The sequence below is a fragment of the Marmota flaviventris genome, chromosome 10, assembly GCF_047511675.1.
Source record: "Marmota flaviventris isolate mMarFla1 chromosome 10, mMarFla1.hap1, whole genome shotgun sequence".
Taxonomy (NCBI): Eukaryota; Metazoa; Chordata; class Mammalia; order Rodentia; family Sciuridae; genus Marmota; species Marmota flaviventris.
In genome coordinates this window covers 7771364-7888148 of record NC_092507.1, presented here as the reverse complement: position 1 = coordinate 7888148, position 116785 = coordinate 7771364, and the positions used below count along the sequence as shown (strand labels likewise).

General features: G+C 59.0%; 5 protein-coding genes and 1 long non-coding RNA gene across 13 annotated transcripts; 2 read left to right on the top strand and 4 right to left on the bottom strand.

The window, feature by feature from the left end:
• Positions 1-420: 420 nt before the first annotated feature.
• Positions 421-10304, bottom strand: Draxin (dorsal inhibitory axon guidance protein). Its single transcript, XM_027947517.2, has 6 exons — positions 9887-10304; positions 7720-7910; positions 5117-5228; positions 4648-4734; positions 3625-3714; positions 421-533 (listed from the first exon to the last, which is right to left on the bottom strand). Exons 1-6 carry the CDS (start codon positions 10302-10304, stop codon positions 421-423), a joined length of 1011 nt encoding a protein of 336 aa, XP_027803318.2.
• Positions 10305-23279: 12975 nt separating this feature from the next.
• LOC114102333 (uncharacterized) lies at positions 23280-28524 on the bottom strand. Its single transcript, XR_003584494.2, has 3 exons — positions 28459-28524; positions 27174-27224; positions 23280-24039 (listed from the first exon to the last, which is right to left on the bottom strand). It is a non-coding gene; the product is annotated as an uncharacterized lncRNA (long non-coding RNA).
• Positions 28525-28653: 129 nt separating this feature from the next.
• Mad2l2 (mitotic arrest deficient 2 like 2) lies at positions 28654-33370 on the top strand. Of its 2 annotated transcripts, XM_027947771.3 has the most exons (9): positions 28654-28743; positions 29039-29088; positions 29174-29292; positions 30557-30628; positions 31147-31247; positions 31867-31961; positions 32228-32301; positions 32783-32875; positions 33043-33370. In XM_027947771.3, the coding sequence occupies exons 2-9, from the start codon at positions 29049-29051 to the stop codon at positions 33082-33084; spliced, it is 636 nt and encodes a 211-aa protein (XP_027803572.1). In that variant the 5' UTR covers positions 28654-28743; positions 29039-29048; the 3' UTR covers positions 33085-33370. The 2 variants fall into 2 exon arrangements, with proteins under 2 accessions (XP_027803572.1, XP_027803571.1); XM_027947770.3 differs by having other exon boundaries at positions 28657-29088.
• Positions 33371-33461: 91 nt separating this feature from the next.
• Fbxo6 (F-box protein 6) lies at positions 33462-39600 on the bottom strand. 3 transcript variants are annotated; one of them, XM_027947768.3, is made up of 6 exons: positions 39497-39600; positions 37415-37709; positions 35595-35721; positions 35009-35104; positions 33984-34119; positions 33462-33890 (listed from the first exon to the last, which is right to left on the bottom strand). In XM_027947768.3, exons 2-6 carry the CDS (start codon positions 37677-37679, stop codon positions 33687-33689), a joined length of 828 nt encoding a protein of 275 aa, XP_027803569.2. In that variant the 5' UTR covers positions 37680-37709; positions 39497-39600; the 3' UTR covers positions 33462-33686. The 3 variants fall into 3 exon arrangements, with proteins under 3 accessions (XP_027803569.2, XP_027803568.2, XP_027803570.2); XM_027947767.2 differs by lacking the exon at positions 39497-39600 and adding an exon at positions 39169-39249; XM_027947769.2 differs by lacking the exon at positions 39497-39600 and adding an exon at positions 37931-38819.
• Positions 39601-40288: 688 nt separating this feature from the next.
• Positions 40289-46010, bottom strand: Fbxo44 (F-box protein 44). 4 transcript variants are annotated; one of them, XM_071617348.1, is made up of 6 exons: positions 45988-46010; positions 44338-44624; positions 42895-43021; positions 42685-42780; positions 42444-42579; positions 40289-41329 (listed from the first exon to the last, which is right to left on the bottom strand). In XM_071617348.1, exons 2-6 carry the CDS (start codon positions 44600-44602, stop codon positions 41186-41188), a joined length of 768 nt encoding a protein of 255 aa, XP_071473449.1. In that variant the 5' UTR covers positions 44603-44624; positions 45988-46010; the 3' UTR covers positions 40289-41185. The 4 variants fall into 4 exon arrangements, with proteins under 4 accessions (XP_071473449.1, XP_027803484.1, XP_071473448.1 ...); XM_027947683.2 differs by lacking the exon at positions 45988-46010 and adding an exon at positions 45551-45645; XM_071617347.1 differs by lacking the exon at positions 45988-46010 and adding an exon at positions 45061-45144.
• On the top strand, positions 44749-51067 carry Fbxo2 (F-box protein 2). 2 transcript variants are annotated; one of them, XM_071617346.1, is made up of 6 exons: positions 44749-44858; positions 48917-49276; positions 49656-49785; positions 49854-49949; positions 50362-50497; positions 50632-51067. In XM_071617346.1, the coding sequence occupies exons 1-6, from the start codon at positions 44813-44815 to the stop codon at positions 50764-50766; spliced, it is 903 nt and encodes a 300-aa protein (XP_071473447.1). In that variant the 5' UTR covers positions 44749-44812; the 3' UTR covers positions 50767-51067. The 2 variants fall into 2 exon arrangements, with proteins under 2 accessions (XP_071473447.1, XP_027803522.1); XM_027947721.2 differs by lacking the exon at positions 44749-44858 and adding an exon at positions 45717-46252.
• The last annotated feature ends 65718 nt before the right edge of the window (positions 51068-116785 follow it).

Genomic DNA, 116785 nt, shown 5'->3' with positions numbered 1-116785 from the left:
ACGGAAGAGAGTTCCAGCTTCATCTCCTGCCTGGGGAGTCCTAGGTCTGTTTCATTCTCCAAAACCTCGGTGTGAACTCGAGGCGCCTGCAGTGCTGCTGACGGACAGTAGAGGGCACTCTCGACGTGGCCATCGCGGAGAGCCGGATGCGCGGGCTGAGCGGCCGCGTGGGTGGGCTGGGCAGGTGCAGGTCGCGTGGGTGGGCTGGGCAGGTGCAGATGGCCCGCGGTTTGTCACCTGGGAGGGGGCAGCTAGGGGGCCCAGCGATCCCCTCTGGGACTGAGTGTCCTGAGCCTGCAACTGCAGCCTTCGCCATCTGGTCCCCCACTTGATGTCGCACTGCTAGTTACAAATTGCCCGGCTTCTCCAAACCTCCGGACTCCGTCCCCTGGCCACTGGGGAGGCGCCTCCCTCAGGCCGCTAGACATTGATGAAGGATCCCTGGTCGCCGTTGGCGGTCTCGGGCTCCACGCAGCGCCCCTTCCTCCGCGTGACCTTGCGGTTCCGGTGGAATTTGGCGTAGCAGCGCAGCCCTGCGCGAAGGGAGGCAAAGGTCAGGCCTCTGACCCACCTGTCCCCTCCCCTGGTTGGCCCTGCACCCCTGATCTCTCCTTCCTTCTTCTTCGGCCCTGCAGCCCATCCGCACTGCGCCTGCATGAGCTTCAAAGAGAGACTTGGGAGCAGGGCAGGGTGGCTCACCACCTGTAATCCCAGCAGCTCAGGAGGCTGAGGCAGGAGGATGGCGAGTTCAAGGCCAGCCTCAGCAAACGCGAGGCGCAAAGCAACTCAGCGAGACCCTGTCTCTAAATAAAAAATACAGAATAGGGCTGGAGATGTGGCCCAGTGGTCAAATGCCCTGAGTTCAGTCCCTGGTACACCCCCCCACCCCCCAGGGCTGGAGGTGTAGATCAGTGACAGAGCACTGCTGCCCCTGGGTTCCCTCCCCAGCACGGCAGAAAACAGAACAGAACAAAACAAAAGAGGGAGATCCAGCTTCAGGGGGGTGGGAGTGTGGGTGGGGGATTAACAGATGATGGAGCACAGGGGATGATTAAGGCGGTGAACATACTCCCCCCACACCATAATGGTGGATACATGTCATGCGTTGGGCAAAGCCCACAGATTGTACCATACAATGGCCCTCAAGTAAACTGTGGGCTCTAATAATAACCTAAGCGTCCTGGTTTATCCATTGTAAGAAATGTACCACGCCACACAAAATGCTGTTAGGGAAAATTGCATGCAGGGGAGAAAAGGGTTTAGGAGAACTCTTACACACCCTGCGATTTTTCTGTAAACCTACAACTGCTCTAAAAATAAAGGTGACAATTTAAAAATTGGGAGAAAAATTTTATTTAAAAATATATACTTAAAAAAATTTATACACACACACACACAGTCTAGGGATCGAACCCAGGGCCTCTCTCATGCTAAGTCTGCACTGTACTTGCCTATAAATTCTCCCGTGGCTTCCACTGTACCTAAAATGAAATCTAGGCTTCATATGTTGGCTTATAAGGTCCTCCAGGACCTGGACCCTGCCCACCTGTGGGATGCCTTCACCTCCCACCCTCCTGGCCCAGGTGTGGTTACCTACACCTGTAATCCCAGTGGCTTAGAAGGCTGAAGCAGAGGATTGCAAGTTCAACAACAGCCTCAATAATGTAGCAAGGCTCTAAGCAAACCAGTGAGACCATTTCTAAATAAAAAATAACAAGGGCTGGGGATGTGGCTCAGTGGTTAAGTGCCCCTGGGTTTAATCCCCAGTAAAAAACAACAACAACAAACCCACCGCCCACCCAGCACTCAATGCCTCCAGGCCGGACCCTAAGGCATCATTGTCCTTGGTCGCTGTTCTAGCCCAGCCCTGGTGAGGGGCCCTGAGTGCTCACATTGGTCTCAATCTCAGAGGTCAGACCAGCATACACCCCAAGCTAAAACCTGCCCGTAACTTCCAAATTACAAACAAAACAAAATCCAAACAAGGTCAAGGTCCTGGGTGATCCTTCTGGAAGCTTCTCTCCCCTCCCTTTGCCACCTTCGCCAGGGTCACCATGTGACACACCAAGCCGTTCCTTTCCTTACGCTCTATCCCTTGCCTGGAACCGTCCTCCCGCTCCCCCACTTTCGGGCAGCTGGCTGCACTACCTGGCGCCGCTCCAGGACTGAGCGCACGGGGCTCTGGGAACCCCTTCTCTGGGCCCTTTTCTCCACAGCCTCTGACTTTCCAAAGACGTCTTATCTGTGGATTGGCTTTCTGTCTGCGAGCTAATCCATGGGCACAGACTCTGCGGTTCTTTCCCTGCCAGATCTGCAGGGTCCAGCATCCGACACCCAGGAGGTGCTCAAATCGACTTCTCACCTGACCACATGAATGGTCAGAACCCAATAGCTTTATCGCTTCCCCAGCAGATAATTTTTTTAAGATAACGTGAGCAAAATTGGGCTCAGGTATCTCAGGTTCATAGAGGGACTGAGTCCAAATTCTCTCACATAAGAGGGGGCAATGCAGATTGGATATTAAATGGTACTGGGAAATTATTGTTCAATTGTGGTATTTTGGTTTTAAGAGGGTATTTATCTCCTGCCCCTGCCCTCTGGTACTGGGAATTGAACCACTGAGTTACATCCCCATCCATCCATTTATTTATTTATTTACTTACTTACTTTTGAGACAGGGTCTCCCTAAGTTGCTTAGAGCCTCATTAAGTTGCTGAGGCTCGCCTCAAAATTGTAATCCTCCTGCCTCAGCCTCCTAAATGGCAGGAATTACAGGTGTGCACACAGCACTGGGCATGAGGGTTCTTATCCTTTTGGGATATGTACCAAAATATTTCTGAAATATCTGTATGCTTTCATGAGTTGCTTCAAAATCATATTGGACCAGGGAAGTAGGTTGGGGAGAGACAGCACAGATCGCTGTAAGTTAGTAATTATTGAAGCCCAGAGAAGGGAAATGGGGGTTCATGCTAAGATTCTGGCTACTTTAGTATATATTTGAAAAATTTCAGAATAACAAATTGGAAGTACTGTTTTTTCCTTCTTTTTACTTTCAGCTGTGCTGGAGATGGAAGCCAGGGCTTTGCACATGCTGGGCAAATGCTCTAGCTGGGCTGCCTCCCCAGCCCTCCCCTACTCTTCGAAATGTGTAAGTTTGGAGAAGGGCTTTTTTTGTGAAGTGGGGAACGTGACAGCTGCTCCCCTCTGGGGCTGGTTGTGAGGATCTCTGGAGAGAAAGCACAGAACCTGGTCTCCTGGGTGTGTGTGCACGGGAGAGGTGGGAGCCTGGAGGGATGAACCCGGCATCCTTCCCTGGACAGGTGTGGGGAAACCCACCCAACCTGGTTATCTATGGGGAGGCCTCCCCGGGAGAGGACTGTTGGGTCTCCTCCTCCTCCGGCCCCTGATGTGGACAGCAGCCAGCCATTTCAGGAGGTGGGGAAGCAGACCTGGGAACCCCCACCCCCACCCCCCGGGGAACCCAGACTCAGCGAGTTCGTAGACGGGCGGCTCACGTGCGCAGCTCACGTCTGTTCTCGCTCCTGCCCGCCGTGGCCAGGACATCTTGCCTGCTCACTGCAGACCAGCCTTGGGAAGGAGGCCTGTGACGAGGACGGGACTCACCTTCCACACACATGCAGTCGTCAAAGCATTTGTTGTTGAGGCCGCGGTTGTGGGGGGTGCAGAGATGCTCCCGCAGGTCACAGCAGGTCCCTGCCACACAGCAAGAGCACGCGGTCAGCCGGGCAGAGCAGCCCCTCCCGGCTGCCCAGCTCACAGTCCCCCTGGACGGGACATCCATCATCACGGTGGCAGACCGTGCCCCGGCAGTGTGGGCCATCTGGTGCACAGGGCTGCCCGGCTGGAACCACCGATGGACGTCAAGGCTGAGGTCCCTGGAGGTGGAGGGCAGAGACCCCAGCTGCCCCCATGGGCGCCTGATTGATTATGGGAAGCGGGAAGGTGGTGTGGGGTCACCTCCCCAGGAGAGCGGGGGGAACAGCTGGGGGCTGCCGGTGTGGAGTCAGCTCTGAGCAGTGAGGGGCCTCGGGGACCAGTGACAACCAGACTGGGAGACCGAAGCCCCAGGTGTCTGGAGGATCGCCCCAGACAGGCCAAGACCTGGTCTGCAGCCAGCTGCCCAGGATTGCCCAGGGGACAGGCACAAGCTGGGGCCTGTCTTTGTGCCCAAGAGCAAACAGTGGCTTGGGGAGGAAGCGGGCTGTGAGGGCGTGGTGGCCTGGCACCATGCCCAGCGGCTGGTTTGGTCGCTGTTTTGCAGAATACCCTGGCCACTGGTGGAACTGTCCAGAGGTGCGCCCCTCCAGGCTCTCCCCAGGCAATTGGGTTCAGTGGCAATGACTGATGGCCTCCACCTGTGTGACCTTAGGCCAGACACAGCCTCTCTGAGGCCCAGCTGCCTCGCCGGAAATCTGAGGAGGACAGTGACCCTCTCTTTGGGTTGCAGTGAGTAAAGGGTTAGATGAATTGATTTATGATAGAGACTCTACAGATGGACATTGGTGGCTTTCGTTGACATTATTTATCGTCTGCAAAGGGACAGGGAGCCTCTGACCTTGCTCGTGTGCCTGGGAACCCCTGGACCACCTGGTTTCCTCCCAGCCCAGAGCCTGGACCCCGGGGTACCTGGCAGGCAGTCCTGGTGATGGTCACAGGGCTGCCCTTGGGCTGGCGATGTTCCGTTGCTGTCTCTGGACAGACCCCAGTGCTTCTCTGGGAACACAGAGGCAGGGTGTCAGAAGCTGAGGCCCCAAAAGAGCAGAAAGGGCAGGAGTCACTGTGCTGTGCCACTGCCCCTGCGGGGTGGCTCGGACAAGAGCCATCCTCTCTGTGCCTCGGTGTTTCTTCTCTAAACTGGGCCAACAGTAGTTCGGACCCCACGGGTCACCCTCCCCTCCCGCTGACACCCGGGCAGCATTTGGCATGTAGGGACACTTACCGGAATTCTCCATCTCGGTCAGCTAAGGCTTAGGCAGATCCACCCACCACCCACCACCCACGTTGCACATCAGCAGATCAGACGGGGCTCACTGACCCAGCAGGTGGCGGTGGAGGGGAGCCCGGGCCTGGCGCAGGGTGCGGAAGGCGACCATACCTTTCTTCTTGGTAGAGGGCCAGACTTCGGGTTTTAAGTCTTCATAATCTGTCCAGTCGAACAAGGCCATGTCCAGCGTGGGCATCACCTCCCCGTCAGACCTGGGCTGTGACTATAGAAGACGGATGGAGGGGACCCTAAAGCTCCCCACAGATAGGGCAGGAATGTGGGGTCTCGAAGCCAGAGGACAAAGGAGAGGCTACGCAGAGGCCACTTCTGCTGGGCAGCTGGGCAGCCCGACTCCCAGCCGAGGACACCAGGGCAGCTGTCCGAGGCTCCTGCTCAGCATCTGGGTGAGCTGCCCACGGGGCCCTTTGAGCAGGGCGCTGACCCCGGCTGGGCTGAAGGAGCTCCTGCTTGCTCAGGGGTCTTTCTTTCTCTTTCTTTTGGGGGTGCCAGGGATTGAACTCAGGGGCACTCGACCACTGAGCCCCATCCCCAGCCCTGTTTTGTATTTTATTTAGAGACGGGGTCTCACTGAGTTGCTTAGCACCTCGCTTTTGCTGAGGCTGGCTTTGAACTTGCGATCCTCCTGCCTCCTGAGCCGCTGGGATTACAGGCGTGTGCCCCTGTGCCCGGCGTGAAGAAGTCCAGCCGCTCCCTTCTCTGTCCTTTCCTCTCCTCAGCTCCCTGAGGCACTGTGGTGGCCAGGGACGAGGACTCTGTCCCACTCAAAGCTCCCATTACTGTCCTCAAAACTACTGAAGACCAGAGACTATGACTGACTCTGCACAGGGTCACTGCACACAGTAGGACTCAGGCAATAACTGTATTTCCAGAGCTGGGTTCTCGACTGGTGGTCTTCAAGGGACCTCCAATGACATAGCTAACCATGGACTCCCTAGCTTTCTTCAGAATATCAGAAGGTACAGGACCCAAAAGAGGACAAGAAAAATCTAAGTCCCTCTTCGATCATAGCAGACCCATTCCAAGGCCACCCTGGTAATGCTGAAGCCTGTACAGAGCTCTTCCTGTGCCTACCCGCCAGTGGTGGACTGTGATTTGTAGACTGGGCACAGGTGGACATCAACGACAACTAGTAATGAAACAATCATAGCGATATACTATACTGAAATTATATGGCTTTTCTTTCTCTCTCAAAATATCTTACTGCACGGCACACTCTTCCTTTGTGTGACAGGCGAGAGGATACTGAATGAAGTGCTTTACAGCTTGTATTCATCATCTCTGAATTGCCAGCAGCCCTGTTCTTGTGCTTTGGGGCCATTATTAAGTAAACTAAGAGTAACTCGAACACAGGGACTGCTGTACCACTACGATCAATCTGATGCTAACTAGTAGACAGCTGTAAAGACACTAACGGGGAGGTAGCATATACAGCATGGACACGGTGTATCTGATAAGGGAACGATTCACGTCTTGGAGGAGACTAAGTGAGATTTCATCTTGCTACTCCAGACAGCAAAACCTATGAATTGAGTTGGGCACAGTGGTGCACACCTGTAATCCCAGAGACTCAGAGGGTAAGGCAGGAGGATCACAAGTTCAAGGCCAGCCTTAGCAATTTAGCAAGATCCTTAGCAATTAGGGAGACCCTATCTAAAAATAAATAAATAAAGTCTGGGGATGTAGTTCAGAGGTAAAGCAGCCCTGGGTTCAATCCCCAGGCCCCCCCACCAAAAAACCCTATGAATTATTTATTTCTGGAATTTTCTATTAATGTTCTTGGACTATGATGGAAGTAGACTACAATAAGGGGGAATGACTGTACTGACAAAATATCTACTTTTATTCACTATTTCTTATACAATATATAAAATAAATTATGTATACTATGGATCCTTTCAAATAGTTTTATCTAAAAAAAAAAAAAAAACTCAAAGCTACCATAGACGACAAGAGTGGCTGGGTTCACTCCTACATGCCCTCCTGGTACTGCCACTGGGTGGCACTTTTACTGTGTTTTCTGGGTTGGTTTCCTGTCTTTCTCAAGAATCAGAAAGAGCTGGGCGCGGTGGTGCACACCTATAATCCCAGCAGCTCAGGAGGCTGAGGCTGGAGGATTGCGAGTTCAAAGCCAGCCTCAGCAACCGTGAGGCACTAAGCAACTCAGTGAGACCCTGTCTCTAAATAAAATATAAAATAGGGCTGGGAATGGGGCTCTGTGGTCGAGTGCCCCTGAGTTCTATCCCTGGTACCAAACAAAAACCCAGCCAAACAAACAACAATAACAACAAAAAAACACAAAGAGTCGGGAAGAGGTGGGTGGAACTGCGGCCTTGCTAGTTGGTACCGGTCAGAGGACATGGTGTTCACAGCTATTGTGACTGTTCTCTGTCCTCTTCTGGACTCTAAAGCTCTTTCCTAAGGGCCTGGCCGCTCTGTGCACAGAGGCTAGTGTGCTAGGCTGCACTGCTTCCTTCCCCAGATGGCCCCAAGCCCACCTGGCAGGCGTGCCCTTCCCCAGGATGGAGGGGCGGCTGGGCCGGGGCTGGACTGCACTGGCATCTGGAGACCAGGTGTCCACCTGGGCCTGGGGCCCCCCAGCACCCTCCTGCCAGGCCTCGGTGCCCCTTCGTGTACTGAGAGGGGTTCCCGTGACAAGATCTGAAGTTCCAGCTCCGGGGTCTTGGGCACCTTACCTGGGGCCTCAGCGAGGTGACAGGCAGGATGAGGGACTCTTCGGTGGCAGGTGCTGCCTCCAGGGTGGTTAGGAAGAGCATGGTGGGCGCCAGGCTGGTGGAGGACTCCTCGGGGGCAGCAGCCAGGGAGGGGTCTTCAGAGAGATCCGCCCTCCTCCTCAGGGAGCTGGGGCCTTGGACCAAGGCGCGGCCTGGGACCCAGGGCAGAGGCAGAGGGCTTTACCTGCCGCCACCTGGGTCAGCAGACGGTACAACCTACCTCTTCTGCTGCAAACCAGGGGCAGCAGGGACCAAGGGACAGCCTGGTTCAGCCACCATCGGGTAGCATGCCCCCAGGGGAGCTCAGTGGGGCAGGGGTGAGGGCGGGGCGGGGGCATGGTGGGATTCACCATGGAGGCCTTTGGGAAGGCTGGGAGGTGAGCACCGCAGCCTGCCACACACTTGGTGCTTCTTATGTGCTGAAATTAGTCACCACCCTATTTATTGAGCACCTACTCTCCTGGATCCCAGAGGAGCCACTTCAGAAGTACTAGTTCATAGTTCATCTAACCATTGCAGCAGCTCTGGGATGTGGGTGCTCCTACAGCCCTATTTATAGAGGTGGAAATTGAAGCACAGAGATGTTAGGTAACTTGCCTAAGGACTCACAGCTCATTAGTAGCCTTGAACCCAGGCTCATCTGAGTGCAAAGTCAATGCATTTAACACTGATATCACCTGCCAAGCCCCACGGATGTGGGGTGGTTTGAGTGGGAGGGCGAGAGTGCAGGGCCACAGGGGGCTCATCGATGGTAGGACCTGAAGAGAGGCTGGAGGGCCGGGCTTTGTCCTTGCCTCTTTTGCTGAGGCAAGACTTGGCGGTGAGTTCAGCTGGGTCCATTGGGGTCCCCCCCACCCTGAAGAAATGAAGCTCGGGAGTAGATGGGGTCTTGGGAACCATTCACTTTTGCAGCCTCACGCAGGTGACCGCTGGGGAAGGGGGCGGAAAGTCAGGCTGGGGTACTTGTTTGGGTTCTGTGTCCTGTGGGGCTCAGGAGACCTGGCAGGGCAGAGAGCCCCGCTGGCTGCAGCGGAGCCCCGGCTCCCTGCCTTCCTTCCTAAGACCTCCCACCCCTTCCCGTCTGTGGCACGCAGAGGCAGTGTCCCCTAGAGACAGTCTGTCACTTAGAGACCTGGAAGCTGAGCTTGCCTGTGGGGGCCCAGGGCTGGGGAGAGGGGGGCCTCCTGGTCTGTCAGCCAGGTTTGTCCAGAGACCAATGTACCCAGCGGGGAGGCTGGGCCCAGGGCCCGGGGCTGACGCTCCTGTGTGTAGGGAACGTGGGGAAGTCAAGGAAGGTGGGGGAGGAGGCCCTGCCACACTCAGGACAGATGCAGGAGGGACAGGGATGGGCCATCCCCCTGCGTCAGCGTCCTGAGTAGCTGGGGTCCCAGGGGCACACCTCGGTGCCGCTAAACCTTCTGCCTACATCTTTTCACAGTGCCAGGAAGCTACTTGTGTCCAGGTCGGAGGACACAGGTTAAGGGACCTGAAGGTTGACTAGCAGTGACTGCTGGTGGCTCCCAACACCTGCGTTCTAGGCACTCTTAGAGCAGAGCTCTGAATCCACCCGGGGGGTGAAGGGGCCGCCCTCCTCACTGTGCAGAGAGGAAACTGAGGCACAGACCAGGAACTCGGCCAGGGCCACAGACTAGTGAGGGTGGAGCCAGGACCTGATCTCGGACAGACCTGGGGTCAGAGCCTGCGCTCTCGGCCCTCACTCTATTCCAGAGTGGATTGAAGGTGTGCTTGGAGGGTGCCGAACTATTCCATCTCTACTCAGGACTTGGAGTAATAGATTTAGGTCAAATAAAAGGTAGAACTTCCTGACTTAAGAAGATGATCTATGGGGGAGACTGATCCTCTATTGCTACCTATCCCCCTCGGTGTCCCCCCACCTCCTCTCCCTTCCTCCTCTTCTTACTGGACCCTGACTTTAGTGGGCCTCTCTCCTCTCTCCTGGGTGCCACTGCCTGCCCGCTTTGGGGCTTCTGGCTCATCTCTCAGGGACTCCTGCAGTGTCGCCCCTCTGGCCTCCCTCTCCTGGCCTGGCCTGGGCCTTCGGATCTGAGCCCTGGCCCTGCCCCTCCCGCGGGTCCCCAGGTCCCCTCCCCGCGCAGGTCTCGGCTACCTCGGTGCAGCTCCGGCCTGTCCCGGCGTCTCTTGTGCTTCCTGCTGCGTTTCTTCACCCTCTCCCACCCTGGGGACCTGGGCTCCTTGTCCGAGGAGGGCACGGCCAGCCTCGGGACCAGGTCCTTGTCCAGCAGCAGCCCCCCAGCCCCTGGCAGCCTAGAGGCCTGCCTGGAGGTGGTGCCCCCCGCCCCCTCCTGGGCCCGGCCAGGCGTGCCCGGGCCCCGCTCCTTCTTGCCCGGGCCCCGGCGGCGGTGGTGGCTGGCCTGCGGTGTCCACGGGGCAGGGAAGTCCAGGAGGTTCTCAGGCAGGCTCCGGGCAGGCGTTCCGGGTGCAAGGGACTCTGCCAGGCTGGGCTGCAGGAGCACGGGGAGGACCAGGAACAGCAGGGGGGCGCTGCGGAGGGCGGGCCCCGCCATGGCTCCTCCCTGCAAGAAGAGCAGGGCTCTCTGGGTGGCTCCTCCTGGGGCCCTTCCCAGGTCCCCGCAACCTGCACCCGGCTTCCCAGGCCAGCCCAGCTCCCGGGGGACGTTTGTCCAAGCCTGGAGACGCTTTTAGTTGTCAAAGCTGGGGATGCTCATGGCGCCCGGGGTGGGCCAGGGACGCTCTAAACTGCCTCCAGTGCATGAGGTGGCACAGATTTGATCACTGAAGCCGTGTCCAGGTTCCAGACTGGACCAGATGCCTTTCTCGGCCCTTTGCCGAATCCCCTGGAGCAGCGCCAGCCCCTCGGGGCTCAGAAGCACACCTCTGGTCCCTGGGACTTGACTCGGAGCCTACATACGTCCAAAGGGACAGACGGAGAGCGCAGGGGCCCGCGGGGTTGCCCTGGGGCTCTGTGTGGACCAGTGTGGCCCCGTCCTCTCAGCTGCTCTCTGAAATGGCTCCTGTTATTTCCCCCATTTTTCTGAAGCAGCAATTAAGGCACAGAGAGGGTAGGGGACCCTTCGTAAGTGGCCTTTCTCCTGTGCTCCTGAGCCTCTGTGGCTGTCCCGGGTCAGCTCAGCTCTGCCCTGGCCCCTGTTCTTTGCCTTCCACCTTGAGCTCTGAGGTCCCTGGGGGTTCTGACCCTGAGGGGATTTGGGATGGCTTCGTAGACTTGGCTCTGACCCCTGCAGTGCGGAGTGACTGACCCCACCTGTGCGCCCGCCCCCTCCCCCCAGAAGCAGAGCCGCCTGGGGTCTCAGGACCCTCCCTCCATGCTGAGGAGGAGCTGACCCTCGGTGGGTCCCAGGACATCCCTGCTAAGGCGAGAAGGCCTGCAGCTGGGGGGCCGTGGGGTGTCTGTGGGCTCCGGAGACGCCCCACCTCCCCCCCATCCGGCGGGGCTCTGCAGATCAGTAGCTGATGGGATTTTTCCGCCGCCCCCGTATTCCATCAGGCTCCCACAGGTGCTGACGCTGCGGCTTCTTTGTGATTTGTAGCCACATAATGGCCCAGGGCTGAGGGAAGGCTGGTGGCCTGTAATGATCCTGTCCCCAGAATCCCTCCTCCAGCGGGCTCAGCGCCTGTGGCCCCAACCCCACCCCAGCCAGCTCCCGCCCACCTGAGGGAGGGCAGCACCCGGGGCTGCCACCGCCCCCGAAGCCCTGACCAGGCTGCCCACCCCCTGGCTGGCACCTCCTCCCAGACTCACTCTCTGTGCTCTCTGCCATCCCTGCCCAACGAGTCCTGGTCCCTAGGGAGACCAGGAACCCGGCCCCCACTGCCCGAGGGTCTGCTGTTCCAGAGCCACTAGCCGAACACAGGGTGGTCCCATCAATTTCCGTCTTGTCCCCTACCCTGGCTGGAGGGGGGCTTCCACCCAGGGCCAGGTTATGTCAAGGTCTCTCATCACATGTCACTCTGTGCCTGAGGTCAGACATCACAGAGCTCACCCGCTGTCCTGGCCACCATGCAGGCAGCCAGTGCCCTTGCCCCACCTCCCACCCTTCCCTAATGAGAGCCCCGAGGCCAGCCTCCTGAAGCCCCAGGCAGCAGGACAAGGCTGCTCTAAGGCCTGTCAGTCAAGCGCTGCTGGGCTCAGGGGACTCTCAGCCCTGCCTCAGGGCCCCCGGCGGATCCAGGGCTAGGTCCAGGCGGCCCCTGAGCCTGACAGAGCCAGGCCTGGCGCTCTGCTCTCCCTGTGATGGGAGGCTTGGAGTCTGTGTTGGGTCCATGCAGGTCCAAGAGCCTGGCCTGCCCTTCAGTCCTGCGGGGACACCGAGAGCCTGGGCGAAGCCTGCAGGACACCCTCCGCCCCCCCCTGCCCACAGGGAGCCTGAGGGGTGTTTTCCAATGAATGGACTCACCACCCTCCCCATCCCGAGGGGGGCAGGAAACCCAGAAATCGCAGGAAGGAGGCAAGAGGAGGCTTGGCGGAGGGGAGGGCAGTCCCGGGGGCGCTTAGAGCAGTTTGCTGTCCCTGTGGACACACATGAGGCCAGGCAACGGATCTCTGGGCATGGTGACCAGCCTGGGCGTTGGTCTTGGGGGTCAGCTCCTCCCCAGGAGATAAAGCCATCCCTGCCCCAGCGTCAGCACCTCAAACTTGCCATCCTTCCTGTTCCCCCCAGTTCCCTTGCCCAGCCCCTGTCTGGCTGAGGGCTCTCTCATGGTACCAAGAGTCCCCACCTCAGCGCCATCTTTGTTCCCAACTGTCCTTTTTACCCCTCGAGTCACACAGAGTCTGGGCACAAGCGGGATTTCAGGGCGGGGGCCTGGCCTCTCCCAGACCTCCTCAGCACATGCTGCTCTGGCTCCCCCCCATTGCCGTCCCACTCAAGGGCTCTGTCACTGAAGACCTTGTAGAACGTGGCCCTAAACTCGTCTACAGCCCTGGTTTCCTTCCTCCCCTTCACGGCCGACAACGACTGCTTCCTGGGCCCCAAACGCACCGCCCCGCTCCCGTCTCTCGAGTCTCGTACCCTCTGCCAGGACAACCTGTCCCCTCCACCCCCAGCTGTCTCTGCCCAGCCCTGCCCATCCTTTGGGACCCATTCCAGATGTCCCTTCCTCCAGGAAGCCTGTCCAGGCCCCTCCTCAACGTGCTCCCCGGTGCTCCCGTGGCTCTGCCCAGCTCCCACCCCCGTGCCTTCTGGGCTGGGATTATGGCGCCTCTCGAAGCCCCCGACTATACTGGCAGCTCCATGGTGCACGGGGACCCTCCAGGTCCAGGCGTCCATGAGCTGGGACCGGGATGGAAGTGGATTCCCCAGGATGTGTGCAGGCCCCGGGCCAAGGGTGTGGGGAGCCTGGCGGCCCCTCTCCTCAGCTCACGGGACTCGTATAAAGATCTTGGCACAGCCCAGCCGCCGCGATGCCAGCCTGGCAGAGAGCCACCCAGGAGCCGTGCCAAGGATCCCCAGTGACGGTGGTGCCAATCCATTTCAGTCACTCTGGAAGCCAGCTGGAGGCTCTGCCACAAGCACCAAGCACCCAGGCGAGGAGGGGAGGCAGGTGCTCCCCCATCCCCGCCCCGCCCCCCCATGGTTCTGCTGCTACTGGCTCACAAAGCGCCACGTGGGCCTGGGTCTGATCTTCCCCTGACTGGGGACAGTCAACAGCCAGGATGCGCCCCGAACGAGAGCCTTCAGGATGTCAGGACCGTCCCCAACCCAGAGGTGGCTCTGATAGTGAATCATTAAAAAACAAAATGGAACAAGTCACCCGGTTACTGGGGGAGGTCCCCGGCTCTACGAGCTTCACCGGCCTCCCAACTGCCCTGTCTCAGTTCGTTTCCCACATTTTTTTTTTTGTACCAGGAATTGAACCAGGGACACTCGACCCCTGAGCCCCATCCCAGCCCTTTTAATACTCTATTTAGAGACCGAGTCTCACTGACTGGCTTAGTGCCTTGATTTGCTGAGGCTGGCTTTGAACTCGGGATCCTCCTACTTCAGCCTCCCGAGAGGCTGGGATGACAGGGGTGCACCCCTGCACCAGGCTAGTTTTCCACGGTTTTAAAATGGGGGAAACTGAGGCTCCAGGAGGGCACATCACAAATCCAAGATGACACCACCGAGGCCTGGGTGGGCGCACAGGGAACCTGGTCCTCGCACCCATGGCTGCGCCCAGAGCTCCACCAGGGCCACGTGCCTCTCCCTCTTGGTGCCTGTCATCCTGTCATTGCTGTGACAGCATGTTTATGGCTGAATGCTGGCAAGACCCTGGCAGCGGGAGGGAGAGGGGTTTCTGTCCCGGCCCAGCCTGCCCCCTCCCTGCTGTGGGGTGGGGAGCGTTCTCAGTCCTAGAGGCTCCAGGGAGACTGTCATATGCAAATGAAGGTGATTAATCAAGCTTTGAGCCCAGTTTGGTTTCTGAGCCCCTCCCTCCCCTCAGTCTTTCCTTTGGGGGCCACCTGCCTGGAAGACAACTGTGGAGCTTGGCCAGCATTCCCGCCCTGCTCCTCTGCCCACTGGTTGGCTGGTGGGCTGCGGTGGGGACACGGGCGGAGGGGTTCCTGTGGGAATGCTGGGTCAGGGACATCAGAGATGCTCCGCTGGATCCCAGGGATGGCGCCTGTCCACGCTGCCAGCAGGACAGGCCCTGACCAGAACTTGCACCCACCCACCTCCTCCCTGAGCCCAATCTCCTCCTCATGGGGAAAGCGGTACGTTGGAGCCTCCTTATTTGGCACAGATGTTTCGGGGGTTCTGAAGCATGAGTCTAATTCATTTTAAAATATATATATTTTAGGGGCTGGGGAGGTGTAACTCAGTGCTTGCCTCGCGTGCGTCAGGTCCTGGATTCAATCCCAGAACCACACACACACAAAGAAAATTAAAAATACATGTATTTTAAAACTATTTTGAAGCTTAGCAAAAATAAGCACTCTGATAACAAACACTCTCAAATGTCTATTCTACCCATTTTTTTTTTTTTTTTTTTTTTGAAACAGGGTCTTGCTAGATTGCTCAGCCTGGCCTTGAACTTGCAATCCCCTGCCTTAACCTCCCGGGGACCTGGGGTTACAGGAGTGCACACCACGCCCAGCTTCTTTACCCAACTTTTGCAAAGGCCCAGCCCTATCATAACCCGGAATTCTTCTATTCCCTGAGGAGAATCCAGGGATGGAAGGTGACATGTTGAAGAGGAAAACCCGCTGCAGCGCGGTGGCCCACGCCCGTCATCCCAGTGGCTCGGGAGGCTGAGGCAGGAGGATCTCAAAGCCAGCCTCAGCCAAAGCGAGGCCCTAAGCACCTCAGTGAGACCCTGTCTCTAAATAAAATACAAAATAGGGCTGGGGATGGGGCTCTGTGGTTAAGCGCCCCTGGGTTCAATCCCCAATACCAAAAAAGAAACAAGAAAAAGGAGAAAACTCTGTTGCCAGCTGCTTCAGGGCCTGCTCCAGGATTTCTGGACGTGAACCACCAAAGCGAGTTGGGTGTGACCCACATCGATGGCATTGTTTTATATTCCTGAGGAAAACTCCCCTTCCCCCCCTTTATGGATTTATTTTAAATAAGCAAATATTATAAAGTGGGGGCATAAATTAGAGAAGATTTTAATTCGGGGAGAGGAATTCCTGGTGTGGGTGCTACATTGCTCATACAAGACTGCTTTTATTGGTTTCCTGGATAGTATGGGGATCGTGGATTAGATTTAACTTGGGAAAGATTTATATTGCTTAATATGTGTTTTTGGTGGGGAGCAGGGGAGTGGGGTTAGACAATCCCAATGGCCCTGTCTGTAAGGGAGCCTGGGAATTTATCATCTGTCCTGATAAGTCTCCTCCATCTGTCTGTCCAACTGCCAGCCCACCGTGGGGAGGGGTGACAGATCATTTGCCCCAGGACCTCAATGAGCCTCCAGGGGCTAAGGACATGTACTGAGCCAGCGTGTGTTCAGAGGACATATTTATGAATGTTAAAAGACAGAGCACAACACGGGAATCAGGAGACACTCCCAGGCCAGCCTCGGGGAGCACGCCTAGCTCGCACCCCCCTCACTGTGGCTGACCCTGGGCACAGCAGAGACCCTTAGCGGTTTGGCTGCTGGGCTGGGCACGCTGAGACCAGCACAGGGCCTCTTTTTAATGGGTGCTGCTATCTTTCGGGGGCTCTTTGGAAAGGAATACAAGTTGGGGAGCAGAGGGCTAAAATGGGTGGGTTACGAAATCTGGCTGCAGCTCCAGGGCCGAAGCGCCCCCTCCCCATGGGAAAGTTCAAACCCCTCTCTGCTCCCGGGAAACTTGAGCAGGGAGGGACCTCCTCGACCCCTCAGAGGCCAAGAAAAGTCTCCCAGCCAGGGGAGGACATGCAGAACTCACCTTCACAAGCGGCCTCCCTCTGGGGCCCTCTGGGAGGCCAGGGCCCAGGTGAGGAGCTCTCGGGGCTCATGGAAAATGGGGTCTCTAGGCCTGCAGACCCCAGCGGGCATTCCTTGACTTCTCCCACAGGGACCCTGGGACTAAAGGCTGCATTTTGTCCTCAGATCAGCAGCCATCAGCAGCCGTAGACCAGGGGGGTCCCGGCCCCTCACCGCTGTCCCCGCTGTGTCTCAGGTCGGTGAATGCACTGCTCTGTGCCTTGCCTGTGACTTCTGTTAGAATATTCTCTGCTTCATGACATTCCCAGTCTGGGATCCCTGGGGGTAGCATTAGTGTCCCCAACCAGGACTCATTGGTGCTTAAGGACAAATCTTGTCACATGCGGGAAACTCCCACTTTATTTCCATACTTCTATGGAGATGCTAAGAGTGTTTTGCCTGGAGCTGCCCTGCCCCACTCCCCGTGTCCTCCCTCTCCTCCCCCACCTCTCCTGCCTGCCTTGCACCTCCTCATCAGGGGGTTGGAGGTGGCCACTTCCTGGAATAGCTGGTGACAGGATGAAGATGGCCACCCCCCAAGCCCCTGCCTGCTCCCAGGGCAGTGTGGCCACCTTGAGGTCACTCTGCAAACTTGGGGCACCCTCTAGGGACTCTTAGGGCTCTGAACTTAGGCTTCATGTGTTCATTAGAGGCAGCTGACTCCCCCAGGACTGGCCATGAGTGGTTTTGCTTCTTTAATAAAAGTATTTATATTCTGCATGGGGTGGATGAGGGGTGACCAAAGAGCTGCCTTTCTAAAAGGAAGGGCCTCCCAGCTCCCCAGGGGCTCAGAGCAGCCAGAGCCCCACCTACTGCTCCTCAGGCCTTCCTCAGGAAGCCGTGGAGCCCCCTGGGTGCAGACCCCGATGATGCCACGCCAGGGAATCTGCTCCAGTCTGAAGTGGCAGCCCTGGTCCCTGGTCCTGAAAATGGCCAGTGTGGTGGGGAACACAGAGGCCCCTGTGACAGGGGAGGTCCCTGGAGGAGCCTGGGACGGATAGAGGCACAGCTCCCACGGACCTCAGGGTTGGGTGAGCAGGAAGAGAGCCCCTTCCCTCAGAAAGCTTGCAGGCTGGGGGGCCACCCTGTGCTGCCCCCAGGGGCTCCCCAGTCTGATGGGAGAGGTTCTGACCTTGGGAAATTTCCAGAACACAGAGTTTCTAATCCTCCAGCAAAGACGCAGTCCCTGCCTCCAGGGTTTCCCTGACAGTCCCAGCGAAGGGCTGGGGCCAGCGAAAGGTGGAGGCCTGGGCACAGGATGGAGATGGCCATGCCCGAGCCCCGGCCTGCTCTTCCCCACCACAGATTAGAACACACAGCTCTCACCGAACCCACCAAGCGGGGTCAAGGGGAGCCCCGCTGGGCCTGGAGGAGGGAGCCCTGTGACCAGTGAGTCTCCTCTTCTGAGCCCATGTCCTCTCTCAAAAATGCCAATGGTTGTGGGTTGGGGAAGATAAAGGTGTCTTAGCCAAAGGGACCCAGGGCAAGGACTGGACAAAGTGGATACTGTTCCTATGGGAATGGGAGGGACAGGGAGGAAGGTGGCCAGGGCTGGGGCGGGGGCGGGCCTGAGAGCATTGTGCCCAGGGTGCACGGGGCAGGTGCAGGTGGCCCCTCCTCTGTCCTCAGTAGGGTGATGGATGGCAGGGCACCAAGGCCTAGACCAGCCTGGAGAGGACCATTGTCTTGGAAAATGAGGTTTAGCGTCCCTCAGGGACGGCTCCATCTGCTTTTATTGTTCCCAAGGCAGCCCTGGGACTCCACCAGGCCAGGCCTCACACCTCAGGAAACCTGTGTGGGACTTGGGGGCTTCTCGGAGGCCTTGGACCCCCCCCTCCCAGGGCTTCCCACTTTGTGCTCCTCATGCTCTGTCCTCCCCACCTCCTGAGTGTGGGTCTCAGCTCCTGCTGGACTGGGGTACTCAACACCCCGCTGAGCAGCTTGTGCGTGTGTTGGCGGGGAAACCCAGCTCCCTGTAGTCCCCAAACTTCACTGTTGCGGTGCCCAGACGATTTAACATCATTTGCCATTTGGTCAGACTAATCACTTAATCTTCAAGTGACAAAATGCCTGCTGTCTGGGTTCTGGCAGAGGCCGGTATGGAGTGGTAAAATACCTGGGGTCCAACAAGCCTGGCCCCAGTTATGAATCCTGGCTCTAACACCTAATAGCTGTGGGACCTCAAATAAGCCAATTAACCTCTCTGGGCTTCAGTTCCCCATCCGAACAATGACTATGTTTGTCTGGGTAGCATTTATCGGGCATCCTATTCTGGGCCTAGAGCTTTATATATGTCCTAATTTAGTCTATTGAAGTTGACAGCATTTTTCAGATATCACCACAATGGTGACTTGGTGATATCAGGATGAAGACTTTGAGGAACTAGCCTGAGATCACATGGTAGAGCTTCGATCAAACCCACAGCACCATCTCCTCCCACTTTGACCACTCCTCATGCCACCATGCAGTAACCAGTCCCAGCGCAGCTGCTGTGATTCTCGGAGACTGGTGACATGTGCTCGGGGCTTCACCCAGAGCCTGGCACACAGAGGACACTTAAAAACCTTAGATCCTACAGTGAGGCCATCCCACTGCTCTGGATTCCAGCAGGAGCCTCATGTCCACTCCCCTGTCCCCCACCCCATCAAGGAGGTTGTACCAGATGGTCAGTGCCAGCGTGGGATTGCCAAACTGCAACCTGAGTGGGGGACCCCTGGAGGCAAGCATTCAGCCATGTCCATGACCTCCCCAGGGAGAGCCTGTTGCCCTGTTGGCCTCAGAGCTCCGCCCCCTGAGGAAGGGCTGGAGGGGGACGGGCAGGGAGGGCCAGGAGCAGAAAGGGGGAGACAGGTCTCAACCCAGTGGGCAGAGTAGATGTTCCAATGACGGGTCCCTGGAGAACATGCCTAGGAGTCCTCCCTGGAGGGAGCCCCTGCTCTTCCCAAGCTTTGGAGTCAGGGAGGCTGGGGTGCATGTACCTGCTCCAGCACATCCCTGGCAGAGATAAGTGACATACCTCACCGGAGGTCACATAGCTGCTAAGTGACCAGCTGGGATGCAAACCCAGTCTGCATGGTGAGTCACTTGCCTGGTCCCCTTTGCCTCCTGCTCATCAGGCGTAGAGATCATCCTCATCTTCCAAAATGAAGCAGAGTCCAGAAACACAAAGATTTTCCTGTAGCTGGCTCCCCGGCCAGCCTGCTCAGCCAGAGTCCCTGTAGTACCCCCGACCTGGCCAGCAGGACCCAGAAGAGCTCAGGAAGAAGGTGCAGCTTGCAATGTTCTATTCCTTCCTGCCCCTTGACCGAGGATGGCATGTAAGATAACAAATGTGGGCCGACACGGGCCACAGTGGGGGAGACCCTGCCCCACCCAGGGAAGGGCAGACAGTTTCCAGATCAGATCAACGGGAGCAGGCCATGCAGAGCCAGGGAGGCAAGGAGAGCAACGGCTTCTCCACAGGAGGGGCCATCTGCCCTTGGCATGCAAGGTTGGGCAGGCTTGGGCTGAACACAGGGACAGAGACGGTTCAGACAGAGGAAGAGCCCTTGCAGGATCGCAGAGGAAGTGGGGGGCGGAATGATCTGTCCCAAGTGCTGAACCCAGGATGCAGATGGGGGAATGGGGGAGGCAGGCAGGATAGAGAGGGAGTCTAGTTAATCCAGTGGCCACAGGGGCCACTGAAGGGTTTGGGTGGTGGAGAGGGATGGGTTCCATGTGAGTGAGAGTCCTGGAGGGTCCCCATGAGCTTCCTTGGGGTTGCAGGAGCAGCTTGCTTGAGCAAGGCTGTGGCCTGAGAACGCAGGGACAGGGATGACCTGAAGGACCAACATTGCTAAAGCTGGATCACAGGCAGGAGCCTGGACGGGGCGGGTGGATGCCTGTGTGAGCGGGTGTGTGGGGTGTCCCCAGCCCCTTCTTGCCCTTCTAGAAGGAAAGCTCCAGGTGGCAGCCTGGCTGAGGTTGAAACAAAAACTCAGCCAGGGCAGCCGCAAACCTGCCAGGTGGGACATCCCCCTCTTCCAAAGCCACCCTCTTTGGACTACTTGTCCCATGTCACTGGGGAACTCAGGGTGGTGTGTCACTTGTTCTGATGACACAGATGACAGTCAGGGGGTTCGAGCAATTAGAAAGCAGGTCCAGGATCCAGCAAGACAATCCCCCCAGGGGAAAAGAAATGGCTTGTGAATTGCATCATTAAAAAAGAAATCGGTGCTAGGCAGAGGCTGGGAATCGGACTGAGTCACATGGACGCCTCCTGATGGACGGCCAGCTGCCAGCAACACCGATGCAGCCACAGTGACCTCATTTGGAAAGCAGAGACCCCCCTTCACCTTAATGTTTTAAACTCTGATTTTTAGGAAAGCAGAGAGGAGGAGGAAAAGATCCTAAGAGTGTAATTGCCCATTTGGGCAGGAGGTGGTGTGACTGGCAGTGTAAGGGGGAGGGTGCTGAGGTCAGGGTTTCTCTGAAGCTGTCTCAGCCTCGAATTTGTGATCCTTTCTATGGAGTCCATACCCCTGCCCCACCCAAGGGCTGTAGCCTCCCTCTCCCTTCCCCCACCAGCACCATGTGGGCATGTGACAGGCTTTTCTCTGTTTCCGCACACCATCCCTATAGGTAGGTCCTGTTATCCTCTTTGATGACGGGGACACTGAGGCTCAGAGAGATGCATTCCTTTGTCCAAGATCACTTCCAGAGTCCCTGACTGTCGGACCCCGGAGGGATGATACTAAACGGGCTCCGGACACCTGTGTCGCCAGACTGGGAGGTGGGCAGCGTGAAGGAGTGCGGTGGGCGAGGGCGACCACTGAGGAGGTGAAGGCTGAGGGAGCACCCAGCAGGGCAAGGGAGGCTTGGCGGGAAACCGCGCTCACACGTCTCTAACCAGCTTCCGAAGGCAGCTGAGGCCCCGGGGCACCGACGGAGACCAGGCGGCGGAGGGGAGGGAGAGGGAGAGAGTCACCCCAGAGGAGGGAGCCCAGCGCCGTCGGGGTGGCTGGGGTGCAGCGCTGGCCCCGGCTGGACTGGGAGAGCGCGGCTCCCTCAGCGCCCCCTCCACACACCCCAGTCCCCTGGGCGGCCTCGAAAGGGACAGGAGGGCACTGCCGCCACCTCTGCCTCGACTCGGGGAGTTTCGAGCCTTCTTCCCATGGTAGCGGTGGGGTCCCCAGCCTGCGAGACCACCCAGAGATTCAGAGACAGAGAGACAAAGAGATACTGGGTCGCAGCGGGAGAAGGCTAGCGCCGCGGAGGCGGGTGGGTGACAGGCAGGACCCCAGAGGGCGGCGAGGCAGTGTCAGAGCGCGGAAAAGTGAGCGTCCAGTGGAAAGTGGGCGGACGAGGGGTCAGGAGCAAAGCCAAGAACCGAGGGGACACGCGAGGCGAGGAGCAGAGGCGGCAGCCAGAGTGGCTGTGGGACCGACGGTCAGGTCCGAGGGCCGGGGAGGGAGCAGCACCCTCACCTCCAGTCTCCGCGCCCTGCGCCCCGCCGCTGGGCGCGCCAGGTAGCCCACCTTTGTCCGGGCGCGCAGCCAGGTGAGGCGGGAGGGCGGGGCCAGGGGCGGGCCGAGGCCGTGCCTTACCTGTCCGGCCAGCGGGGAGGGGGCCGAGGGGCGCGAGGCCGAGCGCCTGCGGGAGCCGAGCGCAGCCGAGGGACGAGCGGCGGAGCCAGGACGGCGCGGAGAGGTGCGCGGGCGGCGGGAGGCTGTGCCCAGGCGGAGTGGGGCTGGGAGGAAGGGGGCGGGGGCGGGCGCGCGGGGAGGGGCCGGGGGAGGGGCCGGGGAGGGGCGCCAGCAGCGGGCTCGCTGCCCCCAGCCGAGGGGCAGCCCTGGCCCGGCCCGTCCCCGCGCGCTCCCGGCCGGCGCGCCCTCGCCAGCTGCGCTCGGCGTTCGGGGCCCGCTCCCCAGAGGCCCAGCCGCCGCCGCCGCGAGGGCGCGGGGCAGACAAAGGAGGCAGACAAAGGCGGGCGCAGCCCGGCGGTCGTGCGGGCACCGGGCGAGGCGGGCCCGCTCCTCCGGTGCGTAAGAGCCGCCTCGGCGGGGCCCCGGGGCGCGTGGGACGGGAGGGGCGCCGGCAGCGGTGGCGCCTCCGTAGCGGCTCCGCGGGGAGCGGGCGACAAAGGGCCACGGCGGGGGGTCCCTGGCGGACCCCAACAATGGATCGAGGTTGCGCGCTCAGCTGCGGCCGCGTCTGGCCAGGCAGGGGCCGGCGGGTCCCCAAAAGGATTATTCCGCCTAGGCTGTCAAATGGGACGGAAGAAATGCCCCGGGCGGGGGAGGTGGGACGGGGAGCGGCGGGGCCTTTGTGGCCTCGGAAAGTGCGCGTAGTGGGGGTGGCTTTCGGAGAAGTCTCCTTCTGGGGCGCGCGGAGGGTCTTCCAAGTGCGGCCACCTCACCTGGGGAGCTGACGGCGCACCTGCGGCACCCGCTCCCGCCCCAGCAGGGAAGGAAGAAATACGCTCCACACACACACACACACACACACACACACACACTCACAAACACACATACACACACGCACAAACACGCGGTCCGCCTTTCGCCACGCCTCGTCCAAAGCCTTCCTGAAGCGCCTCAGTTCGGCCCAATCAATCGGGACAAAGCCAGGGCTTGGAGCCGGCTCATCTATCACCGCGCGGGGCGCCAAGTCCTGACGACCCTGGGAGTGCGGGAATGCCGGATTATGGGTCCCACGGTCCCCATAACTCACAACGGGGTCAGCGGGGACCTCCGGCACTGCAAAGATCAAAGAGCAGTGGGGCGGGACCCTGGCACGTGGAAAGCGGCGGCATCGCTGGGCGCCCAGAGCTTGCAGAGCGGCTTCCATTTCTCCAGAGCGTGACAAATCACAGCTTAGAGGTTTAAGAACTCCGCTCTGCGGTCAGGCTAGATGCCTGGGTGCCTCTTCTCGGCCATCCTGGGCAAGTTGCCTAACTTCTCTGAGCTCATCAATTTGCCCCTCTGGGGGTTCAGGACTAGAGGTGGTGGCCTGTATAAGAAGATAATATTCCTAAGGCCCTGACCCATAGGAAACTTCCAGAAAAATGAGTTGCCATTGTTATTGTAAGATTAATATCATAATGGGCACTAGAGGGTTTGGTGAGAATACTGTTTATTCACTGCAAGGCTTGAATCATTAATTCTGTAAGAATCTATTGAACACCTACTACGTGCTGGCCAGCACAAAAATGCAGTGGTAAATGACCTGGACAAGAATCAATCCTTGCTCTGTGGAGCTTAAGTTCTAGTGAAGGAGGCAGAACATAAACAAGTTAGCAAATAATCAGGTGGTGGTTAGTGCTAGGAAGACAAAGCACATTTAGGAAAGAAAGCATAAGAGGTTTCCAAGAGGTATGGTTTTACATAAAATTGTCAGGAAAGCCATCTTTGGCAGTTGGGTTGGTTTGTTCATTTCGTAAAGAAAATGAAACATGTGACTGAAGGAGAATGCAGTTCAAAGGAACAGCCAGTGCTAAGGTCCTGAGGCAGGAGAATGCTTCATCTGTTCAAGGAAGGGATCTTGTGCAATAAAGTCAGACAGGAAGCTGGCACCGGATCAGATGAGTCTGTGAAGGCCATGGTAAAGGCTCTGGGTTTTTTTAGTCTGAATTGGAGGGCTGTGAGCACAACAGAGACATGTTCCTACTTGGGTTTTAACTGATTGACTGATTTCTAAACTTGAGACTAGATTTCAGTGGGATAAAGGCAAGGGCGGCAGGATTCTTCTCTTCAAGGAGAAAGCTGTGGTATGGCATTTATGTACCAGATGATAAACCCTGGAGACTCTGGCTCCAGGGCTGCTGTAGCTGTTTGGTGATCTTTTGATAAGCTTGAACTGTGTTCTCTGGGTTCTTCCAAAGCGATACTGTGGGGAAATGGTGGATGTTAGGAGAGACCCAGACTCCTTTCCCAGCCAGGTTTTGGTGACTTTGGCCCTCAGTTTCCCCATCTATAACCTGGGGCAGTCAATGGCCAAAGATCCATCAACTGAGGAGAGAGTAAGGGAAATGTGGTGTATTCATGAGGGAATAGTATTCTGCCATAAAAAGGAACAAAGTATCAATACATGACACAACCTAGATGAAACTGTGACCTTGTGCTAAGACCTAAAAGGCCACAAAATCTATGATTACACTTATAAGAACTATTCAGAACAGGAAAGTCCACAGAAGCAGCAGGTGGATTGGTGGTGGCCAGGGGCCAAGGGAAGGGAAGGCAGGGCCGGCTGCTGGTGGGGAAGGGGAATTTGGTTTTCGGGTGATGAATTAGGTGGTGGTGATAGATGCACGACTCTGCCTGTACTAAAAACAGCTGAATTACCCACAGAAAAGTCTGAACTTTGGCTTGTGAATTATATCTCAACAAAGATAGTATTTTTTTTTTTTTAAAGTGGTAGTTGAGCTGAATCAGTGATTCTTGTGGCCCAGGATGGCTTCAGAGGATCCGAAAATCGTGTAAGATATTTAGCTTCCTGGTGCATTTCTTTGAGAAGAGAGCAAAGTTTAAGAAGAGATGATCTTAAGGTCCCCCTGACCAACGAGGGGTCAACACCACTGGGAAGTCAGCAGAACCCCCCAGAGGGCCCGGCGTGGGTGGGCTTTGGTCTGGCTGAGGTGTTGGAAGCTGTCCAGTGTTACTGGAACAAGATCAGGGTTCTGGTCATCAGTGGACCCCAAGATCAGGTGCAGCTGTGCAGGCCCAGCCTCACTGCAGGCCAGGTGAGGGAGGAGAGGAGTGTCTGTGGGTCCCTGCCCTCATCTTTAGGCTTCTCATGCCGCAGGGATGTGTGTGCTTCCCTAGGTCACCACGGGTGCTGCCGCCTTGGGAAGTAGAAACCGGGAGGTGGTGTAGCTATGAATGGTTAGGACATTGGCTCGTACAAAGTGGTTGTTCTGGGGACTTAAATAGTGAGCGTGGGTCTTAATATCATTGTCATAATGGCCATCGATTGAGCATTTATACACCAGGCACTATGCATTTTATGTTTTAACAAAGAGTATCCCATTAACTCATCCCTATGGAATTGACCCATTATCCCATTTTTCAGACCAGCAAACTGAGGTTCAGAGAGAGAAGGGCCTTGCAGTTGGTTACGGAGCAGTGCTGGGGAGAGAAGCAGGCCTGGTAGGCATAGGGGGCGCTGTGGGGAACATGGCAAAACCCTGCTTTGTTTTTGAAAACAGCTCTTCTCTCCACATCGCCACCTACAGCCCAGGCTCTGAAATCAGAGCTGTTTGCTCCTTACCCAGACCACACAGGGCCCGAGCCAGGCAAGTGCTGATGAGCTGCGTCCACCAGGATTCCCTTCCTCCAGCAGGCTTTTTTTTTTTTGGTGGGGGTACTGGGGATTGAACTCAGGGGCACTCGACCACTGAGCCACACCCCCACCCTATTCTGTATTTGACTTAGAGACAGGGTCTCACTGAGTTGCTTAGGACCTCACTTTTGCTGAGGCTGGCTTTGAACTCGCCATCCTCCTGCCTCAGCCTCCTGAGCTGCTGGGATCCTTCCTCCATGATTCTTTGGTCCACGCATTTAACACACTCCCTGGGCACCTGAATTTGGCCAGGTCCTGGGTAAGGTGCTGAAAGACTGAGTGAGGCTGGGTCCCTGTTCAGGAGATATTCCAACTGCCTAGGCCTTGAGCATCAGTGGGATTGTCTCCAAGCTGTGTGCCTCACTCACTATGTCTGTCCCCTTCTCCTGGTGTCCTGGGAACCTCAGGCGGCATAGGATAGCGAATCCATCCTGGGACCAGCGTCAGGGCATGGGAGTGAGCTCAGAGCATCTTGGGGTCTGGAGACTTCACTGGGTCTTGTTTTACCAGTGGCTTATCCTGTGATTGTTCAGTGACCCCAGCACCCGCGCCGCCTGGGTGGGCCCCAGTCTTGGCTGGCTGCTGCTCAGCCTGTCTTGTGCTCACCTGCTCTGTTTCCATGTAGATGTCTCTTGGGAGTGTTTCCCCTTCATCCCCTTGCAGAACCCCCAGGGGCCTGCTCCAGGCGGCAAATAAGCTCTTTCTCCCCCTTCACCCCACTCTTCCCTCCCAGCTGTCCTCCACTGTATTGTCATTATGGTGGAAAACATGCAAATAACTTTGAAAAACAGTCTCTCCCGCAAAGGGGTATTCAAAAATGTAATAAACTAACCCCATGATGTAATCTGGGTCCCATGGCCATCCATCACGCTGATACAATTAAGATATGAAGGACCAGATGGCCCAGAGACCCACGCACAGGTCCCCTGATGGTCCCATGCTGCATCGGACCCCTGCCCTTCCTCCTGCCCCGTCCCCAAGGAATTGTTCCCCTAAGACTGTCACGGCCTGTCACCAATAAAAAAGCTGCCAGGAGCAGCCTCCAGAGAGGGGTAAAGAAGGACCCTCTCGTTTTCCACAGTCAAACATTTGAAATCAGAAGGAGCCCAGGTTTGTAAGCCCCAGAGCGGCTCAGCCAGTTCTGTGTGGAAACGGCCCTCTCCTACGTGGTGTGATATGGCAGAGTCCCCAAGCATTGCTGTGCCCAAAATGTGCTGCCAAGTGTATCAGTTCCTGAAGCAAAATCATCTGTCCTTTGGGTTAAACATTGATATTTTACAAAATGCAAACTACAGTAGCAATTTCCATACTTCCTAGGGCATCCAGGCCCCTGGGGAGCTTGTTAAAGGGCCAGTGCCCTGCTGTATGCCCTGATCAGGTAGGTCACGGGGGCTGGATGGCCTTGTGTTTAATAGGCTCCCTGGGGATTGGATGCAGATTTCCTAAGTCTGCATTTTGAGAATGCTCTGCTGCCATCCCTGGCTTAATCAGCCAGGTCACTGATCCCCTTCCCACTAGAAGTAAGTAGTTGCAGGTTTGAAGGCACCTGGGCGGAGCCATCCAGTAATGAGCTGCACAGGGTCAAACCTCCTGGCTAGATCTGTGTGCCAACAGATGGGACTCCCAATAATCTCTTACATCCCTGAGGTCAAGACAAAGTCCTCTTGGCTTCTGGTCCTGACCTGTTATTGCGCATGACTCCACAGCAGCTTCTCTTCTCTTAGATTTCCTATCTGTAAATTAAAGGGGTATATTATTAGTCAGCTTTTGCATCCCTGGGACCAAAATACCCAACAAGAACAACTTAGAGGAGGAAAAGTTTATTTTGGGTCAGTCCATGGTAGGCTGAGTCCATTGCTCTTCCAAGGGGAGGCAGAGCATCCTGGCTGAAGGGCAGGAGGCTGAAGGGTGGAGGAAAGCTGTGCAGGCCTTGGGCAGCCAAGAAGCAGAGCAGGGGACAAGGGAAGATGAACCCTTCCAGGGCAAGCCGCACCTGCCTGCTGTCACCATCTAGTCATTCAGTCCATCCAAACTAGGACAGACTGATTAGGTTACAATGCCCACAATCTAATCATTTCACCCCGGAATATTCCTGTATTTACAAAGGAGCTTTTGGAGGACAGGTCATATCCAGATCCTAAGAGGGGAGACGTGAATTGGTTGAAGCTCTCGTGTCCAAATAGACATCAGAGCTGTGTTTGTATCCCACCTGTGTGATTTTGGTGAATTGAAGGAACATCTCTGGGCTTGTTTGCCATTCACAAAGTGGGACTGTAAAATGGATACTTAGCTCCTAGGACTAATGAGGGAATTAAAGAAATCAGGGGTGCTCAATCCATGATGGTGATTATTTTAATGTTATCACCTCTGAGGGCCTTTTCAGTTCTTCCAGACTTTGTCCATGCCTCTAGGGGACTCCAGAGCAGTAAAGTGTAAAGGCAGAAGGCACCTCTGCCTTCCTCCTGCAAACTGTGTGATGGACAGCTTTTTTCACCCCTAATCCCAACCTCATTTGGCTCATCTGCAGAAAGGTGACAATCCTAGCAGGCCACGTGGAGTTATTCTGAGGACTTTCTGAAACAGTCCAGGAATCCAGTGCCTAGCACTAGGCTGGGACTTTACAGGGGCCAGATACTGTTAACAAGTAGGAAGTTTTTTCCTCTTGGGCGGTCAAGCCAGACTGCACTTAGGTCCAGGGCAGTAAGTGGTGGGGCGGGGCTTCCGGTGCTCCCTCTTCCCCGCCCCCCAAGCCGGCCGATTCTCAGTTGGGTGGCTGAAGGTCTTGGGGATAGTGACTCTGAGGTTAGCAGCAGATGTCGCTGTCCTCAATCTCCACCTATGTCCCGTACCTGGCTCTCACCAGAAACTCCTACCTTCTTTCTGCGCTTCCCAAAGCAAGACACACCCTGGAGGGAAAATACCTAGCAACCAGAAGTGGGGACCACAGTTATCTTTAGTCGCACCCACCTGAAGTCGAAGGCCGATCTCAACTTCCCGGCTGGTAGCAGCGCGGCCACCCAAGTTGGGTCCCGCCCCTTTCCTTTCGAGCCCCTCCCACGAAGGCTCCGCCCCCTGCAGTCGGACCCGCCCAGCGAGGCCCGGATTGGCCAGCGCCGGGGGTGGGCGTGGCCGGAGGCTCCCGAGCGCCGTGTACGTCACCGAGCGGCGCCGAAGCCGCTGGCTGAGCCGGAGGCGGTAGCTGCCGGACGGTTGGCTCCTGCATTGGGGCCCCGACCCGAGCCGCGGCGGGAAGTGAGGCCGCAGCCGGTACCGGGGAGGGGCGGGGAGCAGGATCCTCGGCGCGGGCGCTCCTGGTTCCGACCCGGCTCCGCCTTCCGCGTGCTGCGCTGTGCGCCCGGCCCTGCACGGCGAGCAGTTTCCCTCCGCGTGCGCGGCCCTGGCCTCCTGAGGGTGCCGCTCGGGCTTCCCTGTCCCCGGAGACAGCCGGGCGAGGGTCGATCGGGGCGCAGAGGGAGTCCCGGGCCGTGGGGGCCCCGCGCCCTGCGGCCTGGTTCCTTGGTTTACCCCCTGCGCCCCGTCCCTCCAGGCCGCGGAAGATGACCACACTCACGCGACAGGACCTCAACTTTGGCCAAGGTAGGGAGGCCAGACCGGCAGACCCAGAGGGAGGGGTCTGGGCTTCGGGCTTCCCCGGAGCACCGGCGAGTGTCCCCTTTTACAGTGGTGGCCGACGTGCTCTGCGAGTTCCTGGAGGTGGCCGTGCACCTAATCCTCTACGTGCGCGAGGTCTACCCCGTGGGCATCTTCCAGAAACGCAAGAAGTACAACGTTCCCGTCCAGGTGAGCGCACACCGCAGGGTTGGGCCCCTGGTGGCCCCAGAATCTCAGAGTGGGTAAAAGAATTTTATCCCCCCACCACCAGGCCTCCTCTTTCTGGTAGCCCTGCAGTTACAGGTAGCCCTGCAGTTACTGTAGAGCTTTCCCTCGCCTTCCCCTTGCCAGAAGTTACAGAACGTCAAATCAGAGTTGTCCTGGGGGCATATTCTAAAAGAGCTCCTGCAGCCAGCATGGTGACATACAGCTACTCAGAAGGCTGAGGCAGGAGGATTGCACATTCAAGATCAGCCTGGACAGCTTAGTGAGACCCTGTCTCAAAATAAAAAAGGGCTGGGGATGCAGCTTAGTGGTAGAGTGCTTGCCTAGTTTGTGCAAGGCCCTGGGTTCCACAGGGAGAGGGAACTAGCTAGCTCCTCAGCCAACCAGCCAGCCAGAAGGGAGCCTTAGTTTGGGGAAAGGATTCCCAGAAGTTTCCAGCACTTTCTTCCCCATTCATTGGCTCTTTAATGGGTTGTTTAAGGTTAAAAGGCAGATAAAGCAGTAAACATGCTGTGCTATATCCAATCCCTAAAGTGCCTGTTCCATAGAAGGCACATTAGCATACATGACCACTGGATATTGGAAGTGGTACAAACTTAAAGGTTATACAGGGAAAAGGAAAAGCCAAATAGCAACCAATGTGTCCTAGGTATGTACTTAAGACTTAAGAGATGAAATAATTGAAGCTCAGAAAAGTTAAGTAATTTTCCCAAAGCCACACAGCTCCTTAGTGCTTAATTTTCAAACTCTGATTAAGTTTGTTGAGATTCTCTGAGAAAATGGCCATGGGCACAAATATAAGTTGGTGCACAATTTTAGGGACTTTTCAGACTCTTTGAAAATCCCATTCCTGGGCTGGGGATGTGGCTCAAGCAGTAGCGCGCTCGCCTGGCATGCATGCGGCCCGGGTTCGATCCTCAGCACCACATACAAACAAAGATGTTGTGTCCGCCGATAACTAAAAATAAATAAATATTAAAAAAAAAAAAAAGAAGAAAATCCCATTCCTAATGTTCCATTAAATGCTAGTGTTGAGACTGAATTATTCTTTGAACTTTTCTTTATCATGGATAAACTCATAATTTTTAGCCCCATGAAGGGAAGCCAGATCTCTTGGGCAGGGAGCCCTGGGGAGCTGCTGGGTTTCTGTTCAAAGGCAAGCGGTCGGGTGGTGTGTCAGTTTTCCCCCGTGCTTCTGGCCTTAGCAGCCGTGTGGGGTTGTATGCAGATGTCCTGCCACCCGGAGCTGAACCAGTACATCCAGGACACGCTGCACTGTGTCAAGCCACTTCTGGAGAAGGTGAGGGGACACCAGGCCCTTCCACCCTGTCACCCCAGTCTGTTCCTCTTGAGTGGAGTGATGCTGAGACTCTGTGGGCCCCCATGGCTCTAATACCCAGAATCCTGTTCCCTGCACTCCCTACCAAACGACAGGCCCCAGGGCATGTGGGCCACATTTGGGGAGCCTTCTGCGGGGGGCTGGAGCCTGGGCTAGCTTTGCTGGCCGAATGGGGACTGCCTCAGAGGGTCTGAGTTCCTGCCATGTCTGCCCCCCACCATAAGTTCTGTCTGGCTGGGGCCCCAGGCTTGCCTTTCCTTCCTGTTCTGGTCTTAGGCTTCCTGGGCCTCCACGGCGCCACCCTCTCCTCCCAGCTGCACCTCCGTGTCCTGGGGTGCCACTCTCTGGGCTTTCAGGGAGCCTTGGGCTAATGGTGGAGGTGGCCAGGGAGTACCCTTTGCTACCCTTCCTTGGGCAGGGAGGGGCAGGGGGGCAGGGCAGAGTGCCCAGCTCTGGAGCTCTGATGCCTGTCCTTGCAGAACGATGTGGAGAAGGTGGTGGTGGTGATCTTGGACAAGGAGCACCGCCCGGTGGAGAAGTTCGTCTTTGAGATCACTCAGCCTCCGCTGCTGTCCATCAGGTGGGCTGCTGTCCCTGCCACCTGCTGGCTGGCTGTGACCTGGAACAGTGACCCCTCTACCCCACTGAAGGCAGCCCCTGACCACCTTGGTAAATGCCTGAGAGGAGAAATTGGCAAGATGTGCCATTTCTTGAGACATGGGTGGCTGCATCTTTGTGGTCAGTACACAGTTGTCATGGACATCTTCCTGTGTTGCACTTAAAAATCCTAGCATTGGTGACTGCCAGTCCTGACCTCACTCTGTGGAGACACCAAGGTCCAGAGAGGTGACACAGCTGCCCCGGAGTGCCCCAGTTTCCCAACTTAGACAGCATCAGTCCATAGTGAACTAGAAGTTGGCCTTGGGCATGCGCATGCTTCCTAGGGCAGGTCGGCACTGGACCTGGCACCAGCCTGTTCCCACTGGCTGCATGGCCCCAGACAAGCCCTTCCCCTTCTGGCCTGTGTGCAGAGTCCTGGCTACGTCCTGGCTCTCCTGCCTGACTCCACACTGGAACCGCCTGGGAGGTCCCCGTGCTCTTCCTCCACTGTGTCGGGGGTGGGGAGCTGGGCTGGCATCCTCAGGGGCACTGCAGGGGCTCTGGGCCTGGAGCGACCGGAGACCTCCTCTCGCTCTCAGCTCCGACTCTCTGCTGTCCCACGTGGAGCAGCTGCTCCGAGCCTTCATCCTGAAGATCAGCGTGTGTGATGCTGTCCTGGACCACAACCCCCCAGGTCGGTGACTTCCCCCTAGTGTGTCCCTGGCTGCCTTGGGTTGCTCTGTGTTCCCTGTTTGGCTATACCGACCCTGGTCCTGACCTTCGTGCCCACCCCCTGATTGACTCCACCTGGCTTCAGCCTTCTAGCGACTGTGCCCCCTCTTAGCCCTCAGCACACACTCTGCACCATGGGGTTTCTGAGCCAGCTGGGGAGGTGGGACAGAGCTGGGCCCAGGGCAGGCTCCTGGTGGCCCAGCCTTGACCAGACTCTCGCCTCTTCAGGCTGCACCTTCACAGTTCTGGTGCACACAAGAGAAGCTGCCACCCGAAATATGGAGAAGATCCAGGTCATTAAGGTGAGATGAGACCAGTCTGGCGGGGACAGGATGGCCACTGGGGGGCTCTGAAGCACGATGCCACAGCTGTAGGCATGAGTGTGTTGTGGCTGGTGTCCTTGGGTGCTGGCAGCAGTGCCTGGCACCCGGCAGGTTCCCATGAGTGTTAATTGTGTGGCCGTGTGCCTGGTCCTGCTCCATCTGGGCACCCAGAGCTGAGAGGAGCCCAGATGGAGCCATATGCCGGGGCTGCCAGCTCATCTTGCCTCTTCTGAAGTGGGGGTTCTCAAGGGAGGGTCCTTACCCACCCATTTCAAATTCAGTGCTTGAGGCTTGGAAATCACAGGAGGTTCCAGCCTTCCTGGTGGGGAAGCCCGTGAATCTCCATTGCCAGCAGCTCCCCAGGGATTCTGAGGACCCCAGCTCTGGAGGGGAGGGTTTGCAAATGGAGGGCTGGCCAGGGTCCCACTGTCCCACCCCTCTTTGTGGGTCACCTTCCTAGGACTTCCCCTGGATCCTGGCAGATGAGCAGGACGTCCACATGCACGACCCCCGGCTGATCCCCTTGAAGACCATGACATCAGACATCTTAAAGGTGAGCTGGCTGAGGAGGTCCAGCCCAGAGCCCAGGCTTGGAAGAGGACTAGGGAGGCTCCGTCCCCTTCCCCCTCCCTCCACCTTGGGCAGAGACCACCTGCCACCTGTGAGCTCGCCAGGGGGTGGCAGTGGCCCTCACTGAGGCTGCCTGCTTCTTCTCATTAGATGCAGCTCTACGTGGAAGAACGAGCTCACAAAAGCAGCTGAGGTGCGCCTGCCACCCTGATGAGGGGGTCTCCAGCCCAGGGCGGCGCTGTAGGGCCACCCAGACTCCAAGTGCTCTTACTGCCTCTGTGTACAGATGCCACCTCCAGCCCAGGGCTGCTCAGGCTGGTGGTCTTCATGGACAAGGCCTCCCTAGGAGGGCAGTCGGGACACTGGGACCGTGATGTCTTGGTCTCTTGGCTTCGGCTGGCCAACACTGTCTGTCTCAAAAACTGTGCTGTGAGTTACTTCAATAAAAGGGCCCCAAGGCTGACTGGGCTGTCACTAACTAGAGCGGTGACAAGTGCAGCGAGCCACCCTGGGCTGCTTCTCTGTCGGGGTGCCAGCAGCCCACCCCACCTGTAAACTCAAGCCCAGGCTGGTTTTACTGGAAACATTTATTTTGACAAAACATTAGCACTGTGTGACCGTCTGCCCAAGGCTGGAACTGGGGCTGGAGCTCCGGGGCAGGGACCTCACTGCGCACTACAGGCTCAGCTCTTGCCTGGAGGGACCCTCCCTTTGTCCTGGACAGAAGATGGACGGATGGCTGCAGATGACCACAGGCTGTCCTCTGGCCCATGGAGATGAAATGGGAAGGGCCACTAGGAAGCCTCCCCCTGTCCCTGCAGTGTCTCAGGCAGAGCCCCGGAGGGAGCCAGGCTCCTGCTGGTCTTGGGGCTGATGATGATGCTGCTGTTGGTGACACGGGGCCCATACCAGCCTGCCCAGAACTGGGTGTCCTTGCCCCCGTGCTGGAACAGGATGTGGCGGACGCCTGGAGGGTAGTCAGAGAAGGTGTGGGAGACCTAGGGAGAGGAGGTAGCCACGGTTACTGGGGACGCCCCTGTTTGCTGCCATCCTGGTGCTGGGAGAAGGGTGGGCAGCAGGTGAGGCCTCACCTCTGTCCACGTCGCGTCGTTCCACTGATGGACAGTCACGGGTGGGGGCTCAAAGGAGGCCAAGACGATGTAGTCGGCGGAGGCCAGCTGCACCCGGATGTGGTAGGAGCAGCCACAGTCGGCCCTGGCAGCGAACCTGGGGGCGGTGGGGGAGGCTCAGCTGCCATCAAGAGCCACTGAAGGCTGCCCTGGGGGCGGGGGCAGGCCAAGCCCAGGACCTGAGCTTGCTCCCTCTGCCAGCTGCTCTGCCCAGGAGGCCCAGCTGGCCTTGGCACTCCCTGTGCCCTGGGGTACAGTATCCATGGGGAGCCTTAGTTACCCCATTTGAGAAAACCGGCAACCTTTGAGCATTCTACTAAAGATTTGATCCCCCAAAACAAAAAGGTCCTCTACAGAGACCAAGGCCCCATCTGTCTAAGCTGTGTCACCTATGTCACAGTGGCCCAGAACATTCAAGTTGGGGACCTGTGTGGTGGGGGCTGGCAGAGCTCACCTCTCCTCAGTTCAGCCACCCTTCAAACATCACCCCTTCTCTCTCAGAGGTGGCCCTGGGACCTGCTGCATGGCCCAAGCCAGTGCCAGTGCCTCACAGTTCTGTGTGGGCAGGAGCCTGGGCAAGTGCTGTGGGATGGGCGGGTGCAGCCGGTGGCAGAGCAGGTGCAGAGCATGCCTGAGGCCGAGCCCTGTCCCCAAAGCCGTAAATTCAGAGAGCTGTGGGTGACCAGGGAGAAAGTGTGGAGGTGCCCACAGAATCCAGAGGGCAGCGTCCCTGCTGCTTCCAGGCCTTGGTGACTATTTTCATCCATAGGCCTCAGTCTCCCATCTGCAAACGGGCCGGCATGTCCTGCTGACTACATCGTGGAGAGGGAGGGGGACTGGGTGCTGGGTCCCTAGAGGCAGCCCTAACCCCCAGGATGCTGCTGGCACAGCAGGGGCACTCACCATAGGTTCTCTGACCCAGTGACTATGGCAGGAGGGGAGGGAAAGGGTGCACAGTGGGGACACTGGCCATGGGCCCCACTCACCAGTCCTTCACCACGATCTCAGGCCGGAATGTGTCCAGCAGCTCCTCCCAGTAGCCCTCAGCCTTGAGGTCCACCAGCTGGGACTTGAGGCACATGCTGAGGGGCAAAGGGCAAGGCTGTCACACCCAGATGTGCTATGAAGGACTCTGGGCCCAGTGAGGTGGCCCAGGAACCCAGGGGCTGCTCTCAACCGCCGCAGGACTCCAGCGTCCACTCGTCCATGGGCAGACCCATGGGAAACAACATGTAGGTGATGTGACCCGCTTGGGCCTGGGCAGCATCTGATCCCAGTTGAAAGGCCCAGTCTCCAGGTGGCTGTGGTGGGCCTTCTGTGACTCCACTCGTAGATCAGGACCGCCTGCAGACACCCTGCCTTACCCTACTGCCCCGCGAACTCCTGGCGGCCTGAAACTCCTCTCCCCCTGCCTGGACAGGAAGCTTACTGGCTCCAGGAAGCTGTGGGCTCTGAATGTGTCTGGGAACTGCTCCCCGAAGCTTCCCGAGGCCCTCAGGTAGGCCTGAGGTTTGCAAAGGTGTCCTGGACCTCAGCCCTCAACCCAAGCCTGCTGGCTTCAGCCCCTCTTACCCGTAGGAGGTGACAAAGTACTTCTTGACTTGGGGGTCAGGAAAATCTGTGCCATGCTCTCCAGGCAGGCTCTCCACCTTCCAGTGGTCCCCCCCATTGGAGTCGATTCGCCAAGACCCCATATCCTCTAGGAGAAATGGAACTGAGGTGAGATCCCTGCGGAAAGCTGAGGCCCACCTTCCCCAGCTGGCCGGCTTTCAGGCCAGTGATACTGCAGCCGGGGTCAGTCCCCCACCAGCTGAAGAGCATCTCACCTGTGCCTCGGGGCCCCCAGTACATTCCCACCTGGGTCCCTGTGCTGGGCTCTGACCTGGACTCATTCCCTCCCGCTCTGTTCTGATCTGGCTTGGCTCCTAAGGTGCAGTTCAGTTCTTAGAATTAAATCTCAAAAGAGCCTGTGAGAGTGCTTGGTCCCCAGGACTGATGTGAGTTCCATCAATGCACGCCACTCACTTGACCACTGGCCTCCCCTGACGTCCAGGAGGAAGAGGATGTCAATTAACTGCATAACCACAATCCGGGAGGACTGGCTGGAGGGTTTCAGGGAACCTGTTATTCCTATATGGCTCTACCCGTGGCAAGAGTGGCCAGTGGGGACAGGCACCCTGGGCTGGGGGCTGCAGGAACCCTGTGTTCAAGGACCTCCATCCGGTGGGCTCAGCAGGTGCAGGGCGCCTCCTCCTCACACTGAGCTCAGAGGAGCTGAGCAGGTGACAGTGCCCCTTGGCTGAGGCTGCCCAGGGCATCACCACCGCAGCTTTTCCATACTGCTCACCCAAGGGGAGCCCACACATCTGGCCCCCATGTGGCCTGGGGGTTTCCCAAGCAGAGAACCAAGAGAGAAATGCAGAACCACATGGGGCTATGCTGGTCTGAGCTTAGGCCCAGGGAAGATCCAGCCAGCCAGGGGTGACTGCTGCCAGACGCAGGCCCAGCCCCAGGCTTTGGGAGGCCCCATTGGCTGAGTGGGCAGCTCGACTGGGCAGCTTATGGACAGAATCTGGAGCAGGCAGGAAGAAGGCTGGGCACTGGCAGTGGGCCTCTGAGAGGGCCTGAGCCTTTGTTAGTCAGGACTGGACCTCAAGACTGCCAGTTCCAGATCTCAGGGCAAGTCATCTCAGGGCCCACAGCACCCGCCTAGCAAATGGAGCTGCCCTCAAGGCCAATGAGGATGAAGAGAAAACCAGTGGAAAATGACCTAAGTGCCCAGATGAGGCCTCTTAATCACCACTGTGTCCTGAAAGGAGCCTGGTGCTCTGGGCATGGTAGGTGCTAAGTGAAGGAAGGAGGAAACAGACACAAGAACCCCCCGGAAAACACAAAAGTACTACAGGCGACACGTGGGTCCCAAACTATGACTGGAGTCACCTCTGGATCCTCACTTTTTGCAGAGGAGGGTTACCATGTCTGGAATATCCTTAGACAAGTTCCGGGCGCAGAGAAGGCCCTGGAGAGCAAGGCAGCTTGTGCTGAGCTAAGGGGACAGGCGGATCTGCAGCGTTCATCCAGCGAACACCTCTGAGCACCTGCCACGCGACAGCATCTTTGTGGGAACTGTACAGTGGCTCATTAGGGCCTCTGGAACTTCAAGTTTGTACCAGAGGGCAGAAAACTGTAGCGTGAACAGTGCTGCTACGGGGCGGTAAACGGTAGGCAATAGGTGGGAGGCACTGTGTTTAGATGGGAGGTCAGGGCAGGTCTCTGAACTGAGACCTGAAGAATGGAGAGGAGCCAAGGTGTTAGGGGACTGGAATAGCAAGTGCAAGGGCCCTGAGGTTCAGAAAAGCCAAGGAGCCAGCGCTGTGGTAGCCCCAGCCCACCTTCAGCACACGGGTTGCGTAGGAGGTTCCTGCGGAGGCTGCACAGAAAGTAGAAGATCTTCCAGTCGGCCACGGGCTGGTCCCAGTCCTCTGTGACAAAGCCCTCGCGCAGGCATTTGCGCTTCCAGAGGCTCACGAGGTCGATGAGGTCTCGCCAGAGGCTGCAGACAGGCCGGCAGTGCAGCAGCAGCTGGCGGGCAGGCACGTGCATGAACAGCTCCAGCAGGATGTTCTCGGGCAGCTCGTTGATGCTGACCAGGGCCATGGCGGTGGAGGGTAGTGTGCACACAAGGGTCTGCGGGGGACAGTGGTGATGAGCCCAGAGCAGCCAGGTGGACCGCGAGATCCAAAGGACTGGCTCTTCTCCACTCCTGTTTCCTCTTTTGTGAAAACAAGGGGTTAGGGAGCATTCCCAGGGCCTTCCCACTGCACAGGGGTGGTCCCATTTACACACATTTGGAAGAGTAAATAAAAGTAATTAAGATTTTAGGCACAGAGCAGGGCACGGCAGCCCACCTGGATGGCCCCAGCTACTTGGCTTCAAAGGCTGAGGCAGGAAGACAACAACCCCAGGAGTTCAAGATCAGCCTGGGCAAGGTAGTGACTTGTAGCTCAAAAAAAAAAAAAAAAAGATTATTTTCAAACCCCAACTAAAAAATAATTGCTCAATTCTGAAGCCAGGTGCCTGGTTGACCTGTCCTAAGAGTTTGCTGGGGCCACCTGTTGTATGAGGTTCTAAGAGGGTTTGGTGATGGTCCTGCACTACTGTGAATTCAGAATATAGAAATCCAGCTTCCAGCCGCTGACTAATGTTCCTTGGGGAGGGGCTGCTGCTGCAAACAGCTTCCCTTTCCCAAACCGCTCCCTTTGGCCTGGAATTCAGATGAGGAAACACACCCGGAGCGACCCTGCAGCGGTGGCTGGGCTGCCTTGGTGTGTCTGGCCAGGCCACTGGGAAATCTGTAGCCTGGGGGCTCCGGTGGGTGGGGGCAGGCTCTGCACTGTCACTCTGATGAGCCTGGTCTGCTGACATCTGGGGACAGAGTTCTCCGACCACGGATCAGAAGAGAAACTCGCTAGCCTCTTCTGATTTGGCACAGACGTGACCAAAAGAGCTGCCAGGTCTTGTGAAACTCCCATCCCAGATTGCAGAGGGATGCGCACCCTGGCTCCCGGGGGAGCAGCATTTCAGTGGGCGGGGAACAAACTACAGCAGACAAGGTGCCGGTGCCTTGTGCGAAAAGCCCTGGCGGAAAATCGCCACCAGGCCGGCACGGTGGCCAGCTCTTCCCACCCGGGGCTTGAAACTGCGCAACGTCAACTTCAAAACACCCCCAACTTCTAAAAGCACCAAACGAGCGCCAGGCGGGGGCGCCCTGGAGCGCGCGGCGCCGGGTCGGTCTTGGGCTTCGGTGGCGCTCTGCCCCGCCTCCGAGTCCCCCTCCAAGTCCCCGGCCACCCGCCCCGCGGGGCGGTTCCGAGGTCGCCGCGGCGTTTCCCGTGCGCACTCGCGCCGGCCAGGACGCCGCCTCCGGGGCGGGCTCCCAGGTGCCCGCAGCGCCCCCGCTCCCCGCGCCCCTCTCCCGCGGCGCCGGGCGGGGAGGGCCGGGCGCGGTGGGTCCAGTTGCCGTCCGCGCGCCGGGGCGCCGCCGAGGGATCTGCCCCGCCTGCGCCCCCTCCCCGGCCGGCGTCCGCGGGCCCGGTGCCCTCCCGCGCGCGCCGCCCCTTCCCGCCCCGTCCCCCTGGGCCGCGACCTGGACGCGGGGCCGCCCGGCGGCGGCAGCTCGGGTCAGCCTGGGGCCTGCGCCTCGCCGGCGCCGTCCGCTCTCGCCCCGCCCCGTCCGCCCGCGTCACGCGCAGCGCTCGGGCAGCCGCCCGCGCCCCCACCCCCGCCTGCCAGCCCGAAGAGGAGCCTGGGGTCCCCGGGGCCCGCCGCGCCACCCGGAGGCGCTCGGCGAAGACCATCCTGGCGTCTCGCGGTCGGGGTGGGCGCCGCGCCTCCCGGGACCTCGCGGCTGCCGGCGTTTCCCGAGCCGGAGTCTCCCTCTCCAGGCGGTGGGCAGCTCGGCAGCCGGCACCCACCTCTTCCCCGCTTCCTCCTTCTGCAGGGGAAGCCCCGTCGGCTGGGTCTCGGTCCTGTCCCGCGCTGGCCACGCCTTAGACTTCTTTTCACCTGTTTACCGCACACGGTTGGAGGTGGGGCCAGTTCTTCGCCCTGGATTCGTGGCCCCCTCCCCGGAGGGCCAGAGCTGACATTTTGGGTTTGGGCTGGGCTTTTCGTAGGCCTCAGCTGATGCAAAGATAAAAACCTCTTGTGTGTGTGTGTGTGTTTTTTTTCTTCGTTGTTAATTCAACAACAATTTATCAAGCACCCATTTTGGCGGCTGAGAGGGTTTCGCAGTCTGAGCACTGCACGAGGGCTGGCCCAGCAGCATCGCTCCAGTCAGGGCTGCGCCTTCTCCAGGGAAGGTGTCTTTTTCCGCTTTGTTCCCACCTAGCATGGCCCTAATTAACTCATAATTGAGTGTCATAAATTTAACAAGTACTTCCTAAGCACCTCCCTGTATGCCAAGCACAACTTCAAATGCTCTGGCCTCATCCAATGTCAACAGTGGCACTGCTCCCAGCAGCAGGTGTGCCGAGGGCTGCCCAGAGAAGCCCATCCACGGGCCCAGCCCTGTGGACGCTGTGGTGCCCGAGGCTGCGGGAGTGCAGTCTGTTGAGGGGTCTGCCCCACGACCAGCCTGTGAGGAGCTGATTCCAGAAATGTCAACCCCTCTCTACTTTGGACGGAAGCCACACTAGACCCTCTGCAGGTCCAGGCAGGGCACCCAAGAAGTTTGTCTTTCCCTCCAGAAGCCACAGGGCACAGGCTGGCTGGAACACTTTTATTCGGCAGCATGCGGGGGGCAAGGTCAGGAGGACACTGCTGTCCTTGGTGGGGCACTGCTGTGGTGGGTTTTACTTTGGGGGGGTAGTGCTGGGCTGGAATAATTTCCAAGCTGTAGGGAGCGTAGCCAGGGCTGAGGTGGACAGCTGGTCCCTGAAAACCATCTACCCTACTCATCCAAGGTTCGTGTGTCCCAACCTTGCCCCCACCTGGCCTGAGTCACCCTGTCCCCCAGTACCCACCTGGCTGCGGGGCTTCGGTGATGGTAAGGGCAGCCCACACCCGCCTGCAGCCACCCTACCTGGGGCCTGGCTTGTCACCTCAGACCAGGTCAGAGCCTGGGGCTGAGCCACCTCTGGTGAGCAGGCAGAGTGAGGTCAGGGGTGGCCACAGGGCAGAAGTGGCTGGCAGAGCCTGCCTCTGCTTCTCAGACCTGTCATCTTTCAGATCTGTCATTGTGAATGGCTGTCACAAATGTGACAGGTGTCTTGCCTGCTCCTGCTCCTGCTCCAAAGACCCCCAAAGGACCCAGGGAGAAAGGGCCAGGGAGAGGTACAGGCAGACGTGGCCCGGCGTCCCAGCTGCAGACCCCTGTCCAGGAAGCCTGGGGATGCCCTGCTCCCTGCCCTCAGGGCTCCGTCTCTCGGAGGGGCCCAGTGAGGCCGCCCCTGCAATTGTTCAGGTTGGGACCTCAGCGGGGAGCAGGCCCCCAGCATGGGACAGCTGCCCAAATCCAGAGGCTCCACAGAGAAGAGGTGAGTGGGGGCAGGGACACACTGAAAGGCTGGGGACACCTGGCTTCCGCCTCCCCTTCCCAAACTCAGCCCTCCTCTGACAGCAGTTTACCAGTCAGGGTTCAGTTGATGGGGGGCCAGGGGGCGTCAGGGCAGTGGGGGCCCGATGGTGATGCTGCTGTTGGTGACCCTCGGGCCGTACCAGCCGGCCCAGTAGTGGGTGTCCACGCCGCCGTGCTGAAACCAGATGTAGCGGACGCCGGGAGGGTAGTTGGAGAAGGTGTGGGAGACCTGGGGTGGGGCAGGCAGAGGGAGGCCAGAGGTCAGGGCCACCCCCAGTGGCACTGCCGGGTGGGGGCTGGGGACCAGGAGCTCCAGCCCCCGCTCTGTGCCTGAGGAGACGGCCTCTCTCTGTGACTTGCCTTCCTCATCTGTCAAACAGCAAAATCCCGCCCAGGCCACTGGGCCCAAAGGACCTGACAGTGTCGGCACATGGCCAGGCTAAAAAGCACAGGATACTGGGGCTGGGGCGGGGCTCAGGGCAGAGCGCTCGCCTAGAGTGTGTGAGGCGCTGGGTTCAATCCTCAGCACCAAGTAAAATAAAAAAATAAAATAAAGTGATAAAAACAGAGTAAGAATTAACACTGCAGCCCCTCGGCCGCCCGGGAGCGGCTCCTACTAGGGGCCAGCGTCCTGTGCGGCCCCTGGCTAGCACACGGGCGGTGCGGACAGCATTTCTAGCACTGCAGCAAGCTCCAGGGGACCCAGCAACAGCCTGTAGGACCACCGCCTGTCTCTGTCCGTCACGTGACTGGAACAGTCGTGCCTGGTCCCATGGTGACAGCAGGGTGGAAGGCTGAGTGGCAGTGACAGACAGAGGCTGGTGAAGCCTAAGGACTCTGTACCTGGCTGCTTCAGAGGGCCCGGGCTTGTCTAGGTGACCCAGGTGCCCGTCTAGGTGACCCAGGTGCTGCTCAGCTCACCACGGGGGACTGTGTCCAGGTAAACGCACGCAAGCCGAGCAGGACGGGGGACCCTCAGGACCCTGAGTGGAGACCTGCGCTCTTGGACGTAAAACGGGGTCAGAGCCCGAGGAATCAAGAAGGCCCGGGTTACGCTGCTGTGAGCGGGGACCCTCTGCAGTCACAGCTGAGAGCGGTCATCTGTGGCAGCCCTTCTGGACAGTTGATCTCATGTCTTTCTTTCTCTCCCCAGTGCCAGGCCAGTGCTGCACCTGGGAGCTGCCCCTGCCCAGCTTGCTGTCTAAGGGCGTCCTTGGTCACTGACTTCCTCCTTTTCTGAGGGAAGACTAGTCCAGGCAGCAGATGGGCCCAGGCGGGAGGCGGCTGGCTCTGAGCCCCGAAGTGGGAGCCCTGGGCCCGCCCCTGCCCGCCAGGCCACGCACCTCCCTCCATCGGGCGTCGCTCTTCTGCTGGATCATCACTGGGTCTGGCTGGAAGGTCCCCAGAGGGGCGTGTGCGGAGGACAGGAGCTGGACGCACAGCTGGTACTTGGACCCGCAGTCTGGCCTGGCTGCGAACCTGTGGGCAGAGGGAGGCCCATGAGGGCCTGGGAGAGCGGGGGCAGGGTGGGGGTGGGGCGCCGGAGTGGCAGGCCCCACCCAGACCCTCGCCCCGGGCACTCACCAGTCCTTGACCTGGATGTCCGGTCGGGTGGTGTCCATCAGCTCCTCCCAATACCCTTCAGCCTTGAGGTCCACCACCTGGGACTTGAGGCAGGTGCTGGGGGCGGTGGAGGGTGGGACGGGGCTGGGACTGTCCCTCCCAGGGGCGGGAGAGACCCCAGGGTGAAGTGACTTGGGCTCCCCACCCCCTCCCCGAGACCCCCGATCTTACTAATAAGAAGTCACGAAGTATTTCTTGACCTGGTCATTGGGGAACTCCTTCCGCTGGTCTTTGGAAAGGTCCTCCACCTTCCACTCATCGCCTCCGTTCACATCCAGGCTCCAGAACTCAAAGCCCTCTGTGGGAAAGCCGAATTCACCACGCGGGGAAGACAGTGGCCACCTGCTCCCAAGGCCCTTCCTCCCAGCTCTTCTCCCTGGGTCTCAGCAGCCCCTCCAGCCCCGTGCTGTAGGTCACTGCAGATCAATACTGCCCTCCACAGGTGCTTCCTGTGTCCGAGCCTAGGTAAGTGATTTCCATTGAGAGTCCCGGGCAAAACCCACCAGACCCCTTCTGTGTCAAGGGCCACACAGACCCTGGTCTCAGACAAGCTCTAACAATACTAGGCTGCGTGATCTCAGACAAGTTACTTTCACTCTCTGAGCTTTAGTCATCTCTGTAAACGGCAGTCAAGAATGTGAAGACACTGGGTGCAGTGGCACACGCCTGTAATCCCAGTGGTTCAGGAGGCTGAGGCAGGAGGATTATGAGTTCAAAGCCAGCCTCAGCAACTTAGTGAGGCCCCAAGCAACTCAGCAAGACCCTGTCTCTAAATAAAATATAAAAAAGAGCTGGGATGTTGCTCAGTGGGTGAGTGTCCCTGGGTTCAACTCAGGTACCAAAAAAAAAAAAAAAAAAAAAGGGATGGGACGGGAAGCGTCTCCTGCAGAGTGGCACATATTTAGCTTTTGGGGCCCTGTGCCATTTCTGTCACACAGGGGTTTTTTCCTTGCTTCCTTTTTTTTTTTTTAAAATAATCTTTGTAAAATGTAAGGTTTTTCTTCACTCCTTGGCCACATCTGGTTCGAAGGCCATGTTTTGCCAAATACTGGTCAAGAAGAACGTGCTGGGAGGGCGGGAGCACAGCTGGCAGCAGCTGTTTTGTCACCACTTGACACTAGAATTTGACCATAGAACAAAGCACAAGGTCGCCATCCCACCCGGGTCCTCACCACAAGTTACAACGTGACGAAGGAAGGAGGGAGTGGCTGTGGAAGCCTTGTTTTGCCTGTGGGGGCACCACGCTGGAAAGACTGGGTTGTCCCCTCTTCTATAAGCAGAAGCCCATGTCGTCTAGGGCAGTCCTAGGAGTCCCAGGCTAGAGTCTGAAAATGAGATCCAAAAAATGTGCCTCCAACTTATATCTTGGGCACAATCAGTCCCCAATGGACAACAGTTCCTTTCCTAGGGAAGGTCACTGGAGAAATAATTGTGAGAGTCGAATAAGAAACACGACCCTTGGCCCCAGTCTGTCCACCTGAAAAATGGGTGCATGGACACTGCCCACCTCTAAGGGTTATCGTGAGAGCATAAAAGGACTTAGCTACAGGAAGTGGTCAGTATGTGTCAGCTGCTACCGTGTGTGTTGGGGGCACGCAGACCCCTCTCACCCACCTTCAGCACACGGGTTGTGCAGGAGGTTCCTGTGGAGGCTACGGAGGAAGTAGAAGATCTTCCAGTCGGCCACAGGCTGGTCCCAGTCCTCGGTGATGAAGCCCTCGCGCAGGCACTTGCGCTTCCAGAGGGTCACCAGGTCGATGAGGTCTCGCCAGAGGCTACAGACCAGGCGGCAGCGCAGCAGCAACTGGCGGGCAGGCACATGGGTGAACAGCTCCAGCAGGATGTTCTCGGGCAGCTCGTTGATGTTGCCCACGGCCATGGCGGTAGCTTCTGGACACCCCCTGTGGTTATTGAAAAGCCGCACTACAGACCTGGCCCTCTCCCCAGAACCCACTATTTGCAGCACCCAGTAGTGGTGGAGGTTCCCATCCTAGCTGTCTTTGACTGTGTCAGGAAAGTCACTGTGCCTGTCTGAACTTCAGTCTCCTCCTCTAAATTTGGCCAAGAACAGTCCTTCCTTCCAAGGGTCATGGGCAGTCTAAGAAGCATGGGACACAGCAGGTGCTCAACACAAGGTGAGCTCTGTTTTTTTTCCACTGGCACCTCAGAACCACCTCTAGGGAGACTAGGGAGGTCCAGAGAGGTTGAAGGAACTGCCCAAGGTCACCCAGACAGGGGCAGAGGGGAGAAGGAGCCCGGTCCTTTCTGATTCTAGGGCTGCCCTTTTTCAATAGGCCCGTCTTTAGAGGAGGAGTAACAGTGCCCAGCGCAGGGCACCTGAGCCTGTCCAGGTCTTCTTCATCCTCTCCCTCTCCAGAGCAGAGGAGGGGGCAACGCTGGAGGGCGCTGGGGATATAAATCACTGTCCTCACAAGGTCCAATGGGCTTGGCGACTTTCCCAAGATCACAGAGAAATGCCCAGCCTAGCTGGGACTGGAGAGGGTGGACCAAGGGCCAGGGCCCTGCCTACCTCCCCGCCCCCACCCCATGGCTAGGCTCAGCCCCAGCCCCCCAGCGCGACTGTGGCGCCCCATTCCCACCAAAGTCGGGACCGGACCTCAGCGCGTCCACGGCGACCTCAGCTCGCGCTCCCGGCCCTGTCGCGGTGGGCGGCGGCGGCGCTGGGACAAACCCCTCGATCTGGGCCTGGTCGGCGCCGAGCCTCCCCGGGCGCACTGCGGCTCGGCGAAAGCCAAGGAACCCGCAGCCCGGCGCCCACGGCCGCGCCCCCTCCCCACGGCGCTCCGCGTCCCCACCCGCGGGTCACCTGCGCTCGTCGGTCGCTACGGGATCCCGCTCGGCCTCCGGGGCTGCGCAGCCTGGGCCTGTGGTCGCCAGGATGCGGCCCGCCCCGCCCACAGGCCCCGCCCACCCAAGTCCCGCCCCCGCCAGGCCCCGCCCCGCCAGGCCCCGCCCCGCTCCCGCCAGGCCCCGCCCGCCCCTGCTCCCCTTCTCTCCCTGCTCCGCTCCTGTCCCCTCCCCGCGCCGCTCCAGCCGGGGACGCGCCCCGCCGCCGCCGCGTAGGAAAATTACCTGCGCGGGGCGGAAGGAGCCTCCCACCCCCAACTCCGCCCGGGCCGCGCGCCCCGCAGGACCAGGCTCGCCCTGCCCCCCCCGCCGCCTCGTCCCGCTGCCACCGCAGGGGCGAGCTGCGCGACACCCCACCTCGGACCCCCATCCCCCAATCAGAAAAACGACTCTGACCTTTGCCGGCCTCCCGGGTCCACCGAGGAACCCGCAGCCTCAGGCCTCCGTCCCCGACGCGGGGACTGCGGGGCGGCCGGGCGCCCGGCCAAAGGCGGGGCGGGGCGAGCGCGGGGACCTTTAAGAGGCGCAGCCGCCCGGGCGCCCCGGTCTCGAGCGCGGCTGGACTCCTCGCCGCCGCCGCGAGACTCGGCACCCGCAGCGCTCCGGCTCCTCCTCCTCCCGCGACCGCGCTCCGCAGCGATGGACGGAGACGGTGACCCAGGTAGCCGCCGCCTGGACCCGCTCGCTCCAGCCCGGGAGGGGAGACAGGGCAGGCGGGCGAGTGCCTCCGAGGGTCCTCGGAGAGCGCGGGGTCCCCGAGAGGCGGCGCGCAAAGTTTCACGCAAGCAAAGCCCTTGGGACAGCCTCGAGGCGGGAGGCCTTGAGGAGCGACAGGCAGGGAGGGAGGACTGCTGGGTTCCCAAACTGGCATTGGACTCCCCCGTTCCGCCTGCTTCCTGAGGGTTTGTGGGGCTGGGAGGCTTCTGGGCGGAGGAGCCCCCAAGCCTTTTTCTTCCATCAACTTCTTCCGTTTGTCCGCTGTGGCCCGTCAGCTGCCTGGACCCTACGGGTTTCTTGGGGTTACTAGCCTCTCCCCACCCATTTCAGTCTTCCCCTGGGGCTCCCTCTGGGTGGCAGGATGCCTAGTGGGACTAGACGAGCCTTGAGGAGGAACTGAGGGACCGCTCCCCATCCTCAGGTCCTCCAGATTGCCCAGTCATCTTTGCTGGCACCAAAGACCCTCCCCCATTCCTCCAGCTTCCTGTTGGGCCTGTAGGGGTCGCCTGCTGAGTCAGGGTGGGGACAAGACCTCCCTGCAGTTTGCTCTCACCCAATTCCTCACCTCACGGGTGGCTTTGGCAGGCCATGAACCCATGCACACCCAGGTTGCCAGGCCCCCTCTCCTGGCTCTGAAATTCCAGCTCCTGCATCCCCCTCCCAATCTGTGGCCCCCCCATGTCACACTCTTTACCAGGCCTGGGCCTGGTTTTTCCCAGGGCCCAGTTATTCCTGTGGACTCCAGGGCCCCATCCAGGTGAGTGAATCAGCCTGGAAGCAGCTTCCAGGCCCAGATAACTTTCCCCCAGCAACAATGTGAGGAGTTGTGTGAGCGAGAGTGGGGGTAGGGGGCTGTAATCAGATCCGGGGCCTCAGTGCCAGGCCAGGGGGCCAGGAGAGAGGACTGGGCAAGGTGCACCTTTCGGGGGAGCATCAGGTATCCACTGGGGCCAGGGCAGGGCAGGTGTGTGGGTGGAGAGGTGAGGACACTGGGCCCAGCTCCCCAGAGAGCTGCGGGCAGCAGAATGGCCAGGCATTTTCCTTTCTGCAGTGTGACCTGGAGAAGCTGCTCAGCCTCTCTGGGCCTCAGTTTTCTCTTTGCCAAAGGGAAGGGGTGAACCCATATATCATTAAAATGTGACCCTAAAATGCTAATCACTAAGAAGAGAAAGGGCAGCACTTAGTAAGGTTCACTGAGTTCCCGAGGCCTCACTGTGCGCACTGAGCTCTGAAAAGGAGGTCAACCCGAGCTGGAGGTGCTGGTGACATCAGACTTGGGTGTAGGCTCTGCTACCTGCCCCTTCCCCCACCGCCACCTTGGCTTTCCAGGGCCCAACCTTCAGGAATTCCTCATCTTAGTTCTGAGAGTGGTGGCCTCCCCACAACTAGCTGTCCCTCCTCCAGAGCTCCTGGGCACTGCATCTGCTTACTCAAGGCTCCCGTGGCCCAGCAGAGGTGGGCTGGGATCCAAGAGATGGTCCAGCCGGCCACTGCTGACATCTGCCCTCTGCCTTCCAGTTCACAATGCCCTCCCCTGCTCCTTGGGGGATTTGAACATCAGCACCATCAGGATGACCATTTCCAGATGAGAAAACTGAGGGTCAGGGATGGAAAAAGAACGGGTGACAAAAACTTCCTTTCCCAAGCCCCTAGAACATTTTCTTGTATGATACACTATTTCCCACCCCCAAGTCGCACACCATTGGCTGGTTGGGGACAGTGGGTCTCCAGCCCCTAATCTTCAGGTCTAATATTTCCTATCCTAATATTACCTTTAGCAAGTCACTTCGCATCTCTGAGCCTGATCGTTTTCACTTGGAAAATCAAAACCACAACTGTGCCTAAAAAATAACCCAACACATTATTTTGTTGGAACAGTGTGGTCAAAGGTGGCTCTAGAGCCAGAGTGGGCTCCAACACAGGTCCAGCTACTCATTAGCTGTGGATCACCGCTCTGTGCCTCAGTTTCCTCATCAATGAAATAGGGGCAGCCATAGGCTCAAGATTCTGCTGATTCTAGAATAATTGAAAGGTTTAAAAACAGCACTTGACGTTTGCTAAGTGCCTGATAAACACAAGCTCCTGACAGCACCAGGCAGGATCCCGTCTCCCAGAACTGATTCTGGCCCTCGGGTGAAGTCAGTCTAGTGCAGAAAAAGTTCATCAAGTCATCATACCCCAAGCAAAAGCTAGGAAGCCCTGGGAGGCCTCTGAACTTGGGCTGTGAGAGAATGTACTAAGGGGAAGTTCAGAAGGCTTCCAGGAGGAGGGGAGGGGAGCAGGGGTCCTGGAGGGTGTTTAGGAGGACTGAAGGGGTTGCTCTGGGACAATGCTATCCATGGCAGCCATCAATTACGGTAGGATGGCTGCTGTCCTTTGTTCAAGGTTGGAGTTTCCCGCCAAGCAGGGGAAAAAGACCAATGTGGCAATTATTCAGACCTAGGGGACCCATCTTAGTTCTGCACCCTTGGGCTTCCTCCCTGTGACTCGGTCTGAGTCCCAGAAACTCTGTCCCCAGCTGTGGTTGCCCCAGGGTGGGTGGAGGGCCCATCTGGGGCGCGGAGCGGGGACTATCTGGAGGTCACAGCCGCCTCTCCCCTGGTCACAGAGAGCGTGGGCCAGCCGGAGGAGCAGCCGGAGGAGGCGTGCGCGGAGGCCGAGGAGGAGCAGCCCGGGGAGGAAGAGGCATCAGGCGAGGAGGAGGCGGCGGCGTACCTGGCGGAGCTGCCCGAGCCGCTGCTCCTGCGCGTGCTGGCCGCTCTGCCGGCCGCCGAGCTGGTGCAGGCCTGCCGCCTGGTGTGCCTGCGCTGGAAGGAGCTGGTGGACGGCGCCCCCCTGTGGCTGCTCAAGTGCCAGCAGGAGGGGCTGGTGCCCGAGGGTGGCGGCGACGACGAGCGAGACCACTGGCAGCAGTTCTACTTTCTGAGCAAGCGGCGGCGCAACCTGCTGCGCAACCCGTGCGGGGAAGGTGAGGGTGACGTCCCTGGCCCCGCGCCTGGGGAACCGGCAATCTGCCATCCCCTCCTGCTGGCCCAGCGTCACATGAGATGAAGAGCTTGGCTCAGGGCCTAGCACCCAGCAGCCCCTGTTAGCACTATTACTAACAGCTCCCCGGCCACCTGCTCCTGGGGGGTCTCTTTCCCAGGGGGGGTGGGACTGGCCCTGTGGACAGCCATCCCAGGGGAGAACCAGGAAGTGCCCACCATTCCACCCCCCATCGTCTGCACACTCCTGATTCCGTGAAAGTACCACGTTCACCCTGTCCCCCACTGTAGTGGCGGGAGCCAGCCCTGCTGCAGCTTCAGCAGGCACTGGGTGACCAGGGTGGGGCTATCGTGTTCCTACAGAAGACTTGGAGGGCTGGTGCGACGTGGAGCACGGTGGCGACGGCTGGCGGGTGGAGGAGCTGCCTGGAGACAGTGGGGTGGAATTCAGCCACGATGAGAGCGTCAAGAAGTACTTCGCCTCCTCCTTTGAGTAAGAAGATGGTGTGGGGGAGGGCGGGTGTGGGGGGCTCCTCTGCGTCCTAACTCCAGTTCTTCCAGGTGGTGTCGCAAAGCACAAGTCATTGACCTGCAAGCTGAGGGCTACTGGGAGGAGCTGCTGGACACCACCCAGCCGGCCATCGTGGTGAAGGACTGGTGAGAGTCAGTGGGGACCGCTGCATTGGGATGGGGAGGGGAAAGCCGAGGGGACACCACCTCTAGTGTTGTGATCACGGGGGCCACAAGTCTGCAAGCGTTGACAGCTTCCAAGTTCTTAGGAAAGGGTGGAAAGCCATCTCGGCCTGAGTTTCAAATGTTGACACAGGCAGGTGGATAGTCACCGCCTGAACAAAGTGACTCTGTGAGATCGCTTTGGCCGAACTGGGGTTTAGTCCTTTTTTTTTGGATCTTGGGCCAGTTCCTTTCTCTGTCTGGCCTCGGTTTCCTCATCTGTGAAGTGGGTCGCTGGTTGCACTCCGGAGGGGTAGGGACCCTGGGCGCACAGGAGACCTCTGGGAGAAGGCGGGTCCCCAGCGGCGCCCAGCAGGCCCGGCGCTCTGTCTGGCAGGTACTCGGGCCGCACGGACGCGGGCTGCTTGTACGAGCTCACGGTGAGGCTGCTGTCGGAGCACGAGGACGTGCTGGCCGAGTTCAGCAGCGGCCAGGTGGCGGTTCCCCCGGACAGTGAGGACGGCTGGATGGAGGTGAACCGGGCGGGGGCGCCTGGGCGGGCGCGGGCGGGCGCAGGGGCGCGCTCCTGCAGAGAACCGAGCTGCGGCTGCAGGCGGGTCGCCGCGCAGGACCAGCCCTCGAGGCTGACGCCCTGCGTCCTCCCTAGATCTCCCACACCTTCACCGACTACGGACCAGGCGTCCGCTACGTCCGCTTCGAACACGCGGGACAGGACTCCGTCTATTGGAAGGGCTGGTTCGGGGCGCGAGTGACCAACAGCAGCGTGTGGGTGGAGCCCTGAGAGCCCCCTGCTGCTCCCCAGCCGCCCTGCCCCGCGGGGCGGAGGCCGGGGTGGACAAGCCTTAACTTAGTCGCCAGCACCTCGCCCAGCCGTGCCCACCTCGCCCCGCCGTGCGCGCCCCGCCGCTCTCCCAGCCCCACGCGGCGCCTTCGCTGGCTCACTTTCGCTTCTGTCGGCGGCGGCTAGTCGTCGCCGGCTGCTTCTAGGGTGTAAGATCCGAGGGGCGCGGGCCTGCTGCTGAACCCGCACCCAGCACCGTGCCTGCCACAAAAGGGGGTGCAGAATAAATATTGTTTGTCCAAGGAGGGAATGAATGAACAGCGGATGAATGGGCGCCTCTCCCTGCCCGTCCTCCTCCGTCTCCTGAGGCCCCGGCCCAGCTTGGAAAAATACTTGGTGGGGCTCCAGCTGCTCCGGTTTCCAGGGGCCCTTGGGCTGCTATGGAGCCTGGGCAGAGTGGCCGGACAAAGGCGGAATTGTGAGGCTCAGGAGGTGGCGAGCTGGGCCTGGCGCCTGACTGACACCCGAGCTGCCCAGAGGCCAGGACAGGGCGGGGGGGCTGCCCTCCAGGCCTCTGTGGGCAAAGCCATCATTCTTGGCCTTGCTGCACCTGCACCTACGCCCTTTTGGAAGACAGGGTGGGCTCTCCTGGGCCCAGGGACAGAGGAGAGTGGCTGGGGGTGGGAAGGGTGGCCTGGCCTCCCTGCCCCTTCATGGCCTCTTCAAGCTGTCCTTTCTGGCCCAGTGTGGGATTGGACAGGAGTCATTAGTCTCTGGTCTTGTGGTCATTTTCCAAGTCCTGTCCAGGGGCTGGCTCCTGTCTCCCAATTGGGGGAGGAGCGGTATGAAGGGTGTGCTAGGCTGTGGATCCTGGCCCAGCCTCTGGATCCAGCCTCCCAGCAGCTCTTGAACCCAGTGACATCCAAGGGCAGTGGGTGACTGGCTGGGGCCAGTGCAGCCAGTAGCACCTTCTAGACCCCAAAGGTGGATGGGAGTCTCAGCTCCCTACTTGGGTGGGGGGCTGTGGTTCAGCTCTGCCTTGACCCTGAGCCTAGCGCCACCTGCTGGTCGGGGCCTGGCAGGGCTCTGGTTGGCGGGCAGCCATAGGCCTTGGGCTCAACTCGCTGTCCCAATCCTGGAGCCCCAGCCTGGGCCAGGCCCTGAAGTTCAGACGTTCTGTTCCAGGAAGAACCAGCAACCTGGCAACATGGAAGATGGGCACTTGGGCAGGGATGTCAGCCTCAGGCTGAGAGGGGAGAAGGGCCTTGACCTCAGGGTCCAGGGGGAAGCCGAGCCCTTGGCCAAGGGAACTGCCATCCTGCCGTCCTCGCTGGAGGATCCCCAGGTGTTAGGGAAAGCCTAACCCTAACCCTAACCCTCCCCACATGTGACCCTCCCAAGTTGCCAGTCACAAGGGACTAGGTCCTTGCCTGGGGCCCAGTGTGATGCGGGCGGGTGAAGGGAGATACTCCTGTGGTTAAATACACAGCAGCAGGTGAGAGGGCTTTGGGCCGGGGTGCGGGGTGGGCTGCGAGGGCAGCGGCCGGAGCCCATGGGCCCTGGAGGAAGCTGTGCAGACATGAGTGGCGGGGAGGCCAGGGTAGGGGCAGGTACGGGGGCGGGGGACAGGGTGTCAGGGCAGGAGTGTGGGAGGAGCTGCAGGGGAGCCCCCTGAGCTGAGGGGCCCCTGTGCATCCAGGAGAGAGGCCCTGGGGGCCCCGGGGCTCTGGCTGGGGATGCAGCGGTGGGAGTTGGCCTGTGGCCTGCAACCAAAGCCAAGTGCACCCGGAGCAAGGGTGGGAGGAGGCGGGACAGGCCTGGGGTTGGGATGGATGATGGGCAGGAGGGGCCGAGGGACCAGGGGGGCTGGGGGGGCAGGAGGGGCAGGCCCCACAAGGCCACTTCTAGCCAACTGCCTGGTCTTAGAGGAAGGAGTCAGAAGCCCACAGGAGCCTGAGGGGCATGGAGGTCGGGCTGTCGACCCCCTGTCCATGAGTGGCGGTCATTGGAGGGACAGTTGGGTTTGACAATGGCATTTAGTTCAGGGAGACCAGAGGACTCTGGTGGCCTCTGCGCTGTCCAGAGGTTGGTGCTGTAGGGGAAGATGGCCTGTCCTGCTCATGGTGCACGGAGCACTTCCTGTCACGCCTCCCTCTGTCCAGTCAGAGATGGGGGCAGGAGAGGGTGTCACCACTCCTTCTATACATGAGGAGATTGAGCACCAGAGAACTGACCCCCGAGTCCAGCACAAGCCCAACCCAGCTGCACCAGGTTCCAAGTGCTCAATTGTACGGTCCCCACCCTAGAGGGCAGAGCCGGCCCTACATGTGACTGTCACAGGAAGTCAGATCAGCCTGCTGTGAGAAAAACATTGTGTTGTCCAGCGGGGACATCCCAGGGCTCTCTCTGGCCAGTGGGGTCAGTTGAAGCCAGAGACGGCAGACAGGGGCTGCATATTCCCTCCATATTCATTGAGCACTTACTATGTATTGGGCAATGACTCTGCTTTCCTGGAATATGTGATCTAGGTGGAGGAACTAGATGAAGAATCACAGGATCACCAGCATGCTGTCACAGCGCACACAACAGGCGCTATTCCGAGTTTCATTTACATAGATTTATCATATTCTTATGAAATGGAAACTGTTATTTCCATTTTTATTAACAGATGAAACAAATTTAAACAGAGAAGTTCAGCAACTTGCCTGAGGCTATGCAGCTAATGAGTGGTATCTCCTTAGCCACCAGGCACTTGACCTCTAAAGTAAATAAAGAGTGAGCACAGTAGAGTGCTCCTCTGACCAAGGTAATCAGGAAGGACCTTTCTGAAAAACTGGCCTTGGAATTGAATGGTGAAGAGGATCAATACATTTCCCTGGGGGAGAACATTATAGGAGAATCAAGTTCAAAGGCCCTGGGGTGGGAATGAGCCTATTTACAGATCAGAAAGGCAGTGGGAGCAGCGAGTAGGGAAGTGACTTGACACGAGCTGGGAGAGGCAGACAGGTAACCCTGCGTCTCCTGAGGTCCTACTCTGTGCTCTGCCCAATACGCTGTAGATGCTGGGGAGCAGATGTGATGTCAGTTTCCTTTAGGAAGCTTTGCTCTTTCCATCAAAAGCTGGATGGGGTGGGAGTCAGGCACCAGCAGCTGAGGTTATGAAGCCAGACTTCCCGAGAGTGGCCGGATGAACAGGGTGGTGACCATGTGCTGTGGACAGTGACGGTGGCAATGACGATGGGCGTTTGCTGGGGCCTTGTGGCTGCCAGCTCCCGAGCTGAGAGCACAGGCCCCTCTCGCCTGGGCAGTGGCCTCTTTGGTGGGTATGACGTCCCCACTTCATGGAGAACAGAGCAGGTCTTCAGAGGTGGGGAGCTGCCTGGGTCAGTTGACCAGGAGGCGGGCAAGGCTGGGCTTCAGGCTCGGCCTGAACCAGGTGGCCGTGGGCATGATCGAAGACGGTGCCTGCTGCAGACAGAGCAGGGGAGGATCCAGGGGCTCCCAGGGGTGGGAGGTGACCAGGACAGAGGCCCCAGGACTTCTGTGGGTGGCACTACCCCCAGGCAGCGGAAAGGGGTGCTCGGTTCTCTGGGACGCTTTGGTTAAGGGATCAGAGGAGGTTAAGTGAATTTCCTCTTAGATTTCTTGGTGGCCACCTCTAGTTGACCTTCTGTGGCATTGTGGGACATTCTGTGCTCCTCTTTTGTGATTCATGGCTACGCAAGTCGAGGCTGGATGTTTGTGTGAAGTCAGGGAAGGGAGGCAGAGGCAGTTCCTCCAAGCACCACTGGGTGGCAGCATTGTCAAGGCGGTCCCCAGGCTGGGGGCCTCAGCCCTGTTGGTCGGGATTTGAAACCAAAGACGTGGCTCTCTCAGTTGCTTGGGGGCTGAGGCAGGTCCTCCGGGGGCTGGTTTTGGAGGCTCTTGTAATACAGGGACTGCAGAAAAAACTTAGGAGGCTGGGTCCTCTAGACCTGGGTCCTCTAGGACTAGAAAGGGCTGGTGGCCTTTGGGGTCCAGGAGCTAGACCCCGTCCCTCTCTGCCCCAGCGGGGGGCCCTGGGCCTTCCCTGAGCCCCCCCTGGCCTCCAGTGAACACAGCACACTCAGGCAGATCCTATCTGATCTCCTGGTGAGTAATGACTTGGCCATTTTTTTCCTCCGTAAATTAAACCTGATCTTGTGTTGACGCTGAACAAGGAGAATAATGAAGAAGATTAAGATGAGACAGTATTCATTCTCCTCCAACAAAAGCCAATTAATTGTCAGCAGGATTACCGCCCTGAGCCAGAGCTGCTATAAGCTCTGCAGACAGGGTCAGGTAGGGCTGGGGATGCTTATTGTGCTTCAGCTAGGGTCAGGAGGTGATGCAGCAGGAAAGATTTCAGTTAGATATAAGGAAGAACTGCTGGTTGGGGATGGGAGCTGGAGCCAAGGAAGGGGATGTGAAGAGCGTGGAGTCATCCACGCAGAGGATGCTCATAGGTCATGGAGGGAGCCTCCACGGAGCCAGAGTCCTGCATGTACAAACCCCACGTTTGCTTCCTGAGGCCCTGGACCCCCTGGCCATGTCATTGCAGGCCACTTGGGACCCTTTCTGGGGTCACTTTTGACCAATGAAACTGTATGCAGTGGTCACTAGCCCCCTGGCTGCTCTGCTTTCCCTTTTCTCTTCCCCTCCCAGGAATCAGGGAGGCTGAACCGCCGCGGCCTCCCTGGGAGGCTCCACTTTGCCATCCCAATTGATGGAGGGGGAGGCGGAGGCCCAGAGGGGCAGGTCTCAAACGAGAACCTGCAGCTCTTGCTGGGGGCCAGAGAGGTGCGACCTTGACCTGGACCACACAGCAGGGCTTGCCCAGCTGCATCCTGGGCCTCTCCCCAGCAGGGGCTGCCCGGGGTGAGACTCCCGGTGGACCGCAGCCCTGGGGGAGCTTGGAGGAGGTGCCGTGGAGCTGTGGGTTTTCTGTGTCCCACAATCATCCTGTCTTGGCCTCGGGGATAGACCTCTAGTCATTTATTCCAGCATGTATTGAGCACCTTCTGTGTGCTGGGCCCCTTGTTGTGGGCTGAGGGTACATCAGGGAACCGTGAGGTCCCCCTTCCAAGGGAGCTCACAGGCTGAAGTGGAGGCCAGGTTCCCCGTTTTGAGCTGAGCCAAGTCACTCGGCCATTGGTGCCTTGTTCCCTCATCGACGAGAGATGCAGAGGGTCCTGGTTCCCACCTCCCAGGCGCGAGCCACGTGGATGACGAGTCAGGCTGCACATCAACAGGAGGACCGAGTTTGCTCAGTCAGTAGAAGGAAGAGGGACACCTGCGTGACAGTTCAGGCTGGCGGACGGCAGGCAGGAGGGACCCTAACCTGGGCCTTGGTCAGGGAAGGCTTCCTGGAGGAGGCGGCCTGTGGACTTGGGCCTGAGGCTGACCACAGCCTGCTCAGGCCTCCCGGGCCGTCTCGGGAGGGGTGGCCCCACCTGGCCTTTTCCCGTGGTGGCCTGAGCAGAAGTCTCTGTTGGCAGGGAGCCTGGGTGGGGGTGGGAGGGGAGGGCCCTGCCCGGGAGAGCAGGCGCTGGCCGTGGCCCCAGAGCTGCAGGGAGACAAAGACGTCTTTGAAATAAAGAAAGAAGGGAAAGGAAGAGGGGCCGGGAGGAGCACGATTCCTGGGCCGGTGTTTCTGGGGGAATTCAATGTCGCTTTCGTCCTCACCGAGTGGGATAATCCAATATATTAAGGCAGGAGCCCCCTCCTGATTATCGCTGCGCCTCTGACCCGCAGTCGGGCTGCGTTTGGGATTGTCCCAGGGAGGGAGAGGCGGCGGGGGGAGCCTCAGCCCCCAGATCAATTACTCTCCTCTCCGAGACCAGAAAAATGAATTATTCCCTGAAAAGCAGGCTCCGCCGACGGATTCTGCACTGCGGAGCTGGCACAGAGCTACCAAATTGAATTTGGTCTTTGAGAGGCGTTTAAGACCAGGTGGAGCGTGTGTGGGGGTGTGTGGCGGCCTCGGGGCTTCGGCTGCTCTGGCTGGGGAAGCCGGGCTCAGGGAGGAGGGGTGGGGGGCAAGAGATTGCCACGCTGCCCGCCCCAGGGGTTCCCGTGCTCTGCAGAGAGGGGATGGTTGGGTCCCAGCCGGAGACTCAGAGAGGTGAGGTTGCTTCTCTGAAGCCACACTGTGAGCTGGTAACCATGGCAATCTGTCACCCGCATGTCCCTGTCTTTTGGGTCCTGCTGAAAATGTCCCTGCATCCTTCCACCTTCCCAGGGAACCCCACATTGAACAAGGAGTTGGAGGTTTTCTGCTCTGGAGCACTGGCACTGCCTATTCATAGCTGGGTGACCTGCAGCAAGTAGCTTACCCTCTCTGCGCCTCATTTTCCTGATCCAAAAAGCAAGGCTAATTGTCATCCTGGTACTGGTTGCCACTCTGTCGGCTACAAACCACAGAAGTGCAGGTCGAAGTGGCTTAGCCAAGCAAATGTTGGGGTTCATGTAACAAAGAATCCCAGTCGAGGTGTCCTTCAGCTGGATCCAGAGGCTCTGCCATGTGTGCTGAGAACTCAGGTGTCCCCTCTGTCCCTCAGTTCTCGGTGGCTCCATCCCAGGCAGGGTCACTGCAGACAGGACTCGGGACTCCCAGGCCACATCTTCCAGCTGATCCGGTGGTTCCCGCTTCCACCTCTGAGCCGGTTCCTGTGGTGACAGGGTGGTACCAGGGGACAGGGCCAGTGAGGACCACGTGACTGAGATCAGGGGAGATGCCGTGGGGCTCACCCAAGAGGGACGGGTCCTGGTACACGGCGTCCGCCTCCCCGTCCTGGCCTGGCTGTGGAGGGCAGGGCTCTGCTGGCAGTGACCACTCCCATCTTCCTGTGGGGGGGGTGCAGCGTCCTCCGGGCAGGAGGGGGTGTTCCCTGGCAGACCCCTCCTCCCTCGTGGTCCCCAGAGCAGATGCTCGTTGGCTGGGGAGGGCTGCGTCTCCCATGTCCCCAGCACGGGGGAGGGGGGCGGGCCAGCCTGGGAAGGAGCTTTAGCAGAAGCCCCCACCCCAGGTGTGAGCAGGGCCTCAGGCTGTGAGCAGGCGGTGGGGGGGGGGGCTTCTGGGAGGCGAGGCTCGGCCTCGGGCTGCGGTCCTGCCGCCGGAGGTCTGGCTGGGAGAGGGCAGGGGCTGTGCTCCCCGGGATGCGCTGCTCAGCTCAGGTCACCCCTGCCTCCTCGCACCTGCCACGCGCTGACCCTTGAGCAGGGGACTTTCCGGGTGGTCAAGGTGACCTTGCCAAGCTCTGTTATCTCCAGGGCCCTGGGTGTCCACTTCATTGCTCCCCAATATAAAGTCCTGTTGTGACATCGCAGGTGCCTGTGGGTGATCCCTCCAGAGAGCTTCGGACCCCCACCCTCTGCCTGGACGGGTGTCCAGGGGGGAGGAGGACGAGAGGGAGGAGGGGGACAGGAGGAGGGAGAGGAAGGGGACAGGGAGGAGGAGGAGGGGGAGGAGGGGGACAAGAGGAGGGAGAGGAAGGGGACAGGGAGGAGGAGGAGGGGGAGGAGGGGGACAGGAGGAGGGAGAGGAAGGGGACAGGGAGGAGGAGGAGGGGGAGGAGGGGACAGGAGGAGGGAGAGGAAGGGGACAGGGAGGAGGAGGAGGGGGAGGAGGGGGACAGGAGGAGGGAGAGGAAGGGGACAGGGAGGAGGAGGAGGGGGAGGAGGGGGACAGGAGGAGGAAGGGGAGAGGAGGAGGAGGAGGGGCAGCGAGGGAGAGGAATTCACGAACACACCCTGCCCTGCGCCTCCAGGTGCAGATGGCCCGGCTGGCCGAGGTGGGCGGGGACGAGCCCAGGGTCCCCTGAGAGCCAGCTTTCTCCTGGGTTTCCCACCTGGGGTCTGGGTGACGTGGGTTTGGGGGGTGCAGAGATGTCTCTATCCTGTTTCCCTTGGGTGGAGACAGGGAGAGGAAGGGCTGTCACGGAAGGTGCTAGAGCCAGGGATGACCCGGACATGCTCTTGGGGTCCTCAGGTGCCTTGTCTGACAGCGGGGCCCTGCCCACCAGGGGACAGCCTTCCTGGAGGGACTAGGAGTTGGGATTCTCAGAGGTGGACAGGCACCCAAGTCCCCAGCTCAGGCCTGGAAACCAGTGCCCTGCTCCACCCCTCCTGCTGTGTGGCTCCAGGTGAGGCTTCAGACCTCTCTGAACTTTGGGCGTGTCCAGGCAGGAGGCACAGTGGCCAGGGTCAAATCTTCCCTCCTAGGACACCCTCCCCTGGAGCTCTGGGTGTGCCCTGGACATTTAGGCTTGGAGGTGATGTAACCAGATGTGGGCTGGGCCTCACGTGCTGCCCACCCCCTGTTGCTGGCCTCTTTGGTGGGACACCTGCCCCGCCTGCGAGACGTGGGGGCTCCAGGCCTCACCTGGCACAGGGGGCTTTCTGGTTTTCTCTGGACCTTTGTTGCTGGGACTACAAGATGGGGCCACTGACCCTGCCCGCCCCTCCCCTCAGCCCTACGTGTACCTGGGTGGAAGTGCAGGAACACCCCCACACTCACACACATCCACACCACCACACACACACCCCCACCCCCCAGACCCATCCACCCACCCACCCACACACACACACACACAGTCCCCCACAACCACACACACCCCCCACACCCACACCCACACACACCCACACCCCCCACACCCCCCACACCCCCCACACCCCTTACACCCCCCCACACCCACACCCACACCTCCCACACCCACACCTCCCACACCACCTCAGTGGACCACCTGGTGCATCAGGACCACCAGGGCCAGCTCCCCCAGCTCCTGGACCCTGGGAGCCAGCACACACTGGCCAGGGCAGAGCTCCTCTGCCACCCGTCCAATACCCAGAGGGAACAGGGGTCAACACCCAGAGCCCCAGAGGATACCCACCAGAGCCCAGGGCTGCACCTGGGCTTAGCTGCAGGGGGTGAGGGTTCTCCGGGGCGACGTGACCGGAGGCAGAAAAGGGACCTGACACTTTTCCTTTGGGGGCTTCCGTCCCCCACCCTGGGTCTTGGACACTTTTAGAAACAGGGAGGCAGAACCTTAGGGAAGATTTGGGCTCCTTAGGTTATCCGAAGTGACCACCTTTGGGGTGAGGATTTCAGAGCCAGGTGACCAGGAACCGAGGCCAGGGGACAGATGTGCTTCAGCACCACGGACAGCACCCCATGCCCCTCGGTGACCTGATGAGCAGGATCCCCATGGGAAAGCTCCACAGTGACAGGTGTGACGGTCCCTGTCCCCAGGGAAGGTGAGAGGGAGGCCCACAGCTTATCTGCCAGAGCAGGGCCGGGCAGGAAGACCTGGCTGCCCTCGGCCTCTTCTGTCCTCTCATTTTGCGGTTGAGAGATGCAGACGTGGAAGGCGAGTCAGCGAGAGGACATGTCGGCCCTCGGAGCTGCCTGGCTCCAGGGTTTTCTAATCAGGGGGAGAGGCACGGCCTTCGCACCCCGTGGCAGTGCCAGTCCCGACGCCGCTGCTGGCGTCTGAAGCCGGGATTCAGGACGGGGTCTGCTCGTGAGCCGCTGGGCACGCACACAGGAAGCTGGGCACTGTGATCGCTGACCAGAGGCCGTGCGAGTCCCCATGGGAGCTGAGGGTGGGAGTTGTGCCCCACCTTGGGGACCCTCCCTGCTCCCAGCTCCTCCAAGGAGACCTAGAATTTGCTGCTGGCTTTTTTTTTTTAAAGCACTTAAAGAACAGACCAGAACTGATAGCTAAATTAGACCCGCTGCGAGCGCCCGTTTAATTGAAAATGCCATCTGTAATTTAACGTCAGAGTCAGGACGTTATTATGGCCGCCTCGAAGGCTGGGCTCATTTCACAGTTTCAAAACCGACCAGGAAAGGCGGCAAATGGGCCGTGGCTGGCTGTGTCCGGGGGCCACTAATAACTTCTCTGGTCCCACTGGGGACTCTGGCTGGGAGCTGGGACTTGTCTTGGGCTCCAGGCTTGGCCTCCTCTCTGGGCCCCTCTGGACCTCACCAGCCGCAGGGCAGCCCTTCCAGAGGCACAGCAGGTCTGGTGTCTCCAGGGTCTTCTTTTGGGTGAAATCCCACCCTCTGGGCCTCTGCAAGGCAAGGCGGCCTGTCAGGCCTCAGCCCCTGCCACCCGCCTGCTGCGGACAGTGGTGTCCCCAGGCCTCAGTGTGGGTTGCCCGGGGACAGCCACGTTTTTCTGGTCCACTACTTACCAGTGATGACCCAGCCCAGGGTCACCATCTCCAGGGGGCCTTCCGGGAGTGCCCGGGGCTGTGCTTCCTGCACCCAGGCCAGCTTCCTGGTCTCCGGCGGTCCCTTGCTCACCCCCTGAGAGCTACCACAGCTGGCCTTTCTCCCATGGGCTCCTCAGGGACTCCTGGGCACCTGGTTGCCTCTTGTCCAGGGGTAAGAGGCCATGCCTTCTCTGTATCTCTGGGCCCCCAAATTCCAGCTTAAACTGCTTCGTGGAGGGAGGGCCGCCAAGTGGCCCCGCAGACCTCGGCCCACTGCCCATCCTTGTGTTCTTTTGTGGACCCCTCCGCCCTGCGCTGTCCCCTGACCTTCTCTTCTCTGGGGGTTTCATGCTGCATTAATTCCCTCAGCCCCGAGAAAAACGCAGAAACTCGCTCCTAATTGGGAGGTTTCCATCTCCCCAGGACTCGGCCTCCTGCCTGTTCTCGACTTGTTAGAGGAAATCGTCTATCGACATTGGTATTGATTTGCATAATTCAGATATAATGAGGAGACAGGTCTTCTGGAGCGGCAGGTAGTGGGGCCGGCTAAGCATATCCCACTGACCTCGAGGAGTTTGGAACTGGGACTTTTGCGGTCACCAAGTTCATGGCCCCTGCCCTCCACCAAGCCCTGCGGACATTGGTCCACGGAGCTTTATCCCCCCACGAGGTCTCCAGGCAACAGGAAGCCCTCCCACCCCAGGCATCTCCTCGCTGCCCCCCATCTGGAATGCTGACCACGAGCTGCCCCCGGCGGACCCGCTGGGATGAAGGGCCATAGGCTGTCCTGGAGGTCAGCGGACACCGGGACCCTGCGGTGCCCGAGGCCCACCATATGGAGCAGGGAAAGGACTTCAGGGTGGCGTCGTCTTGACAATAGGAGAAAATAAAGAAGACACGGAGCAGTGCTCAAAGCAAGAGAGCAGGAATCAGTGTGACCCGGGGGATTATGTCCCTGCTGTGATGAAGAGCGGTGACGAGGCCTCGGGAAGATGAGGAGCATAACGAGGCCAGAAATAGGGGAGCGGTGTGCGCCGGGCCTGTCCTGCCCGCAGGCACTTCCCCGGTACCTTTATTTATTCTCCTCGTCACTCCACAAATATTTATTGAGGCAAATAGGAAAGAATCAGGCGTTAAAGCTGGGAACAGAGTGGTCTACTGTCATCGTTATGGGTGAACTTGGTTCCTGCCCACCTCAGCCTCGGAGGCTGGATTTGGACCTGGGATTTGGGACCTGAGGCTCTGGGAAGGACGAGGACCCAGAAGACCATATGGTGCCTACTCTGAACTGTGCCTCTGCGTGTTTCACCTGTGAGCTGCTCCCATCCCAGGAAGGCTACTGACGGTAAGGGGAGGGGGACACTGCCGTTCACGATGGCCACACGGGGGGGCGGGGTGGAGCACCCCTAATCAGGACAGCTGTGTGGAACGGGTGAGTTTCCTGGGAATGGGGAGGTGGAAGATTGCACTCATGTCCACCCCCGCCCCCACCACTCTCACACCTCCCCAAAGAGTGGCCATCACCAGAAGCCACCTCCAATTTCCCCAGGGAACAATCTCCAGGCGCCTGATTTACTCGTTGGCTGTCACCGTGGCCCTGAATAATAAGGCTCTTCCCGCAGGAAGGATATTAGAGGCTGGGACGGGAGGGGACAGGGCAGCGTGATATTTATTTCCTGGGCATTTGCTGCCATGAATCATGCACCTGTCTCTAAGCTGCTCTCACACAGCTCTGTGGGCCCAGGCACAGGCCCCAAGACACTGTCCCCGTGTCCCAGGGGGTGGCTTTCCTGGTGATTGGTTCCAGGGCCTGGCGGTGATTCAGGCTGCTTGTCAGGGACATGGGGGGACATGTTTGTGTCCTGGGGATGCTGAGCGAGGGGAGGAGCAGCCACCTGCGTCTGGGGAGGCCTCCAGGGCTTATTCATTCACTCAGTTGGCAACATTCACCGGCTTCTGCTCCTGCCTGCTGTGCCCGAGGCTGGGGCTGCAGAGGGCTGAGCCGCCCGCCTGGTCCCTGTCCTTGGGAGCTCAAGCCATGTCCCCTTTCTACCCCTCAGGTGGTGGCAGCTCTGAGCACTGGCCAGGCTGGGATAGATTCCTAGGTCTCTGTGCTCCCCTCTCCGCCATCCCCATCCCAGCCAGGCCCCAGCCAGTTGATTAAAGGAGCCGTCCAATCCCTACTTGCTCTGGTCTCCCCGCTTCCTCCCAGGACCCCAGGAAGCCCTCCCCTGCTCAGCACCAGCCTGGGCGGCCCTCTCCCGTTCCTCATATCATCTCATTTAACACCCCCTTTACGGAGGAGGGAACGTGCCCGGGGCGCCCCTGAACTCGTGGGTCACAGGTGCAGAATGGCACCAGGGTTTCTGTCTCCCTAGCTCAGCCCTCAGTGACGCTGGGTGGTGGCCAGAAGCTGGCCACGGCGGGCATGTTTACGCCCTGGAAGTCGGCAGAGGCCACGTCAGGTGGCCCTTGGATGCCAGCCCCTGGCTGCGCTGACCGAGGCCTTGCTCTGGGGCAGGACAGGTCAGGTTGGGGCAGCCACCAAGAACCCGGGAAGAGCAAGGTGACTTTCCCCAGGAGTGGCGGCCTCAGCCCGTTTGGCACTTTCACCATCACGAGGAGGTTAAACTCCGCCGTGGCCCCTGCGCTCCCCTCCCCTTAACGGTGCGGGTAAGGGCGTGAGAACGGCTTCTCACTGGGCTCTGAGCGCCAGGCAGGACTCTGGCCTGGGTGGCGCAGGGTCCCCCGCAGGGACCTGAGGTGTCTTCTAGGGTGCACTGTGTGTTGCTGGGCTTTCTTCTTCTCCTTCCTTCAACCCTTGGTCTCAGTGTAGAGGTCATCTCCTTGGGGACCTGGCCATCCGATCTACAGTACGTGTCTCTGTCCCCCAGTTTTCTCTTAATTATGTCTCTTTCCTTCACTGGACACAGGCTCCGTGGGTGGGGGGCTGAGGCCAGAGGAGCAGTCTGTGACCCCGCTGTGGTTTAGCTGTGCTTCGTCCCTGAAAGGTACTGGTCCCTAGTGTGGTGGTGTCGGGGTGGTGGGACATTTAAGAGATGGAGGGTAATAAGGTCATGGGGCACCACTGTCCCCTAACACAGACCTTGTGCCCACATAACGGCTTGTTATAAAGAGAACCTGGCCCCTGCCTGGTCCCTTGTTTCCTTTCTCCCCGTGTGTCTCTCCTGCATGTGCTGCCACAATTGTGACACCCTCCTCTGGGGAGGAGGAGCAGAGCCAGCACCATGCTCTTGAGTATAGAACTGTGAGCTAGAGCAACCTCTCTTTTTCTTAACAAAGAACCTAGCATAAGGCATTTTGTTATGGCAAAGGAAAACCGTCTAAGGCCGTCCCTGCTCCACTCAGCTGCTCGTCAGAGTGACAGGATGAGGCTGTGGCAGGTCAGGGTGAGGTCCCTGGTCATGGAGTCGGAGCCCTGACTTTGCACCCTGGCTCGCAGTTCACTATCTAGGGTCCACAGTAGGGGGACAAAAGGGACAGCGTGGATCAGAAGTGGCGGGACAAATGGGGCCCTCTCCCGCTGCCCCTTGCCCTCTGCAGCTCCCTACTCTCAGAGGCAATTTTCTTAAACACTCCAAATCTCCCTGTCTTGAAAGAAAAAATCACTTTTGATATTATAAAAACAACGTTTGCCATTGGAGAAATTTGGAAAAATGCAGAACAGTGTTAAGACAAAAGCCAAAGTCGTCTTTCAGACGCTAGAGCCCGGCTCTCCGCCCTTTTCCTTTCTAGAAGGAGTCCTGCCCACCTAGGCTCCGGACCCCGCCTCCTCCGGTAATTATAACTAACATTAAAAGTGCCTCCCGGACCAAGTTATTACTTCCAAGAATAATAGTCTCTGTTACTACAAGAAACTAATTAACAGCATGCAATGAGGGGGAAAAATTCAATTAATTAGTGGCTTAATAAGCACTAGTGACGACTCTGGGCCCAGCTTGGGCCTCGGGGTAAGAGGGATGGGGACCCCCCAGAGGACCAGAGGAGGGGGCTTCAGGGGCTGGGTGGATAGGGGGCTCCCGAGAGGCTGACAGTAGCCGAGAGGAGAGATCCGGGTCTGTTTCAGGGAGGTTTCTGCGGGGCCTGCGGGGCTGGGCTCTTGGCCCACCCGTGGCATCTGGGGTGTGTTCTCAGTCTCAGGGTGCCCAGGGTGGGGCTCAGCAGCCGCAGGGACATGGGGAAGGGCCTGCCTCTCTCTGTTCTGGGGCTGGGTGGGGAGGGGCCAGGCACGCAGGGACCTCCTCTCCCTGGAGTCCTCCAGATCCCCAGCCGGAAGCCCGGGTCACCCCTGACGTTGTCCTTTCCCAAGCCCCAGCCTGGCACCAGGTCTGGTGGCTACCACCTCGAGGTGGTCGTCCCCCCCTTCCTTACCCTCGACACCACCCCCTCTCACCTCCCACCATGCCCTTCCTGGGCTTCTGCAGGAGCCTGCCCCTGCCCACACTTTCTCCTCCTGCCATTCACTTCCTGCGTGCGACCTGACCCTCGCCTTGCTCATGGCTGGGGAGCTGAATGAGGACAAGCCCCTGCTCCAAGCCGAGAGGCCCTTGTGGGTCTGGCCAGCACCCCAGGCTCACAGCACCCAGGCTCACAGCACCCCAGGCTCACAGCACCCCAGGCTCACAGCACCCAGGCTCACAGCACCCAGGCTCACAGCACCCTAGGCTCATGCCCCACCCCGCCCTCCAGCTCTCAGAGCCCGGGTGCCACATCTGCTTGGAGTTCTGGGGGTGAGGCCGTGTAGACTTGTCCCACGCTGATGGCTGCAGGCTCAGGGGCTTGGATTGCCCAGGTCCCACCTGAGGTGCCCAGGGGTTCCTCTCAGGAGTTCCCATTGTCACATGTGCTTGTAAGATCCACAAATGCAGGCGATATGAACCACAACCCGTCCAGATCATTGGGGACGCTGGAGCAGCCACGGCCACCTAGCCTTATGCTAGGTCTTTATTAAGAGAAGAGGTTTCTCTAGCTCACAGTTCTAAGGACTCAAGAGCATGGTGCTGACTGTGCTCCTCCTCCCCAGAGGACGGTGTCACAAAGCAGAGGGGAGGTTCCATGTGTCCTCAACAGGACATATGAGGGCAGGTCAGTCCTTGGGCCTAAGGAAGGAGCACTCCTACCAGGCAGCCAGGACTAGGCCGGGTCAGGACATGAAGTGGGGCCAGGGCCAGGGCCCAGAGCAGGTGCACCCTAAGGTGCTGACCTGGAGGCCTGACACACTGAGCAGGAAGCCAGTAGCCTGCTGGGGACATCTCTGAGTGCAGAATTTGGTTCTCACTGAGGGTCCTCAAAACAGGAGTTCAACATCCTTGAGGGGACATTGCGTAAAAGTGTGTGTGTGTGCGCGTGCGTGCCCACATGTTCTGTATGTGTGTGTGTGTGTGTGTGCATGTACTCCTTCCCAAGGGCAATCATGTGAAAAGGAGTTGATCCGAGTTCCTGTGTTTGGACATGCCTTAGTTTCCTACTGCTGCTGAACTAAATCTCATTAATATAGTGGCTTAAACAACACACATTTATTAACTTGCAGCCCTGAGGTCAGAAGTCCAAAATGGATCTCTCTGGGCTAACATCAGGGTGACAGCAGGCTGTGCTCCCTTCTGGAGGCTTTGAGGGGAGAATTCTTCTTTCTGCCTCCTCTAGCCTCTAGAGACCACTGCCTCTGTGTGAGGGATGAGTCCCTGTGCTGCAGTCTGTCTGGCTCCCCGTCTTCTTTCCCTTCCCTATGATTTCATTGCCATTCCCCTCCCCATCTTAATCCGTTGATTGGCAGCCTTCATTCCCATTTGCCGTTACCTAAGGTATTCATGAGTCTGGAGATTAGTGTGCACACGTCTTCAGGGCTGTGTTTTGTGGACCACATAGGGCACACACCATAGACCACCAGTGTGTCTGTGTGTGAGGACATGCGTTCCTGTGTCTCATAAGGCAGAATACATTTACACATGTATGTGGACATACATGTATGGGTGTGCAAATGCACGTGTGTGTTTATTTCACTCGGTGGTTCTGCAGGAATCATCTCTTTTCTTTCTAGAAAACCGAATTACAAGATCTTGAAGCATAAAGAAAGGAGTCCAAGAGTGCGCAGCCAAATCCAGACAGGCCAGAAGGAATTATTACAGAAGCGTGTTAGGCAGGTAATCAAGATATCTTCGCCCTGTGTTTTGTGATATTCGTCAACTTCTTAAAATGTGTGATTTCTAACACTTTTTCATTCTTCAGAAACACCAACTTTCAGGCCTGATTTTGCATGGTTGAAAAGCCCCGCCCCACCAGGCCCTGGCCACGCCCACACCGCTCCACCAGGCCCCGCCCACCCGCTCCACCAGGCCCCGCCCATGCCCAAGCCCCGCCCACAGGGTCCCTGGACTCCGGGTCCCGCTAACCTGGGATCCGTCCGCGCAGCTCCTGCCCAGGCCCAGCGCTCTGCGCCTGCCCATATGTGGTAACGCCTTCCCTGCTGTTGGCCCAAGAGGCCTCCTGGGCCATTTAGCGGCCCTCTGCTGGGTCATCCATCGCTGGTGAAATGGCCTGTTTCGCTCCCGGCCCGCGGTGGAAGTTCAGCCCCGTGACCTCGCCTGTCTTGCTAACTCGATGCTCCTGTTGGTGATTAACACAGAGTCTGGCACACAGTTGGCGCTCAGTAAATACACACAGAGAAGGCAAGCGGAGGGGGCTGGATGGTGTTGAGGGGGGGAGAGTGCTTCTGAATAAGACACCTGTCCCAGGTGGCCTTGCCGACAGGACCTGGAGCTGGGCTCAAACCCAGAACTTTCTCTTGGCCAATATCCCTCCCCCGCCCCCGCCCCCCGCACAACGCGTTTGAGGCCAGCGGCCATCGAATGGGCACCAGGTAGTGGGTGGCAGGGTGTGTGTCAGCACATTCTGAGACACGAGGTTGGTGAAGAGCTAGGCTGGCTCGGGGGGTGATAGCGAGCCACCTCTGACGTGGCCTGCCCTCTTGGAGGGTGGAGGACTCTTGGCTGCCACTTGCCCCGGTGAAGTGTCTGAGGGATGGGGGCTCCTGACCTGGGCCCGTGGGCTTGGGCCGGCGGCGAACCTGCAGCCCGTCTGATTCTCCTGGGGTCTTCCCACAGGCTCCCAGAGCCGCCTGCCAGGCAGCTGCTGTGGGCCAGCTGGTTCCAGAGGGAGGCCCACGGAGCACTCTCTGAATTTATGACTTTAATTTATGACAACTCTAATCCCATTATGGGTTCCCTTTTGTTTGCAGCCTGCACCATGGTGAGTTTAATTACGGCCGTTTGAGATTCCTCCCACCCAGAGGACCTTGCCTGCTCGTCCAGGGGGCCCCTCCGCAGTTGCTGGAAGGATTTACTGGCCCTGGAGGGGCGCGTTGGAGGGGAAAGGACAGCTCTGGCCCCTGAGGCAGCTGCGCTGTGTGACAGGCAGAGTGAGGCCTGTGAGTGACAGTGAGGGCTGCAGCATCTGGCTGTGTTGGGCGAGCAGTGTGCAGCCTGCACAGCTGTTGAGATGGCCCTGGGGTGTCCTGGGACGGCAGGGCCCTGAGCCAGGAGGAGGGAAGGGAACTCAGGGAAACCAGGGCACTGGCTGTCACAGGCTCTGAGAAAGCGTTTCTCTTGGGGTGGGTCCGGCTTGACCACCCACCTTAGAAAAGCAGATGTGTCCCAGGTGGTGACACCCAGAGGCACGCCAAGCAGGGCATGGTCAGAGGGTGCTGCAGCGTCCCTTCTTGCTTCCAGGGTTGAGGGGCAATGCAGAGACAAGGGCAGTGGAGAGACCCCTGGTCACAGGGTCCCCGGGGAACCTTGGGTCATGCTTAGTCCCTGGACCGCTCCTTCTCAGCGGGGGAGTTAGGGCGGAACCCGGCCCTGTCTAGGCGGGAAGGAGAACACAGCCAGGGCGTGAGGGGGGGAGGAGAACCCAGGCCAGGGGGGATGGAGGAGGCCCAGGACCTGGAGCTGGCCTCAAACCAGAACTTGTCTTGGTTCTCAGGGAGATCTTAGAAGTGAGGACAGCCTCAAGCTTGGAAAGAGAGACCCAGTGTCTAGCCTCGGTTTCTTCATCTGTCAAATGGGCACCAGAGGCCACCAGCCCAACTTCTCCCGCAGCTGGGAATGGGAACAGAGGCCATGCTGGCAGCCAGGGATCCATGACTGTGAGGGGTGGGGCCACAAGGAGCAGCTTTCCTAGCTCTGGGCCTCAGTCTCCTCGTCCGTGATTGACAGGTTAGAACCAGACGGCCTCCAAGGGTCTTCGCAGCTCAGACATTTACAGAGTTGATGAAGCAGGAAGGCTTCCTGGATCTGAAGGAAGTGGGAAGGCGGAGCATCTTGCAGATCTGCAGACCCCAAATCCTGCTTCCTTAAGAACAAACAAGAGTGGGGAGGGGCAAGGGAGGAGGCGGCCAGAGAACATGGTGACAATGAGTGAGGCAGAGGGGTGAACAGTAGGGAGTGGTGGGGACTATGGCAAAGTGGAACCCCTGAAGGAGCAGCCACTTCTTTGCTGCAAGGATCACTGCCGTGTGAGGGTGCTGATCCCGGTCAGACGGGCTCAGCCTTTGCAAAAGTGCGCATCTGTCAGTACCAGAAATGGAGCTGGTCTCACTGATTGGGAGTGAGGACCAAAAAAAAGGATAGGCAAAGTGCTCCGGCTGGTGTGTCACGACTGCTGTGACTCTTGCTATTGTCCATCTGTACAAGAGACCAGGTGTCTTCCTTCCCCGCCCTCCACACACTGTGGGGGGACGGGGGGTCTAATCACTGGGGTGCACTTGGGGTCCTGGGGCAGTGAGCTTCCCGCCGGTCCAGGGCGGCCGAGGCGGATGGGCAGCTTTTGATCTGGGGAGGAGCAGCAGCCAGGCGCGGTGTGAAGGGAGCCCACGGGGAACCCGGGCCACGCTGCATGGGGTGCCCCTTTACCTGGGGGGCTGTTCTGAGCCGCAGACACACAGTCTGGAGGAGGGATTTGTCAGGCTTCGCTGAGCTGAGACCGGGGGGCTGGGGACAGGGGTCACACGTGAGGCGGGCGATGGCAGTAGGAGAAGGAGCCCAGTGGAGGCCTGACAGCTTCCCCGCGGTGTCCAAGGACGCGGAGGGGATCGGGAGCAGGAGTGGCAGGGAAGTGGCCGCCAGCCAGCTCGGTGCCCAGGGCTGGTGGACAGAGGCACACCGCGTGTGTGACGTGGCGTGTCCACGTGGGGCCCGTCCACCTGCTGCCCCTCCCTCCGAGGCGTGTCCTTGGTGAGCCCTGGCGGGCCTGGATCAGGCCTCTCCTGATTGGTGAGTTCCAGTCCTGGGTCTGTGGACAGCCAGCTGCGGCCCTTGCCCTCGCTCTGTCTGGGTTTCCCACTGGGCAGCGGGGGATCCTGCTGCCCCTCCTGCCCCGAGGCAGTCTGAGGGTGGCGTCCTTGGAGGACTGTCGTGGGGTGAGGGAGCCTGGCCTCATCGGCTGGGCTCTTGGGGGGTTCAGGGATCTTCAAAGGTGATCATGTCCAGTTCTCGCTAAGGCCACGAGGCAGGTGGACAACTGCTGCCCTTTGCTCGGAAGGGGACACTGAGTCCACAGGGCGTTTCAACATGAGGTTGATCCCTCTCAGGCATGGCGAGGTCCCCAGAGCTGGCGGGCGGCAACTCCCACAGAGGCACTATGGTGCTCATGGATCCCAAGAGAAGGGGCAGGCCACGCACCAGAGGCCAGCTGGGGAGGCAGAGGGACGTCAGGAGGGGAGGAGTGGACACAGGCCTGCCGTGGAGGCAGCCGGGGAGGAGACAGCGGCCTTGGGTGGTGTGAACTTTCTGCTGGGGGCAGAGGGCCTGTCGCTGGGGGTCTGGTGCCTGGGCCGGGGGTGGCTAGGGCAGGCGGGTGGCCCCGTGGGAGAGCCTGGTGCAGCTGGTGGTGGGTGACGGCTCTGGATTCCTGGATTTGCATTTTGAAGGCCAATGAGCTCCCTGGGGAGGGTCCTCAATCCTCCTGGTCAGCAAAGGTCAGCGCCTGCAGGCCCAGCCAGGCCCAGACGACAAAGTATCAGGACACAGAAAACAAGACGTGGTCAATACAGGGCTAGCTGCCAAGTTGCAGGAGGCAGGACATGCAGTGGAAGAGCCCAGTCTCGGCTCCATCCAGTTCACCTCCCTCTGGTCACTTGTCTTCGCTGGCTTCCCCCAAGTTCTCGTTTTCTTCCTCCCACTTTCTGCCTCGAACCTTCTGTGGGCCAAGTGCTCTGCGCGGAGATGGCCCAGCCGCTGCCCGTGACCCAGGGGCTGGCTGGGGAAGTGGGTCCCCGCTGGGAGGGGCCAGGGAGCCGCTCTCCCCCCGCCCCGCCCCCCAAGCTAATGTGCCGTCACTGGTTGACACCTGGCAGCTGGGAAACCTGAATCTGGTCCCTCGAAGGGCGAGTTTGGCCCCCTCCCCAGTGTGGGCGCTCAAGCAAGGCTCCTCATCTAAGGGACCAGTGAGCCACCGAGTCCCACCCACCTGGTGGGGTCCAGGGGAGCAAGAGGTGGGGGGAGGGGAGCACTAGGCCCAAGTGCTTCCCTGGCGGCCTGTGAGAAGCCACGGGTGACTCTGGGGTCCTGTTGTCATAGTCCTGAGAGTGGAGGTGCCATACACACAGACCCTGGAGCTGTTCTTTCTGGGTTCAAGTCCCAGCTGCCTCGCTGTGTGACCTTGGGCATCAGCCCGCCCAGGTACCCCCAGATGTGCCTGACTAGTATGTCTCAAAAAAAAGAGCACCAGGTGACAGGTTGTGGGGAAAGGGGTCGCCAGGGTGGTGGGGACGTTTCCCTGAGGTCCGTCCACTTCGTGGTCACCTCATCTGCTCTGGCCGTGGACGCTCTCCACCCTATTATTCACTGACTTTTGTGTAGTTCCATTGACTCCCTTTTAAATAATTGGTTAAGGGGAAACTTTGTAGCAGAGCCCAGGAGAGGGGGCCAGCGACCCTCCCTAAATTCAAAGCAACATGACTATTAAAATAAAACTGTCCACTCAGGCGCCACCTGCGGGCCGCTCCCCCTGGCAGGGCTGCCTGGCAACTGTGTGGGGGTCCAGGAGGTGGAGGAAGGGCTTCCTGGCCTTGTGGCCCCACAGTCTCAGGGACGGGGACGGGGGCCAGGCAGGTGACCAGCCCCAGGGACCAGTCCTCTCTGGGGTCCTTGGAAACAGATGTAGCCGAAACTAGGAGGCTCCAGGGGGAAAAGGCAGAACTGGGGAATTCCTGTGTATTTTGAACTTTTGAGAACAGTATTTAAATGATATGCAAATTCTACACCAGCGAGCGCTGTTCTGGGGGCTGGTGGGAGCTCAGGTGTGATACTTTCCTTCCATTCTCCTCTGCTCCCTGGGGTCCTCAGCCCTTTTTATTTATTTATTTATTTATTTATTTATTTGGAGACAGAGTCTCCCACTAGTTGCTTAGGCCTTGGGAAGGTGCCGAGGCTGGCCTTGAACTTGTCATCCTCCGCTCAGCTGCTGGGATGACAGGCATTCACCACTGGTTTCCCTCAACCGGTCACATGGCAAGGGGCGCGGGGGATGGAGCGGGGGAGCCCTCGCAGGCTGGGGTGCTGGGGCCTGGGGCCTGTGCAGCGCTGAGCTCCCAGATCCTGCCAGGCCACCGGCCCTCCCAGTTCCCCCTCCCTGTCCCCTCTTCCTCTCCGCCTCACCTCCCTGCTCTCTGGTCACCGGCTGCAGCTCACCCTGGCCAGCTGCCCACCACCTGCATCCTGGGCTTCCAGGCGCACCACGCCGTTTACATCTGCCCCGCACCAGAGCCCCTCCTCAGGAGGACATCTCCTGTCCACTCCATTTGACTCTTTGTCCCTGCGTCTCATCCCCTGTGTCCATGAGTGGCCCTGAGATCCAGGCCAGGCGGACCAGACTTCCTTGAGATCTGTGTTCCTTTTCCTCTGAAGTCACTCCCTGGGGAGAGGGGAACTGGAGCTGCCTGCGGCCACGGCCACCAGGCCCTGCCATGGGGAGGAAGCCACGGGCAGAGGAGGAGAGAGCGAGAGCCTGGTGTGGGATTAGAGTCTGTCCTGGAGGACCCTGGTGGCTCTCCTGGGATCCTGGGTCCCGTCTCCCCATCTTCCCTTTCCCCTGTATGTGTCCCCATTGCCCCATCTGCCACGCAGCCCTTGCCAGGCCATTTGGACTTTCAGCCTCAGAACTCTGAGTTAAAAAACCCTTTTTCTTGGTGAGTAGCCTGCCTCGGGTGTTTTGTTATGGTAACAGAAAACAAATGAATGGGATCTTTTAAAGGCAGGATGATCCTACCTTGTTTGGCCCACAGCTCTCTCAGGGCTCCGGAGCCCCTGGAGTGAACTCTGTTCTCCGATGGCCCAGGGCATGTTCAGCCCCTTCCTGGGTCTCTGGCCTCCTCTGACTTTTCTACCATCCTCTGCCACGCTCCTTGCTGACCTTGAAGTGGCCAAACTCTAACCAGCCTCAAGTACTTTCCTGTGCCTACCTAGTTCTCAACCCAATCCTAGTTTGCGTTTTCCTTTTAGTTATGGAAAACTTTCAAACAGGTTCAACAGGAAAGACAGTTCAACCTGCCCTTTGCCTGTCCACAGATCCCACAGGAGTCATTGCCGTCTGTCCACAGCCCGACCTGCTTCCCCATGACCGTGAACAGAGCCAGACGCCTTCCCTCTAATCTGCGGCTATTCCAGCATTATCTCCCAAAGATAAAAACTCCCCAACGTAGCCACCTAAGAAATTAGCTCTGTTCTCTTAACATCACCCGGCAGGTCCTCAGATTTCCCCCATCGGACCACACTTTAAAAAAAAAAAAAAAATATATATATATATATATATTTCTAGTTGTACATGTACCTTTATTTTATTTATTTTCATGTGGTGCCGAGGATTGAACCCAGCGCCTCGCACTTGCCAGGCGAGCGCTCCACCACTGAGCCCAGCCCCAGCCCCACATTGTGTTTTAGTGGCAACGTTTCAATTTATTTTTATTGAGTATTTACTTGGAACCCCACGGGCTCCTGCCTATCTCCAGAGGCATGTGGCTTCTGAACGTAGTTGAGTATTGTTTTATTTTACCCTTGATTACGGCTTCTGCCCTATTGGTTCTGTTTTCCTTGAAAACAAGCATGGTATCTAGGTAAGGTCTTAACCATCTCTCTCCTCCTTCCCTCTTCTCATGGCTGTTTTTCTGATCTCCCCTCTCTGCAGGACGGTGGACCTTCTGGAGCATCTGTAGTGACCGATCTGTGGTTTGCCCCATCCCTGACGTGCCGAGGCTCGACTCACAAGCCTTCGACTTTACGACGGTGCAAAAGGGATACACATTGGGTGGAAACTCTTTTGAATTTTGAACGTTGAATTTGCCCCTTCCCTGGGCGGGGGATAGGTGTCAGATCCCCTCTCTTGGAGTGGCCAGTGCCGAGAGCCAGCCAAGCAGTCCCCATGTCACAGGCCAGCAGCATGGGCGCTGGGTGCAGGTGTTCAATATTTTCCGTGAGTTGCAGCATTTTATTGTGAGAGGCTGAGTCCTGAATGTGCCCAGCTGCGGGCTACTGAGTATGGTGGGCCTGGCTGCGCTGCTCTGGGGTCAGGCCTGCAGAAACTGAAGATGCTTTCACTTGATGATGAGGTTATTATGGGCTGCACCCCAGCGTAGTCGAGGAGCAGGAGCCTTCTTGCCCCCCTGGTTATGCACCTTGCAGTCGCTGGCTTGGTTCTGGGGTATCTTGAACATTGCAGTTGGTTGGTTGGTTTCTTAAGTCTTATTGAGTCTGTGGGTCGACAGTCCCCACCCCACTCTGTCCTTGCAGAGGACACGTGGGGAAGATTTGAGGTTCCTGAATCCTGAAATTGGGGACTTAGACTCTGTCCAGCGATTCCTGGTGGTCCCTGGCGTGGGGAGGGCACAAGGGCATGCTCTGCAGCTCCCTGCTGGCTGGAGCCTGCCGGAGGTGTCTTTGAACGTGTGCTCCTGTCCCTCGCTCCTGCAGAGGTCGGACCAGAGGCTCTGTCAGGTGCAGGTCAGAAGGGACACGTGGAGGGCCGTGTGCGTGTGTGTCCCCCGGTTAGCTGCCTGGACTGGAGCTCCACATGTGCTGGCTCCTGGGGCTCGGGCTTGGTGACATCTCATCCTGCCAGCCCAACTGACTCCTCTTAAGATGCAAATCCCCGAGAGCTGGCCCTGGCTGTGCCCGGTGCTCATTCTTCTGTGGAATGGGGAAGATTTGAGGTCCCTGAATCCTGAAATTGGGGACTTAGACTCTCTCCAGCGATTCCCTCATCCCTAGTGATCCCTGAGGACTGCAGCGGCCGCCTCAGACCTGGGTCCCCCTCCCTGGCCGACCGTGCCTGGTCACCCTGCCTGCCCGGGGCTCTGCAGAGCTGGGCGCACCATCCCGCGTTCTGGGGTTCCTCCAGGAGCCCCTCCTCATGTCCCCGAGCTGCCCTGTCCTGGGAAGCCTTCCCCTCACATGCACATAAGCTGTCCTGGAGCATGGAGCCTGTGACAGCTGTATTCCATTTCCCCAGAAGCGCCGAGTTCCAAAGGCGCAGGGGTTGGGCTTGGCCTCTCCAGCACCACCCGCATCCCATCCACCCCCCGTCTGGCCTGGTGCCCACAGCAGAACGCATGCTGCACACTGCCGCCCAGAGCTTCCCAGAGCTGCCCAGAGCTGCCCGAGGGCCACAGGGGACAATGGACAATGGGTGGTACACAGCCAGGACGGAAGGAACTTGCTCGCTGGAGCCCACCTGCACAGTGGCCTTGCAAGGTCACCTGCTGCTGGCATCCCTTGCAATCCATGACCATGGCATTGGTGGGGATGTCCCCTGCTGGCCCCTGGGGGTGGACCACTGGGCCTGCCTCTCCAGGAGCCCCTCGCGCAGCAGGGCGCTGGGGCTGGTAAGAGGCAGGGGAGGGAGGCCAGGGAGGGAGGCAGGGGAGGAGGTCGGGGAGGAGGCCGGGGAGGGAGGCAGGGGAGGGAGGCAGGCTGGCCTTTTCTCCTAACGCTACTCAAGGTTGAGAGTCACTTCCACTCCGTGTGAGCCCCTGGATGTGGGGGTGGGGCGCGAGGGTCCCCTCCTGAGGCCTTAGGCCCCTTGCAGAGGGCTTAGGCCCCGCCCAGGGCCTTCCTGGTGGCGTTGTCCTTGATGACGCTGCCAGGCCCACAGCTGGCCGCCCTGCCCTGCCCTGCCCAGACCCGCAGCTGGCAGCCAAGGCCCCAGAGGGAGCCGGCAGCCTGTCCCTGTCTCCCCCCTTCTCTCCTCTGGATGGAAAACGGGAGGTCGTAGATGTGGCAGGTTCATTAACTAGAAAATACAGTCCAAACCCACAGATGAAACTCAGCCGACTGGCACAATAACATTTTTTATTGCTTTGCTCTTCATGGGTGAGAGGGAGGTCTTAGTGTCTGTGGGACGTGACTCCCAGGGTCCCTCCACCGTGGCATTGCTGGTGGCCCTGCTGGCCTTGGCCTGACCCAGTGTGGTTCTGAAAAGTCCCCCTGGGGTGGGTCAGCTCTGCAGGGTCCAACTAAGCTGGAGGGCAGGATGGGAAACAGAGGCCCAGAGAGCTTCTGTCCCTTATCAGAGGTCATAGTGGGGCTTCTGGGGCTGAGGTTTTATGGGGTGGGTACTGGGGATGGAACTCGGGGGCACTCGGCCCCGGAGCCGCACCCCGAGCCCTGTTTTGTATTTTATTGAGAGTCAGGGTCTCACTGGGTTGGTTAGCGCCTCTCCGTGGCTGAGGCTGGCTTCAACTAGCGATCCTCCTGCCTCAGCCTCTGGAGCCACGGGGATGGGGTGTGAGTTTTTAAGGATTCTGCAAAAAATATCTGAGACCTTAAAATATTTATTGTCCACCAAATGGGAAAAGAAAACTGCAAAGTTTAGATTAATAAATGTCGACTGTCTACAAAATGGACACGAGGCCAGCTGCACTGATCACTGTGTTTGGTGTATACGTGTGTCACCGCGTGTGACAGCAACTCCTCAGCTTCACACGGTCGGTGTTCCCGAGCAGGCAGAGCCCAGGCGAGGGCGCGGCCAGCTACCTGTTAACCAGCACCTGGAGCCGGACAATTCCAAGAGCACGATGTAGAAGTGTTCTATTTAATGGGGCCGTTGGCCCGTCTGTGCTGAACCAGGAACCCTGACCGTCCTGCGCCACGGGCCTGGCCGGTCCACCTGCCTGGGCGCTGGTGAGGTTCACCCAGGGCCAGCCTGGCACCTTCACCACGGAGAGGAGGAGGCGGGCGAGAGCCTGGAGGTCCCTGCACAGCCTCCTGCCCCTGCCTCCGCAGCCAGGGCTTCACAGCCGGTTGCCACCTGCCACCAAGGAAAGTCTCCTGGAGTCAGACGCGGACTGCAAGCCAGTGACCTGGGCCTGTCGGATCAAAGCCACAGGCTTGACCGGGGGACAGCAAGGTCCTGGGAGAAGGCTACTGGGCTGCTACATTTGGCCTGGCCCTGGCTGGACAGAAGTGTCTTGAAACCACCCCATAAAAGAATGCCCTGACTGGACCCGTGGCCTCTCCCCAGTTCAGCATGAGGTCTTTGGTTCTGCCGTGGGACGCTGTGTGACCTTGGGTGAGGCACTTTTCCTCTCTGAGCCTCAGTTCTTGACAACTGAAAGGAATGGATCATCCCCTTGAATTGTGGGAGCAACAAGAAGTCTGTAAGCGAGATCTCCCATTGTATGGCTGAAAAGAATGAGGTGCCGAGAGAAGGCATCTGTCCCCGGGAGAGGGGACAAGAGGGGGGCCGAGCCCCGCTCGATTCCCACCATGCAACCCCACTTCCCATTTCCGTTTCTCCTCCCCTCACCTCTCTCCAGGGCAGTACCCAAATCCCCCTTAGGAGGGGTCTCTGCTGTCCCTCCCCCAGCCCTGAGTGACTGCTGGGCGTGGAGCAGAACCTGGGCCTGAGACCCCCGCCCAGGAGCAGGGTGTGACTGGCCAGGTGCTCACCTGCTCTGATTCTGCAACACGGAGCAGAGGCAGCGGTCCCCTGGACGCCATACCCAGGGCCTGGGTCTCCTCTGGAGAAGTCACCCTCCTGCCTGTCCAGGAGAGAGTCATGAAACCCGTGGTTTGTCACTAAGCACTACTCCACCTGGAGAGAGCCCGCAGGGCCCGGTCCTCCCCAGGGCTGTGGAAGGGGCACTGCCCGGTGCCAGGATCTACAGACGCCCCCAGCAGGACCCAGGTGGGCCCAGGCTCCAGGTGGCACCTGCTGCCCTTGGTAGCTGGCCCTGGTTTGGTCCCTTCTGTCCCCACACCTGCCTTCAGTCCCCTCCCCAGTGCTGGGATTGGCTGGATGTCACAGGATCTCAGGGCCGAGGCTGTCCTGGGGGCCGGTCCTGGGCAGGCGGTGGAGGGAGCCGCAGGGTGTCTCCACGTTGGCTGCTGCCTCTGCAGAAGGTTCCGGTCAGGGCTGAGCCCAGGGTCCCCTGAGTGGCTGAGGGAAGGACCTGGGGATCATCACAGGGAGGCCTGATGTCCCCACCTCCGTCTCTGCTTCAGGCCAGAGCGAGTTCCAAGGTGCCCGTGGGTGCGGCTGTTTCCCAGGGAGCCCCCAGTGGCCCGGGCCAGCTCCCCTCGCCTGGGCCCAGTCCAGCCTGGCATCTCCACTGGACACCCCCAGGCCCCAGGCTCCCACGGTGGATCAGGACTCCTGACCTCTCCCACGCACCCCCTCCACAGGTCTGCTTGACCCCAGTGTCCCCAGCCGTGGTGCTGAAGGGGGACGTAGGCGGGCCCCGAGGTGTCAGGTGGCACTCAGTTAACGCAGGGAGGCAGCGGGGTTCTGGGGTGGACGGGGCTGAGTCGGGATGTGTCTAGAAGTCGGGGAGCCGCCTCTGAGAACTGGTGATGGGACAGAGCTGGTTTGTAAGGAGCCGGAGGACGAGGACTTGGCCTTGAGGGGACTTCCTTGGACTCCCCTGTGAGGGTTAACTGAGTGTCATGCAGGGTGGGCTGTGGCTGGAGGAGGTGGGATGGGCCAGGCTGGGGCTATGTATTGGTATCTGGAGCCTGGAGGCTCTGCTTCCTGGTCACCAGGATGTGAGCCTGGAGCCCCGAGGAAGGGAGCCGCCCGCTGTGACGAAGACTCTGGAACTGTGAGCCCCTGAATAAACCTTGTCTCCTCTGCAGTCGTGCTGGTCGGTCCGTTCGTCCCAGCAGTGAGAACGCATCGGGCAGAAGGGACACCATGCAGAGGCCCCGAGGCTGGGCCCGACACTTGTCCCTGAGCTGGGGGCCAGCGGCACCTCAGGGCAGAAACGTGAGTCCACATTCACGAGACACGTCCCCTTGACCAAGTGGAGGGACAGAAACTCAGAAACCTGCTAGCAGGAGTGTTTTTTCTTTCCCCAATTTTAACCTTCAAGGAGGAGCCAGTGAGGAGAGGTCCAGAGCCTCTTCAGGGCAGGAGAGGAGGCCACCCCCCGCAGGACACCGGCCTCTCCCAGGGCCCATTCTGGAATCTCATCCTGTCACTGTGGGGAGGGACGTGCGTGGTCAGGTTTGGGGACAGGGCCTTAGCAGAGCCGTCACCTGCAGTCAGAGCGCCTTGTGCCGCGGCCTGAGGGCTCTGAGCTGAGGTGGCTGTGACTTGGATCAGATGTCAGGCTGCAGAGAGGAGGGCAGGGGCCAAGTGTGCCGCTTGGGGAAAGGGACAAGGGACAAGGGCTGCCCCACTGTGGTTACCCGGGAGCCCTGGGAGAAGCTTCCAAACTCACGTCTGCTTTCTGCCTGGTGGACTGTGCGGCCTCCCGCCCGCCCTGCCTTCCCTGAGTCGGGGGTCGTGGAGACCCAGGTGACAGCGTTCACACCAGGACCGAGCGCACCCCTCCTCGAGACTCGGGGGCTGAAGACGCAAGAGCAGCAGCCACGGGGGGCTGTTCCCTGCCCCGTCCCTTCCACAGGCAGCCGCACCATCGCTGCTGATAGACCCAATTGGAGCGGTCGGGCGACTGCTGCTCATCGAGGGTCTTTGTTCTCCTTTTGTACTAGGATTGAACCCAGGGGCGCTGGACTGCTGAGCACACCCCAGCTCACACCCAGAGAGAGGGTCTTACTAAGTTGCTTAGGGCCTCTCTAAGTTGTCAAGGTTGACTTCCAACTCACCATCCTCCTGCCTCAGCCTCCCGGGCTGCTGGGACGACAGTGTGTGTCCCGCACTGGCTCATCAGGGCCTTGGCTGCTGCCTCCGGGAAGCGGCCCCTGGCTGTGGCTGTCTTACAGGGACCCTGGCACAGGTGTCCCATGGCAAGCAGCTGGCCTCTCCCTGGAGCTGGGCTGGCTGTGCGCGGGGAGGAAGCGGGGCCCCAGGGCCGAGGGCAGCGCCGGGCACGGCTCTCTGCTGACCTCTGCACGGGCAGTGACTCCCTCCCGGCTGCTTCCTGGAAACACCTGGAACTGCAGGGTGATCCCTCCCGCAGAGCTCTGCAGGGAGGCCACGGCCACGAGACCGTTTCTCATGCAGGGCGGAGGGAGGCCCAAGGGCCTTCAGATAGGTGTGGGCATCTAAGAGCCCCTCAGGTCTCTGCCCCCTGCCCACTCCTTCCCCTGCTGCCTCCTCCCCTGGCTTCCTCGGAATCTTGAGTTGCTGAGCTTCAACCTGTGAGGCCGGGAGGCTGGAGGCCGGGAGGCAGGGAGGCCCGGAAGCCTTCTGAGCCTGACTTCTGCAGTTTTCAGGTCTCAGCAGGTTTTCACACCCAGGAGGGAGAGGGGTGACACCCACAGCCCACCTGGGGGAGTCTGTGGCTCAGATGGGAGAGGTGGGGGGCAGGGGGGAGGGGAGCCAGGACAACAGGGAGCTGGTCTTCCAGTGGCAAAAAGGAAGTGGCCCCACTGACCTCACCTGTCACTTCCACCAGCTGCAGCCTGTCCTAGCTGGGCTGAGGCCACCGTCCCCTGGGGAAAACCAACAAGGCCATTACCAGCATTTCTTGGGTGATCGCTGATGCGCCAGTTCCAAGGGCTTGCCTCAGGCACGGCTCCCCCACCCACGGAGAGGCTGAGTCTGGCAGCCAGGCGGTCGCTGGGCCTGGTGCCAGGGTGTCTGATCCTGAGGAAGGAAAGGCCTCTTAAGTGTAAAAGTTAAACAGATTTACAATTTAAATTGCCTTTCTTGTGACGATCACGAGGGCCTGGAGTCAGGAGCTGTGCATTCACTCCTAGTGGGAAGCTGTGTGGCCACTTCATGGTCACGTCAGGTGGTCCTGGGTGCAGGTCCTGCGTTCCCACGTGCCAGCTGTGGACAAATCATGAAACCTCTCTGAGCCTGATTTCTCCTCTTTAAGGTGAAGATAATCATGATCCCCATCTCATGAGGCTTTGGGGAGACGACAGTATATAGGAAAATACATATAAAATGCCTGGCACAGTGCCCAACATGCAGGAACAATCCAAATGACAGCTTTTATGACAGTAGTGCCACAGCTGCAATCTACAATACAAAAGCACTAGGTGGAATATTCTAGAAATAAACACTTTGTGAGTTTTGAATTGCATGCTGTTCTGAGTAGCATGATGAGATCTCATGCTGTTCTACTCCATCTTGCCTTTGTCCAGTGTATCCACACTGTATACACTACCTGCCCGTTAGTCTTTTAGCCTCCCAGTTATCAGATTGAAGGTTGTGGTGCCACAGTGCCTGTTCAAAGAATGTGTATTTTTCTTAATAATGGCTCTAAAGTCTGGTAGTGACACTGGCAATTTAATCACAGTATACTGTCATAATTGTTTTAATAGTAGTCATTATTGTTACTCTCTTAGCATGCCTTGTTTACAAATTCAACTTTATCATAGATACACAGCTATAGGAAAAATTGGTGTATAGAGGTTTGAGGCTCAGACATCCACTGAGGGTCCTATGTGGATGAGGGATCTTCTGCATCAGAAAATCTGCAACTTTTTGTGAGCATTCAAGTGGGGTGGAGGTGTCTAGGGATGGTCCCCAGTGTCCCCATTACCTTTTGCTGCATAACAAAACACCCTAAAACTTAGTGGCTCATAAAAGCACGGTTCATTTGCTCAGCTTGGCCTGGGCTTGGTGGGGACATCTCATCCCTGCTCCCGGAGCACCAGGGGGAGGGACCTGAAGCATTTGCCTCAGCTGGGCGGCTTGGGTGGCTGGTGAGCAGACCGGCTCAGCCAGGAGGGGGAGGGGTGACACCCACAGCCCACCTGGGGGGAGTCTGTGGCTCAGATGGGAGAGGTCCGGGGGGCGGGGTGGAGGTGGGGGTGGGGAGTCAAGCCAGGACAACAGGGAGCTGGTCTTCCAGTGGCAAAAGGGAGTGGCCCAACTGACCTCACCCAGGAGAGAACCAAACGAGGGCTTGGCTCTCTCTGTGTCCGTGTCTCCACGGCCTGCCTGGGCTTCCTCCCAGCATGGCGGCTGGTCTAAGCATGAGCTTCCCTAGAGACCCATATGGAGGCCGTCTTGCTCATTACCACCTAGAGTTGGAAGTCACATGACACCACTTGGGTGGTGACAGATGTCCCCTGGATTCAAGGGAAGGGGTGGCAGAATCCACTGCTCAGCGGGAGGACTGTCAGGGCCACAGTATAAGAGCTCGGGGGCCGGAGGGGCTGGGGTGCAGCTCAGTGTAGAGCACCCGCCTCTCATTCACCAGGCCCTGGACCCCTTGTCCAGCACCACTAGGTAAAAAAAAAAGAGTATAGGGGACAGAAGGGTCATTTGGGGGCTGGACGCCATTGTTTTGTGATTTCTCTTTGGGAAATCACCCTCCCGTACTCAGTCACAGCCCGAGTCCCAGGAGCTCAACACCAGCCGTCCCCTTCCCCCTCTAGTGTGGCCCCCTGTGCACTGTCCCAGGCAGCTGCCTCCTCCCAGCCAGGTCAGGGGTCCTGGGTCCTCCTGCTCCGTGACACTGTCCATCCTAACCGTGTGTCCTCAGGGTCAGCACAAAGGTGGCTGGAAATCCAGAGCCTTACAGCCCTGGATGTGGGGCCCCCGTTTTCTGCCTGCGTCTTCCTGGCCAGAACCCAGCCGGACACCCCCACGCCCCAGCTGCAAGGGGAGGCGGGAGAGGCAGCTTCCTGTGTGCCCAGGACGAGGACAGGGCTGGGGGACCTCGCTGGCCCTGCCACCCCTCCTGAGCCCTCGCTCCAGAGAGCACAGGGGGCAGCAGAGCTCACCACTAGGTGTGGGCAGCCGTTGTCCTCACGGAGGTTGAGTCCAGGTTGAGGCCGTCCTCCACTGGCCCCCAGGGATGGCTCATGGAAGCTCAGGCAGGTGGCTGGGTGACCGCCACCTCAGGGTGCCCTTCCCAGGACTTGGGGAGGTGTTTTCAGCAAGCAGCCTGGGTGGGTGGAGGTGAGTGCCCGGGACACGGGTGGGCACTGTCACACGAGATGGTCACAGAGGGGTAAGGAGGACTAGGGGACTCCAGGGGTGGGGCAGTCACTATGCTGAAGGGATGGTGGCAGTCACTAGGCTGGATTCCAAAAGAAGTCACCGGCTGCCTCAGCTCCAAATGGCACAGAGAGACCAAGGCCCACTTCGTCCTCTGGTCTCTGCTTCTGGAGAAATGAGAGGGGACATCATGCTTGACTCCAAGAGGGGACTCAGGTGGCCGGAGCTGGGCTGACGCAGGCTTCCACCTGGGAGATGTGGGACCATGAGTGAGGGGTGTGGCCGGCCCCCCAACCCCGTCCCCCACGAACTCCCACCCACGTCCCTTCTCCAAGCTCATCGCACCCCTGAGCCCCGGATCCTGCAGCTACTGGTGGAGCCGGGAAGCCGGGGCAGGAGCCCTGGGAAACACCGGAAGGAGGGAGTTGGCGACATTCGGTCTCAGGGGCCCGGGGAGGATCCACTGCAGACAGGTGACCGAATCCACAGCGAGAAGACACCCAGCAGATTCTCCATAAATCTAGAAACAAAAGAAGGTTTTAAAGCATTTCCATGTTTATTAATGAGAATGCGACAAATAAACATAAATGCAAAAGCTGCCCCCTCCCGAGGCACGTTCCACTTCCTGCGAGAGATTCCTGAGCGTTTTTCTTATTTAATAGCCCACAGGCCACGGGAAGGGCACTCGGGGTTGGGGGCTCTCCAGGTGACTCGTCATGAGTCTCCTCCTGCCGGGTGACCAGGCATTTCAGTTAGCTTTGTCACAGCTGTGAGCAAAAGGCCCGATAAGCGCAGGTTTAGAGGAGGAGGAATCTATTCCACTCTCATGGTTCAGAGGTCTCAGTCCTAGATGCCGGCTCCATTCCTCGGGCCCAAGGTGAGGCAGAGCATCGTGGCGGAGGATTGTGCAGGAGGAAAGCGCTCAGGACACAGCACCAGGAAGGGGACAGTCGTGTTCTGATCACTAGTTGCTGTGTAGCCAACAGCCCAGAGCTCCTACCTGATAATTTGTGACCAACCCTCACCTTTCTGGGGGTTGACTAGACTGAGCCAGGCGGAGGTCTCTTGGGGTCCCTCATGTCCTTACAGCAGGTAGGGCCTGGGGTGGAGTGGTCTGGAAGCTCGCCAGGTCTGGGTGCCCAGGAGAGCCTGCATCCCCACCTGGAGCCTCGTTCAAGGCAGGTGGAACAGCGGGCTCTCCTCGTGCTAGCTTGGGCTTCCTCGCAGCATGGAGGACCTTAGACTATGTGGACGTGGGCTCTCCCTAGAACAAAGTTCCAAGCTTCCCAGGTGGCATTTCCAGGTTTCTTGTGATCTGGTCTCAAAAGTCTGCAGCTGCCCTTCCACCATATTCTCTAGGCCAAAAGCAAACCCCAGGCACCCCACACACTCTGACAAGGGGAGGGGGCCACACGAGTCCGAGGCTGTGAGGAGGCAGGGTTCATGGAGGGTCGTCTCTGGAGAAGACTGCTCAACTCCTGCAGTAGGAAATGGACTAGATTCTGGAAGGTTCCCTAGCACTGACAGACCAGGCCTGGTTCTGGAGGCACAGGGCTGGCCCTGCTCTCCAGCCTGGACCCTGCTCTCCCAGGTGGCCAGCTGCTCACCCCCAACCCCAGAACTCGGGACCCCTGGGAGGCTCCTCTTCATGAATCTGAGAACAGCTGGGGCTGAGTCCTGGGCTTTGGGGAAAAGCTGGCTCTCCTGAGCCATCCCTGGGTACATTCTTCACAAGTTCATTACTGTTTAATTTAATCACCAAATGTCATCCAAACGCCATTTATTCTGCCTTCTCACCGGAGATTTACCTATTTATTTTACATTTCAAATGAATCGCTCATTATTCTGTCACTCGGGGTTTTATTTTGCAATTCCTTTGGCGAGTTCCGACAAGTTGAGTGTGATGCTCTGTTGAGCAGAGAACTTTCTAGGCCTCCTCTCACGGGTCCCTCCCTCAAAGGACCTTCCCTGAGCCTCTCTTTGGGAGGCCGGCCCCAGCCTTCTCCACCTTCCAGATGGGTAATTGAGAAAGAGAGGGGTGCAGACTGCTGCTCTCTCCTGCTACCACAAGACCCGGATATGTGCAGCAGGCGGGGGCAGAGCGGGGTGGGGTGGCAGGGGTGGCTTGCAGGGAGTGGCCTCAGCTCGAGTTCTGACTTTGCCACTTAGTCGTCAGCTGTGGGCCTTCACCCCCACCCCCCGCCCCCCGAGGGCGGGTGGCTTAGCTTTCCTGAGGCTCAGTTTCTGGGTGGATTACTGCGGAGGCCAAGTGCAGGAGGCCCTTCCTGTTTGCCTGCACCAGGCACAAGGTTGGCGTTTCTGAAGTTAGCTGGGGGCTCATTTTACTCTGAACTCAAAGTAGGACACCCCAACCCAGAAGAGCTCTGCCAAGAGGTGCAAGGTCTGCGCCCTCCAGGACCGTGTGTGCAGGGCCCCACGGGGTGGTGGCTGACCGGTGCCTGCAGCCCGGGCTGACTGGGAGGCTCCCAGTTTCAAGTTCAGCTGCAGCAGCCGTCCCAGGTGTCTTTGCCGCTGCCTGAGACCCAGTTGCTGAGCCAGCAACCCTGGAAGGGCCATTGATCCAAGAGGCCTGTGTCATCCCGGCCTGGAATCGAAGCCACATCCATGTTACAAAGCCTCTTGTGTCCCTGGGCAGCTTTACGGGCTGGGCTGCAAAGCCAGGGGGCTCTGAGCCAGCCTCCCCAGCCAGCCTCCCTCCCTAGCCCCGGGGAGCCCCTAGCCCAAGACTCCAACTCCAGATGCCTAGGTGGGGCCTGGGGAGAGCCCAGGGGACCTAGAGCTACGGCCTTCCGTGTGCCCTTCCCTGACTCGGAACCCTCCCTGGGCTCTTGGAGTCTCAGAAGAATTTATCTACTTTTCTAATCACAGATCGATACCTGCACAGTGCAGGAGCCTTGGAAGAAACTCATACAAAACCCACACGCAGATCAGCAGCCGAGTCCCGGAGGGTGCTCCTGTCCTGGTGACCCACTCTGGGCCTCTTTTCTCGGTGTGTTCCATGGCGGCCCTGGCTCTGCCCGCTGCCTGCTGGCCCGGCCGAGGCCGCTTTTCAGGCAGCGGGTGGTGCTCCAAGGTCCTTCCTCTGAAGGAACTTGGCGTCCCCCGTCCCCAGCCCGATCCTGCCCCGGGCTCAGGAGCTCCTCTCTGGACTCATGGTCAGCGGGACCCTTCTGCTCCCCACCCGGACCCCCAGTCCCCCTCCCCATGAGGCTACTTTTCCTGCTCCTTCTGGACTACTGTCCCGGCCCCCTGCACTGCCCCCCCTTTGTCTTCCTTTCCTGATGGATGGAGAATCTGCCCCCCCACTCCCTGGCCGTGGGATGCTCCAGGGCCGCCCCTTGGGAGCGACATTGAATTCAAAATTTCCCAGTAGCCACGTTCCTAAAGTAAAAAGAAACAGGTGAAATGAACCCTCCTGGTGTGTCGGATCCAGCCAATATGTCCAGACGGTCACCACCGATGTGACATTTAATCCACAGAAAAATCCCCAGTGGGGCCTTTGGTTCTCTCTCGGGACCAGACCTGTGGGAGCTGGTGTGTGCCCTGTCGCGTCTCCACCTGGACCACGCAGCTCCCGCTGCGCAGGAGCCCCTGTGCCAGGGACGCCGGGAGGTGGATGCCCCCGGGACTCACGGGGGACCCAATGGCAAACCCCGAAATGGACTCCTGGTCTGTTCCCGGGTCCAGCACAACTGCTTCTCAGTCCACCTCACACCGTGTGTCTCCATTTCTGAGACTCCTTGTATCGCAGCACAGGTATACCGCCGTCTTTCTGAACCAGATCACTCAGCTGTCGTGATCTAGTTCAGATTTTTTTCCCAGAGTTGGAACCCGGGGCCTCACAGACGCTGGGCCAGTGGCTCTCCCACTGAGCCGCGTCCACGGCTCAGTCTAGAACCTGGAAACGGCCCTCACTCCTCTCAGAGCCTGTAGTCCCCCCTTCTGGTCAGCAGGGTGCCACTTTACATGGGATTGATTATGGCTGGTGCAAAGAGGCAGGGACAGCCACTGTGGGGACCCTGGGAGAATTAGGGGGAGGGTCCTACAGGACGTGGAGCCTGGGCTTTAGGCACCCCAACAGATCCTGCAGGGAGGGTGGGCTGACTCCTCTCTGCAGGGAAATGACACGGGCGCCTGCTGCAGTCTCCCAGCAGAGAAGGTGCTTTAATGACGAAGGCCCAGGCTCCAGCTGGAGCTCCCAGGGTCCCTTCCTCCCCCTGGACAGCAGAACTGGCCCTGCAGGAGCCGCCCCTTCTGTGTTGGGAAGTCACTGGGGGGCTGGGCTGCTGCTCCGAAGCTGGGCGCCTCTGGACCTGAGCTCCCCCGCAGCCGCTGGGTGGAGGCGGGCAGCTGCTGTCCCACCAGCAGGGCTGGCCCAAGCCCTGTCTCTACTGCCAGGCCCTGGACCTTCCTGTGTCTGGGGCCAGGAGCCACCAGCTAGGGACAGGGAAAGCAGCCGGTCCCCTGTGCAGAGAGGCGGTCCACACATTTGGGAAAGTGTCCCTTTAATAAGTGGAACCCTGCTGGCCACAGAAAGAACAGGCGTGAGCGGTGTCACTCATTTCCTGTTTCTCACAGTTCTGAGACCGGCAAGTTCAAGGTCAAGGTCCCGGCCATGTCAGCCGGGTGAGGGCCTCTGCCTGGCTTGCAGAGGGCCACCGCTTCTCGCTGTGTCTTGAGTCTCTTCTCTTCAGGACACGTGTCCCCCCAAGAGGCGCACTCACAGGGCCTCCGTTAAGCTTAGTCCCCCCCCCGGCCTCATCTCCGGGTCCCAGGACACGCTGCGGGGCGGGGGGTTACTGGTCTCAACACACTGGGGGTGAACCCAGGCCTCAAGCTTGCCGGGCTCCATCCCCAGGTCTTCTCATGTTGAGACAGCGTCATACTAAGTTGCTGAGGCTGGCCTTGAACTTGCCATCCTCCTGCCTCAGCCTCCACAGTCGCTGTTTTTACAGGCGAGCACCACCGGGCCGGCTCCTGCAGACTTAATACACGGGCGCCAACTCCTGCACAGATCCTCCGAGACCTTACTCAGCAGATGGCCTGTGACTGTCTTCCCCTGTGATACTCTGTGCCTCTTTCCTCATGAGTCGAGGAGCACCCCCCTCCACTTCACAGCTCCCTGGGTCACACCGGAATCGATTCAACCAAATACTATCGTTGGAATTGTTTTTAGAACATATTTATTCCCCATTTCCCTGTTAGACACTAAACCAAACAAAATTGGGTAGCACATTTCAGAGGCCAGATGACATATGACTGAGAAAAATCGTTCCAACGGGGTTCCGTATAGTAAGGATGGATTCAAATTACTATTAAACTCCCACGAGTGGGTCAGAGCGCGTCTTCCACAGCACCCGCGCCAGTGCCCACGCTGTCCTGAGAACTTTCCACCCTCCCCTCCTCCTCCCTCCCCCTCCCCGGCCCTCCCCCGCCCTCCCCCTCCCCCTCCCCCTGTCCCCCTGCCCTCCCCTCCCCCTCCTCTGTTGGCTCCTCTGGGACCTGGCCCAGGTTCTCTGTTCCACACTCTCTCGGCCTCCGGCCTCCCAGTGCACCTGGCTTCAAATGCCGGTGCTGCCAGCTGTCTATCCAGCAGCTGCAGCCTCCGGTCCCCAACATTCCTTCATAATGTGCTCAGGGACACTCGCTGGCTCCCTCCAACAGGCTTTGTTCCCACCCCAGCCAGGGTCTGCTTCTGTAAGCCTTGGGAACATGAAAACCAGGTCTTCTCTGCAGGTGACCCGACCGTCCCCTCTTCTCTCCTGAGCTTGAGCCTGGACGAGCTGGCACCTCAGACTCCCCAGGCGGCCAGGCGGTAGTCGGGCCTTGGATGCGGGGGGTGACTGCGCCCCGTCCTGGGGCGGGTTTCCCACAGCAGGGCCGAGACAGGACAGGTGACGATGGGGACGGCTGGGAGGCCGCAGGGAGCAGACCTCGAAGCTGCCCTGGTGAGGAGCAGACGAGCACTTAGCCACCCAGGGAGCGGTGCCCAGGGCCTGTTTCAGGAGGACGCTGGCCTGGCAGAGGGCGGAGAGCCAGCGGCCTGCCCCACGGCACCCCCACGGCAGGTACCTGGGGACCCAGGGCCACCGGCAGCCCGGGGAGCAGAGACGCTGAGGTACCCACCTACAGAGGGGGAACCGGGGCTGGAGAGGCCCAGGGATGGCCCGAGGCCCCATCCAGAGGGAGAGGGGCTGAGCTGGGACCAGGCGGGACCCGGACCCCAGGCCCCTAACCCTGCAGCCCTGTTTTCTCTCTTTCTTTCGGATATTGCTTTAGCTGTGGATGGACCTTTGTTCACTTATTTTTATGTGGTGCTGAGGATCGAACCCAGGGCCTCACACGAGCTAGCCACGCGCTCTGCCCCTGAGCCCCCGCCCAGACCCACAACCGGTTCTTGTGCCTGGAATCCAGGCCGAGCCCTCCTCTGTCCACAGGCCCAAGACCCGAGTCAAGTCCAGGAGAAGAGACGTGTTTCTTCCCTGATCCCTTCCCCTCTTCATGCTGCCGTTCCAGTCACAGAGTGATGGCGATAACAGTCGTGATGGCATGAACAGGGGCTCGCGCATAGGCAGAATGTGCCATATTTACTTGTCATATTTACAGACGCTGTCATATCTGAAGACATGAATATACACACGGAAACAGTACAGTGTTTGACCTCACAACAACTGTTAGGTAGGTGTCCCCTCATTTTGCAGGGGCTGAGACTGAGGCTCAGGGAGGTTAAGTAACTTGCCTGAGGTCACACAGCCAGGAAGGGGAGGAGCAGATTGGGCTCCCAGCTCCGCTTCCCTCTAATCCCACTCTGGCATCTCCCTCTTCCTGGTCGCGCCACCTCTGGCTCCAGCTGCTCTGTGTCACTCTCCAGGGACTCGACGCCAGCCCTACTTCCTGTCTGGTGCAGCGGCAGGCAGCCTGGGGATCTTGGGAGCAGCTCCGGATGCTGGTCCCCTGCTCTGTGTCCCAGGAGCCACTGACTGCAGCCTCTGCCCCGGGCCTGTCATGGTGGATGAATGTGTCGCAGCGTGACTTGTTGAGGGGTCAGGACTGGGCGGGATTTTCTTTCTTTTTTCCCTTTTCCCTTCTGTTTAATTCCCATTACTCCGGCTCCTGGGTCAGTGCGACAGAAGACAGTGCAGAGGCATGTACCTTCTCCCGGGCCCTCTCCCGGGGTCCCCTCCACGCTCTCATCCTGTGCGATGACACAGAGCTGGCTGGGACCGGAACTTGCTTCGCTTCCCACCAGCTGACAGGTCCCCACGGAAATCCTCACAGTCACTTAGTGGGCGAAAAAAAAGCAGGGGTACCCAGGTCCCCCCACCTACCAAGTCCCGGCTGTGGGCAGACACGTGTGGGCACCTTCCTGGGGTCCCTGGTGTTGCCCGGGGTGAGGGGAGAGGAGCATGGACCCGAGCACCCTTCTGTCCTCTGAGCCCTGCTGGGTCACACAGTCATTCCACAAACACTCACTGAGCACCCTCCGTGTTCCAGGCACGGACTTTGGCCCTGTCTGAGGGTCCAGGGTTCCGCTACTGGCCGGCCAGGCAGGCCTCAGACAAGAGAGACGGGAAGGGAGAAGGAAGGACGCAGGCAGCTCCTCGCGACAGACACCCCTGCTGACGAGGACCGTGGCCGCACCCTGCTTTGTGTGTTCACCGTCCTCTTTTTTGGCACCTGAGCTTGAACCTGGGCCCTTAACCACTGAGCCTCACCCCGGCCCTTCCTATGGTCATTTCACTAAGTTGCTGAGGCTGGCTTTGAACCGCCATCCTCCTGCCTCAGCCTCCGAGCTGCTGGGATCCCAGGCGCACACGGCTGCCCCAGCTCACTGCACTGTCGACTGTGGCTTTGCAGCGGGCTCTAAAAGAAGAGGCCACCTTGTCCCCGGGTCTGCTCGTCCCTGTCTGTGATGTTCCCCCACCAACAAAGTTAACCACCAGCGTCTTTCTTGGGACGCATCCTGGGTTGGGGGCCTGGCTCTCTGTCCTGTGTCCTCTCGGTGGTCCTGTTCCTCCGGAGAGCAGAAAGCCCAGGGGCAGCTGGGCACTTGTTGGCAAGGCAGGTGGAGGAGTAGTCAGGGGTGTGAATTCTGTAGCCAACCCCAGCACTTCCTGGCTGTGTGACCTGGGCCAATTATCCACCTCTCTGAGCCTCAGCTCCCTCGTGGGTACTGGGCTCACAGAGATTTGTGGTCAGGGGTTCCTGGGTGATTATTCGCAGAGCACCTGGTGCCTGAGTGTTAGCGATGGTTATTTTCAAAAGGAACACAAACAAAGATGTTGGAAATAGAGAAAAAATTCAAGCCCCATTACCCTGGACTAATAGAACAATTGATTTGTTTTTAATTGTGAGATTTGCCCAGTGAACCTCAGAGACGATCAAGTCTGAGTGGGTTCAGAGAGCCTGGTCCTGGACACCAGGGAGCCCTAAATTGGAGGAGCCCGGGGGGAGCAGGGCCGGCTGGGCCTGGGCCAGGGCTGCAGGGCTTCCGGAACATTCGCTGCCCCCGGAACATTCGCTGCCCCCGCCCCAGCCTGCCCTGCGGCCTGATCTTTCTAAGCTTGTGATCCCCTTTGCTCTGCAGGGAGCAAGGCCGCCCCATTAACCCCGTCGCAGGCTCTTTCCAAAGGTCTCTCATCCCTGTGCCTCGCTCAGCTCCTGGGCAGATAAGGCCTGAGCTGGGGGCGGTGGGTCCGGGCCTCGTGGGCCCCCACAGCCCCCATTAGGGGTTCCCCACGGCACAGAGCCGGGTCCCAGTCTGCCAAGGCCCGGCCATGCCCCTCAGGTCTGCTCTCCACCAGGTCCCAGGAGGAGGGACGCGGCCGAGCTGAGTCTGGGTGCACGAGCCTGTGTCTGCCCAGAGGAGCCGCAGCCCACCAGCCCCGGCCCCGGCCCCGGCCAAGGGTCCCTCCCCGCGCCCCAGCGACTGCGGCTCCTCTTCACGCCCACCTACAGATGGGTAAACCGAGGCACGGGCCAAGGCGGCCCACGGCCTGGGGCCCACAGCTGGCCGGCAGCACTGGGTCTGGACCTGCAGGGCTGCTCCCAGGGCCTGGGGCCGAGCCGTCCCTCCGCCACCTGCAGAGGCTCACGGTCCGCGTCCAGGCCTCCCGGTCTCTGTCATCCCCATGGCCCGCAGCTTCTGCCTGGCCTCTCTGGCCAGGGGCGGCCCCTAGGTGACAGGGCAGCTCCCACGTTCTCCTTCCAGAATGTGGGACGCATCTAGAAAATGGGTTGGGCTGTCCTCCCCGATGTCGCTCACATCTCAGCGCCTTCCCGACACTGGACCCCAGCAGCTGCTCCCCACCAAGGAGGGAACATGAGGGTCAGTCTGGCTTGAGAGGAAGGACGAACTGCTACCCGTCTCCTCAGGCTGGCAGCTTCTTCTGTTTTGGCTTTAGTATCTCCCCTCATGGTGGCAACAGGGCTGCCAGAGCTCAGTCTCATATCTCCCGGGTCTGGGCCTGGTAGCTTCCATTCAAATCCACGGTAGCCAGGAAGATGGAAGGAACCGGCAGGCCAGCATGGGTCAGGCATGAACCCTCTGGCTCCAGGGTGCAGCACAGAGCTCAGGGTGGGGGTCCTCAGAATCCCCAGGCCTGGGAGGACTTGCCCCCTCCTGCTCCTTCTGTGGTCCCCACAAAGGCCTGATGCTTCTCCCCGAGGCTTGGGGGCTTCTGCTGGTGGCCCTGCCAGCCGTCCACCCCGGCAAGGAAACCCCCCTGCAGCAGGTGTGCCCGAGTGTCAGTCACCCAGAGCAGCGTCCCCACAAGCCATCCTGCCACCTCCATGACCAGGCACACGCCCACCAGGACAAGGTCCCCAGCCCCAGGTCCCAGCACTGGACACACCCTGGACCCCCGTCTGCCCGCTCTGGCCACCGGCTTTGCTGCCCACACTGTTGACATGGCCAGGCTCTGCGCCACGCTGGATGCGGATTCTCACAGCCCCCACCCCCCCCCGCCGTGTGAGTTCCCCGAGAGCTGATCCCCTGCCTTCACGCAGGGAGGAGTGAACGACCCTGTGAGGGGGGTTTTCTTATTACGGCATTAGGTGGATGAGGAAACGAGGCTCAGAGAGGCTTAGTGACTTGCTCAGAGTCACACAGCTCAGAGATGGCAGAGGTGAGCCTGAAATGCAGGCATCCCTCGCTCTTAAGGACTGTCTAGCTCACGGGATGGTGAGCTGGGAAGAGCCCAGAGACAGACCAAGCTCAAGGCCCAGGACAAGGTGTGGCTGAGCCCCTGGGCCCCTACCCTGGCTCCTGCCAGGGCATCAGCCTACAACGCCAGGCCCCTGTGCTGGGCACCGGGCACCTGGGATGGCGCCTCCAGCACTGGGCGTACCTGTGGCTCTGTTCCACGCGCAGCTGTTAGCGGGAGCCCCGTGCCCGGGGTGAGTGCAGCTCACGCCCTGCAGGAGGCGGCCGGGACCCCAGAGGCCAGTGCCAGCTCTCAGAGCTTCCTGGGCCTCCCCGCCCCCTGAGCTCCCTGGAACCGTCTCCTTCCTCCCCTTCCTCTCCTCTGGTTCCTGCTCGTCCCGCCCCAGAGCATCCGTCTCCCTGTCCCTCACCATCACCCTGTTGTCACCTCTCTGAGTCTGATTTTCTTACTGGACTCCGTGAGGACAGTGACTCAGGTTTTGGGTTCACAGCTGTTTTCCCCAGAACCCTGCTCACGGTCTTTTGTGCAAACCCAGCTCCCTTCCTCCGCGGGTCCTGCTCCTCTCTGAGAGACAGTTGTCCTGACTCAAGTGCCAATCTATGAACACTAAACGTGCGCCGCATCCCCTGGATCTGGGCTGTGCACAGCCTGCACAGATATGTATGAGCTGACGATAATTGGGAAAAAATGTAATCCAAGTGCTCACATATGTAAACTGAATTATTTAAATAACAAACTGAGTTTCTGCTTGGGGCTGAAGAGAGTCCAGCCTTCAAACTGGGTCAGTGATAAATAGACCAGCATCAAGAGGCTGTTTAGAAAAGCAAGACCCAAAAGTGGGTCATGGCTGGAGCCTGTGCAAATTAGTTACTGTTTATTTAGCAACTTTCCTTCAGTGCGCGGCTGCCATCTTGGAGACTTGACTCACTGGAGGATTGAGTCCAAAGGGAAAATTCCTTTTTACAAATGGCTTTTCATGCTGGGGCCAGGGCAGGGGCAGGGCCAGGGCAGCCGCAGCCAGTGGGCTGCCTGGTCTTGGCTTCCTGATGGCCAAGGTTCCCTCACCTTCTGTCTAGGCTCTGGGGCAAGGCTGGCCGGCGGGGCCCTGACCTGACCGGCCTCCACCGTGGGGCAGTGGTGGCTCAGGGCGGGCGGAGGGAGGAGCCTCTGTCCTGGCTGGGCACAGGTGCTCCGGGGCCTGCGCGCAGGTGGCCACACCTCCCCAGCTGGCGGCTTTGCAGCTGCCGCCCTTGAGCAGACAGACCCCCCAGGTCCGGGCTCAGGGTCCGCAGGTCAATCTGTCAGGAGTCAGTGGACGCGGGTCAATGAGGCCTGTCTCGGGTGGTGTGTGGACAAGTCCCTGGCTCCGATCCCACGGCGCTTTAGGTACAAGGCCCCGGGGGCCAGCTGTGCTGCCCACACGCCCGGGATGATGGCCCCAGCCCAGGGAGACCTGCCGGTGGGCCTTGGGGGGACAGCCAGGAGCAGCGCTTGGATTCGTGGGCCGCTGCGCCTGACCGCGGGCCCCTGTGCCTCGGTCTCCTCATCTGCAAAGTGGGGTAAGGTCCGCACCTACGGCGCAGGACGGGTGGGCAGGCGACGGTGACCAGGCGGTGCGCCCGAGATGGTGACCAGGCGGGACACGCCCCCGGGGGCAGCGGGAGATGGACAATAAAGCAGGAGGCCACCACAGGTGCTGGGAGGAGTCATTAGGAACTGCTTGTTTCTGGAATTTTCCACTCAGTACCTGGGCCTCGAGTGCGTGGGTCGTGGGGTCGTGGGAGCCGGGCCTCCCCAGCGCTCGGGGGCGGAGGCGGGGCCTCAAGGCAGGGGTGGGGCCAGGGGCAGCCCCGCCCCGTTGTCACAGTGCCGCTCGCTGGCAGGTGGCTGTGCTGGGGCAAGTGCGAGGGAGGACTATGGAGAGCAGAAGCTGGCGGGCCCGTGTCACACGGTGCCATCCAACGCAGGGAGGGGACGCGGGGATGGGTGCCAGGTTGGTGGCGTGGTGACCCGCGGAGCGTGCTCAGCAGGGCCCCGCGTCCCCCCAGCGTCTGCAGGGATGGCTGTCCCCCATGGGTGGCGGGGTGGATGCCCCCATGGGTGGCACTTGGGCCGTGTCTGTCCCCCAGGTTCCAGGGAGCAGGTGGCTGGAGAGTCCCCGCCCTGGGAGCCTCGCGGGGGCCAAGTGGCAGCGGCTCTCAGCCCTGAGACGAGGCCGCAGGTGTTTCTCCTGCTCCTGAACCGAGACACAGGCCCACAGACGTTAGGCAACTGCTGTGGGTCACAGAGGCTGTTCACAGTGGAGCTACAGCGGGGCCCAGAGCTGGGGGCCATGAGGGTACAACCTTAGTGCTCTGGAAGCTGAGAGTCCAGGCCCAGTCGTCCTGACCACTGCTGTGTGAACTTGGGAAGATAACTTACCCTCTCTGAACCTCACTCTCCCCATCTGGAAGATGAGGATTTGGAAAGAGCCTCTCTCATTGGACCACGAGATGGTGTCAAGGGCTCGGCCACGTCCTGGTCCCCAAGATCACCACAACCAACCACCACGCACTGGCTCCCTCGGAACAGTGGGCTTTGTTCTGTGGATCTGAAGCCCAGAAGTCCGACCAGGGGTGGGCAGGTGGTCCCTTGGGGAGCTCTGAGGGGTGCTCTGTCCCAGGCCCCTCCAGCTCTGGTGGCAGTACGCTCGTCCACCACTGGTGCCCACGTCCCTCCCACCTGCCTGTCCTGCTGCTCCACCTCTGTCCTGTCTCTCATAAGGACACGTGCCCTTGGGCGCCCAGGCCAGCCAGGGCGGGCTCATGGCCAGGTCCTTAACCACCTCTGCAAAGACCCCTTTTCCAAATGACCCCTCCTCCAGGGCCCCGCACAGACGCGCCTCTGGGAGACCTCCGTCCACCCCAGGTGGGGCTCCTCCGGGGTCCTGTGGTCATCCTCAGGGCCCTGCCCCGCCCACCACCACCTTCCTTCCTGGAAACTCAGGCCCAGCGTGGCCCTCTGTCTGGGTCTCAGGGGCTGAAGGACAGACACACTGCCACCTTCTGTTGTCCCCAGTGGGACCATCCTTCCTCCTTGCATGAGGAGCAGGGGCCAGTGGCCTGTTCTCTGTGAGAGGCCGAGGACCGGGAGCCCCTGGCTGCCTCTCGGGAAGCCCCCTGCCCCCATGACGTGCTGGAGAGGCAGGTGTGGAACTGAGGGGCACCTGCCTTGACGTCCCCTGGAAAGGCTGGGTGTGGCTATGGCTCCTGTCCCCAGCTCCTGTCCCCAGCTCACAGGAAATGTGGCCTTGGGTTTAAGGAGTCCAGACCTCACTTGGGCGGGGAAATCGGGGACCTCATGGGTCCCATGCTCTCCCCCCAGGCCTGTCCTCCCTGTGGGTGGCAGGGGAACAAGCTCTGGTGGCCAATATAGTCTACTTTAGGAGACAGAGGAACAGACCACTCCCATCCCCGCCGCCCCGTGGCAACATTCGCCCCTACTTTAGAGACTCTCCTCCCAGCTCTTGTTTCTATATATAACTGCCCCCACTGCGTTGGTATAATTTTGCATCTAATTTCCCCACGCACTCTTCACAGCATATAAATATTTCCTCGTGTCTGAAAAAGTCTTTGCAAAGATCATTTTTAATGGCCAGATAATGTTCCACAGAGTGCGTGTGGGGTCATTTCCTGGCCAGTCCCCTCTTGCTGGGCATCTTGGTTGGTTCCTGGACTTGGGTCTGGACTTAGAGAAGCCTGAAGATAGGGCGGCTGGGAGCTGGGGAGGCCAGGCAGGGCCAGGGGACAGTGCCTCTGGAAGTCTGCCTGAGCCGTGTCCACCGGCCACCTGCGAGCCGGGTGCCGGCTGGGGCTGCTGTCCCCGCTGTCAGACCTCCTTATCTGCAAGTAGCTTTATCTTCATTTCTGACGGATCTGCGCGGCCAGCCCTGACACTTCCTCTCTGCATCTCGGGCTCTCGGGCCTCTCTGTCAAGGAGCTAATGAACTGTAAACAGTCTCGGCAGCGTCCCTCCCTGGAGGAGCTCTCGGAGCTGCCTCCGCACAGCGGCGACGCGTTGGGACATGCAGAACACAGCCCGCGCCAGCCCCCTGGGGCCCGGGGTGGGCACGTCCAGCAGCCGCTGTCCAGGACAGACCGAGCACAGGGTCCAGGACAGCCGGGGCCCTCCCCAGATGGCCTCAGGCTTTCTCACTCGCCCTGTCCCTGTCCCCACCGTCCTCCTTCCGCCTCCTCCACAGCTGTCTGCCAACCCCAGGGGATGGGGACTCCCAGGTTCCCTGAAGATGGGGACTGGCTGGGTCAGTGGGACCCTCCACAGTGGACTGGATTATCAGGCTTCTTTGGGAACTGCTGGTGGAGCTGGGGACATCCCAAAGCCCTGTTCAGAGGCCTCCTCATGTGAGCAGCGCCCTCCTGGAATGGCCCTGGGGGGTGGCGGCTGGGTGCCTCCTCTGCTCCGCGGAGCCCAAGCCAGCTCCACTCTGTGGAGGCTGCGAGGCTGAGGGCCCCAGAGGCCCAGCCTGAGGAGGCTCCTGAGCACCCGACAGCACCTCTCCCCAACGGAGCAGCTCATGACACACTCGCTCGCCCTCTCACGCCGAGTCACCTGGACCCCATTTTGCAGATGAGCACACTGAGGTCCAGCAAGGTGACGTAACTTCCAGGGTACGTGACCTACAGGACAGGTCCAGCAGTTCTTGGTTCCCTCAAAGGCCTACGGAGACCAGCAAGAGCCACCCTCAGCCGGGCACAGACCTCCCCTGGGAAGGACGGGTGACGGCTTGGTGGGCACCACACAGAGGTCCAACAGCTCTCTGGGGAGCTGCTCCCTGGGGGCACCTCTGCCTTGAGGGGACCTGCAATGCCCAGGGCTCCAGAAGGACCACCAGGGATGCTTCCTGCCAGGTGACTGGTTGGGGACAAAAGGGCAGTCTGAGCCAGCAACACTCCCTCAAAGCCACCCCCCACAACTACTTGCCATGACTGCCTGAATAGGCCTCCTGAATCCCCAAGAGGGCTTCTCTGTGCCAGCAGGGTCCCCTCCTATGCCCCTACCCATGTCTTCCACAGTCCTGCCCCCGGGCCTTTGCACCTCCCACAGCCTGGGATACTCCTCTGTGTCCCCTGCCCATCCTGCCTGCTGCTCTCTTCCTGGGACAGCAGAACCCGGAGAGGCCAGAGATCAGTGTGCTGCATTCCTGGGGGGTCTCTGCAGGGCTGGGGCAGGACTGTGGGTCCACCCATCCACCACCTTCAACCATGTCACATCTGGGTCTTCCATGGAAGCCTGTCTCTGGGGAGGGTCCCGTGACATGACAGGTTTGACAATGCACTCATCTAACCGACCCCTGTGGTTTAGAGATGAGTAAACTGACGCCCAGGGAGAGCAAGGGCCCTGGCCGAGGCCCCCAGAGCAGAGCTGAACTAGAACGTGGCTCCCACGTGTCCCTGAGTCCTGGGGATCCAGGTCCCCACTCCCACTCCTGCCTCTCCAGCCTGGGCCAGGCTGGGTTTGGGGACAGGAACAGGGTGCACCCAGCCCTGCCTGCCGCCCAGCCCTCTGCTCCGCGGGGAGGGGAGAGCGAGTGCCCGTCACTGCTCTGTTGGAAGGAGAAGATGAATAGCTGTCTCCTTATCTCTGAAGTCCCTTTCATGCTTGAAATTCCCTCATCTTGCCCCAGATCTGCCCGCAGCGACTCGAGATGGGCTCCCCCACCCTGTGCTGAGGCGGGAGCGTGGAGGGACAGGGCCCCTCTCCTTCTGGTCCTGCGGAGGAAGGGCTCCGTGGGGGCTGGGCTCGGAGGCCCCCCGGGCACCTGGCCCCTGGGATGTGTGGGCGGGCCGAGGGGCTGGGGGGCTGCTCTGAGGCAGGAGCCATGAAATGGGCCCGATGGCAGTGGGGGAGCTGAGGCCTGAGGGGACACAGTGACAGGCGGAGGAGGCTCCTCTTCCCTGCAGGCAGGTGGCTGGGCTGTGGGCGGGGAGCTAGAGCCCTGGCTTGGCCTGACCTGCTGATGGCCATCATGGGGCTCGGCCTCGCCTCTGTCCCCTGGCTGCAAGAGGCTCTCACCCTGGGGTGGGTGTGAGGAAGGGCCAGGGTGGGGTGGGGCCTGGGCAGGGTTCCTCTTGGAGAGGGGCAGGGTTGACCCTGGTGTCACTGCAAGGACAGGGACAGTTCCTGCGGTGGCCACCTGTGCCTCAGGCTGACCAGCTTGGTTAACTGGGTGGGCGAGAACCCCACAGCCAGTCTCTCCCACGGCCTGCTGTCCGCAGGTGTCAGTGAGGGACGTGGGGTGGGCTCAGCCTGCGCTCGGATGGGTGGGCCTGGGTTTCTTCACCCACCAGGATTTATTGAGCCTCTACTTTGTGCCAAAGTCCCTGTAGTCAAGAAGCTCACACCCAGGGCCAAGGGGCTGCTGCTCTCAGGTCCATTTCAGAGGCAATTTCAAAGCAGGACGCCCGGTGGTGGCCGGGTGGACATGGGGCTGCGGGGCAGAGGGGACCTCCGCTTGGGGGAAAGGACAGGGATTTGCACGGTGGCCTCATCGATCTGAGCCTCATGGAGCAGGCAGGTGAGGAGAAGAGGTCCAGGGACTCCCCCAATGTGCCCTGAGAGCGGTGGCGGGGCCAGCCTCGGGGTGGGTACGGGTGGAGGCGAAGCCTGTCGGGGCTGTCCTCCTGGCGCTGGGAGAAGCCAGACCTCCTTCTCCCGCCTCCGCCCGGCTGTGGTCTGTCCCCGTGGGCAGGGTTGGGGTGATGTGCGACGAATGTCAGGTCCGGCTGCTGGAGCTAGGAGAAGAGGGGAGAGGGTCCTCATCTCTGGACGGTGTGTGGCGGCCAGGAGGGGTCCTCCGCAGGGCCCCAGCCTGGCCCCTCCCCTCTTGCCTGGAAGGGCTCCCCCTTGCTCCACTCCCTGGCCCCCACCTGCGGGCGGGCCAGGCGGGCGGCTCAGCAGACTCCTCTTTGTCTTTCTGGGCGCTGAGGGACACCCTGAGCTCAGGACAGAGCCAGGGCGGGGGCAGGTTGGAGGAGGGTCAGATACAGCATGAAAGGACGGGGGTGGGAGAGGAGGGGGGACAGAAGTCCTTCTGATCACGCGTCCCCTTTAGAAGGTTTGAGGTTCGCCACTGAAGAATTTAAAATAATTCCAATAACTTTTTTGGTGGCTGGACGGTGTGTCCTAAGTCATGGTGACACTGACCACATTTGGACCCTGGTTTTAGTTGGGCTTCATGTCCTGGGAACAAAGACAAAATAATACCCAGCAGGTGCGAAATGTTCCCACGAGTTCCACACGAAGAAGAATCCCGAATCCCTGCGTTTTGCTTAGTGCCGCTCCCCGGCCTGCGTCTCTGTGGAGTGTGAGGTTTGACCTCCCAGACCTCGGCCTCTCCCCTCAGCGCTGACTAACAGAATCCCAATATTGGGTCCTGACTCCGTGAGTCCTTATAACTGCTGGTGAAAGAAATTTCAGCAAGAGAAAATGTAAAAAGAAAAAAACCAAAAAACTCCACTTTCCCCGAAGCTATAAGAAAGTGAATTCTAGTCAGCACTAAAAAAATCTATCCCTGCAAATGTGATTTCTAAGAAAAGAGTTTTCGGTGCTACCCTGACTTCAAAGATGGCTATACTCCATGGCAAATACTCTTCTCACCTAAAAAAAAACAAAAAAAAACAAACCAATAATTCTGATTGATTGCCTGGTTCAATAATTTATTACCCTGTGACGATATTTAAGTGGATATTCCTGTTTTCTGAAAAGTCCAGACACTTGTGGGTTGTCGTAAAACCAGAAGAGGGGGATGGACACTGGGTGACACGGGACCTCCTTTAAAGGAGGAGGCTGGAGCTCTTGCTCATTTAAATTAACACAAGTCAGGGCTGATCGTCCCCCCACCCATGAGATGGGCACCACTGTTCTCTCTCCTCTGCAGACAGGACGGCAGGACACAGGGAGGCTGGCAGCAATGCCAACGGACAGATGTGGACAGCAGCTGGCAGGTGGCGGGGAGCCCAGCCTGACTCTGCCCCTCCCCCGCCCTGCTGGCTGCTGCTGCAGAGGGGACCCCTCTCCTCCCTGCAGACTGACGACTGTGGGCTCCAGGGCGCAGCGTCCCTCTGAAGCTCTGCACAGGCAGCCTGGAGAGCCCAGGGGGAACAGAGGCACCAGCAGAGTGGAGCTGAGGTGCCCCTGGGTCCCGGCAGAGTGCAGAAAGCCCGGGAGGGGATCGAGAATAACCCGTGTGGGTCTGGAGGGTGAAGGGGACTCAAGGTCAATGTCACTGATGTGGCGCTGCTAGGGGCCTGAGCTGGACTTGAAGACCCTGCTTGGAGAGACCTTGTGCAGAGGAGCAGGCAGCTCACTGGAAAGAAGAAGAGGCATAGGAGGAAGAGACCAATGAGGCTGAGCCAGCTGGGCAGGGAGGCTGGGCAGGGAGGCTGGGCAGGGAGGCTGGGCACGGGAATGGAGGGCCAAGTACATTGTCTATATCACACTATCACTTCCCAGTAATGAGACTTGGCACTTTTAAAACTGGTGGGCACCACTGGGTTGATGGCACCTGCCTGCAGTCTCAGCTACTCAGGAGGCTGAGTGGGAGGGTGCCTGAGTGTAGGGGTTCAAGACCTGCTGGGAAACATAGAAAGACTCAAAAAAAAAAAAGGCCGGGGCAGGCCCTGGCTGGGGGTGTAGCTTACAGTAGAGCAGTTGTCCAGCATGTGTAAGGCCCTGGCTCCATTCCCAGAATTACAGAGAATTAAAAATGGCGGGTACCACGGGCAGTTGACAGGGTGTGGGTCTAGTTGCTGACGGCTTTGGGTGCACATCCACTCTCCTTCTGATTCCTAAAGGAAACTAACTCCTCCCCACCAGACACACGTATACACCACACAGTTCCAGTTACACTTTGCTGCTAACCTGTTACCCAAAATTTAGCTGCTTGAAGCAACCATTTATTCTGTCACAGATTCTGTGGGTCAGAGATTAGCCAAACAGAACTGGCTTGTCTCTGCTCAGGTGCTCTCTGGGCTGTCACCTGGGAGGACTCAGTCTCGGGTGGAATCATCCCGAGGCCACACCACTTGAGCCCGGTGGTTGCTGCTGGTTGTGGATCTGGACCTCATTGGGTCTGTCAGTCAGGACACCTGCACTCGGCCTCTCTGTGTAGCCTGGGCTTCCTCACAAGATGGCAGCCTCCGTCTTCTCAAATGGCAGCCCCGAGGGGTAGAGGTGAATGTCTCAAGAGGAAGGAAGTAGAAGCTACCAATATCTAAGGCCAGGCCGCAAAATGAAAGCAGTGGCACTTTTGCTATGTTGTATTGGTTCACCCAGTTTCAAGGGACATAAACCTGATTGTGAGCTGGGAGAAGTGTCCAGCAGGCTCAGGGCTCTCTGTCTGGAGAGACAGAACACGCTCACAGGCAAGGACTGACGTGAAGCACATTTTTCACTCACGGATCTGCATGGGGCAACAGAAGCCTCGGATCCACTGTGAGAAGGACTCCCCAGGCTCGAGGAAGCTGCCCAACTGGAAGGAGCCCCACTTTCACCACAGCTGGGGGACCCTGAAAGGCAGCCTGTATCTCAGAAGTCACGTGACCCACTGGACTAAAGATCTGAAGGACATTCTGTTGCTGTCCCCGCAGCTCCTTGTTACCTCCAGATGTTCCATCCCCTGGAGGGGACAGGAGCAAGGCCCAGGAGGGCCGTTTCCTCCTTGTCTCTGGATACTGCACTTCCGGTACATTCTATAGTCATTCTTGGGAGCTGCAAGTTAGAAAGAAGAGAGAAGGGAGTCAGTACAGTCAGTACACATGGAGAACTGGGCTGCAGGGGGACCATGTCACATCCTAAGAAAGCCGTGTGGGGTGGGAGACACCAGGGGCTCCCTTGTCAGAACACAGGGCACGGGAGCCCACGTCTTTGGGAATATGGTCCCTTGTAGTCTTGCATGGTTGTCAGCTATAGTGTCCTCTGCCCCCCACTGCCCATTGCCAAGGAGCCGTCACCTGGTCCCCGCTGGTCACTGAGATTGCCGTTTCTCTGGCTACAGTGACGTGTCTCGGAACGGATGTGTGACCAGCAAGGTCGTTAGGGTTTTCCCTGCTGTTGGTTCATGAATTTGAGAGATGAGTGTGTGGCTTGCTGGTGGCCTTCTGGGCCACCCACGGGGGTCCAGCCTGCTAAGGGGTGATTCCAGGCAGAGCTGAGAGCTGAACGCAGAGACTGGGATCCGACAAGACGCCTCAAACCTCAGGGTAGCGTTGCGCCCCAGCCTGGTCCTGTCCAGGATTTTCATGTTTCTGGACCATTAACGATTTGTCTGAGTGCCAGGGAGTGGACGCGGGACCCTGCACGTGCTAGGCATGTGCTCTACGCCCGAGCAGCACCCCAGCTTGGAATGATTCTTAACAATGGAGCCAGGGATGGAGGATGATTGCACCACAGAGGAGAAAGGGCCGAAATTTGAGCCCAAGACTCATTCCATGCCTCGTTGTCCAAGGGACAGTCGGAGGGGCTTTCCATCAGCGCATGGGGCAAGTGGAGAGCTCCACACCAACACAGGCCGGAGCAGGTTCCTCTAGGCCCCGGTGTGATGGGACACCCAAGTCAGCACAGCCTGGAGAAGCCCGGGTCCTCGGCTCTTGCCAAGCTGTGAGCTGACGGATCCCTGTTACAGGGGAGGGCCCACCTGAGGGGCTTTGGCAGTGCCCTGAACTGAGAGAGCGATGCCCTCCGAGTGGCAGGGAGCAGACCCAGCGTGCCAGGGAGCTCGCAGGAGAGCCAGGGCCCAGTGAGCCCTGGGGTGGAGGGCTGCAGGAGGGGAGGGGGATGTCTAGGGGTGAGGCGTGTGAGGCCTGGAGAACGTGCCGTTGTCCCCTGTGGGAGTCACGGTTGGCCCAGGTGGGTTGTGATGGCTCTGGGCCCCTTCTAGCTCCAGTGGTTTGTTAATTTGTGAATAATCCCATGCGGCCTTGAGGTCTCAGTGTTCCTATCCGGGAAAACGGGCACGAGGATGCGTGCTTTGTGTTCTGAGGGGAGTTTTAGGAGGACCAGGGGGATAGTTGGGTACAAAAGCAAGTCTTGCAGGAGTGCAGCTCGGGGCCCTTTGCAGACGTGCAGCTTGCCGAAGCTGGAGCCCCATGGAGCTCAAACAAGGCCCCTAGTTGTTCAGGCAAGAAGAATGAAGCCCAGGAAGGGGTTTCCCGACCTCCCCGAGTGGATCAGTGAGATGGACCTGAGTCCGGGTCCTTGATGCTCAGCCTCCTTCATGCCTAGCAGGCATCACGTCCCCAAGCCCCTGTGGCCGGGCATCTGCTAGGGTCCAGCTCCAGCTGGCACATGGCTCGGGTCTCCCTGGGTGGAAGCGGTGCCCAGGTGTATCGCTCCCTCCCGGCGGGTGCTTCTGTCCTCTGCATCACGGCCGCGCTGGCTGCAGGAGGCCTGTTTATCAGATGAAGAGCCCGAGGAGCCAGCGCAGCGCTCTGCAGCCGGCCTCCCCTCGTGGCCGTGAAAGGAAAGAGCTTGAGAAGAACCGCATAAGAGAGGCCATCGATTCGGTTTCTAGATGAGCCAAGTGGCTCTGATGTCACCACTCATTCTTTCAACAAGAAATAACCAAGCCATAACGGCTGGCCCCGCACCCGGGCTCTCACAACAGCCTGCGAACGCTCGGCCCTGTCACCAGAGGGGCGGGGGAAGGGAGCACGGGGACCCAGAGAAGGACATTCTCGGTGGATCGTAGTTGCCGCAGTCTGGCTGGGCACAATTCAGGAGCCACTTGTCAAAAGAAACGAACTTTATTTTTAGAACCACACACACATGCCGCACCACACAGCTCCTCAGGAGAAACCCTCAGAGCCCAACTGCCACCACCGGCTTCCCACAAGCCTCTCCACCTCCCCCACTCCTCCTGCTCTTGAGGCCGATTGGCTGGGTCGCGTGGGCGGAGCCAAAAAAAGTCCCCCAATGAGCAGCTCCCTGGTCTGAAAGGGCGGGGAAACAGCCCAATGAGCATCACCGCAGAGGAGCCAATCAGTTGGCAGCTAGAAGTTTGCTGGGGCCCCTGTGAGCCAATCATCAGCTGGCAGCTGGAAGTTTGCTGGGGCCCCTTTGGCTGTGGCTCTCAACACTTAGTGACAGAAATACGAGGTCTCCCAGCTTCCCCAAAGTCTGTTCTCCACACAGCAGGTGTATTAGTGGGGGTTCCCTAGAGAAATGGAATCTCTGTGTGTTAGAAGGAATTCAGTTTTATAAGGAAGTCACTCTCATGATTATGGAGGCACAACAGTCCCCAGATCTGCGGAGGCAAGCAGGAGACCTCAGAAAGATGATAGTGTAGTTCAAGTCTGAAGCCTCTAGAACCAGGAGGGCCAATGGCACTGTTCCAGTCTGAAGACCCAGGGCTGTGACACCCCAAGGAACCAATATTCAGTTTGGCAAGAAAGAAATGATGTCCCTGGAGGGTGTGAGAAATCAGTCCTCTGGGTCTGTTCAGGCCTTCAACTGATGAGACAGAGACCACCCACACGCGGGAAGGCAATCTGCTTGGCTCGCCTCCAGTTTACATGCTGATCTCACCCAGAGACACTTTCGTGGACACACCCAGAATAATGTTTGGTTAAATGCTTGGGCACCTAGTGGCCAGTTTTATGTGTTGATATAAAATCAACCACATTAGTGTTTAAAAAGCAGGTTTTGTTAAAATACACCAGATCATATGGATCCTGTATGCTCTGCAGGGCCGCGGTGGTCAGGCCTCATCCCACACCTCACCTCCTCCACGTCGTCCTCTGTCCACTATGCTCCACAAACACACTGAGCACACTTTGGGTGTGTTCTGCTCTTCCTACCTCACAGCTCTGAGTTGTGTTTCCCCCAGATCATCCAAGTCGGGCTCTTCTCCTGGTTCAAGTGTCAACTCAAACATGCCTCCTTGGAGAGTCTCCCCGGTCCATCGTGGCTACAGGAGTTCTCACCGGGTCACCCTATAGTCCACGATCCTGCTTATTTCCCCCTCGCACTAAGGACAGACTGGAGCGATCCCAGTTATTGGCAGATTTGTGTAGTGTTCCCCTCCTACTGGAAGACGGACCCCACAAAAACAGGGGATTTATTTGGCTGGTCATCTATTCCCAGTGTCAGGCACATAGCAGGCCTTCAGTAAAAGTTGAATGAATTAATTGATGGCAGCACATATTTTAAAGGAAAAAAAAACGTTAAATATTCCCTCTTCTCACCCTCTTGGAGAGTATTCTTGAGTCTAGGTTTTGGAAAATGAGGCTGTCCCCAGGGGTTCTGTTCCTTTCCCCGTGTGCTTTTGTGACAGTGCTAACTGCAAACCCCCGCATCACCTGGGCATTCCTTGATGTGTGGGTCCCGGGGGAGTGCCTGGGTGGGAGGGAGGGTGGGGCTGGAGGTAAACGTAGGGTGTTTTCCAAACCCGTCTCCTCGTCACACATGCATGTCGGAATTTAATTTGTTGCATAAAGCTGGACGCAGGAGCGTTGTGTGTGTAAATAGCAAGCCATGGGAAGATTGCACTCTGCAAATTTGTTCTCCCATCGCAGTCACTTAATGCACTGACCGCTGTCCACGGTCCTGAAACAATAGGCTCCCATCAGGGACACCGCGGGGTGCCTCTGTCCCAGGTGCTGAAACAGCCCCCTCCCCTGCAGGAGAGCTGCCCTGCACGGGGCAGTCACCAATGCTTGGGTCACCCTGCAGTGACAGCTGCTGGAAGTCACGAGGTTGGAACACACTTCTGTCCTCTGGCATCTCTGGAAGTCCACCCCGGAGCTGCTGCCCCCGCCTGTTCTGCTCTGGGGAGGGGCAAGGACTGTGGATGCTGGATGGTTTTGGAAGCTGCACTTGGTATGTCCAGCCACAGGTGTTGCAGACCACACCTTCCAAGCCACCAGGAAGGCAGGGTTGCTGCAGATCTCACTCCTGGACTCCACTGACCATGACTGTCTGACGGCAGGCTGCGTGGTCTCCAGTGGCACCTGTCTGGAGGAGCCATACCTAAGTATCCACATGTGCCCAGTGGGCAGGAATGCTCCCATTTCCTCCACAGTGGGAAGTAGGGGGCTCTGTGAATCTGGGGCCTCCAAGAATTTTGGAGTGACAGGTGACCATTAAAAATATTTGTTAATATTATGAGATATGACATAGAGCACACTCACCTTAACTACACAGCTTAAAGGGTGTGTGTGTGTGTGTGTGTGTGTGTGTGTATGTGACACCACCCATAGAAAAAGGCATGACATTCCCAGCATGCCCCACCCCCTTCTGCCCACTCAGGCGGTACCTGCCCTGAAGGGTGACCAATTTCCTGGCGCTTGCCACCATGGATCAGTTTTTCTCCCTCTTGATTGCCATGTGAATAGAATTATTTGGTACATGTTCCTCTGAATTGGATTCCTTTTGTTCAACACCGTGTCTTCAGACCCACCCGTGCTGTCGTACAAAGGTGTCCCACTGTATTTACTGCTAATAACCTTTGGTGTGAATCAACCAGCTCATCTATCCCTTCACTGTTGATAGTCGTTGGGGTGGTGTCCAATTTGAGGCTGTGGACATTCTCGTGCGCGTCTGCCGATGGACAGTGCTCTCATTTATGTTGACGATGTGCCCAGGAGTCGAGTTGCTGGATCTTGGCGTGCACTCAAGTGTTCAAAATGGTCGTATCAATTTAGTCATTAAAAGAATTAATTCCTCCTTCCTGATTTTGCCTTTTCTGTGTTCTCTTGATGGATGGAGAAGACGCTCTGGGGAAAGCTGTTTAAATAATGGTGGTTTTAGAGTTTTCTGGGGAACTTTATTGATCAACATTGATTAGATGACTGTTCCCTACTCATCTACACTAGGCACGAGGGATGCTCTTCTCACACCCTTCCTTCTCTTGGGTTATGACCACGTCTGTCCCTAGGATCTGGTGGAGGTGAAGCAGAGTTCAGAATGACCAGCCTGCAATTCTGCCTCCACACCCCAGGCTAGAACGCGCCCGAGAAAAGCATCAGCCAAGGAGCGCCAGGTGCCTCTGGGCTCTCCACCCCAGAGCACGGGCGGTGGGGCTCCTGGGGGCTCCCACACTCACGGCCAGCTTAAAATCTACAGGGGGACAAGTGGCAGGGAAAAGAGCCAGCTCCTCCCCTCTGTTCTCACCTCTCACTTTTCCTCCATATTTTAAGTGAGTCAGGTGCGAGACACCAGCTGCTATGTGCAGGGTGCAGGTAAGATCAAGGCTCAGGCCGAGGCTTCGATAGATAGGTGCAGTGAGCTCAAGGTCGCACAGGATGCCCTCTACAGATGCCCTGGACTGTGATCCATTCATCGCAGGATCCAGCGCCCAGTTCCTCTTCCCACACGCTGAGATTTTCCATGACATGGCTGCTGCTCTGTGAGATCCATCTCTGTGTGTGTCTATTTCTCTGCTTCTTCGTCTCTGTGTGTCTCTGTATGTCCTATGCCTCTCTCCTCTCTCTGCCTCTCTCTCTCTCTCTCTCCCCCCGCCCCCGTGCCCCCTCCCCCATCTTGCACTCTCCTGTTCTCCCGCCAGGTCTCCGGCATCCTCTTTATCCTATCTCTGGATGTCCCTCTCTGCCCCTTCTCCCCAACTTCCTCTGCTCTGACATGCCCTTGGAGTAAAGACCTCTGAATTCAGAACATCCAAAATGGCTGGTGCAGAATAAAATGAGGCTCCTGGGTTCTCCTGAGATGGAGCCAAAGTTCTCATGGCCCCTTTAGAAGCAGCAGGCAAGATGCAGTGCGTTGCGCTCCGCGGGATGAGAGCGGCCAGGCTGTGTCCACAGAATCACCTGCCTTCCACTCTGCCATCCTGAGCTGGGCTCAAGGGAGCTCTTGGCTGGGTCAAGGGCTAAAGGACTCAAAGCTTAGGTCAAGGAGGGGGCACGGGTGGGTTCCCTTGGGCTGGAGAGTTGGGGGCCAGGCTGGCCTGGTGGACCCCGAGGGTGTGGCGCTCACTCTGGGGCCCTGGGCACATTAGAGATTCTCGACGTGTCTTTAGAGGATTCCGGGTACCACCTGCAGGACTGGGATGGGGACTGCTGGTCTCAAGGTTAAGTGCCCCGCCAGCCATCAAAGCTGCCTACAGGTCATGCAGGAAGTGGCCTCAGAATCCGCCACAGCGGCGGGAGTCTCCCCTGGCACGCCCGGCCCCTTGGCCTGAGGATGGTCCCCGTCAGCACTTTCTCTCTCTCTGCAGATCAATAGGGCCCTTGGACATGACCTCGAGTTCAATTATGGCTTCAATTATGGAATAAAGAGGCTGTTACTACACACCTCCCTCTGTTAGGAGCACTGCACAGGGGCTGGCAGAGCCCAGTCCTTCGGGAAATCATTAGCCCACTAATTTGAAATCAATTTAAAGTGCATTTGCTTAATGGCACGAGCATTGTGAATTATCTATAAATTGTTGATTTCGTCAAACGTCCCACCAGGTTTTCATTATATAAATTGCATTTTGGGTTGGCTAATGTGAGTGTCCTTCCTCTTCTTGCCCCGTCACCTGCTTTTTCTAGAACACAGCTTGATGCTCCTTCTTGTGGCCTGAGCTTGCGATCTGCAGCCGAAGTCCTCTCTGTTGAAGGGGGGATGCCGGGCACAGCCTGTGTCCCCGTGACCCACCTCTGCATCAGTGACAGGTTGGGGAGGAGGATGCAGCACCGCAGGGGCCTGGAGGAGGTGACCGCCTCTGAGATGGCTCTGCATGGCTCAGAGTGGGAGTGACTGTGCCCCTCTCTGGGTCACTGCCTCTGTCTTCAGGAGACAGGAGCATTGTCTGCCAGAGACGAGGTTTCCTGGGGCCAGCGAGCTCTGAGAGGCTGAGGGCTGTCCTGGGAACCAGGCTGTTGGCATAAGTGACAGCCTTGCCCTGTGGACTAGGCACCTGCAGATAGGAGGTGGCATCAGGTGGGCCCTGTGGACAGCTGGAGTTCATTACACTCTTCAAGAACTTCTGTGCCTGGCACGAGGCTAGACACTGATCTCTCATTTAAAGATCTGCCCTCAAAAATGTGCACACGGATAAGTCACTGCTTGTTTTATGGGGTCCTCACATTGTCCCCCTCTCTGGGCCAAGCACTTTGTTGAATCCTCCCTGGAACATGGAGTGAGATTTACCACTGGACACTCAACAGGTAAAGTAACCACGAGGGGTTGGTTTTTTATAAAATGAGAAAACCAACCACAAAAATAAGACAAAACAAAAACCCATCATTAATCTACTCCCTGTACCATCACCCAATCCCTAACATTTAACCTAAACCTAACCCTAACCCAAACCCTAACCCTAACCCCTCTTGCTGCCCTGAGCTTGGGGTCAGACTCTGCATGGACCGGCAGGCTGCCCTTGGAGCTGTATTTTCTTCCACCCTGGCCTCGGGCTTTGAGGATCCAAAGTCCTCCCGTCCCACCTTCAGGCCCAGATAGTTACAAGGCAGAATGTTTGCACAGGATGATGCGGATGGCGCAGGCCACAGGACAAGTTGACGGTGACTGCATGGTGGCCCGAGCTGCACACAAGAAGAAACATCCCTTGGAGTCATGCCCTGGGCCAGAGGAATATCACTGACTTTAGCTCAGCCCAGAAAATCAGTGAGAAGCTTGCATCTCCCTCTGTCTGGGGAGCAGCCTGGTCCCTGGCTCAGGGCTGTGTGCCCCCAGCTGAAGCCTGGCCCGCATGTCACCGTCACCAGTCCATAGTCCCATCTGCAGTACTGAGGGCACAGTTCAGCCCACAACAGGGCCCTGCGCACCTCCGTGCATCTCCTCGGACGTTGTGAACAAGCCCAGGCAGCCTGCTGGATGGTGAGGGACACGTGGCCCTGGGACCCCCGTTCCCCAGCCTGACAGCCAGCCAAGCCCCCTGAAATGGGGACATCCACTAACTCACGGCTGGCCGCAGACGCATGAGGGAGCCCTGCTGGGGTCAGAGCAACTTCCCAGAGGAGCCCATCTGAATTTGTGGCCCAGGGAATCCTGAGGTAAACACACGGCTGCTGTTTTAAGCCATTAGATTTGAAGTGGTTTGTTAGGCAGCAGGAAATAATTGATACCCATGGCTCAGAGATTAAGTGGGCCGCGCAGGTCACACAGCTCTGGGGGAGCTCAGGAATGGATGGGCTGGTGGCCACACGCAGGGCAGGATGTGCCTGTGGCAGCAAGTATTCACCTGGGGTTCCTTAAGGGCGGGGAGGCAGGTGGGAGGCCAGAGCGGGGCAGAGGCTGCATGCAGTATGTCCCCGTCAGCACCCTACTGAGCACCTTTCCTCCCTTCAACGCCTCCATCTGCCACCTGAAAAATGGAGATGGTGTCACTACAGCTGTATGTCAGGGACTGGGACACACAGCTTTTGCCGTCATGGTCCGCATGTCCACCATGCCCCCAACGAGGGGAGAGAGCCCGGCAGCTGGTCATAAAAACACAGCGCCCAGGGAGGACAAAGTGCTGTGTGGTCCCAGCCCAGGGAGGCTGACCCAGACTTTGGGTGACCACAAAGGCTCCTGGAGAAAGCTGGGTCTTTAAGGATGAGGAGGAGTCACACGGTGCAGTGGGCACCAAGCTGGGCCGTGACCTGTGCGAGGGCAGAGCCACAACACCGCGCCTGGCAGCAGCTGAGGAGTTTGGTCCTACAGAAGCCTGAGGTGCAAGTGGAGGCTGTGACCTGAGATGGAAATGGGGACAGGTCAGTGAGACCCAACTGGCCTCCATGGCTGTGTGAACCTTTAACTTCATTCTGGAGGTGATGGGTGGTGCACCCGTCAGCTACGGCTGCGACAGTGCTGCGTTACAACTATCCCCAAGCACAGTGGCTTCAAACAACAGTCACTGATTGTCAACTGGGAGTGGGCTGATTTATGATGGACCAGCTGGACTTACTTAGAGACCCATGGTTCCCTGGGTCTCTCTGCTTCCTGGAATCAGTGGGCTGCGGGGGCATGTTCCTCCCCTGGAGGTACAGAAGCACAGAGGGCCATTCCCCTTGGCCAGGTATATTGCAAACCTTCCCTTGCTTCACTTTTGCCACCTCCTAGTGGATGACAAAGATCCCGTGGCCATTCTCACCAGCCGTGGGACAAGGCAGCTTGCTCCGCCCCCAGTCAGGGAAGGGGTGTGAAGGAGGAATAATTCCTGCTTACTGAAGTGATTTGCAACTCCAAGCACATGCTCCCCTGCATCTGGAGAAGTGGTGGGGACAGTGACAGAGGGTGTGGCAGGCATCGCTGTGGCCGTGGCCTGGGCAAACAGTATCTCATTAAAACACAAAGCTCATGCCCGGCGGGTGTTATTCTATTAAAAGGATGAGCAGACAGATGAAAATAGACTACGTGACTTGCCCAACCAAATGGTATATGGAGGTGGAGCCAGAATGTCCCTGAGCAGAGCAGAGGGACTGTTACTGGGGCTGCCCCTCCATGTGTCCCTGCTGCCTGCTCACCTACACGGGGGCCAGGGAGCAGCATCCGGCAATGCCACCCCCCCATCACCCCAAGGGCTCATGGGGACTCTGGCTCCAGAGCAGACAGCCCTGTCCCTGCTCATGGGCAGGAAGTGGCACTGGCCAGCAGCTCCTGGGACAGTGCCTTCACCTGGCGCTGGCCGGTGCCTGCTGGTGGGTGTGGGTGCGCCTCCTCTCCTCCCTCCCTGTCTCCTTCTCCCTCCTCCCTGGGCCAGTGAGCTCTCTAAGGGGCAGTGACAGCCACCTCTCTCCCCTGCTTCCAAACAATCATCTAGATGACAAGTTCCTGCAGTCACGAAGCCTGAGCGGGCAGATCTATAACCAAAGCCCCCGCCTCCCGCACGCCGCCGTTGCGCTGCCCCACAGGGAGCCCCCCTTCCGTTTCCTCGTATTTCCCTCTGAATCACTTCTCTATCAGCACGTGGAAGTGAAGGCAGGTCCTCGGCCGCCCGATTCTTTATGCACGTGAACCAGCATATTTCACAGTTTGGGGACCATTCCTCCCCATCGACACATCTCAGCAATTCTCCCACACCGGCCGTAGGAAGTCCCCAGCTCTTCCTTCACAGCCAGAGCGTCCAGCTGTCCGGGTGGACTGGCTCTAATCCACTTCATGGGCCCTCGTGCTGATGGATGTTGGGGCTCCAGTCCCCAACATCCTGGCAGGTTTTTGAGGGGAACTTCGACACATGGGCAGTGTAAGCTTATCTGCAGGACAGATTCTTGAATGGGGACTGTGTGGTGTGACTTTTGAGTCACCGCAGGTCACCCTCCCTGCCTGCCACGTACGCGCCACTGGCAGTCTCCCAGCTGCACGCCGAGCTTCGGTCCTTCCCGGTTGGACAGGCGGGAGTTGGGCTTCTGCTTTCAAAACCCCTTCTCCGTGGCCCTGTTCCCCTTGGGATAAAGCCCCACTTCACTGGGAGGATGTGGGAGTGGGTACGTCCCTTCTCAAGGCTCATTGTCCACTCGGGAGGGGGACAGGGACACCAGGGACACAGCTCATCTCTGGCTTCAGCCCCCTCAGCAGTGAAACAGGGCAAAGGGACTCCTGGAGCACACTGAAGAGTCCCAGGACACACAGGGCCAGAGGGGTAGGTGCCCCATGGAAGCTGCCCGTCCCCCGCCATGACCTGTCCCCCAGGTGAGGGGCCTGCTCCCCTTGGCTTCCCTCCTGCCCCTGGCCCTCCGCGTGCAGGGCTCTGGCACTTGGCAGGCTGCATGCCCGCACCTTGCAGACGCCAGGCTGGTTGCTGTGCGAGTGGATGAGGAGGGGCTCATGATGCTCGGGAGAGCTCATCAAGATCACAGCCCGCGTCGGTGGCCCAGGAAGGTCGGGCTCTTTTCATGGGAGTTAGTGCCTCGGGGACCCTGTGGTGCCAACAGTCACAAACAAGATGAGGGGATTTATTTGTAGGAAAGTAGGCAGCCAGCTGGGCGGCTGGAGTTCCCTAGAGAGCCCACGTCCTCCCCAGCCTTGTCCCGGGCCCTGCACTGGGAAGGAGACCATCGCCAGTTGGGAGTGGGATCGGGACAGACTGATCACTACCCGGAGCCTGGAGGGGCGAGGACAGGCGAATCAGGAGGGGAAGCAGATCTACGTTGAGGGCCCATCCCAGAAGTCATCGAGCCGTGTGCACAGCCCTACGACCTCGGGGGAGTCACAGTGACACAGGGTCTGGTCTCCTTCATCCTGACCTGCCTGCCCCGCCCCTGGCACTCTAGAAGGGTAGAGGCCGAGGGGAAGAAAGAGGAGGAGCTATTCCTTAAAAGTGGGCCAGGTGGGTGCAGAGAAGCACACCTGGAATCCCAGCTACCAGGAGGCCGAGGAGGATCACCAGTTCAAGGCCAGCCTGGGCAACTTAGAGAAACTGTCCCCTGGGGAAAAACAAAAGGCTGGTGGTGCAGGGACTGAGGCTCAATGATAGATGTCCCCGGATTCAATCTCCATCACACACACACACACACACACACACACACACACACACGAGTAAATGGGCCCAATGGGGACTCTGAAAGGACGTCATGTGGGCGGCATGAAAATGTAATGCAAATGACCCATGTCCACATTAAAACTAGGTTCTTGGGAAGGGCCAGTGTCCAGCTGTGGGAGACACTGGTCTTCTAAGCACCTTTTGGGGCATCCGGTCAATGTGCCAACCCCACCCCTCCCCAACTGGTCTCAAGATGCACGGATCCCCACAGCGTGGTCATCTGGAAAGTGACCGTCTCTGCAAGCGTGGCCCCGACACAGGGGCTGCCAGAGGTCCTGGGTCAGAGCCCAGCCTGAACCGTGAGCAGCCCCTTTGGGGTCTTGTGCTCCGGTGAGACCCTACCCCTCCGCCCCAGCATTCTTGGCTGAGACCTCCCGCTGGACAGACACCAGAGCGTGAAGCCCTGTAGACACGCAGGGCCTCCCTCCAGGTTCCAAGGACAGGCCTCTGACCTCCCTGTAGACATCACCGGCCTTGTGACAAGTGTGATGAGAAGCTGTGCACACCCTGGGGACAGGCTGGCTGGGCTCGACCGGAGCTTGTCATTCACGACCCAGGCAGGGGGTCTCTCAGGGCCTTGGTGTCCCAGTGTGTAAAATGGGCACAACCAGGACCCACCCGCCAAAGCCAACAAATGAGCCACAAGCCCTGTTACAAACGCACTGTCCCCGAGTCACGTTGGAGGCCTGACCCTGGTACCTGTGATGTGAGCTTATCACAAACAGGGTCTTTGATCAAGTGGAGTCATCAGGGTGGGCCAGGCCAGTGTGACAGGTGTCCTTACAGAGGGAACAGGATGGAACAGACACGGAGAGAAAGGGTGGCCCTGGGAAGGCAGGCGGGGACTAGTGACCACCTGCAAGTGTGGGCGCCACAGAGGCAGGCACCCAGCAGAAGCTGGCGGGGCCCACCCTCCCTGGGCCCCCAGAAGGCCCCCAGCCGACACCGTGATTCTGGATGAGCCTCCTCACCGTGGGGACCAGCTCTGCTTCAAGCCACAGGTTGGTGCTGCCATGACGGCCACAGGACTCAGCCCAGCCCAGAAACGCGCTGCTGGTGTCACCTGCCAGCCAGTGCTGCTAGCTGCTGTCTCTTCGCCATGGGTGGCGGCTCTGAAGGCCCGACACTCCCTCGTCTAACACCGAGCACTGGGCCGCCAGGTGGGGCACAGAGATGTCCAAGGGTCTTGCACCCTCAGCCCCCCAGTTACGCTGGTGGTGACCAGGGGAGCTGGCCTGGGGACCACCCTGGGCTTCCTCTCACCACTGGGATCAATGGATCAGCTCAGTGTACCCCCAGCTTCATAAAGCCCAGGGGACACCGACTCCAGGAAAAGGCCCGTGTGCCACTCCACCAGGCGTTGGAAAGTGCTCGGACCCTCCCCAGTGTGGGTCCTGGTGGGCCCAGGAGGACAAACAGCCCAGAGCCCCTCTTGCCACAGTGGAGGCCCCAGAGCGCACTGACTTGTTCCCAGGAGGCACGACACCCTCCACCCACCCTGGTCTCTGTCCAGGTCCGGGGTGGCACTGGACCTGGCTGGCTGCATGGGAACACTGTTATTTCAATTTGAACAATATCATGCAGTCAGCAAGGCTTAAAATGCTCGTGTTAATAGCGGCTCCATCTCACTTTAATAGAACCATCTGCCAAGAGGCAGCGCAGGCACGGCCAGCTCCTCCCACTGAGGCCACCCACCAAAACATCCACTCTTGGTGCCAAGTTGGGGAGATGGGCTTGGACTTGGGGG

Bases quoted from the DNA above. Each gene is read 5' to 3' on its own strand.
- Draxin (XM_027947517.2), bottom strand. From the start codon at position 10,304: ATGGCGGGGCCCGCCCTCCGCAGCGCCCCCCTGCTGTTCCTGGTCCTC. The intron at 5,229-7,719 runs GTAAGGTGCCCA...CGTCTTCTATAG, and splicing joins TCACCTCGCTGAGGCCCCAG to TCACAGCCCAGGTCTGACGG. The intron at 534-3,624 runs GTGAGTCCCGTC...CCCTTCGCGCAG, and splicing joins CGACTGCATGTGTGTGGAAG to GGCTGCGCTGCTACGCCAAA.
- Mad2l2 (XM_027947771.3), top strand. From the start codon at position 29,049: ATGACCACACTCACGCGACAGGACCTCAACTTTGGCCAAG. The intron at 29,089-29,173 runs GTAGGGAGGCCA...CCCCTTTTACAG, and splicing joins GGACCTCAACTTTGGCCAAG to TGGTGGCCGACGTGCTCTGC. The intron at 31,962-32,227 runs GTCGGTGACTTC...TCGCCTCTTCAG, and splicing joins CCTGGACCACAACCCCCCAG to GCTGCACCTTCACAGTTCTG.
- Fbxo6 (XM_027947768.3), bottom strand. From the start codon at position 37,679: ATGGCCCTGGTCAGCATCAACGAGCTGCCCGAGAACATCCTGCTGGAG. The intron at 35,722-37,414 runs GTGGGCTGGGGC...CATTTCTCCTAG, and splicing joins ACGCAACCCGTGTGCTGAAG to AGGATATGGGGTCTTGGCGA. The intron at 34,120-35,008 runs GTGAGTGGGGCC...CACCGCCCCCAG, and splicing joins GAGATCGTGGTGAAGGACTG to GTTCGCTGCCAGGGCCGACT.
- Fbxo44 (XM_071617348.1), bottom strand. From the start codon at position 44,602: ATGGCCGTGGGCAACATCAACGAGCTGCCCGAGAACATCCTGCTGGAG. The intron at 43,022-44,337 runs GTGGGTGAGAGG...GCTTTCCCACAG, and splicing joins GCACAACCCGTGTGCTGAAG to AGGGCTTTGAGTTCTGGAGC. The intron at 42,781-42,894 runs GTAAGATCGGGG...CACCGCCCCCAG, and splicing joins TACTTCGTGACTTCTTATTA to CACCTGCCTCAAGTCCCAGG.
- Fbxo2 (XM_071617346.1), top strand. From the start codon at position 44,813: ATGGGCAGTCTAAGAAGCATGGGACACAGCAGGTGCTCAACACAAG. The intron at 49,786-49,853 runs GTAAGAAGATGG...CAGTTCTTCCAG, and splicing joins TACTTCGCCTCCTCCTTTGA to GTGGTGTCGCAAAGCACAAG. The intron at 49,950-50,361 runs GTGAGAGTCAGT...TCTGTCTGGCAG, and splicing joins GCCATCGTGGTGAAGGACTG to GTACTCGGGCCGCACGGACG.